Genomic DNA, 121,896 nt, shown 5'->3' with positions numbered 1-121,896 from the left:
GCAGAAAATGTGTGGTTTTAAGTTTCAAGAGCATTTTCTCTGGCAGGTGTATAATGGACAAATGACTCAAACCTTCAAAATACAATTTATTAAAAATGATTTAGTTAAACTCTTAAATTAACCTATGTATTTTCTTTAGGAGTTTTCCAAACTAAACTTATAAAGCAAACACCTCTACTCTCTGAAAATTATGTCTATTCAAACATAAGAGACTATATCCATTGATGCCTATTTCAAAATCACCTGGAGTAGCTTGTTTAAAATTAAGATTCCAGGGCCCACCTCAAGGGGACCACAACAGCTAGGATGTCTTTCATGGCCAGTAATAAACAACAGCCACAGCAGCAAAGCCATACACACACACAAACTTTTTCTCCAAAGAAACAGGAGTTAATGAGTTAAAGGAATGGAGTGGCTCTTCAATGTTATGGAACATCTGATTCCTTTTTTGTTTCGCCTCTCTACCCTCCCTGGTGTCAGCTTCATTCTGGAGAGAGGTATCCTTAGCTCCCTGGCAACTTGCTTGCAGTACCACTTTGGAATAGAAAGGAGGTTGTTCCTGCAGGCCAATAGTAAGAAGCATCCTCCTCTAAAAGTTCCCAGAAATACTTCTTCACCTCTTCTTAACCTGTATTGGGTCATGTGCCCATTCCTGAGCCAAATACTTCAATCAAGAGATGGAATGGCACAGATTACCTCTGAGCCATGTGCCCACCCCTACAAACAGATGCGGCGACACTATCTCCCAAAGCACATTGGGTGGGGATGGGAAGTGTGTATTTAACAAAAGAATGGGAGATGTTTGTTGAGAAGACACTGCAGTGCCCCTTATACTTCCTAGACTCTACAATCACACAAACAACACATTCACATTCTGAGAGTACCATCTCATAGAGTGCAACGTGAAGCTGTACCCTTTCCCCATCCCCACCAGATGATTTTGCAACTTGACAGCCCAAATCTCTTGGTGAAGTCTGAAAACTTCATTTTTATAAACTTCCAAAAGAATCTGAAGAACCCACAAGTTTGAGGACCATTGCTACATTGTAAACTTCTTGGGGGTATTTTTACAATTCTTATATCTTAAGCGCCCAGTCCAATATGTTGCCTGTGGTAGAGTAAATGATGTTAGTTAATTGGTGATTGAATTATTGATTTTAGCAACCAGATAACTGTGGTCAGGAAAGCCTTCTATAATTAAAATTTTCAGTGGCACAGTATCTACAGTGGGAGATAGCTGAGGACACTGACATCCTAGTTTTTCTGGGTCTATGGGCTAGTGTGTCATCAGAACAAAGGATCTAACAATAGGGCCATCACTAAGAATCCATAATTGTCCTTAGAAATGGGTTTTTAAAGGAGGTTTGTAATCAGCATAATTGTCAAAGCACATGAATATCAATGTAGTCATGGAACTTCTTGACTTTCACCAGTGAACTTCTTTACCAATGTGTTACTACTATGTTGATAGCATTTTTTGTTCAAGAAGATGTTTTACTGCCACTTAGCATTCTGTCACTAAGCAAAGCTCCTGTATAGTAAAAAGAAGGATCAGAGATAAGAAACAATGGTCCATGATCATCAGAGTGCATTAGCACAGACCCTAAAGCCAGGAGCTCCTTGACATTCTGGAAGTTATCCTCATCTTGGCATTTGCCAGATCACAGGATACCTTTTTCCTGCAGTTGACGAAATGCGTCAGCATTTTAGCTTCCTATGAAGAAAAATACCATAGAAATAGAGTTGCCCCTGGAAGGTTTAAGGCACCTTTTTTGTTTTGAAGATTTACCCGGTGAGTGCATCCTATTGGTACTAATGCCTCTGCCTGAATAGTGATAACGGCAATCCCAATTTCATATTTGCCTGCCCTTTAAAAATAAACTCTAATATTTGAAGTGTTTAAATAACACAAGATTTACTAAATCTTTCCACAATCCCTCTGTTGCTCTTTGGATCAAGACATGATGGTAACATAGGAACTTTGCCGAGTCCCAAAAAGCAGAGTCTCTGTGAAGCATTTAACATTCATCCATCCAATAATATTTGTTGTGCCTGTAGGCCAGGAGGTTGCAAAAGACTAGGGATTCTCTGTCTCTGTTCTCAAAACCTCTAGGGGCAACAGAAATTGCTAGCCAAACATGCTTAACTTCAATTGCTATCTTAATAAAGGGTGATAATTTCAATATCTTTGGTAGAAACTGTTTCATTTTGATGCCAGGCAACATGGAGATGCTGGCTATAAGCCTTCAGTGGTAGTTCTTTATTGTGGTAAAATCTGTGAGTTTCCAATCTCTTAAATAGTATACAATTACAGGAATAAAAGGAATAACATGCACCTCTATTCCTTCCATAAACATTTTTTGAGCAATGATTTTGCGTTTTGTGGGGAGTAAAGAGATTAATCTGCACAGTTTACTAGATATGATTCCTTAATTTCACCATGTATAAAATGGGGATGAGTCCTTTCTCACAGCTGTATTTAAAGTATTCGTTCCTGAAAAGAATACACAAACCAATCCTTGGAAAAATGCTTAGCACATCTTAATGGTAGATGCTCATTAAGTTAGATTTACTAAAATGCATCATACTTCACAATGCATTTTTGTATTTGTCCTCATTTTACTTCTAAGCACCCATGTCAGGATAAGGAAGCTAACTCAAAGACAGAGTGATTTTGCCAAGGCCACATAATTAAAAATCAGAAGAACCAAAACTAAACACCAATTTTCACAACTCCTAATTTTACTCTTTCCAATACCTTCAGTTGAAATATAGAGGCGTTTTTTCTAACTCTGAAGAATAAAGTCCATGCTTTTTCAAAGGTTATTGCAACTTCTAAGTTATATATTAATATTAGAATTAAGATAAGACATTTTACTTGATTAGGGTTATATCTTAATAACTGAAACAACTGGTTAAACTAGTAGAAATTCAACCAATTTACCAGTTTTGAGATCAACTAAGACAAAAAAAGTATGAGTGTGTGTGTGTGTGTGCAACAAGAATGTGTTTAGCCACAAATGACAGAAAAACCAATTAACCTGGATTTAAACAAGATGGGGATTTATATGTTCCACAAAAACAAGAGATCCAGATATAGGCAGTCTAGGCTGGTGTATCAGTTTCACAATTTCAGATTTCTTCTGTTTCTGCAGTACACTGTCCTTAGTGTTTTGGCATTCACCCTCATGCTTACAGCTCAAAATTACAAGACTGTAGCATCATATCCTTATCCTCATTTCAAGGAGAACAAGTAGCAAAAACTCACCCTGTAACAGCTTACACCTCATTAGCCAGAATTATTTCACTTGGCCACCTCTGCTGCCAGGAAGTCCAGAAAAGAAACCACTTTTATAACTGGTCATCGTGCCGTCGAAACTGAATCACAATTCTGTAAGCAAGACATAAGAAGAATAAATAGTAGTGTCTGCCATTATCACTTGTTTTGATGTCTTCAGCAATCTTAGAACAGAGTTTCTTTAAATTTAGACCCAGACTCATGAAAATTTGAAATAGGTACATCATGATGGGATGTTTTTATTGTGCTATTTATTGTTTTGTTGTTGTCTCTGTGAATAGAAAACAAATGTAAAAATTGGGTTTAAGATTTGGAAGAGGCATCAATGTATCTAGGTATATGCAAGCAGTTTATCTATCTATCTGCCTAGATATATTGATAATCTTTTGGAAATGGCTAAAGAGGGCATCTAAAACCAACTGGAAAAGACATACAGACATCTCAATTTTACTCAACATTTTGTTCCACATAACAGGGAGCTACGACACAATGTAGTCAAATGTAGTTTGTTTTATCCACAAAGGCAAACTCTTGTGAAAACAGTACAATGAAAGAAAAAAAAGAAGTTATTTAGCCTTTTAGGCTTGTTACCAGAGCTCTTTTAGACCTGCCCTCACTATTTGGGAAAGGTCTACTTGCATACACATTCTGAAGACCAAGATTAAGATAAGTAAAGCTCATTCATGAGGATGATACTAATTTGGGGGTACAATTTTTAAGTTGAGGTGTGACTCTGGAACTGTGTTATCCAATATGGTGGCCAGTAATCACATTTGGCTACTCAAACATAAAATTAAAAATCTAGTTTCTCAGTCACTGTAGTCACTTTTCAAGTGATCAGTAGCCACTTGCGACTAGTGGCAACCATACAGGACAGTTCAGATAGATATAGAATATTTCCACCATTGCAGAAAGTTCTGTTGGACAGCATTGCTCTAGAAGATCAAGACTTTTAAGAAGTAAAATGAGCACAGCCCATTAGCTGCAGCACTTCTGTAATTCCTCTTTGGAAACTGTCTTCCGAACCCCCTACACAAGCCACATCAAGAAAACATATCATTTCATTAATCCTGAGCTTATCAAGTGTCCCCTGAACAGCACACCCCAGTTAGTGTGTCACATGTGGGTATTCAAGGAGTAATTAAACATAGTTCTTCCCTTCTTTGCCACAACTGATGAAGGGAACAAGTAACTAAGATATAATGTAATGGGTGTTTACTGCTGGTGGGAATGCAAGCTAGTTCAACCATTGTGGAAAGCAATATGGAGGTTCCTCAAAAAACTAAAAATAGAAATACCATTTGACCTGGGAATGCCACTCCTTGGAATTTACCCAAAGCATACAACTTCTCAGATTCAAAAAGACAGATGCACCCCTATGTTTATCACAGCACTTTTTACAATAGTCAAGATATGGAAGCAACCTAAGTGTCCATCAGTAGATGATTGGATAAAGAAGATGTGGCACATATACACAATGGAATACTATTCAGCCATAAGAAAGAAACAAATCCTACCATTTGCAACAACATGGATGGAGCTGGAGGACATTATACTCAGTGAAATAAGCCAGGTGGAGAAAGACAAGTGCCAAATGATTCCCCTCATTTGTGGAGTGTAACAACAAAGCAAAACTGAAGGAACACAATAGCAGCAGACTCAGAGACTCCAAGAAGGGACTAGTGGTTACCAAAGGGGAGAGGTGTGGGAGAGCGGGTGGGGAGGAAGGGAGAAGGGGATTGAGGGCTATTATGTTTAGTACACATGGTGTGGGGGATCACGGAGAGAACAGTGTAGCACAGAGAAGGCAAACAGTGAATCTGTGGCATCTTGCTGCACTGATGGACAGTGACTGCATTGGGATATGGGTGGGGACTTAATATGGGTAAATGTAGTAACCACATTGTTTTTTCATGTGAAACCTTCATAAGAGTGTATATCAATCATACCTTAATAAAAAATTTAAAAAATAATAATGTAATGGGTGTTTAAATGTAGGCGTGTACAACATGCTCTAGGAACAGAGAAAATGAAAAGATTGATTATAATTAAAATATCAGGAAAATGCCTTCTTGTAAAGAATCCAGGTGAATGCTATACTATGGGTTTTAGAGTTTTGCTTTGAAAAATGCATTGAAGCATTTCTATACAAAGGACTGACAAGAAGTTATATATTATGAAAAGGCTATTCTGGTAGCAATAGGAGCAGGAAAAACACTGAAGGCAAGACTAGCTGTCACAATCTGGAAATAATTTGGGTTAAACACGTTGACGGCCTTAACCTCAATTGCCATGGGAATCCAGAGATAAAGAACAGATTCAAGAAAGGCCTGATTCAAGATACAAAGCTTGATGATCATCCACTCTATTCTTCAGTCTTGGCTCTGCATAACATTGAACAATTAAAAGAAAAATTCATCCCCTAAAGGTAGATTAATCACACCACTGGGGATAGTCTAGAGAATGAGTTGCACAGATTCAAAATACTGAAATAGTATGTTCCGTTTTTATAAACACAAGGCAAAAAAATACCACGTGTGTAGATAGGGAGATAAATACAGATACATAGATGAGAGATTTTTACTGACCAAGGTCTTAGTGAAGTTGGGTAGGATCCAGAGTTTATTTTCTCCATTTTGCTAATCTTTATTTTCTTTTTTTGCAATGACAATATTGTTTATGTATTAAAAGCTTTTTTTAAATAGTAATTTTAAAAAGCCACAGTCATTAAACTTAAGGAAGAGTTCTAACAATGTCCACATGGCTAAATTGATTATTTCCCCAAGTTCACCACTTTAGGACAACACTCAGTTGAAATATGAAAAGATGTTTTCTTTGAATAAAACAAGTTCACTATTTCATAGCTGTACCTTCTATAATTAAGGTTATTAGTTATAAACCGCTCTTAAATGACCTGTCAGAATTTACTTTGCTATTGTTCACAAGATTAATATTACTGCATGTAATTACAATAGAATGTTATCTATAACTTAGACCTTCCTATACCTCATAATTTGGTTCTTCCTTCTCTTTCATGGACATAACCAGTCTTCTAATCTCCCACCACCCCACCCCAGACTCCCATTCCCCATATGTATAATTAATGAGCTCAGGTTTTCCATCTAGACTTTGGTAGAGAAAAGATTTCTCCTGTCTCACACTCAGTTTTTCCAAGGCCAGAGTTTATACTTGGATGCCATCACTGAAGCACTTCTTGACACTTAGCATAGCTGAAAAGCATTCTCGCCACACCTTCATATAAAATGGCCAGAGCTCTTGGTATGTCCTGCTCCACAAAAACTCTCCTCCCTGGGCCCCCAGAAGCATGTTGGTGGCAGTTGGGAATGTGTCTAAAGCTCACTATCAGAACCTGTGGATTTTCAGTAGCCCCCTTCCCATCCAACCCCTACCCTGGAGTGCTTGTGCATGAAGGAGGGCTGGAGCGGTACATGGAGAGAGCAATATACTCCACAGGAAGTAAAAGAAAACACCAACTAATTATCATTTTTGGTATGTCACTCACAGATGAATTAGTCAGTGGACTTCTTGAGAAATGGATTATGTATTCTGGGGCAGTAGCAGAAATTAAAATTTCTGACTGGCCTTGCTTTGCCAATATTTAAACATTTTGTTCTATTGAGTGTGACTACATGTACAGACACACTTCTATTTAGTCTCACACATGAAAAGAGACAGCATAAGGCATGTAATTCAAGTGGTTTCTGATCCAAGCATTTTCATAACAAATTACTAAAATCTAGTTGAAAACTGAGGAAAAAGGATAATATTTCCCCCTAGTATTTGTTCTATCACTCTTGCTTGGCACTACAAAATATATTGAATTGTAGTTAAAATAAAAGGTTCCATTTTAAAAATAACATTTGAATTGTTACTCTATCAAAAGATCAGCATGCTGACCTGCTAAAAAAAGTAGGAAGTAATTGTATGCTCCTCTCTATAGGATATTTCAGAGGTTTAAGAAGGCAAGAAAGTCCTGAGCAGAGTTCAAGAAAAATAGAAAGGAGGGGAATGCTTCAAAGTGATTTCTGTATACATCATTTCCTCCAAGGCTAATCAGCGCTGAAATACTTTTTGCTGACTATATGGCACTTACTCCATACCTTTTGCTAGTTAATGTTTAAACAGGTGATGACAGCAACTATATTAAAACTTGAAAGCCTTTCTATAAATAAAAGTCGGAATTCAAAATTTAGAAGGTAATCTTCAATACCCATTGTTATATTATTTACATTGCTTGCTTCAGAACTGCTTATTACAAATTCTGGGTTTGAAAAACATGCAACCTCATTTCCTGATGCACTGTAACTATACTTAGTTATACTAATAATTCTTAATTGTGTAAAACAATAGATAACCCAACCATCTTTTGGTTTGTGTCAGAGATGTTTTGGATTCTTATATTCGAATTTGGGTATCCTCCATCTGAAAATTCACACTACCTCGAGTAAAATAACAATGCCATAACCTAAAATCTAACTTCTATGTCGAGACGTTCCCTATTTTTAATAGGTGATACAGAGCATTCTTACTCTCCCTCCTCAGCAGGTGTCTCCGCCGCTCCAGTAGACTGAGAAAAGGAAAACGAGGGGGCGATGAGAAAGGAAATTGTCTATGTGGCTCGGTGGTGGGGGTGGGGGATTGTTTTAGTATCATGATTGAAAGCTTTCTCTTCAGTTTTAAAGTTCTTACCCATATTAGTGATCTGACATTAAGGATTATGCAGCAGAGTTTTGGGTCTGTCTATCTGTAACTCATAAAAGGAAAGGAACGAAAAAAGGATAGGAGGCAACAAAGGGATGCAGGCAGAAAGCGAGATGTAGGCGCGTGGAGAAGCGAAGGGAGAGGCGGATTTGGCACAGAGGGGACAAGAGAAACAGGCATGTAAAGTGTGGCCTGGCCGTCCAGCCCTGTGGTGGGGAAGGAGGAGCCCAAGACGACTCACTGTCCCCCCACCCCCGGGCTGCTTCTTTTCTTATTTTTATTTTATTATGTTTTGTAGGTGGGGGCTCTCAGAGCATCTGGAAAGGGTCGGTGGACCAAGAAAAGAAAAGCTGCCTCCTGAGGATGCTCAGGCTCCATGGAGATGTGCTGGGGCAGGCGGGAGGGCAGGGATGGCTGGGACCAGCCGCGGTGCCAAGGCAGGCGGCTTTGTGGGCCCTGCGAAGATAAAGGCCGCCAGCCCGGGTCCCGCGGGTCTGGGCGTCCCGAGCCAGAGCGGCCCGTGCGAGGGAGGCTGCCGCGCTCCCGGGCGCCCCTCGGGCGCTCCCCGTCCCCGCCCGACCCTCAGCAGGCTTCGCCGTGCGCCCCCGCGTCCGGACTCTCCAGTACGGCCCCCACACATGGCAGCCCGGCGGCGGCGGCGGCCCGCGCGGTGGGCGAGGGGGGCAGCTGCCGGCGCTCCGGCAGCGCGAACCGGGAGCCCGGGGCGGGGCGGGGGCGGCCGCAGCGCGGAGCGGGCGGGAGCCGCGGGAGGACGCGGCGGCCTGCGGGCCGGCACGCGGGGACGGGACGGGGCGGGGCCTCGGGCGGGCGCGCGGAGCCGCGGCTCGGGCGCGGGCGCGGGCCGGTCGCAGCGGCGGCGGCGGTGGGAGCGGCGGCCCAGAGCCCTCTCGCGGCCGCGGCGGAAGCAGCGCCAGCCCCAGCAGAGCCCGGCCGCCGCCGCCGCCGCCGCCTCGCGCGCCCGCCGCCTGGCCCGTCATGAGTGAGGCGGCTCGGGTGCCCTCGCCCTCCGCGCCGCTGGCGGCGGAGGTGGCCGCGCCCGACGAGAGGAAAGGGAAGGAGCCGGAGCGGGAGAAGCTGCCGCCCATCGTGCCGGCGGGCGCCGGCGCGGCTGCGGTAGGTGCTGGGCGAGGGCCGCGGGGCGCCCCGACGGCGGGCGCCGGGAGGGAGGCAAGGGGCGCCCGGGGACCCCCGGGGCCGCGCGGGAGATGCGCGCGGGCCGCCCTTTGTGAGGCCGACGGGAGAGAGTTGTGCCTCGTGGACAGTCGCGAACACTTCTCGAGCTGCACCTTCCACCCTCGGGAAATGTTGGACCGGCCGGATCCGCTGGCAGTTTTAGGTTATTTTTGGGTTGGGGGCCGGGGGGGGGTCACTTTCTCTAAGACAATGACTATCATCTTGGAATCGACATTATCATCCTTTGGTTGAGAGTAAAATGTCATGCAGGCGGGAGTGGGATTTCCACCAAGGTGCCTGCCTGCCTTTGGGGCGCGTAGATTTCCCCCCCTCCGCCTTTCATTCCTTTCCCCTTCCGAGTGAGCGGGCTCTGCGGCGAGTTCCCACTTAATTGTGACCTTTCCCTTGCTGTCAGGATAGTGGGAGGCAGATGCTTAGGTGATGATTTTCTTTTTCATATGGTACAGACATGTGACGTAAAGGTGGGGAGGCTTTTTTAACCTTTTATTTAAACTCAGGTTATCTAAGCTTGACACGGATGATTTCCCAGCTAGGTTTCTTTGAAGATTATTTGGAGAGTGCTCTCAGGCTGCAAACTACATATTGCCAGATGATGTAATAAGACTGCCCCCCCCCTTCCCTATTTTTACTCGTGGCTATGTCTCTGGTTACTCTGGAACACACATCAAAAATTAACCTCTGATTTTTGAGATTTTTATTTGACATAATATTTCAGTACTTTTTAAGAGTTTGCTTTAGTACATCTAAAGACCATGACTTGTCATACATCTGTGCTTGACAAAATAGTAAAAGTTTGGAGAACATGATACATTTTCCTTATTCCTACTTGCAATTCATGTCTTAAAACCTCCCTCTTAAATGACTAAGAACTTACTAAAATAGCTCACTCTTCTTTAAAGTGTTAGGGATAATGCCTTGATTCAGTAGGTTTTTCAAAAATGTTTAAGGACTGTGATAACTAGAAATTGTTAGAACATGCCCTTTTGCATAAAAATAAGTGCAAGAATAAAATCAGTGCAGCAAAGAGTGGACAGTAATAAAATGACACACATTCATAAATATAGCTACAACTGCTTGATAAATTGGAGTTGCTGTCAGAAATTACTTTGGGAAATGCTTTGAAGGAATTTGTCATCCAACTTTTTGCAGACTCAGTTCCTGCCATTGGTACCCCAGGCTTTCAGAGCTTATCTGTTGAGTTCTTAACTCGCAAATGGACAGTGTTTCTACAGTGTATTTCTAAATCAGCTATTTAATGTGTATGCTTATGGAGGCAGTTATGTGAATGAGTTTAGGTCCTCAAGTGAGCACTCTCCCCAAAACATATCTCAATGTAACTGAAAAATTGAAGGTTTGGAATAAAAACTTGGAGAAATTGATATAGTGTGGACACAGGCATATGCAGTTTTCTGAAGCCCTTGGGACTTTGGAATTCAGAGATTTTCAGATTTGAGAAAGGTAATTTGGTACATATATATGATAGCCACAGTGGGATTCTGGCCAGTTCCCCATAATCAAGTGTGTTAAAAGCTCTGCAGTGAAGTGCATGTGTGTTTATGTTAAATGAGGAAAAGTCAGACTGTAAGTAGCTTCATATCAGTTCAGATCAGGTTGGATTGTCCAAGGGTTCCGGTCAGGTACATGTTTTGTCACCAAATGAGTTATAAAAATCAGTTTTAAGAGTTCGTTGGATTTTGGACATTTGAATTAAGGATTATGGACTTGTACTGCTAGTCAAATAATACAGTTTAAGAAGTTTTTTAAAGCCTTGAATTAAACCTTGAAAAAGACATAGAATAAATTAGGAGACGATGAGGATGAATAGAAAAATCAGATTCTAAAGGTAATTTCTGGTACCTTAACAAGATTTTTTGGGCTGGTAACATTGGTTTTTTTAAAATGACAGTTTTTTTTTTAATGACGCTCTGAATTTATGGCTCTTCTTTGAATTGACAGAGGTGTGTCATTAGCACCAACGTTTTGAGTCATGACAGAAGGGAAAAGGACTTTCTCTCAGGTTTTGCAGCAGTTAGACAAGCAAGGAGGAGATGAGGAGCTTATTAATGATATGTGTGTGTGATTTGTCCAAGAGAGCTTTCCAGAGCTGGAGCTTTGAGCTATGACATTGAAAAGCCTAAGTTAAGAAAATAAGTTTTTGGTGCTCCAGAGGGCAGGAAAACCATGAGAGTTGGCAGGATATCTGAGTTCCCCAGAGGGTGGAGAAGGCCTTGGTGGGGGGTCAGAGAAAGATAGCTGTGGCCTGTTGTGGTTTTCCAATCTTCACATGGGGATTAAACAGAGCTTCTGGAGGTTTACTTAGAACCTAATTGTCATCAATAACTTTGTTCTTTGAGGCATTTTAAGCCAGTCTTCCTTTTTCCTCAGATTTGCAAGTCTATGTGGATTGAGTTTCTGACTCAATTAAGGTAGCCCTATTGTACTGGCTTTTTTCAGAAATCATTGTATCATGTTTTTATAAGAGTTAGGAAATAATTTAGAGTGACAGCTCCCTAAAATAATAGAGAGCCAGGTTATGAATACTCTAATTAAACTTGAAGAGTTTATATCCTGCCAATTTAAAAAAGGGGCAAGGATGGGATTGAGGATACTGGAAAGAGCAGCCCTAAAGCGACTGATCCTGAGACCATGGAAGTGTGGAGGAAGTCCATTGTAGCCAGAGTGCCCAACACACGGGTCTCAAATCTGACCGCAGAGTTACCTTGGGGAGCATGTTCAAGTACAAAGTATCAGATCTCCTCCTTTTCCAACTGTTCGAGAACACAGATTTTCAACCTCTGATGCACAGTAGAATCCCTGGGGAAATTTTAAAGCCATTATTGTCCAGGCTCAAATGCAGGCCTGGAGAAAATGGTAAAAGAGAGAGCAGAAATAATAATGGCAAGTGAGGATGAGTTTGCCTACTTTACCACTTAAATTAGGTGAACAAAAAGAGGGAGGAGGTTCTCCATGGGTTGGGGTAACAGGGAATGAAGTGGGTTCAAGAAAGAGCTAGAGTTTACTTAGGTCAGGAGCAGAAGGGAAATGGAGGAACTCAGTTTAGGATTTTTTAAGGGGAAATTTGCCCACAGTGAAGGCCAGGAGACTTGTCAAGTAAGTGGAAAGTGAGGGGAAGAGTTTGGGGGAAAGCATAAAGTGTGTGGAGAGTATTTGATAAGAGGTCAGTAACAAGACTGAGAAGTTTGTATTCATTGTGTCAGGTATGCCTAAATGGGCTCTATAGACCTCTAGGCCAAAATGTAACTACCGATTATTGAACATCTATTATGTTTAGCATTGTGCTAAATACTACAGAAAACACAAAATAGGGTTTAAAAAAATTATGCCTCAGGGTAGGCAGGGCTAACATATGAAAACATAACAAAGCAAAGCAATGTGTAAAAGCCACAATGAGCCATAGAAACAATTTGCACTATAGGAGATCAGGGAAACAAAATCAATGTGTGCAGAACTGTGAAAAAAGGCCTTGAAGTAAAGGTAGTTATTTAAGCTGCTGGCCATTGAATGATAGAATTTGGATGGGCCAAGAAAGTGGGAAATGTAATCCACTGGGGAAAACAGCATGAACAAGGCCAAAGGGGAGAATTAGGGAGTAATAAGGTAAGCCCAATGGAGGCATGTTGGGAACTTGTGGGAGGTAAGATTAATGGGAGCTGAAGCCAGATCCCTGGGCAGAGAAGTTTGGGCATTTTTCTATGGTTAATGGAAAGCCATTGGAGTTTTTTAAATAGAGGAATAACATAATGAAAACAGTGGTAGTGATTAGACATGGTTATATGGGAGGAGGGAGGAGGAAAAGTGGGAAGGAAGAAGCTTTGTAGTTCACACCTGAGGTGATGGGTACATCTACCAGGGTGGTGGCCATGTGATAATGTGTAAGAGGTGGCAGAATCTGCAAGATGTGGAACTCATGAGGTAACAGGAATGAAAGAGAAGGAAGATTAAGAAAGAAAAAGACTCTTAAGTTTCCAGATAAGTTATCTCAGAGAAAAATATTTACATAAAAAGGCAATCTAGCCAACAGAATTCCAAATAAACACATGTGTATGTGGACTTGCATAAACCTTGCCCATATGGGTGTTTGGCATAATCTTATATATGGAAAATCTTGTGCTCTTTGTCCATTATGTTCTAAATGTGAGGTGAGATGGGAAAGAATGAAGGCTATCATGGCAAAGGTGTTTTAAGCAATTTAATAAACCAGAAATATTACAAAAATACAGTAAGTATAATACATATAAATAATATAAATAATAGCTACTATTTGAGTACCCACTGTGTACTAAGCATTTTCCATGTATCTCATATTTAGTGAGTTAATGCAACCAAAAACAATCACAACCACTATGACTATGAAGAAGATATTGTTCCCATTTCAGAGAAAAAGAATCAGAGTCAGAGAGGTTATGTGCACCCCACCAAAGGGTAGAAAGGCTAGTAAGGGGCAGAGCTTGATTTAAGATTGAGATATTTCTGACTCAAAAACCTGTGCTCTTTCCTTTATTCTATATATTGTATTATCTGTGGTCATGAGCCATGTGGTTCCAAGAACCTGCACCTATAGCAGTTATTTCTTGTTTTAGAAAAGAGGATGTGGTCCAGTGACAAATTTGTTCAAAATTTTGTTACCAGAGATGGAATTATTATGGGAGAGAGAGACATGTGTTCTAGGATAAATGATAGTGTCAGTTTTAATTATGGAATGAATATATCATTAAAAATAAAGCAATCTCATAAAAGAAAACTAATTTGAGAGTCTTAACATAAAAAAGGAAGGATATAGCTATATAAATACATATCCAGGGTGTCTCTAATTTTGAGTGGGTTGTAAAGTCTGTCAACTTTTTTCACTGCAAAGCCACAATGTAGTTATTCTCCTGTTTGTGATTAATTTTGGATGTTGGAACACACGTAATTTGACTATATTTAACAACTGGAGAAAAGTGGTCATTATACATTGTGAACCAGGGAACCTCTCAAAGTGTCCTTCCAATGATACTGCTTTGCTATTTCTAGCTCCCTTTCTATAAAATCAGGAAAATTGTAATAGAACCGATTGCATAAGGTAGATAAGACTTAATGTACATAAAGCATTTGGAAAAGAGCCTTGACAGAGTAAGTAAGCACTCAGTAAATGGTAGATGACGTTGCTCTTAACTTGCAAACCAACATCTGTAGCTGGAAAATCCTTTGCAAGCCAGCCAGCCCTTTCTAGTCCTGTCCTATATCCTGGGTACTTTTCTTCACAGTGCCTTGTAGACACTCCACTTAACCAACTCATCTCTATTCTCCCCCAACCCCCCAAATAAATTAAGGGATGTCATACACTCTGTGGTGTATACTTGTGTTCATATTAATTTCTTTTTGAAGAGGGAAAAAAAAGCTTCAGCAAGGGGTACAGCTAGTGCTGCCAGGGTAGCAGCTTATTTTGGCTTAATGTTTGGAAATTAACTTGCTTGTTTTTACTTAGAGTTGAGGAGGAGAGAGTAGAGAAAGATCAACAGAAGATGAGTGAAGAAGTAAGTGGAGCTGGGGGAGCTCTGAGAAGCTTTGATTTCCCTCCCTTTTCCTCTGTATTAGTTTAGTTTTTTTCCCTGTATTAGTTTAGGTCACTTTATTTAAAAAGCTGGTAAAACAGAGTACCTTAAATCCCTTTTATTTTAACTTAAAACATATAAATGTACATTTGTTCACCAGTCTTTTGACACAACCACCTTTTCCTCAGTATCTCAGGAAACTATTTGCTCTTTTTATTTCATTTTGGTATCATTAATATACAATCACATGAGCAACATTGTGGTTACTAGATTCCCATTCTCAAGTCCCCACCACATATACAATTACAGTCACTGTCAATCAGCGTAGTAAGATGCTGTAGAGTCACTACTTGTCTTCTCTGTGCTATACTACCTTCCCCATGCCCCTCACCTATGTTATGTGTGCTAATCATAATGCTTATTCCCCTTCTCCCTCCCTTCCCACCCACCCTACCCAGTCCCTTTCCCTTTGGTAACTGTTAGTCCATTCCTGGGTTTTGTGAGTCTGCTGCTGTTTTGTTCCTTCAGTTTTTCCTTTGTTCTAATGCTCCACAGATGACAGAAATCATTTGATACTTGTCTTTCTCCACCTGGTTTATTTCACTGAGCATAATACCCTCTAGCTCCATCCATGTTGTTGCAAATGGTACGATTTGTTTTCTTCTTATGGCTGAATGATATTCCATTGTGTATATGTACCACATCTTCTTTATCCATTCATCTACTGATGGACACTTAGGTTGCTTCCATTTCTTGGCTATTGTAAATAGTGCTGCAATGAAACATAAGGGTACATATGTCTTTTTGAAACTGGGCTGCTGCATTCTTAGGGTAAATTCCTAAAAGTGGAATTCCTGGATCAAATGGTATTTCTATTTTTAGTTTTTTGAGGAACCTCCTTACTGCTTTCCACAATGGTTGAACTAATTTACATCCTCACCAGCAGTGTAGGAGGGTTCCCCTTTCTCCGCATCCTTGCCAGCATTTGTTGTTCCTAGTCTTTTCGATGCTGGCCATCCTAAATGGTGTGAGGTAATATCTCATTGCATTTTTAATTTGCATTTCCCTGATAATTAGCGATGTGGAGCATCTTTTCATGTGCCTGTTGGTCCTCTGAGTTTCTTTTTTTTTAAATTAATTTTGTTATCATTAATCTACAATTCCATGAAGAACATTATGTTTACTAGACTCCCCCCTTCACCAAGTCCCCCCAACAAACCCCATTACAGTCACAGTCCATCGGTCAGCTTAAGATGCTGTAGAATCACTACTTGACTTCTCTGTGTTGCACATCCTGCCCTATCCCCCCCCGAATTATACATGCTAATGGTAAGGCCCCCTTTCTTTTTCCCCGCCCTTGTACCTCCCTTCCCACCCATCCTCCCCAGTCCCTTTTCCTTTGGTAACTGTTAGTCCATTCTTGGGTTCTGTGATTCTGCTGCTGTTTTCTTCCTTCAGTTTTTCTTTGTTCTTGTACACCACATATGATTGAAATCATTTGGTACTTGTCTTTCTCCACCTGGATTATTTCATTGAGCATAATACCCTCTAGCTCCATCCATGTTGTTGCAAATGGTAGGATTTGTTTTCTTCTTAAGGCTGAATAATATTCCATTGTGTATATGTACCACATCTTCTTTATCCATTCATCTACTGATGGACACTTAGGTTGCTTCCATTTCTTGGCTATTGTAAATAGTGCTCCAATAAACATAGGGGTGCATCTGTCTTTCTCAAACTGGGCTACTGCATTTTTAGGTTAAACTCCTAGAAGTGGAATTCCTGGGTCAAATGGTATTTCTATTTTGAGCTTTTTGAGGAACCTCCATACTGCTTTCCACAATGGTTGAACTAATTTACATTCCCACCAGCAGTGTAGGAGGGCTCCCCATTCTCCACAAACTCGCCAACATTTGTTGTTGTTTGTCTTTTGGATGGTGGCGATCCTTACAGGATGGTGAGGTGTTATCTCATTGTGGTTTTAATTTGCATTTCTCTGATGAATAGCAATGTGGAACATCTTTTCATGTGTCTTTGTTGGCCATCTGAATTTCTTCTTTGGATAACTGTCTGTTCAGCTCCTCTGTCCATTTTTTAATTGGATTATTTGCTTTTTGTTTGTTGAGGTGTATAAGCTCTTCATATATTTTGGATGTCAACCCTTTATCGAATCTGTCATTTATGAATATATTCTCCCATACTGTAGGGTTCCTTTTTGTTCTACTGATGGTGTCCTTTGCTGCACAGAAGCTTTTCAGCTTGATATAGCCCCACTTGTTCATTTTTGCTTTTGTTTCCCTTGCCCGGGGAGATATGTTCATGAAGAAGTCACTCATGTTTATGTCCAAGAGATTTTTGCCTATGTTTTTTTCTAAGAGTTTTATGGTTTCATGTCTTACCTTCAGATCTTTGACCCATCTCAAATTTACTTTTGTGTATGGGGTTAGACAGTGATCCAGTTTCATTCTCTTACATGTAGCTGTCCAGTTTTGCCAGCACCATCTGTTGAAGAAACTGTCATTTCCCCATTGTATGTCCATGGCTCCTTTGATCATATATTAATTGACCATATATGTTTGGGTTAATGTCTGGAGTCTCTATTCTGTTCCACTGGTCTGTGGCTCTGTTCTTGTGCTAGTACCAAACTGTCTTGATTACTGTGGCTTGTAGTAGAGCTTGAAGTTGGGTAGTGAGATCCCCCCCGACTTTATTCTTCCTTCTCAGGATTGCTTTGGCTATTCAGGGTCTTTGGTGTTTCTACAGGAATTTTAGAACTATTTGTTCCAGTTTGGTGAAGAATGCTGTTGGTAATTTGATAGGGATTGCATCAAATCTGTATATTGCTTTGGGCAGCATGGCCATTTTGATGATATTAATTCTTCTTAGCCAAGAGCATGGTATGAGTTTCCATTTCTTAGTGGCTTCTTTAATTTCTCTTAAGAGTGTCTTATAGTTTTCAGGGTATAGGTCTTTCACTTCCTTGGTTAGGTTTATTCCTAAGTATTTTATTCTTTATGACGCCATTGTGAATGGAATTGTTTTCCTGATTTCTCTTTCTGTTATTTCATTGTTAGTGTATAGGAAAGCCACAGATTTCTGTGTATTAATTTTATATCCTGCATCTTTGCTGAATTCCAATATTAGTTCTGGTAGTTTTGGAGTGGAATCTTTAGGGTTTTTTATGTACAATATCATGTCATCTGCAAATAGTGACAGTTTAACTTCTTCTTTACCAATCTGGATTCCTTGTATTTCTGTTTTGTCTAATTGCCATGGCTAGGACCTCCAGTATTATGTTGAATAACAGTGGGGAGAGTGGGCATCCCTGTCTTGTTCCCAATCTCAGAGGAAAAGCTTTCAGCTTCTCGCTGTTCTGTATGATGTTGGCTGCCAGTTTATCATATATGGCCTTTATTATGTTGAAGTACTTGCCCTCTATACCCATTTTGTTGAGAGTTTTTGTCATGAATGAATGTTGAATTTTGTTGAATGCTTTTTCAGCATCTATGGAAATGATCATGTGGTTTTTGTCCTTCTTTTTATTTATATGGTGGATGATGTTGATGGATTTTCGTATGTTGTGCCATCCTTGCATCCCTGGGATGAATCTCACTTGGTCATGGTGTATGATCCTTTTGATGTATTTTTGAATTCAGTTTGCTAATATTTTATTGAGTATTTTTGCATCTACATTCATCAGGGATATTGGTCTGTAATTTTCTTTTTTGGTGGGGTCTTTGCCTGGTTTTGGTATTAGGATGATGTTGGCTTCATAGTATTCCCTCCTCTTGTATTTTTTGGAAAACTTTAAGGATAATGGGTATTATATCTTCTCTGTATGTCTGATAAAATTCCAAGGTAAATCCATCTGGACTGGGGGTTTTGTTCTTGGGTAGTTTTTTGATTACTGCTTCAATTTCTTTGCTTGTAATTGGTTTGTTTAGATTTTGTGTTTCTTCCTTGGTCAGTCTTGGAAGGTTGTATTTTTCTAGGAAGTTGTCCATTTCTTCTAGGTTTTCCAGCCTGTTAGCATATGTTTTCATAGTAGTCTCTAATAATTCTTTGTTAGGGGTCCGTCTGTGGGGTCCGTCTGTGGGGTCCATCATGATGTTTTCTTTCTCGTTTCTGATTCTGTTGATGTATGTTGATTCTCTTTTCCTCTTAATAAGCCTGGCTTGAGGCTTATCTATTTTGTTTATTTTCTCAAAGAACCAGCTCTTGGTTTCATTGATTTTTTTCTATTGTTTTATTCTTCTCAATTTTATTTATTTCTTCTCTGATCTTTATTATGTCCCTCCTTCTGCTGACTTTAGGCCTCATTTGTTCTTCTTTTTCCAATTTCAATAATTGTGACGTTAGACTATTCATTTGGGTTTGTTCTTCCTTCTTTAAATATGCCTGGATTGCTATATACTTTCCTCTTAAGACTGCTTTCACTGCATCCCACAGAAGTTGGGGCTTTGTGTTGTTGTTGTCATTTGTTTCCATATATTGCTTGATCTCTATTTTAATTTGGTCATTGATCCATTGATTATTAAGGAGCATGTTGTTATGCCTCCATGTGTTTGTGGATTTTTTTGCTTTCTTTGTACAATTTAGTTCTAGTTTTATTCCTTTGTGGTCTGAAAAGTTGGTTAGCAGAATTTCAATCTTTTTGAATTTACGGAGGCTCTTTTTGTGGCCTAGTATGTGATCTATTCTGGAGAATATTCCATGTGCACTTGAGAAGAATGTGTATCCTGTTGCTTTTGGATGTAGAGTTCTATAGATCTCTATTAGGTCCATCTGTTCTAGTGTGTTGCTCAGTGCCTCTGTGTCCTTACTTATTTTCTGTCTGGTGGATCTGTCCTTTGGAGTGAATGGTGTGTTGAAGTCTCCTAAACTGAATGCATTGCAATCTATTTCCTCCTTTAGTTCTGTTATTATTTGTTTCACATATGCTGGTGCTCCTGTGTTGGGTGTGTATATATTTATAATGGTTATATTCCTCTTGTTGGGTTGACTCCTTTATTATTATCTACTGTCCTTCTTTATCTCTTGTTATTTTCTTTGTTTTGAAGTCTATTTTGTCTGATACTAGTACTGCAACACCTGCTTTTTTCTCCCTGTCATTTGCATGAAATATCTTTTTCCATCCCTTGACTTTTAGTCTGTGCATGTCTTTGGATTTGATGTGAGTCTCTTGTAAGCAGTATATAGATGGGTCTTGTCTTTTTATCCATTCAGTGACTCTATGTCTTTTGATTGGTGCATTCAGTCCATTTACATTTAGGGTGATTATCGATAGGTATGTACTTATTGCCATTGCAGGCTTTAGATTCGTGGTTACCAAAGGTTCAAGGTTAATTTCCTTACTATCTAAGAGTCTAACTTAACTCACTTAGTATGCTGTTGCAAACACAATCTAAAGGTTCTTTTCTGTTTCTCCCCCTTTTTCTTCCTCCTCCATTCTTTATATATTAGGTATCATATTCTGTACTTGTTGTCTATTCCTTGATTGACTTTGGGGATAGTTAATTTAATTTTGCATTTGCTTAGTAATTAGCTGTTCTACTTTTTTTACTGTGGTTTTATTACCTCTGGTGACAGCTATTTAACCTTAGGAACACTCCCATCTATAGCAGTCCCTCCAAAATAGACTGTAGAGATGGTTTGTGGGAGGTAAATTCTCTCAGCTTTTGCTTATCTCGAAATTATTTAATCCCTCTTTCAAATTTAAATGATAATCTTGCCGGATAAAGTAATCTTGGTTTGAGGCCCTTCTGCTTCATGGCATTAAATTTATCATACCACTCCCTTCTGGCCTGTAAGGTTTCAGCTGAGAAGTCTGATGTTAGCCTGATGGGCTTTCCTTTGTATGTGATCTTATTTCTGTCTCTGGCTGCTTTCAACAGTCTGTCCTTATCCTTGATCTTTTCCATTTTAATTACCATATGTCTTGGTGTTGTCTTCTTTGGGTCCCTTGTGTTGGGAGATCTGTGGATCTCCATGGCCTCAGAGACTATCTCCTTCCCCAGATTGGAGATGTTTTCAGCAACTACTCCTCAAAGACTCTTTCTATCCCTTTTTCTCTCTCTCTTCTTCTTCTTCTGGTACCCCTATAATGCAAATATTGTTCCGTTTGGATTGGTCACACAGTTCTCTCAATATTCTTTCATTCTTAGAGATCCTTTTTTCTCTCTGTGCCTCAGCTTCCTTGTATTCCTCTTCTCTAGTTTCTATTTCATTTATCGTCTCCACCATATCCAACCTGCTTTTAATACCCTCCATCGTGCTCTTCAACAATTGGATCTCCGACCTGAATTATTTCTGAGTTCTTGGATGTCTTTCCATACCTCCATTAGCATGTTGATGATTTTTATTTTGAACTCCCTTTCAGGAAGAGTCACTAGGTAAATATCATTTAAATCTTTCTCAGGAGTTGTATTAATCATTTTACTCTGGACCAGGTTTATTTGGCATTTCATATTTGTATATGGCGCCCTCTTGTATATAGTGTCCAGAAGCTCTATTCTGGAGCTGCTCAGCCCCTGAAGCAATGTCAGGGGTCGCAGGGGAGCGGTATTGGTGCCTGGTGGGAGGAAAGAGCTGTTCCCCGCTTCCCGGCTGCTGTGCCTGTCTCCACTGTCTGAACCGGTGGGCCGAGCACACAGATATAAGCTTTTGTCCCAGAGCAGCCGGATTTAGATCCCTGCTTTCCACAAGCGGCTGGAATCCCAGTCTCCCCAGGAACTCCACCTATCCCAGCTTTCCAACCCCGTAATCAGAAGAGTATGATGAAAGCACCATGAAATGTAGGTTTGTGCTCCCAGCGCAGATCTCCGGAGCTAGGTATTCAGCAGTCCCAAGCCTTCCACTCCCTCCCTGCTCAGTTTCTCTTCCTCCCTCCGGTGAGCTGGGGTGGGGTAAAAGCTCAGGTCCCCCCGAGCCACAGCTTTGGTATGTTACCCCATTTGGTGAGGTCTGCTCTTTTCTCCAGTTGTATGCAGCCTCGTGCCATCCTCTTTCCTGTTGCTCTCTCTCAGGATTCGTTGCGCCAACTATATTTTCTAATTGTATCCAGTTTTAGGAGGAAGCCTCTGTCTCTCCACTCATGCCGCCATCTTTAATCCTTGTTCTGAATTTATTCTTTGGAGAAGTGTCTGTCCATATCCTCTGCCCATTTTTTAATCAGGTTATTTGCTTTTTGGGTGTTGAGGTGTGTGAGTTCTTTATATATTTTGAATGTTAACTCCTTGTCGGATATGTCATTTACAAATATATTCTCCCATACTGTAGGATGCCTTTTTGTTCTGCTGATGGTGTCCTTTTCTGTGCAGAAGCTTTTTAGTATGATGTAGTCCCATTTGTTCATTTTTTATTTTGTTTCCTTTCCCTGAGGAGATGCATTCAGGAAAAAGTTGCTCATGTTTATATTTAAGAGATTTTTGCCTATGTTTTCTTCTAAGAGTTTTATGGTTTCATGACTTACATTCAGGTCTTTGATCCAGTTTAAGTTTACTTTCATGTATGGGGTTAGACAATAATCCAGTTTCATTCTCTTGTATGTAGCTGTCCAGTTTTGCCAACACCAGCTGTTGAAGAGGCTTTCATTTCTCCATTGTATATCCATGGCTCATTTATCATATATTAATTGACCATATATGCTTGGATTTATATCTGGGCTCTCTAGCCTGTTCCATTGGTCTGTAGGTCTGTTCTTGTGCCAGTACCAAATTGTCTTGATTACTGTGGCTTTGTAGTAGAGCTTGAAGTCAGGTTGCATAATCCCACCTGCTTTATTCTTCCTTCTCAGGATTTCTTTTGGCTATTAAGGTTCCATATGAATCTTAGAACTGTTTTCTCTAGTTCGTTGAAGAATGCTGTTGGTACTTTGATAGAGATTGCATTGAATCTGAAGATTGCTTTAGGCAGGATGGCCATTTTGACCATAGTAATTCTTCCTATCCATGAGCATGGGATGTGTTTCCATTTATTGGTATCTCTTTAATTTCTCTTATGAGTGTCTTATAGTTTTCAGAGTATAGGTCTTTCACTTCCTTGGTTAGGTTTATTCCTAGGTATTTTATTCTTTTTGATGCAATTGTGAATGGAATTGTTTTCCTGATTTCTCTTTCTACTAGTTCATCATTAGTGTATAGAAACGCCACAGATTTCTGTGTATTAGTTTTGTGCCCTGCAACTTTGCTGACTTCAGATATTCGATCTAGTAGTTTTGGAGTGCCTTCTTTAGGGTTTTTTTATGTACAATATCATGTCATCTACAAACAGTGACAGTTTAACATCTTCCTTCCCAATCTGGATGCCTTTGTCGTGGCTAGGACCTCCAGAACTATGTTGAATGAAAGTGAGAAGAGTGGGCATCCTTGTCTTGTTTCTGATCTTAAAGGAAAAGCTTTCAGCTTCTCACTGTTAAGTATGATGTTGCCTGTGGGCTTGTCATATATAGCCTTTATTATGTTGAGATACTTGCCCTCTATACCCTTTTTGTTGAGAGTTTTTTTCATGAATGGATGTTGAATTTTGTCAAATGCTTTTCCAGCATCTATGGAGATGATCCTTCTTTTTTGTTGATGTGGTGGATGATGTTGATGGATTTTCAAATATTGTACCATCCTTGCATCCCTGGAATAAATCCTACTTGATCATGATGGATGATATTTTTTATGTATTTTTTAATTCAGTTTGCTAATATTTTGTTGAGTATTTTTGCATCTCTGTTCATCAGGGATATTGGTCTGTAGTTTTCTTTTTTTGTGTTGTCTTTGCCTGGTTTTGGTATTAGAGTGATGCTGGCCTTATAGAATGAATTTGGAAGTATTCCCTCTTCTACTTTTTGGAAAACGTTAAGGAGGGTGGGTATTAGATCTTCACTAAATGTTTGATAAAATTCAGCAGTGAAACCGTCTGGTCCAGGTGTTTTGTTCCTAGATAGTTTTTTGATTACCAATTCAATTTCCTTGCTGGTAATTGGTCTATTCAGATTTTCTGTTTCTTCCTGGGTCAGCTTTGAAAAGTTGTATTTTTCTAGAAATTTGTCCATTTCTTGTAGGTTATACAGCTTGTTAGCATATCATTTTTCATAGTATATTCTCTCATAATTCTTTGTATTTCTGTGGTTTCTGTAGTGATTTTTCCTTTCTCATTTCTGATTCTGTTTATGTGTGTAGACTTTTTTTCTTGATAAGTCTGGCTAGGGGTTTATCTATTTTGTTTATTTTCTCAAAGAACTAGCTCTTGGTTTCATTGATTTTTTTCTACTGTTTTATTCTTCTCAATTTTATTTATTTCTTCTCTAATCTTTATTCTGTCCCCCTTTCTACTGACTTTGGGCCTCATTTGTTCTTCTTTGTCTAGTTTCATTAATTGTGAGTTTAGACTGTTCATTTGGGATTGTTCTTTCCTGAGGTAGGCCTGTATTGCAATATACTTCCGTCTTAGCACAGCCTTCTCTGGGTCCCACAGATTTTGCAGTGTTGAATTATTGTTGTCCTTTGTCTCCATATATTCCTTGATCTCTGTTTTCATTGGTCATTGGTCCATTGATTATTTAGGAGCATGTTGTTAAGCCTCCATGTGCTTGTGGGCTTTTTCATTTTCTTTGTGTAATTTATTTCTAGTTTCATACCTTAGTGATCTGAGAAGCTGGTTGATACAATTTCAACCTTTTTGAATTTACTGAGGCTCTTTTGTGGCTTAGTGCACTTGAGAAGAATGTGTATCCCGTTGCTTTTGGATGGAGTGTTCCATAGATATCCGTTAGATCCATCTGTTCTAATACGTTGTTCAGTGCCTCTGTCTCCTTACTTATTTTCTGTCTGGTTGATCTGTCCTTTGGAATGAGTGGTGTTTTAAAGTCTCCTAAAACGAATGCATTGCATTCTATTTCCCCTTTAAATTCTGTTAGTATTTGTTTCACATATTTAGGTGATCCTGTGTTGGGTGCATAGATATTTATAATAGTTATATCCTCTTGTTGGACTGATCCCTTTATCATTATGTAATGTCCTTCTCTCTTGTTACTTTCTTTGTTTTGAAGTCTATTTTCTCTGATACAAGTACTGCGCACCTGCTTTTTTCTTCTTATTAGTTGCATGAAATATCTTTTTCCATCTCTTTACTTTCAGTCTATGTATGTCTTTGTGTTTGAAGTGAGTCACCTGTAGGCATCATATAGACAGGTCTTGTTTTTTTATCCATTCAGTGACTCTGTGTCTTTTGATTAGTGATTCAGACCATTTACATTTACGGTGATTATCAATAGGTATGTACTTATTGCAATTGCAGGCTTTAGATTTATGGTAAACAAAGGTTCAAGAGTAATTCCCTTACTATCTAGCAGTCTGATTTCACTCACTTTGTATACTATTACAAACACAACCTAAAGGTTCATTTTTTTCCCCTCCTTTTTCTTCCTCCTCCATTCTTTATATATTAGGTATTATATTCTGTACTCTTTGTCTATCCCTGACTGACTTTGGGGGTAATTGATTTGATTTTGCATCTGCCTGGTAATTAATTGTTCTACTTTCTTTGCTGTGGTTTTATTTCCCCTGGTGACAGTTATTTAGCCTAAGGAATACTTCCATCTAACAATCCCTCCATAATGCACTGTAGAGGTAATTAGTGGGAGGTAAATTCTCTCAGCTTTTGCTTGTCTGAAAATTGTTTAATCCCTCCTTCAAATTTAAATGATAATCTTGCCAGGGAGAGTATTCCTGTTTCGAGGCCCTTCTGCTTCATTGCATTAAATATATCATTCCACTCCCTTCTGGCCTGTAAGGTTTCTGTTGAGAAGTCTGATGATAGTCTTGTTGGGAGCCAGATCTATGTCCCTTCCCCCATGTCTGAACGCAGCATGGGAAAGCACCAGCTTGAGAACAACCGGTGCAGTCCTTGGAAGTTATCTGCCCACAAAAACATATCTTGTCCTCGAAGATGAGCCAAGACTCCTCACTCTGAAAATAGGGAGACCTTGAGGGTGTGTGAAAACACCACCCCTGCTTCTGGCGTGCCATCCCCCACTTGCTGGAATGGAGAACAAAGAATACCCTGTTTACGCATTTCATGAGCAACTGACGGAACCCTTCTGAGCCTACCTTTGCCCAGTTACCCCTGACGTCAATACTGTGCTTGATTACTTATTGGATAATGCCATTTCCTGGAATAGTGAGCTTTTTGCTGTGTAAATACCCTAGACCTTCAATAAAGTTTTGCTGGCAATGCGAAGGAGCGTCAGCCCTCCCCAGCTCTCTTGTATCCTTTATTCCAGTCTCCTCACATCCTTTGGTAGCTCTGTTCGACTGTTGTGGCTGGACTGCGACATAGCCTGATGGGTTTTCCTTTGTATGTGATCTTTTTTCTCTTTCTGGCTGCTTTGAAGAGTCTGTCCTTATCCTTGATCTTTGCCAATTTAATTATTATATGTCTTCGTGTTTCCTTCCTTGGGTCCCTTGTGTTGCAAGGTCTGTTTACCTCCATGGCCTGAGAGACTATCTCCTTCCCCAGATTAGGGAAGTTTTCAGCAATCACATCCTCAATAACACTTTCTATCCCTTTTTCTCTCTCTTCTTCTTCTGGTACCCCTGTAATGTGAATATTGTTCCTTTGGATTGCTCACAAAGTTCTCTCAATATTCTTTCATTCTTAGAGATCCTTTTTTCTCTCTGTGCCTCAGCTTCTTTGTATTCCTCTTCTCTAATTTCTATTCCATTTACTGTCTCTTCTACTACATCTAATCTGCTTTTAAATCCCTCCATTGTATGTTTCATTTCAGATATGGAATTTCTTAATGATTGCATCTCCATCCTAAATTCGTCCCTAAGTTCTTGAATATTTTTCTGTACCTTCATGAGCATGTTTATGATTTTTATTTTGAACTCTCTTTCAGGAAGATTGGGAAGTTCAGTTTCATTTGGCCCTTTTTCTGGTGTTTGTGAGATTTTGTTCTGAACCAGGTGGCTTTGACATTTCATATTTGTATGTGGCACCCTCTAGTGCCCAGAAGCTCTAGTCTCTGGAGCTGCTCAGCCCCTGGAGTGATGTTGGGCATCACAGGGGAGCGGTGCTGGTGCCTTGGGGGAGGAAAGAGCTGTTGCCTGCCTCCCAGCTACATTGCCTGTCTCCACTGTCAGACCAGTGGGCCAACCACACAGGTACAAGCCTCTGTGCTTTGCTTCTGTAGCTGCTGTAGGTGGGGCCTCCCTCTGGCTGGCCTGACGCCAGGGCAGAGTTTGCCAATTTTCGAGCCTGTGCCCGCAGGCCAGGAAAAATGTGCAACAGGCTACATATCATGGTGGGGGGCCTCAGAGCTGAGTATCCAGCCAGGGTCATAGAGCCCCTGAAGCTCCTGAAAGTTCCTAAGCTGCTGGGCAGAGCATGCCCATACAACCTTGTCCACCTATCCCTTCTTCCACACAGCAAGCTTCATGCAAATCCTGCCCCTTCAGCAGCCCTCTCTTTGCTAGCAAGTCTCTCAGACCACCCACCTTTCCTTTGTCCCAGAGCAGCCCCATGTGGATCCCTGTCCTCCACAAATGGCTGGAATCTCAGTCTCTCCAAGTATTCCACCTGTCTTAGCTTTCCAACCCCACTAATCTCCAGAGCATCATGCAGTGTAGTTTTGTGCTCCCAAAGCAGATCTTCAGGGCTGGGTGTTCAGCAGTCCTAGGCTTCCACCCTCTCCCTGCTCCTTTTCTCTTCCTCCCATGGGTGAGCTGAGGTAGGGGAAAGGCTTGAGTCCTGCCAGATCAAGGCTTTGGTACGTTACCATGTTTCGTAAGGTCTGCTCTGCTCTCCAGGTATTTGCAGTCTGGTACAGCCTTCTTTCCTGTTGCTCTTTTACGATTAGTTGTATCAACTATATTTTCATATTGTATGTGGCTTGGGGAGGAGTTCTCTGTCTCACCTCTCACATTGCCATCTTGAATCTTCTATTTGCTCTTTTATACAATAGTTTTTCTGTGTATCATAGAACTGGACGGTGCTTGGACTCACTGAGAGTGAAGGATACATGCTTTCTATTAGGAGCACTTAGTCTGCTGCCATAATACTCATCTTTGAATTTGAAAATAAATTTCAGGGAGATGTGGCCAAAGTATACAGATTGCCGTTTACTCTGTACATGTATCACAAATTGCCAAAGCAAGAAACTCAGTTTTTATTCATGCAGACATCTTATTCTTTGTAGAACATTTTATACCATATTTAAATTTGGTATCATTCCAGAAAATCCCTTTTTCTAAAATCATGCAGGGAAATTATTAACCAGAATAGTAATATTCTGGCCTTTTTCCTAATACTGTATGTTGTGTTGGATCTAATTTAATTTAGGAAGGTATGTTTTCATCTATGTAGATCAGCTCTGTCCAATAGAAAAATAATGCAAACTACATAGGTAATTTAAAATTTTCTAATAGCCACATTTAAAAGAATAAAAATAAAGAGGTAAGATTAATTGTAATATATTTTATGTAACCCAACACATCCAGAAACTTATATTTCAACATTTAATAAATATAGAAGTTTTATGAGATATTTTGCCTCTTTGTATACTAAGTCTTTGAAAATTGCGTATATTACACTTACTGGATATCCCCATTTAGAGTAGCACATTTCAAGTGCTCAGTCAGGGCATGTGGCAAGTGGCTATTTTATAAAGTGCAGATTTAGGTATCTTCTTGTTCTGAGACTTCTTAAATTCATTATTTTACTGAATTTACTGATTATCCCTATTGTAGCAGTCCTCAAAGTGTGGCCCTCCATGTCCCCTTAGCAGTCCGTGAGGTCAAAACCACTTTTATTATGATACTAAGATGTTACTTTTCTTGTTTCTGCTCATTCTCTTGTGGGTGTAGAGTGTAGCTTTCTAGAGGCTGTGTGACAATACTGCAGCAAATTGAAAGCAAAAGTATATATAAGAATCATGATGTCTTCTATTAAACCAGCTATTACAAAACAGAATTTTTTTGTTTGGGAAAATGTAGTTATTTTCCATAAATGGGTTTATTGTCATCTTAGGAAGAATTAGTACATGCAGGCAATAATTTTTGAGAGTGTAAAAGAGTCCCTAGACTGCAAAGTTCGAGAACCACTACCCTAATGTATGGTGAATTTCCTTCGTACTATTACCATTAATGCTTTCTATTTGGCATTGTTGATGACAGGTATTTTACATAAATGAATTTTCTAACGAACCTAGTGTTACTGGACATTTTAGAATGCCCAATCATTATGTATTGTATTGAGCATTTTCTAAAATACACAATGTACATCTCTTCTCAAATAGAAGATACCGAGCATAATTTAACATATCCTTGTGACTGGATCCCATGACAAATCTGTATCCAGAGCCAATCAACCAAAGGAGTTTATGTAGAGGCCACCTACCCATGCATTTATAGTGTGTTGTCTCTTCAGTAAACAAAACTTCTGCCAGTCTGACCTATCTAGAGAGGTAGCTAGAGTGCAACATTAATTTTCATTTGATACAGTTTAAAATGCAAGCATATCCAGCTTGTTTGCAAGGCTAGTTTAAAATGTTATAAATAATGACTCTTGTAGACATAGAAATCCAATTTAAAATATTTTAATTCAGAGATTCTAATATACTGAGACACTATGGCTTTAAAAAGTGTTTCATGATGGAGCTAGCATTTATTCTTTTATCAAAGATTGGTTTACAATGTGAACTAAAATGCTTTTAGCTTCTAAGGCAGCTTTAGGGTATTTTGCCGATGGGTTTCAGCCCCAGACAAGTTCATTATGGATTCAATGAGACCAAAGAAATGACAGTGGAACGTTCTTGGGGTGAAGCGGTTTATACCCAACTTTATTCCCACGGTGGCAGGTCAGTCACTAGAATCCCATCCCCTCAGAGCAAGTCTGCATGCAGCAAGCCCGTCTCTGCCTCTGGGCCTCTCTGCCCCCACAGCCATCTCAGTCTCTGTCCTCGGCACTGCCACCACTCCAGTCTCATCTCTCCTGTCCTGCAGCCTTGCAGCCATGCCACTGTTTTGCCCAGAGCACTGGGTGGAGCTCTTTATATAGAGTCAGCAACAATGTATTGCCCACACGTGTGTAGTGAGCTAGCCGATCAGGGCCAGGTGAGAATCCTGGCCACAGGAACCTTCACTTTATCCACATGGGAGATAGAGGATAAGCAAAGTAAATTTGACCAGAATTTTGGGTATATTTTGAAAAAATTATAAAATTGACCAGAATTTGGGTAATAGAACTTGATATTCAGCACAAAACTATCATTGAAAACCACAAATATCTTTCTTATTGACATCTGATAGAAAAATATGGTAAAGAAATCAGAAATTTAACTCAACTGTAGTCTGTTGCTCAGTAAAGGTTGAAAGTAGGAACTCATGTATTAAAATAAAATTTAAAATAAAGTTGACAGTATTTAATGTTAACAGGAACAGAACAGGTACTTTAAAGTATTTGTCTAAATTTTTGAAGTTATTTTATATTATGATCCTACATATCTGTGTGATTACAAAAAGACCATTGACGTCCACATGAAATAGTTGTAAAGTACAGTCTTTGACTACTATATAATTACTACATAAAATTTTTCTACTATTAAATTCATGGTCAGCCACTGGATGGAGTCTGTTATTTAGTATGTCAGGTTTAATTATTTTGAGTTTTTTTCTTAATGAATTCTTAAAGTATTTTTTCCCGTGTTCCTTATTTGTATTTACCTTTAATCTACAACAGCTGGTTGGGAATCCTGTTACTATCTATTCTTCAACACATCCAGCCCACTGTTTGTAGGCTGGCAACATTCCAAGACTTCATCTTTAGTGTTCTCCTTCTGTAGGACTCAGATAACATTTCCAAAACTCCTCAGGAAACCAGATGTAATAATTGTGGTGGATCCAATTCTTACAAGACTTTGTAAAGTACTGTTCTCTAACCTTTAATTTAGTCTGAAATTTGATGTCATAATAATACCAATAGCATCTTGATTGGATTCTCTAATTTTTAATCAGTTTATATCACACAACATGCTGCCCTTTTTTTTCTCATGAAACTATTAGGAAATATGTAAGAGTTCTCTTGCAGAAGCTGTTATGGGGCAACTGCTATTTTGAGGATTTGCTTTAATTAATCTGTAGTGCACTGTCAGCCTATGAAATTGTCCATGATTAATTTCATGTGATCTCAAGTACAAGGTACTAAGAACACAGTCATCTTGCAAACAAGAGATTTACAAGCCCAAGGATATTTTTTCATGTTGTTTAAGCTTTTTTGATTATAAGGAACAGAAAATCAGGCCATTTATGCCTCCTTTGGAAAAAGGAGCATTTATTGGAATGATACACATAGATCAGAACCAGAAAGAAAATAGGAGCACAGACTGGCTGTTCTCTGTGCCTCTGCTGTTCTCTCACTCTTGCCTGGTCACTCGTTTCCATACTCCTAATATCTGGAAAAGATCATCTCTGATTGACGTACCTGGAAGCTTCAGTGCCTTCTATTCCAGGCCACATACTGTGTGGTCACCAAGCCTCTATATGGGTGCCTCCCAACTGAGTGCTTATCTCTGCTCCAGTTCATGGCCATTTCTGTACAAAGAATAGCAGTAATGCTATGGAGACCATAGAAGTGAACATTGGATTAGCAGCCATGATACATGCTCATTGTATCTTCCGTCAGACCTTGTACCCTTCCAACCACTGGCTTTTCTCCCCTTCCATAAAGCTTCTGGGCAGAGCAATCTCTGCATCTCTGCATTGCTTCATTTCCCAACTTCCCATTCATTCACCAATCCATTTCATAGAGTTTCTGCCACCACCATTCCCCTGAATCTGTTGTCTTCATTGTCCCCACGATTTCACAGTTGCTCATTCTAGTAGCATTTTAGACCTAACCACTCTTCATCATTTGATATTGTTGACCACTTTTTTCTAGAAACTTTATCCTCCCTTTGTTTTTAACCCATCACCTTTTCTTAGATTTATTATCTCTTTGGCCATTCATTCTTAATCTTCTTTGTCAGCTCATATCATACATACCAGTACTTCTCATGGGTCTGTCCTTATATTAGTTTTGCACAGCAATTGCTACAGAAGAGCAGCATAATGATAACCATATCAATTAGAAAAATTCCATTATTTTGGCATAATGAGTGCCTATCTTGCCAATGGGTTTCAGCCTTGAGCAAGTTCACTATGGATTCAGTGAGACCAAGGAATGACAATGAAACATTCTTGGGGTGAAAGAGTTTATTACCTGGCTTGTTCTCCCAGCAATAGGTTGAGCACTAGAATCATGTTTGCATCCAACAGTCTGCAGGTCTGTAATCCTCCTTCGTCTCTGCCTCCACCCAGAGCACTAGGCAAAGCTCTTTATATAGTGACTCAGTCAGTAATAGCTCATTGCCTCTGGTGTAGAAGCATTAGCCTAGCAGCAGGCCAGTTACATCATCAAGTAGTTTAGGTTCAACTGAGGATCCTGGCCATAGGAACCTTCACTTTATCTACACTCTACCCCTCCAGGATTCTCGCCTCACAATCTACATGCTTTCATCTTCTGCAGTGGTCCCTGTGGGAGAATGCTGGAGCTTTGTAACCGGGTTCCACAATAGAAACATAACAACAACATAGAGATAATAACCAAAATTAAGATACAGTAAGATTTTGATACAGGTAACAAAAATTATAATTCTCAAGCCTGAGGAGGTTATTTCAGCCATATTCAAAATCAGTTTTACTCAAATGAGTTTATGACTCTCACTTAGTAGTGGTACCGATAGGAAGCTCCATGCACCCCAGTGAATAGCAGTTTTTTGTTTCTTTTTTGTTAGGGTGTGTGCCCAAGCAAAGACCTTAGGGGCAATAAGACATGTTTTAATGACATCAACATAGGCAAATCTTGTCCATCAGGTAGGATGCATGCAAGAGAGTGGTCCTGTGATAGGATTGTAGCAGGAAGGAGGTCCCATCCAGGTCAATATGCCAAACCTTTACTCTTCTCCGCTGTACTCCAGGAATACACAGGAGGCCAGCTTCCAGGCCTTGTCCCTGCCAGGAGAGCCAGCCATCATTGGTCCATGTGTTGAAAGGTCCAAGGCCATGTCCACTCAATGGAGTCTCCAGGGTTTAGTGCAGTTGGTGCTGGCAGCAAGATATTATTCTGGCGGCTGAATTTTGTCTTCAGTGATTCTTCCTTGGTTTGTACTTGCAGTTGTATAGGGGAGGCAGCCATATGTGTTAATGTATCTGCCAGGCTAAGGGCTCCCTTTCAGGGTTTCTCTTTCAAATGCCAGAGCACTGTCCATAAGCAGACTGACCATCCCCACAGACTGTTGGTATCTGACTTTAGTCCGGATTTTAACAAGCCATTGTGCCTCTCTATCATGCCTGCTGAGGTAGGATTGTATGGCACACGAAACTTCCATTTGATTCCCAGCTGTTGCACCCATTCTTGCAGTGTATGTCCAGTAAAATGGGCGCCTTGATTACTGTCAATTACCTGTGGTCAGCCATAGGCTGGAAAGAGACACTCCAGACCCTTTGGTCTCCTGTTGGTCTGTACAACATGTAGGAAAAGCAACCAGAAGTCCAGTAGCTGTGTCCACACAAGTCATGTCATATTGGTACCCTTCTGACATGGGCAGAGGCCCAGTATAGTCTATCTGCCACACAACGAGGGGTATTGGCCCCTTAGCTATTATCCCATGTTGCTGTGGAGCTCAGTGTAAGTCCCTTCTAGAGCATATGGATGCACTCCTGCTGGGCTCTGCTGACTTCTTCAAAGGTCAAATGCGAGCCCCACTAACGGGCTACAACCCACATTGTCTTTTGCCCCACGTGCAACAAACACTGATGTAACCATTGAGCTGATGAACCATCAGAAGCAGCCTTTCCTTCTAGCCAGTGTATCTGGGCCAATTTATCTGCTTCCCGTTTCATGGGGATGCCAGTGGCGAATGATCTGTCACATGATATACTTTAAATGTTTTAGTCTGACCACAGGCCCTAAGTCTTGCCACAATTCTTATCCCCAAAGGGATCATTGACCAAACAACTAGTTGGCATGGTATCGGTAGCCAAAGGGTCAAGCCCCAATAGACAGCCCAGCTGTCAGTGCAGACAACTATAGGGGAGGGCTCCTGGCTGATCACAAGCCACACAGCCCACAACTCTGCCCATTGACTGGTCTTCCCCTCACCATCTTTCATCCATAGTATCTCAGTCTTAGGATGGAAAGCTGTGGCCCTCCATTTTGGGGGCTGCCCATGGCTGGAGCTGTCTGTGTACCATGCATCTTCAGGTATAGGGGCTCTTCCCTCCTAATAAGGACTCTCTGCTACTAATGGTTCTAAAGTAGATTCTTCCTGCTTTTCACTAGTATATGTCACCAGCTCCAAAAAGCATTGGAGTTCTTCACTCAGGGGGCTACTAGAGAGGGCACTATGCTGCTGTAGGTAAGCTCTCACTTGGCTAGTATGGGTGTTTGTGCCACACCACTCCTTGACTTTTGGGTCCAGTCTCGTACCCACCCCAAAATGGGATAGGTGGTTATTACTTGGGGGCCATTCCAGTGATGCGTTCTGCAGCCAGCAAGGCATGATACTTGGCAGCCAGTTGTTTTTTATCAAAGTGTGTCATACCTCTGTCCCTTTCCAGAGTTGTGACCAGAATTCCAATAGGTGGGCGAGTTCATTCAAGCTGCTGCCAGAGACCCCAGCCATAGCCATTTTCAGTCACATGAACATCCAACTCACAGGACCTTGATGGGTCTATCACACTCAAGGGCCTATCACATTGCCTGTTTTACTGTAAAAGCAGATGCATATGTCTCATCCCAGTCCCACCTGATACCCTTTTATACCAACTGGTATAGGGCTTCAGAATTTGTGCCAAGTACAGGATAAATACTCTCCAATAGCCTAGAAGACCCAAAAACTCCTGTAACAATGCCACAGTTGAAGGGGTAGGAAAGGCCTCGACTTAATCTATGACTGCTTCTGGCATAACCTTAGTCCTACATGACCAGACATCCCCCAAGAATTTGGCTGACAAACCAGGTCCCTCAATCTTGGTGCCTTTCCCAACCCATCCTTTCTCCTATAGATGTTGGAGCAGTCTAGATGCTGCACCTTATAGATCTGAAAGAGAATTAGCATGATATCATCAATATAATGGTACAGCCACACTGTTGGCAGTTTCTTCCATGTAGCCAAGTCCTGGGCTACAAGTCCATGACAGATGGTGGGACTGTGGAGGTATCCCCCTGGAAGGATGGTAAAAGACCATTGCTGTCCTCCCCATGTGAAGGCAAACTGTTCCTGATTTTCCTGCTCAATGTCAATGGAAAAGAAGGCATTAGCAAGATCTACCACATATTGTTATGTTCCTAGTTTGTGACTGAGGGTATCCATCAGGCCTGCAGTAGAGGGGACAGCAACATGCATAGGGGGTATAACTTTATTCAGTTCTCTATAATCCATAGTCATACACCAGGATTTTTACTGACCACACTGGGGAATTGAAAGGACTGTGGGTGGGCTTTATAATACCCACCTTTTCCAGTTCCTGGAGGGTTTCTCCAATCTCTTTATGCCCTCCAGGCAGTTAGTAATGTTTGGTATTAGTCACCTGCCAAGGCACAGGCAAAGCTATGGGCGGGTGCCTAGCATGTCCCCTCAGTACTGCCTTCACCACACATATTCTCAGTCTGAACTCACCTGCAGTGGTCTGCAACCACAGACCCTGCAGGATATCAATCCCCAAAATATACTCAGGGATGTGAGAGATATACACAGTATACTCCTTTGGGGGTAGATGCCCTATTTCCAAAGGGATTTGGGCTTGTTTCACTCTGATAGCCTTAATCCCATATCCATCTGTAATAGCAAGGGTCCCAGGAAACTACTCAGGGTTACCATAAATCTGTGAACATTCAGCTCCTGTGTCCACCAGAGCCAGGACACATATGTTCTCTGGGGACCAATGGATAGCTATTTCAACATGTGGCCTCTGGTCCCCCGTTGGTCCCTCAAGGAAAATACTTTGACCTTCCCCTCAGTCAAACCGTGTTCCTCAGTCATCTTCCTGTGTGGGTTCAAGTGAGGTTGGCTCATTATCCAGCAGCAAGTCTTGCAAACACAGAGGCCAGACTTGTGGCTCTATGTCTGGCCTCTGCCTCTGTTCTTTTTTTTTTTTAGGTTCACACAAGAAAATCTGTTGGCTTTTTATTATAATTGCAATTAATTTATAAATTAACTTAGGAAAAGTAACTGTAATGTCATTGCCATAATACACAAATAGGCCATGTCTCTCCATTGACTTAGCTCTTTTTTTTTTGCTATCATTAATCTACAATTACATGAGGAACATTATGTTTACTAGATGCCCCCCTTCACCAGGTGCCCCCCATATACGCCATTAGTCATTGTCCATCAGCATAATAAGATGCTGTAAAATCACTACTTGTCTTCTCTGTGTTGCACAGCCCTCCCCGTGACCCCACACACATTATACATGCTAATCGTAAGGCCCCCTTTCTTCTCCCACACCCCCTTCTCCCTCCCTTCCCACTCATCTTCCCCAGTCCCTTTCCCTTTGGTAACTGTTAGTCCTTTCTTGGGTTCTGTGATTCTGCTGCTGTTTTGTTCCTTCAGTTTTTCCTTTGTTCTTACACTCCACATATGAGTGAAATCATTTGATACTTGTCTTTCTCCGCCTGGCTTATTTTACTGAGCATAATACCCTCTAGCTCCATCCATGTTGTTGCAAATGGTAGGATTTGTTTTCTTCTTATGGCTAAATAATATTCCATTGTGTATATGTACCACATCTTCTTTATCCATTCATCTACTGATGGACACTTAGGTTGCTTCCATTTCTTGGCTATTGTAAATAGTGCTGCAATAAACATAGGAGTGCATCTGTCTTTTTCAAATTGGGCTGCTGCATTCTTAGGGTAAATTCCTAGAAGTGGGATTCCTGGGTCAATTGGTATTTCTATTTTGAGCTTTTTGAGGAACCTCCATACTGCTTTCCACAATGGTTGAACTATTTTACATTCCCACCAGCAGTGTAGGAGGGTTCCCCTTTCTCCACAACCTCGCCAACATTTGTTGTTGTTTGTCTCTTGGATGGTGGCGATCCTTACTGGTGTGAGGTGATATCTCATTGTGGTTTTAATTTGCATTTCTCTGATGACTTTCAATGTGGAGCATCTTTTCATGTGTCTTTTGGCCATCTGAATTTCTTCTTTGGAAACTGTTCAACTCCTCTGCCCATTTTTTAACTGGATTATTTGCTTTTTGTTTGTTGAGGTGCGTGAGCTCCTTCTATATTTTGGATGTCAACCCTTTATCGGATCTGTCGTTTATGAATATATTCTCCCATACTGTAGGATACTTTTTTGTTCTATTGATGGTGTCCTTTGCTGCACAGAAGCTTTTCAGCTTGATATAGTCCCACTTGTTCATTTTTGCTTTTGTTTCCCTTGCCCGGGGAGATATGTTCATGAAGAAGTCACTCATGTTTATGTCCAAGAGATTTTTGCCTATGTTTTTTTCTAAGAGTTTTATGGTTTCATTGCTTACATTCAGGTCTTTGATCAATTTCAAATTAACTTTTGTGTATGGGGTTAGACAGTGATCCAGTTTCATTCTCTTACATGTAGCTGTCCAGTTTTGCCAACACCAGCTGTTGAACAGGCTGTCATTTCCCCATAGTATGTCCATGGCTCCTTTATCATATATTAATTGACCATATATGTTTGGGTTAATGTCTGGAGACTCTATTCTGTTCCACTGGTCTGTGACTCTGTTCTTGTGCCAGTACCAAATTGTCTTGATTACTGTGGCTTTGTAGTAGAGCTTGAAGTTGGGGAGTGAGATCCCTCCCACTTTATTCTTCCTTCTCAGGATTGCTTTGGCTATTCTGAGTCTTTTGTTGTTCCATATGAATTTTAGAACTATTTGTTCCAGTTTGTTGAAGAATGCTGTTGGTAATTTGATAAGGATTGCATTAAATCTGTAGATTGCTTTGGGCAGGATGGCCATTTTGACAATATTAATTCTTCCTAGCCAAGAGCATGGGATGAGTTTCCATTTGTTAGTATCCTCTTTAATTTCTTTTAAGATGTCTTGTAGTTTTTGGTGTATAGGTCTTTCACTTCCATGGTTAGGTTTATTTGTAGGGGTTTTTTTTATGCAATTGTGAATGGAATTGTTCTCCTGATTTATTTTTTTATTAGTTCATTGTTAGTGTATAGGAAAGCCTCAGATTTATGTGTATTAATTTTGTGTCCTGCAACTTTGCTGTATTCTGATATCAGTTCTAGTAGTTTTGGAGTGTAGTCTTTAGGGTTTTTTATGTATGCCTCTTTGTTCTTAATGGCTAGAACTGCTGCTCTGGTTTCAGTTGTTGCCACAGCTCCAGTAAAATTCTATTTGACTTCCCATCTAATGTCCTTCTGTCTGCTCCTGCCTGTATTAAATCAACCCACGTCTGGGTCCTCGTAGCCTTTATGGGGTCCTTTAAATTCTTCTTTTGAGTACCAGACCTTTTTTCTTTCTGTGCTCTCATTGCTTCACCCTCACCTAAGTCTGTTACTGTACAGGTAACCTCGCTTATGGGCAGCCCTAAGTGAGGGGAAAGAATGGCCACTAGAGATCCAAAGAGAGATGTGGGAGCCATTTGAAGCCTGTTTCTCATCCCTGCAGTAAAAGGCTTCTCATCTGGGCCATAATTCTCTGGACTATAGATGGCATTTTTTATGCCTAGCTCCCATAACACCTGTTGGAGCTCAGCATACATCTGCCATCTAGCAGGGAAGGATGATAAATTACCCTGATTGAATCAGGCCACACAGGAGGAAGTGTATCCATAACCCAATCAAGGAAGGAGTGAATTCCTGGGGTCTAATGTGCATTTTGTAATTACTGCCTCAGGCAGTCTGAACTGTCAGGGAAGCCAGTTTTCCCATCCCTAATCCAGACAGAGCAATCCACCCACCCTTAAATCCCTCAGACACAGAAGCCAAGCTGGTATTGACTGCAAGGGCTTCTGCCTAAACCAGGAGCCCAAATCCACCAGCTCAGCCTGAGAATAAGGGCGGAGCATAGAGTGCTCCATGACCTGGGGAGGGGGCTGCACCTCTCCTGGGGGAACCCTCAGTTGCTGTGTCTTTATTTTCTTCAACCACTGGGCGTGCTTTCTGTAGAGGAGGGGTTGATGCCCCCAGCACCACCCCATCATCCTTCCCCAGCTCCTCCATTTCCAGGGCTGATGGCACCTTTCTCTCCACTCCCCCGAGTGCGTCCTCTGCTACATTCTTTACCTTTTCTATGTGCCTTACAGCAATGCTACTCAGCCTTCAGCATCTCTCTTACTTTCACCTCAATACTTTGCAGCTGGCATTCTCGTGCCGCCTCTTGCTGTGCTTCCCTCAGGAGTGCATCCTTCTCCTCCATGGCCTTTGCCTCCTTCAGAGCACCTGGCAGCGCTGCTGTCTCATTTTGTAACGAATCTTTTATCTCCTTCACTGGACCTCACAGCTCACGTTCTTGCACTGCCTCTTGTGGTTTTTGCAGGGGTCTGTCCTTTCCCTTCATGGCTTTTACCTCTTCTACAGTACCTCATAGTGACGCCATTTCAGTCATCAACAAATTTTTTACCTCCTCAACGGCACCTTGCAGCCGGCGTTCCTGTGCTGCCTCCTCTCATATGAATGCCATTTCATTCTTCCATGAATCCACATCAGTTCACAGCTCATGTTCTTTTGCTGCCATTTCTTGTGTCTCTTTCAGGAGCATGTCCTTCTCATCTGTAGACTTTTTTAATACTGTGAAAAGCAGCCAACCCATAGTCCCCACTGCCTCATGGGCACTCTGTCTCTCAAAAGACCTTCTTACTATACCAAGGGCCACCCCTACTGCCTCAGGTATCACCTCCACCTGCCTCCAGTCCTGGGGTGGGGCCCAGCCCTCTAGGAGGCAAGTCACCTCAGACCACATACCCATTGGGGAACAATCGACTGTCTCCCCATTCATAGGGGCAGCCCACTGAAGCACGCCTCCCATAAGGGCAGCCTTATTCAACAGTGAATCCTGCCGATCACCAATTGTCTTGCCAGTGGGTTTCAGCCCCAGGCAAGTTCACTATGGATTCAGTGAGACCAAGGAATGACAATGAAACATTCTGGGGGTGAAAGGGTTTATTGCCTGGTTTGTTCTCCCAGCAGTAGGTCGAGCACTAGAATTATGTGTGCATCCAACAGTCTGCAGATCTGTAATCCTCCTTCGTCTCTGCCTCCACCCAGAGCACTAGGCAAAGCTCTTTATATAGTGACTCAGTCAGTAATAGCTCATTGCCTCTGGTGTAGAAGCATTAGCCTAGCAGCAGGCCAGTTACATCATCAAGTAGTTCAGGTTCAGCTGAGGATGCTGGCCATAGGAACCTTCACTTTATCCACACTGCCAAATATTTTGGCATTATTTTACCTAGTGAGTGTTGGTTCCTTTCCTAGTCACTCACAAATCATATATTTATATAACCCAGTCTAGACTTCTTTTCAAGTTTCTACATGTTTCTTAAGCCATACACCCTCTTCTTTACAGTGAGGTGTCAAAGTGTATCTTTTCTCCTGAAAATTGAAATAAAGCATTTTACATCATTAATCTGATTTATTTTGTAATTTATGAAAGGATTCTCTGATGGTCATTGTGCTTCACATTTGGATCTGAAATAGCTGTCAGTATTGTGCCATTGCTTTGGCCCAGGCTGCCTTTCTTCTTCATTCCCTATTTCTACTGTCTTGATTCAGACCTCATTTCTTCCAAAAGTCTTAGTTGAGCCTCTTCTATTACTGCCTTTCAATCTATCCACCATACTGCTGACAGAGTGATTTTTCTAAGATACAGATACGGTCATGTCACTTCCTGCTTAGAAGTCCTCAGTTTTGTCCGGTTCCCTTCCAGGATAGAATCTATACTCCACAGCCTTAGGTTTCATGGTATGTTCCCTGCCTACCATTCTAGTCTCATCTCACTGGACCATTTTCCCTTTCTGATTCTATAGTCCAATTACACTGCTCCCTAAATCCTATTTGTTACCCAGTCTTAGATAACATCTGTGACAGTTATCAATGAAAAACGCTTTTGATATGTTGTTATAGTTATTTACAGCTAAGTTAACAAAGCTCTATTACTGAGGGACCATTCACTGATCTCATTTTATAAATTGGTTACTTTTACTAATTATCAGGTATAAATGAAATATATAACGTGTCAAATTTGGCATTTGTTCCCACTGTTATTTAAGATGTTCTAATAGAACAAAACATACAAATAAGCAAATTTGGCCCCAGTAATTAATAAAATTCCTAAGTATCCTAATATTCATAGCAAGGAATGATTTGCTTTTTCAAATGTATGGTTTTTTGAAATTTTATTTTACTACTCAACATAACAGTTCTTTTGGGGTTTTTTTTCTAATCTCTTAAAAGAAGAAAAATTTAATAAGCTTACTCTAAATTGCAGGATCTATGCACAGGATTCACTGGATGTCAAGCTCTTTGATGAATAAAGATTTTCTAGTCTATCATGCAGGCCAGTATGAGAACAGTTATAATTTCAGTGGAATAATTTAAGTAAACTGCAAGCATAAATAAGAGTGGTTGATTTTTGTGGAAATGATGACCACCAGAAGATTTGCAGTTACAGTAGACGAGGTCATGCTGCCTTTACAAAGTTAGCCCCAAGTTTCAGTGTTTGAAACTGTGAAGGTTTATTTATTGCTGGTAGTATAATCTAACATTGGTTAGCAGTAGCTCTGCTCTACATAGTCACTCAGAGACTCAAGGTGGTGAATACTCTTAGCATCTCAACTTGTAGCCTCCACCATTTCCATGCTACAGGAAGAGAGAGAACTGGAAATTTGCCCACCAGCCTTAAAAGCAGTAGTACTTCCTGTTCCACAAGTGACAGAAATCATTTCTACTTGTGGCCTATTAAAATTAATTAGATAGCTTCACCTATCTGTAAGAGAGTGAGGAATGTGGGAGAGGGAATATTTGGTGAGTATAGATGTTTTAGCCACATGGCAAATGAGCTGATTCTAAAAAGGCAAGTGGCAGTCAGTCTGGTGAATGAGGAAGGAGGAGATAAAAAAGAAACTCACTACTGGGAAAGCAAAGAAATTACCTTTAAAGAAGTGAATGTTAAGGAAGACGTTAATAATTCTATTAAGCATCTGGAAGCTAGAACATAGTGTAAGGTGGAAAGAGCTGAGAACTGAGAATAAGCTCTGTGGTAGCCCTATAGCTTAATATTGCATTGGTAAAATGATTTTACTTATAAATTATCAAATGCAGATTCATTATATATTAAGTATTTTATAGTTATTATTTTGTGGAAAGTGTGTTAAGATCCTATGCTATAAAAAGTTTGCTGTTATCTGCACCTAAGGATCCTTAAATGCTTAGCTCTGTTTTTTTTTTAATCCTGGTACACCCAAAATACAGTCACAGTGCTTAGAAAGAAAGGAACTGTAAAGAATTTATCTTTTTCCTGAAATTTTAAAGTTGCATCAAAACATAAGAGCACCTTTAATGAATCAACCTGTGAAGTATCACATGCATGTTAACTTTGAAAAGAGTATTTGCGAATGTCACAAAAATAGTGTCATCTAAACACAGAGTTAAATGAGCAGTTTAACATGGAGGGAGGATGTACTGTGTGTAAGGAGCTATGCTGTTTTAGACACATTACCTCATTTAAACTTCACAATAACCCCATGAGGAAGGTACTGTTATTATCCCCATTTCCAAAACTTAATCAATCTGTAAGCAGTTATATGACTACTTTCACTTTATACTTGAAACAATTTTGTCCTAAAAAAGGTAAACCAGTGTTATATACAGTTAACCCTTGAACAACATTGGTTTGAACTGCATGAGCCCACTTTTACATGGATTTTTTTCAATAAATATATTTGAAAATTTTTTGGAAATTTGCAACAATTTGAAAAAACATTTTTTTCTAGCTTTATTATAAGAATATAACATACAAATATGTATTGTAAGAATAACATACAAAATTTGTGTTAATTGATTGCTGTATTATTGGTTAGGCTGTGGTCACCAGTAGACTGTTAGTAGTTAAGTTTTGGGAGTCAAAAATTATGCGTAGATTTTTTTACTGTGCTGGGATGGGTCAGTGTCCCCAACCCCCACATTTGTTCAAGTTCAGCTATCCATGTTTTATGTATATCCTATGTCTGTCAATCAAATTAAAATCTCTGTTTTAAATGTTCATGATTTCTGCAATAAAATAATTTAAATTTAGCTAATAGGAACTATGCTGCAATATTAACTTTTCTGTTTTTAGGGTTTGGACAGAGGATCCGAAGGCCAAATTTCCACTTTCAGCAGTTTTATTTCAGCTGTTAGCCAGAAGAAAGAAGCTGCAGAAAACAGAAGTTCACCTACACATCTTGTTTTCCCTAACATCAAGAATGGTAAAAAAAAAAAAGTAATTATAATTATTAAAAGTATACATAATCTGTATATCTTAGCTGAAAGTGTATTATCTAGCTATGGAAAAAGTAGATTTTTAATTTTTCAGCATTGTTCTGATAGATCTGGTTACTTAATAAGAAAAACAAATAAACAATATAAATATTTATAGAAAAGAGCAAAGTCATTTTTAAGTTATTGTTACCTAGAGTAAGAAAATGAAATAAAAGCTCATGAATAATAAGAAAGTTTGGTTAGGAAGTGAGACACAATATAAATATACAAAAATTCGGTAGATTTCATTTATTTGAGCAGTAATCAGAAGACTTGATGGAAAATACATGAAATACTTAGAAATAAACTTGAAATAAAATTTATATGTAGAACTTTATCAAAGACTAAAGGTGTTTCGAATGGAAAAATTTAACATAAATATCATAGAGACGTCAGGTACACTCATTTTACTCCTCAGTTGCAGAGAATAAAAAGATTTATATCTGTGGTATTGAGTAGGGAGTGTGAAAATTGGCACTTTTATGAGTGGAGGGCTTGAAACTAACCTTTCTGGAGGGCAAATTATTGGCATATATTCAAATTCTAAAATGTTCCTATAGTCACTGACCCAGTAATTCCATTTCTAGGAATTTATTCTAAGGAAATAACTTGTATGTACAAAGACATACGGAAAGAGCGTGGATTGTTGATATAATAGTGATATTTGAAGCAATCTAAATGAATTGGTTAACTAAATTATGGTAATTCATATTGTAAATACTGTGCCTCTAGTAAGAAAAATAAGATGTGTATAAAGTGTCTAGGAGAAATGCCCACAATACATTGTAAAATGAAAAATACAAGTTACATGATAATAGGCTTCAGAATATGGCTCCAGTTTTTTTAAGTGTAGGGAAGCTTTTAATACTTCTTTTGAGCATGTGCAGAGGATGTCTGCACATGTTTAAATGTTCCTCACACCTGAAAGAAATCAAATCTAGAAATGTTTAAGGACATAGTTTTTGGAAAATTGTGTCCATTAGCTGTTTGTGGTATAAATTACTCTAGCACAGATTTTCTGTGGCCACTCCAAGCTCGTGCTAGACCTATTCTACACTCTTGCAGGTTAGTATTTACATTATCTCATCTGTCAACTCTTGCCTTTGACATCTTTGATTTTTTTTTACTTGCATACAGACACACAAGTGTGCACACACATTCCTTTGCTTATACCCCAAGGAGGCACTACTGCCCCTCTGTCGCAGTCTCCCAGCCCACAACGAAACAAACCAAACCTATAATTGTGATACCATTATCGAAATAAAGAACTAAAGAAAATGAGTTTGTTTTATGGAGAAGAGAAGTTGAGAAAGATGATTTCTATTTTAGACATATTAACTAAATAATAACTATAACTTTTATTTGTGTAATATTTACAATTTAGAGAAAATGTTCATATACATTATTTTATTTGAGCCTCACAACAAATAGAATCATTATTAGAAACCTCATTGTATTATTTTTGTATTGTTGCTTAACAAATTACCACAACCCTAATGGCTTAAACCAGCACCCATTTATTAGCTCATAGCTCATAGATCTGAGGTGTTGGTGGGTATGGCTGGGTTTGCTATTCAAGTTCTGAGCATGTTGCCTGGGCTGGACTCTGAGAAAGAATCCTTCTCCAGGACCCTCCAGGTTGCTGGCCGAATTCATTGTTTGCAGTTACAGAACTGAGGTTCCAGTCTCCCTGGGGCTGTCAGCACAGGCTGCTCTGAGCTCCTGGAGTCCACTCACAGTTTGTCACTGCCTCTAACAGGCTCTTCTTCAGTACCAAAGCCTACTGCTACAAGGCTAGCCACAGGGTTGCTTGTGTCAAATACCCTTTGTGCTTCCTGTCTGACTTTGCTTCTGCAGCCAGTGGGAGAAAACTGTGTTTCTAAAGAGTGTGTGTGATTAGATTTGGCCTACCTGGAAAATCTCCCTGCTTTAAGGTCAACCAATTAGTAACTTTAACTTTATATCTGCGCAACTGTATCCCTTTTGTCCTGTAATATAATCACAGTGAAACACCAGGAAGCTGAGATTTCTGGGGCCTTTTTATAGTTCTGTGTATCACACCCATTTATAAGTAAGGAAACGGGGGCTCAGAGAGGGTAAGCAACTTGGCCAAGGTCACATTGCTGAGTGATAGAACCAAAATTCAGTCCCACATTTTCTGACAACAAAACTCTTGTTCTGACAGATAAAGGAAACTCGATTGACTTGTTTCCCTTGCTGGATTAATCATATCACATTAATCACCCAACCATAATTACATCATTTCCATACTCCCTAATGCTTCCAAAATTAAATGAAAAATTTTACCTTGACACTGAAGGATGTTCATAATATGACAGCAGCTTTTCAACTTTATCTCCCACTTTTCTCCTACATATAACTTATATTTCAACTATTTTCTTAGATGCCTCACACCTTTTTACCTCAGAATTTTTACCAATTTGTTCCCAGTGCTTGGAATGCACTCTTCTTTCTTCTCCACCTGTCAGATCCTATTCTTCAAAGCTACATCTTTACTAAACCTCTGCTGATTCTCCCCAACCAAATATAATTCTTCTCGTCTTTGACTTGCCATTTGGTTTTTCTTGTTGTTATCTTTTATTAATCTCCCAGTCTTGTGTAGTATCATTTGTATACTATAATCTCCTAGACTGTATGTTCCACAAGGGAATCCTTTGTAATCCCTGCACAGCCTAGGGTAGTCGCCTTGTCCATCAGAGGCTTTTAACAAGTACTTAATGCATAGAGTAAAACCAGAGAGAACTCAGGATGTGGTGGGGAGATGGATGGGGGAGGTAGCCGTGAGAGTGGGTGTGCCAGAGCAGTAGCAGCAGCAGTGGGCCCCTCCAGTGGCATGAGTCTAAGCTCTGTACATTCACAGTAGACCCTTAAACAACATTGGTTTGAACTGCACAGGTCCACTTATACACAGATTCTTTTCAAGAAATATATTGGAAAATTTTTTGGAGACCTGCAACAATTTGAATAAATACTATCTTTCCCCTAGCTCACTTGTTATTGGAATACAGTATATAATATATATATATATATATATATAATGTGTGTTAAATTACTGTTGGTTATTGATAAGGCTTCCAGTCAAGAGTAGGCTATTAGTAGTTAAGTTTTGGGGGAGTCAAAAGTTATATGTTGATTTTTTTTACTGTGCAGAGGGTTGGTACCCCTAACTACGCATTGTTCAAGAGTCAACTGTATTGCATTCATTTATGAACAGCAGCTCAGGTTGGAGTTATTTTCCCATTTTAAAGGTAAGGGAACTGAAGCTACACAGATTTAAGTGACTTGCCTTGCACGAATTTACATAGCTAATGAATGGCAGAGACAGAAAAAAGGAAAAGAGAGCCAAAGGTAGGTTTGGATAATGCCTTCATTAAAAGAAGGTGAGTTGATGAAAGAAAAGGAAATGAGCCCTGGTGGAGATAAGAGAAGCAGGGTGTGCTGTGACTTGGAAATCAAAGGCAGAGAAAATTTAAAGAAGAGGGTTTGGTCAGTAGTGTCATTGCTTAGAGAGGACAAGATGAGAAAGCACTGAGGCCAAGCCAAGGATTTGTTTGGTTAATGTGTTCTTTGGTGACTTTTAAGAGAACAGTTTCAGTGGGATGGGAGGAGGAGAATTCAAATTGTAAAAATTTAAGGGGTAGATTAGCATGAAGATTTAGGGGCGATGTAGATTGCCCTTTAGAGTAGCTTGAACTGAAAGAAAGAAGAGAACAGTGGGATCTTGCAGCGTGGTGTGGTCAAGGGGAAGGATCTAATAGAGAGGGAGAGACTAAAGTTGTAAAAACGTAAGAGTAATAAAATGAACAGATAGAGGAGAGGTGCAGTGAGGATGGGATCCAGGAAGAATACAAGCAGAGGGGTTGAGATGGTGGTTCCAGCAAGGAGAGAAGGGCACTTCTTACTCAGACTGGACCAGAGGGAAGAGAGAAAGGAGGGGGAGGAAATGGAAGTAAGAAACTCACTTCTTCTCAACTTGAATTCAGTGGTTTTCTTGAAGGGTGTATTAGTCTCCTAGGGCTGCCATAGCCAGGGACCACAAACTTGGTGGCTTACAACAGAAATCCACTCTCTCATGGTTCTGGAGGCTAGAAGTCATGAAATCCAGGTGCTGACAGGGTGGTTCCTTTGAAGGTTCTGAAATTGGACTTTCCATGACTCTCTCCTAGCTACTGGCAGTTGCCAGTAATCCTTGGTGTCTGTTGGCTTATAGATGCCTTGCTCTAGTCTCTGCCTCTGTCTTCATGGCATTCTCCCTTGTATGTGTCTTTCCGTGTCCAAATTTCCCTCTTCTTGTAAGGACACCGTCATTGGATTGGGGACTGCCCTAATTTGTATGACCTAATCTTAACTTGATTATATTTACAAAGACCCTATTCCCAAATAAGCTCACATTCACAGGTCCTGGTGTTTAGAACTTCTGCCTTCCTTTTTTCATGAACACAGTTTATTCCAGGACAGAGGGTTAGCAACTTAAGAGAACTGTAATGTCTAGACATTGCTGAGGAGCTAAAAAGAAAGAATGGATAGTCATAATCATCTTTGTCTGGACTGTTCAAATTTCTTAGCCTTTAATTCCACACTGATTCCTATATATTCCATTCTGTCTATTATCATCTTGATCTCTGAGCCTAGCTTGCAAACTTGTATGACCACGACCTGTGTCTTCCTTGACGGAGCTCCACCTGTCTGCCTCTTTCTCATCTGCGTCACTCTTGTGGAATCTGGACTTAACCCCAAACTGAACTTGGAGTATTTGTACACACCCCTCTAGGGGAATAGACCTCTTAACAGAGTTCCTTTACCTTATTGGAACTCCTGGTGCTGACTCCAGCTATTCTGATTGGATACCGCCTGAATTCAGGTATGACAAGAAGTTCATGTGTCAGGGCTGCTGCAGAAAGAATTTTTTTATTGAATGAAATAATAAATAATGAAAGTTAGACTAAGTCTTCCAAATATAAATATATTTATGATTCCTTAATCTTTTGGGAAGCCTCCTTACTTGCCAATAAGATTGTTTCCTCAAAGATACATCATTCTTGGCAGTTACTACAATTTTCCTCCCTCTTCTCTGGTAGCAGGACCTATGATGGGTATTTTCTAACAGCTTGTCTCTCCATCTGATCTTCAAGTGGTATTAAAGAAGCTGCAAAAGCCCAGCGTGGGTTTACCTAACAACTGAGGGATGCCTTTCCTCCCTGGGGATCATATGACTAGGTATGCCTGTAAAGTTGGCTGTCCTTTTAAAGATCAGAGCAGTGTAGGAGTTTTAGCTACTATAACAGCTGCTAGGAGTGATACATCTTTAGAGAAGTCATTTAAGTGATAAGTAATAGTGGAGGGGGGTTATTAGCACTGCATTCTCTTACTGGCATATCTTCCTTTCTAAAATGACTATGCCCCTTTCAGACTTATTTAAAGCATCTTTAAACAACATGGAACATCTTTTAAAGAAATGAAGGAATCCTCCCCATATCTTTTAAAATATATTTACAATCTTGGTAATTCAGAAGAGAGTAGATGTGAACTCTGACATTTACCTCAGGGGACTGTTCCTTTTCCAGCTCATTCCATTTCATGAGTCTACTCTAGAAGAGCCCTGGAGTGGCATAAATGAACTGTGCAGTTTTTACACACACTGGAGAAAGGTGCCCCATGCTCTTCACCACTCTGAAATAGCCAAGGGAAGAACAGAGTGGTCTTCAGCTCACATAGTGTGAATCTATCTGTGATGGTGTCCTGTGATCTGCTCACAGGTGAAGTACCACAGAGTTTTTGCAGTTTCTCCAAGATCAACTTTAGAGGCAGACAGGGGACACGCTGTTAAACGAAACCCAGAACGGGACTTACCATCTGGAGAAAGAAAAGGACTTGGAATAGCTGCCTTAGAATTCCTTCCCTAGAAGTATCTCTAGGCCTCAGATGACCCCATCTCCAGGTTTCCTTGGAGAGTGAACTGATATGAGACTAAATTGCCAAGCTACTTCTCTAGTAAGGGTAAGTACCTTGAACTTGGCTTTTCTTAGCTATTCCTGTGGGAGAAGTGTATCTGTCAACATCAGTACCTTGCTGCATTTGTTTACTTATGTTGTCTCTACTAGTCTGTAAGCTCCTTAAGCTTTTATTTTGGAGAGTGAAAGGGCTAATTCTTTTGCTTTTTTATGTTAAAGTTTATTTTTTGAATAGGTAACACATTTATGTATTTCAAAATCAAAACTGTAAAATAAGTATGTTTCTGATATTTCACTTTCACACTCTTCCCTGCTGTCTTTTGTATTCTCTCCTGTTTCTTTTATGCAAATGAATCAAATACACACACATATATATATATACACATTCTCATTTTCCACCTTTTCTTAAAGAGAGGGTAACCACATATATATTGTCCAGCACCTTGACATACTATAACTTCATAAGCTCCTGTTAAAAGAAGTCAGCTGTGTCTATTCTTTAGCTATTGTAAACAGTGCCACAGGGAATGACTGCACATATGACATTTGTTCATAAGCAGATGTATCTAGAATTCCTAGAAGTGGGATTATTGAGTCCAAGAGTAAATGCTTTTACAATCTCCTTGAGTTTTCAATTCATCTGTGTATCTCCAGGGTCCATCATCCATTGTACATGGAATCTTTACTCATAAGTACTGAATGAGGAAATACCTGGGAGGCACTTTTTCTGAGTTTCTGGCCACTCTGCCCTGTTGGAATATCAAACTTTAATATCAAGACTTTAATAAATTCTTTAAGATATATGCAGTATAAGGCATCTGGTCCATTAGAGATAACCTACTATAAAAAGGGACTTTTAAATATTTTTATAACTAGACCCATAAAAGAACATTTCACCTATGCTTTTATTGCAGTTTTACAAACAGCCATCAGTGAACTTGGTAAAAAAGTACATCGCCAAAAACTAATGAATGTATCACTTTATTTGGCTCATCATGATAGCTAAAGTCCTGTGAGTCAGTGATTTTTTTTTCTTCTTCCTTTCTCTCTCCCACCTCCAATTTTATTTTTTACCAAATGTTCAGAAAAGTCATCCTATAGATAATGATGTAAACACCACCTGTTATGACTAATGCACTCTGGTCTCTCCCTGTTTCAGCTGCCTGCCACTACTGAAGTAACCAAAAACATCACCCAATTACTAGGCTGATAGAGGAGCCTTCCCGTTGTAGCTCACTTACTACCTGCATGATACTCACATGTTGTGAATTATATTAAATAAGAACCGAGTCTTTGAGTTTGCTACCAGTAACTGTTGTTGTGACCTTAGACATTAGACTTAGCTCTCATGAGCCTTCATTTACTCATTTACAAAATGAGTGAAATGGGGCATTATGGGTTGTAAAATATCTTCTCCACCTAAGTTGTATGATTTAAAGGGTTAATTTTCCAAGATGCTGATTTTGTATTACCCTTGTTGAGTTTTGTTTTGTTTGACATTTCATAATTTGTTAACTCCTGCTTCCATGTAAGTATAGGGTTCAGTTTTGCTACTTGTTGTATACATGGTAGAAGGCTTGGCATTATTGGATAATGGAAATAACATGAGTTTTGTAAGTTACAAGGGTAGATTTGAATCCTGACTCTGTAACTTACCAGCTGTATGACCCAGGAAAAGTTATTTATCTTTATGCTTGTTTTCCCATCTGTAAAATCAGATAATAAGCTACCTCATAAGGTTGTAAGGATACAGGGAAAAAAAGCATATAAAAGCATTTGGTTCCATTCAGTAAATGAGAGTGTTAATATTATTTGAGTGGCTGTTGTGGGGGAAGGGATTGTGATGGGGCAGGAGTTTCTATTACTGCTATCTCAAGAGTAACTGACTACATTAATTTTTAAGAATTCGAAACATGTCACATATAGAAGAATGTAATCAACACTTGTATTAGTTTTAATAATTATTATAAAATGATGATTCATGAACTTAGCACCCAGAATAAGAAAAAGAACATTACCAGCCCCTTAGGAGCCCCAGTGAGCCCACGCCAGTTGCATTGCCCTGCCTTTACTTCCAGAGGTAACAACTATTCTCTTGTTTTAAAGTAGTTTTGTTACCTTTGTACATTTACATAAATATACTGCTTTGTTTTGAAGAAACAAATAGCAAGCACAAACCTGGATGTGTAAGGGACAGTATTGCCACTGTTAGGTGAAGTTTCCTAGGAAATGATAATCTGAACAGTCTCTGAATCAAATCTGGCTCCAGCTTCCTGAAGAATATATGAGTCCTTTCTGGGGAAGTCAGTAGGCATGGTCATGAGTGAGCCCTTGGAAACAAAAGAACAATTATTGGGGTATCTAATAGAGCTGTAATTTAGACTATGTATTGGATGTCTGGTAGAGATATGGCCTCTCCAGCTGTCAAGAGTGCCGTAGGTTAAAGAGTGCCCTGGTGAGGTGAACTAAGTGTCCTCAGCTGGTTCAGAGAGCAGAGCAGGAAATGGAGAGCAGGACTTTCCTCACCCCACTGACAAGCCAAGCCAAAGTATAGATGACAGTTTGGGATAGGCTCACCTGTTCAACCTATCGTCAATTAAAAAAGTGTACAAAGGTAGTCAGGATCTAGCCTTGATGCATGAGGCCACTCTGTTCTAGTCTGTGCAGAGCATAGCTCTCATTTTAGGCCATTGTAATTTCTAAACCTTTATATAAGAAACCTCTCTCTCTCTACTTCCATCTCTCTTTACCTCTCTAGATGCTGGTAGAACCACCCCTTTGTCCTGGGGGTTTTGAGATTGCATGGTGCATGTCTTGTGGGTCTGTTTTCATCCCTTGTGTAACATATTTGGTAGACTTTGCTCATGTCTTTGAATTCCAAGAAATTTTCTAGAAACTTTTTTTGATGATGTCCTCCATCTGCTTTTTCCACTTTTTCTTTCTGGAATCCCTATTACTCAAAAGCCAGACTTTCTGAACTCCTAATTTTTTTTTCTTTTTTTTTTCTGCTCCTGTTTTCAATTTCTTTATCCTTTCACTCTATATTTTAGAGAATTTCCTCAAAACCCTTCTATTAAGTATTTTATTTCTGCTAATATGCTTTTATTAAATAAGAATTCTTTTTTCCCTTGCTGTGTATTTCTTTTTTATAGCACCCTCTTATTTCCTGTTGTACTATCTTATCCTTCTGAGTAAATTAGCAATAGGTTTTTATTTTTTCTCTCTCCCTGCATGATTTCTGATTCTTCCAAGTTGCTTTTGTTTTCTATTTTGGTCACTCTCTTCCATATCAGGATCACCTGAAGGCTTGTTCATTCAGGTGCTAGTGGTTGATACTGGCTATAGGCTTGGACTTTAGATGGGTTCTAGCTGGAACATCTACTCCTGGCCTTTTTCACTAGCTGTTTGACTTCCTCACAACATGGTAACTGGATTCTAAAGGCAAGCATCCCAAAAGAGACAGCCAAGCAGAAATTTTACTGCCTTTTGTAACCTTATTATACATCACCACTTCTGCCATATTTTTTCATTAGCAGAGAGCTACCAGGGCTGGCCCATAGTCAAAAGGAGAAGAATTAGACTCCATCATTTGATGGAAAGAATATCAAAGAATTTATTGACATGTTTTAAAATCGTCATGTAGATGTAAAATGATGCCACACCTCTTATACTCTTTTATTTCAGAACTTTGTCTTATACCCCATTGTAGGGCTAGAAGTTGTGACTAAAATTAGGTGTTTAGGTAACATGCATGTTAAGTTGCCTTGCTACATTTTCTCTACTACACGTCATTATAAAGTTGACTAATAGAGAATTTAAAAATTTTTTTTGATTGTTCTTAAATAGTTGTAGAGATGGAAGCAAGAAATTATTAAACCAGTAGTTTTCAAACATATTTTTGTTATTTTTATTTTTCATAGCAAAACACTTTTTAAAGAACAAAATTTTCCTTAGAGTATCCTTATGCTAAGCAGAGAAAAGCTGAGTTGCTCTGAATAAATGTGTCCACACAGCACCATTGCCCTGAGGTGGCCCTTGAAGTTGTTTGGAATCTTGAGAACAACTGGCTTAGACCATCACTTTAATTTTATAATGTGAAAACTGAGGCCTAAGGAGTTTCAGTTACTTGTCTAAAGTTTTGAAACTAAAGTGACCCATCCAGCCGCAGGACCCTGACCCTTACTTCCAAGGCTGGTGCTTTTTTCAGTACTTATTAAATTACAGATTATTTAGGGTGAAACTTAGGGTCTTGCATCTGGGAACAGTATGTCAACAGAAGCAAACCTGTGTATCAGGATTTCCCCTCCAGCAGCAGGGGGTATGGACCAGAGGCCCGGGTTCCTCCTGCCAAATGCCCAGCTGTATAGAGACTTGTTTGCCCCCAATGCTGCTGCTGCCTGTGCTCCAGACCACGCAGCCTGTTTAAAATACCAGTCTCTGTTTTGGTGGCTATAGTTGTGGAACACTACATATTACTAGTTTCCAACCAGAGTTAGCCTATGATAGCTTCTTGAAAACAGTGAGCTGGCAAAATTTGGCTGATAATCTCACACCCTTATACATAGTTGTATTAAGATCTCCACATTTTTTTAAATATACTGTCAGCCCCCACCATTACCCTTATTCTTCTTGCACTGGCTTCAAGTGTTTTACTTACTGTTTCTAAGCAACCAACTAAAATTGGCAACACTATATTAAAAGAAAGGGAAAATGATTACTGCTTATCAATTTAGCACAGAGTGTTCCCAAGTATTGACTGAATGAAACCTAAATGACAGGTTTTCACTGATAAATACATTTTAACTTTTTCAGTATATTATGATATTCTATAATGCATAAAAAGCTGCATATGATAAAACAAAGATTTGCCTGTTCTATTTATAATACCAGTTTGAAATTTAATTAATCTCTCATCGCCACAGTTATTGATTTTCTCTTTTGAATTAGATTTTAATAACCATCTGTGAGAACAGGCTGAAAGCCTGTCTCTGGCAACAGTGTCTTAATAGTCGGGGACATGAGAGCAGCTGTGAGCTGTTATTCTTCCTTTCTTAATAGCTGAATGTCATATCCTGTAGTTTGGCTTTCATTCATTAATGTGAGCAGAGGATGCTGCCTAGTTTTCTGATTCAAGATCCATTAACATAGTCCATTAACACTCTCCATTACTTTTCAGTCTAAGTTACCTTCTAAACTAAAAATAAATGCTACCCGGGCCTCTGGTTCTAACCTCACGCTACAATCCTCTTAGTCTTGGCATTACTGTTTCTCTTAAATAAGAATCACTCCACTCTCAGGGTTTGCCAAAATCCAGTTCTCTTACTAAAATTTCACTCTTCTTCTACCTCAGCATGGTATTAATAAAAATGAGTGGGTATAAAAATATGTATATATGCTCTGTGAGTGAATAAGTTAATTTATATTTGAATGAGTCTGTTTGCATCTAATAGTAGGTGTTTATAGCCAGGTTGGAAATGGTGTGGGAAGGGATAGGAAAAGGTAAACCTGGTGAAGAGGAAGAGGAACTGTAGAGGAGCCTCAAAAAATAATAGTAACTGTAGAGGAGCCTCAAAAAAAAAAATAGAGGAGACAGACTATTTAGTATCTGTTTCTTTTCTGCTGAGAAGCTCATTTCCTATAATCCATAAGAAATCATTTGTAGAGATGTCAAATTTTACTTGATAATAAATTGAACCTCTGTCTAATCCATGCTTAAAGCACAAATTACTAGAAATTGGTTATTCCATATTTAATAAAGGATGTGAAAATCAATTCTAGAACTGCATTAAAAAAATTTAATAATCTGTTTTCTATTGTCTGCATCATTCTTCTCTCCTAAAACAATGTTTCTCAGTGTGATCCTCAGACTAGCAGCATCAGCATCATTTGGGAACTATGTTAAGAAATGCAAATTATTGGGCCTCATCCTAGAATCACAAATTGTGGGGAGGGCCTAGTAATAGTCTGAACAAGCTCTCCAGGTAATTCTGATACATAGTAAAGGTTGAAAAACATTGCTATTGAGTATACAAAATTGGCGTCTGTGTACTATCTTCTAATATGAAAGTTTACTTTAAAATATACCCATAACACTAATGAAATTTATCTTAGTCTTGAAGTCAGTGACAGATCCAAGGATGGATGCTTGACTAACAGAGTGAAGAAGGAAGGAAGACCTCCTATTTGTGTTACTGCTGTGGTTGTAGATGTAGCTGTGTTTGCTTAGTTGAAAATGTATCCTGGTTACATTAGGGTAGAAATAAATTCTATATATGTATATTTCATCATTGTAGAATTTAGAATCTATAAAATATTGATTGATTCTATTGGTTCAAAAGTATCAATACTTGAGAAAATACAGTAGTCAAAGTAAAATGCTTAGGGGGCTCAACAGCAGAATGGAGGGAACAGGAATTAATGCGCTGAAATATGGAACAACGGAAATTACTACATCTGAACAATAGAGAGAAAAGAGACGGGTGGGCGGGGGAGATGAATCGTCTCAGAGACCTGTGGTACTATAACTTATATTCTTGTCATTGGAGTCATGGAAGGAGAGGAAAAAGAGGGTACTGAAAAAGTACTCAGAGAAATGACTGAAAGTTTCCTACATTTGGCAAAAGACATAAACCTATAAGTTCAAGAAGCTGAGCAGACCTCATATAGCATTAACCCAAAGAAATCCACATTAAGACATATTACAATTAAACCTCTGAAAACCAAAGACAAAAAAAGAATGTTGAAGCCAGAGAAACACCTTACCCATAGGGGGGAAAAAAACATTCAAATAACAGCAGATTTCTCATCAGTAACCATGGAGTCCAGAAGGAAGTGGCTGAAAGAATTGCCAACTAGGAACCTATTTTTCAGGAGTGGAGGAGAAATCGAGATTTTCAGATGAAGCAAAACTAAGAGAATGTGTTGCCATTAGATCTATGCATTAAGAGTTTTTCTAAACAGAAAGGAAACAATAAAAGAAGGAACCTTGAAACATCAAGAAAAAACATGATAAGCAAAAAATAGGTAAATACACTATACATCAATTAAAAGTCAGAGATTGGCAGAAAAGATTAAAAACATGACCTATCTATATGCTATCTACAAAAAAATCTCAATTCAAATATAACAATATAGACAGGTTGAAAATAAAAGAATGTAAAAAGATATATGTGTTTTAATAACATAATAGACATAGAACAAAATTATGAGAGACAGAGGAGTCATTATATATAATAAAAGGGATGATTAACAAGAAGACATAGCAATCATAAATGTGTATGTACCAAACAACATAGTTTTAAGATATGTGGAGCAAAAACTGGTAGAGCTGAATGAAAGAGAGAAAGAAAAATCCACAATTGTGTATTGAAGTCTTCAACTATAATTTTAGATTTGCTTAGAAATAGAAAAAATCATCAAATGTATAGAATATGGAAGAAATCAACATCATCAGCCAACAGGATCCAGTAGACATTTATAGAACAGTCCACCCACCAACAGCAGAATACTCCCGGTTTTCAGGTACCTACAGAGCATATACTAACAGTGACCACTCCTGGGCCATAAAACAAACCTCAACAATTTTAAATAATTGAAATAATAGAGTATGTTCTCTGACCACGACAACATCAAATTAGAAACCAATAAGCAAAAAATAACAGGAACATCTCCAAACATCTGGAACCATACTTCTAAATAATCCATTCATTAAGAGGATGTCTCAAAAGAATTTTTTTAATGACTTGAACTGAATGAAAATAAAAATACACATATCAAAATATGTGGATGCCTCAAATTTTGAGGATGTCTCAAAAGAATTTTTTTAATAACTTGAACTGAATGAAAATAAAAATATACATATCAAAATTTGTGAAATACAGCTAAGGCAGTACAGAGAGGGAAATTTTAGCAATCAGTGCATAGATAAGAAAAAGGGAAAGTTTCAAAACAAATATCTAAGCTCCCACCTCAAGAACCTAGAAAAAGAGGAGCAAAATAAATCCAATGCAAGCAGAAAAGAGGAAGTACAAAGATTAGAACAACAACAACAAAATCAGTAGAATTGAAAAGAGAAAAATAGAGAAAAATCATTGCAAAGAGCTCATTTTTTTTTGAAAAAATAAATAAAATTGACAAACTTCTATCAGGACCAACAAAAAAGAAGACAGATCATCAGAATGAAATGGGATATCATAACAGACCTTACAGCATTAAAAACAGAAAGAGAATACCCCAAACAGTTCTGCACACATACACTTGACAATTTAGATGAAATGGACCAATTCCTTGAAAAGTACAAACTACCACAACTCATCCAATATGAGATAATTTGAATAGCCCTATAACTATTAAGGAAATTGAATTCATAATTTAAAAACTCTCAAAAAAGAAATTCAGGTCCAGATGGTAAATTCTACGAAATGTTCAAATAAGAATTAACACCAATTCTGTGCAGTCTCTTCCAGAAAACAGACAAGGAGTAAACATTTCCCATTTCATTTTATAAAACCTGTTTTACCCTGATACCAAAACTAGATAAAGGTGGTCAGAAAAAGAAAATTATATATCATATCCCTCAGGAATATAGATGGCAAAAATTCTTAACAAAATATTAAATAGAATTCAGCAATAAATAAAAAGCATTATATACCATGGCAAAAAGGGGTTTATTCCAGGAATACAAGCTGTTAACATGTTCAAAAATTATCTACTATAGTAACAGGCTAATAATTCAAATCACATGATCATATCAACCCATGCAGAAAAAACATTTGACAAAATTCAGTGTTCATTTGTGATTAAAACCTCTTAGAAAAAATAGGAATAGAGATCTTCCTTAACTTGGTAAAAAGCAGCTACAAAAAACCTACAGCTGATATTTTACTTAATGTTAAAAGACTAAATGTTTTCTTCTTCAAGATTGGGAACAATACAAAGATGTCTGCTCTTACCACTCTTATACAACACTGGTGGAAGGCAAGAAAAAGAAAATAAAGGATACATGGAGCAGAAAATAAGAAAACTGTTGCTATTTGCAGATGACATGATTATCTACATTAAAAATCCCAAGGAATCAACAAGAAGCCCTAGAACTAATAGATGAGTTCAGTAAAGTCAAATGATATGAGATAATGTGCAAAAAATAAATTGTATTCATGTTACCAATCAAAATATATCCATTGAAGTTTAAAATATATATCATTTGTAATTGCTAAAAAAAGAAATGGGTGTAAACCTAGCAAGCATTATAAGATTTCTATGATGAGAATTACACAGTGCTAATGAAAGAAGTTACAAAAGATCTAAGTGGAGAGCAATAGTATGTTCGTAGATTGGAAGACTTAACCTGGTAAAGATGACAATTCTCAAAGTGATAAGCAAGTTTAACACAATTCCTATCAAAACCCCACAAAGCTGGAATTTATTGTTTTGTAGCTATTGACGATAGTATTCTCAAATTTATATGGAAGGGCAGGCAAGCTACAAAAACAAACAATTTGGAAAAGAAGAATAAAGTGGGAGGAATTGGTCTACCTGATTTCAAGATTTACTATACAGCTATAGTAATCAAGACTGTGAGGTATTAGTGGAGGACAAATATAGGGTTCAGTGGAATAGTAGAGATTCACAGACATAAACCTCCATAAATATGCCCAACTACAGTTTGACAGAGATGCAAAAGCAATTCAATGGAGGAAAGAGATAGCCTTTTGAATAAACAGTATTGGAATAATTGAACATGTATAAACACTGACTCAGATCTTACACCTAATGCAAATATTAACTAAAAATGGATAACTGACTTAAGTGTAAACTATAGAACATCTAGGGGAAAAAAATCACAGGAGACAATCTTCAGGATCTAGAGCTAGGAAAGAGTTCTTAGTCTTGACACCAAAGCACAATCCATAAAAGGAAAAATTTATAAGTTTGATTTCATCAAAACTTAAAACTTTTGTTATGAGAAACAGCCTGTTTAGAGAATGAAAAAAAGCTACAGAGTGGGAGAAAATATTTGCAAGCCATATATACAACAAGGGGGTCTTATCTAGACTATGTAAAGAACTCTCAAAACTCTGAGTTAAAAAATTCCAGTGAGTAAACAATCCAGTTGGAACATGAGCATAAGATACAAAGAAACATCTCACTGAAGAGGATATTCAGATGGTAAAAAGCACGAGAGATGTTCAGTGGTTATTAATTATTAGGGAAATACAAATTGAAACCACACTGAAATATTATACACCTATCACAATGGCTGAAATAACAGTAAGGAAATGGAGAAGCTGGATCATTCACATATTGCTGGTGGGAATGTAAAGCGGCTGCTCTTGAAAACCGATTTGGTGGTTTCTTAACAAACTAAACATATAATTGCTATAAAACCCAGCAGTTGCACCCCAAGGCATTTATCCCAGAGAAATGAAGACATAGTTCACCCTAGAACCTATATATACACAAATGTTCAAAGCAGCTTTATTTGTAATAACTCCAATTAGATGTCCTTCAATGGGTAGTGGTTAAGTAAGCTGTGGTACACCCATACCATGGAATACTATTTAGCAATAAAAAAAGAAAGCTATTCATATGTGCAACACTTGGATGAATTTCCAGAAATTATACTGAATAAAGGAAAACCAATTCCAAAAGATTATACAGTTCCATTTATAGCAATCTTGAAATGAAGAGATTAGTGGTTACCAGGAATTAATGGAGGTGAAGGCAGGAGGGAAGGGGGAATGGCTATAAAAGGGCAATGTGAGAGGTCTTTGTGATGGTGAAAATAAAATGTTCTGTATCTTGATTGTATCAATGTCAGTGTTCTGGCTGTGATAATGAGTACATGAGATCTCTCTATTCTTACAACTGCATGAGAGTCTACAATTACCTCAAAATAAAAGTTTAATTATAAAATTATGGTAGCTCTAGAAGTTTAGGAAGAAATATCCTTTTGATCCTCAGATGTAAAGAATATCATTAATCATAATTCTGGTGCATGGCACTGTCATTGGTCCATGCATGGCCTCTCTCAATTGCTTTATTTGAATGATAGGATAAGTTCCTTGGTTAGGTTTATTCTTAGGTGTTTTATTCTTTTTGATGCAATTGTGAATGGAATTGTTTTCCTGATTTCTCTTTCTGCTAGTTCATCATTAGTGCATAGGAATGCAACATATTTCTGTGTATTAGATATGGTGGAGGAGACAATAAGTGAAATAGCAATTAGGGAAGAGGAATACAAAGAAGCTGAGGGACAGAGAGAAAAAAGGATCTCTAAGAATGAGAATATTAAGAGAACTGTGTGACCAATCCAAACGGAACAATATTCACATTATAGGGGTACCAGAGGAAGAAGAAAGATAAAAAGGAATAGAAAGTGTCTTTGAGGAAGTAATTGCTGAAAACTTCCCCAGTCTAGAGAAGGAGATAGTCTTTCAGGCTATGGAGGTGTACAGATCTTCCAACACAAGGGACCCAAGGAAGACAACACCAAGACATATCTGGCAAGATTATCATTTAAGTTTAAGGGGGAATTGAACAATTTCCAGATAATCAAAAGCTGAGAGAATTTACCTCCCACAAACCATCCCTACAGTGTATTTTGGAGGGACTGCTATAGATGGAATTGTTTCTAAGGTTAAATAGCTGTCACCAGAGGTAATAAAAAGGGATAGACAAAGAGTACAGAATATGATACCTAATAGAATGGAGGTGTAGAAAGGAGGGGAAAAAAAGAACCTTTAGATTGTGTTTGTAATAGCATACTAAATGAGGTAAGTTACTCTTAGATACTAAGAAGTTACCCTTGAACCTTTGGTAACCACAAATCTAAAGCCTGCAATGGCAGTAAGTACATACGTATCAATAATCATCCTAAATGTAAATGGTCTGAATGCACCAATCGAAAGACATAGAGTCACTAAATGGATAAAAAAACAAGACCCATCTATATGCTGCCTACAAGAGACTCACTTCAAACACAAAGACATATACAGACTAAAAGTGAAGGAATGGAAAAAGATATTTCATGCAACTAATAGGGAGAAAAACACAGGTGTTGCAATACTTGTATCAGACAAAATAGACTTCAAAACAAAGTCATAAGAGACAAAGAAGGACATTTCATAATGATAAAGGGGTCAATCCAACAAAAGGATATAACCATTATAAATATCTATGCACCCAACACAGGAGCACCTACCTATGTGAAACAAATACTAACTGAATTAAACAGGAAATAGAATGTAATGCATTCATTCTAGGAGACTTCAACACTTCACTCATTCCAAAGGACAGATCAATCAGACAGAAAATAAGTAAGGAGACAGAGGTATTGAACAACACATTAGAACAGATGGACCTAACAGACATCTACAGAATTCACCACCCAGAAGAAGCGGGATACACATTCTTTTGAAGTGCACACAGAACATTTCCAAAATAGACCACATACTAGGCCACAAAAAGAGCCTCAGTAAGTAAGTAAATTCAAAAAGATTGAAATTGTACCAACCAAATTCTCAGATCACAAGGGTATTAAACTAGAAATAATTTTCACAAAGAAAACAAAAAGGCTTACAAACACATGGAGGCTTAACGACATGCTCCTAAATAATCAATGGATCAATGACCAAATTAAAACAGAGATCAGGCAATATATGGAAACAAATGACACTGACAGCATAAAGCCCCAACTTCTGTGTGACGCAGCGAAGGCAGTTCAAAGAGGAAACATACAGCAATCCAGGCCTATTTAAAGAAAGAAGTACAATCCCAAATGAATAGTCTAAATTCACAATTATTGAAACTGAAAAAAGAAGAAATGAAGCCCGAAGTCAGCAGAAGGAGAGACATAATAAAGATCAGAGAAGAAATCAATAAAATCGAGAAGAATAAAACAATAGAAAAATCAATGAAACCAAGAGCTGGTTCTTTGAGAAAATAAACAAAATAGATAAACCCCTAGCCAGACTTATTAATAAAAAAAGAGAATCTACACACATAAACAGAATCAGAAATGACAAAGGAAAGGTCATGACGGACACCACAAGAAATACAAAGAATTATGAGAGAATACTATGAAAATCTATATGCGAACAAACTGGATAACCTAGAAAAAATGGACAACTTTCTAGAAAAATACAACCTTCCAAGGCTGACCAAGGAAAAAACAGAAAATCTAAACAGACAAATTACTAGCAATGAAATTGAATCAGTAATCAAAAAACAACCCAAGAACAAAACCCCCAAACCAAATGGATTCACAGCTGGATTTTATCAGACATTTAGAGAAGACATAGTGCCCATTTTCCTTAAAGTTTTCCAAAAAATACAAAAGGAGGGAATACTCCCAAACTCATTCTATGTAGCCAGCATCATTCTAATAACAAAACCAGGCAAAGCACCACAAAAAAAGAGAACTACACACCAATATCCCTTATGAACAGAGATGCAAAATACTCAACAAAATATTAGCAAACCAAATTAAAAAATACATCAAGAGGATCATACACCATGATCAAGTGGGATTCATCCCAGGGATGCAAGGATGGTACAACATTCAAAAATCCATCAACATCATCCACCACATCAACAAAAAGGACAAAAACAACATCATCATCTCCATACATGTTGAAAAAACATTTGACAAAATTCAACATCCAATCATGATAAAAACTCTCAACAAAATGGGTATAGAGGGCAAGTACCTCAACATAATAAAGGCCATATATGAAAAACCCACAGCCAACATCATACTTAACAATGAGAAGCTGAAAGTTTTTTCTTTAAGATTGGAAACAAGACAAAGATGCCTACTCTCCCCACTTCTATTCAGCATCGTGGAGGTCCTAGCCACGACAACCAGACAACACAAAGAAATAAAAGGCATCCAGATTGGCAAGGAAGAAGTCAAACTGTCTCTGCAGATGACATGATACATAAGAAGCCACTCCAAAACTACTAGATCTAGTATCTGAATTCAGTCAAGTTGTGGGATACAAAATTAATACACAGAAATCTGTGGCATTCCTATACACTAACAATGAACTGGCAGAGAGAGAAATCAGGAAAACAATTTCATTCACAATTGAATTAAAAAGAATAAAATACCTAGGAATAAACCTAACCAAGGAAGTGAAAGACCTATACCCTGAAAACTACAAAACACTCTAAGACACTAATAAATGGAAATTCATCCCATGCTCTTGGCTAGGAAGAATTAATATTGTCAAAATGGCTACCCTGCCTAAAGCAATCTACAGATTCAGTGCAATCCCTATCAAAATACCAACAGCATTCTTCAATGAACTGGCACAAATAGTTCTAAAATTCATATGGAACCACAAAAGACCCTGAATAGCCAAAGCAATCTTGAGAGGGAAGATTAAAGCAGAGGGCTCTCACTTCCCAACTTCAAGTTCTACTACAAAGCCACAGTAATCAAGACAATTTGGTAATGGCACAAGAACAGACCCATAGACCAGTGGAACAGAATAGAGAGTCCAGACATTAACCCAAACATATATGGTCAATTAATATATGATAAAGGAGCCATGGATATACAATGGGGAAATGACAGCCTCTTCAACAGCTGGTGTTGGCAAAACTGGACAGCTACATGTAAGAGAATGAAACTGGATTACTAACTCCATACACAAAAGTAAACTTGAAATGGATTGAGGACCTGAATGTAAGTCATGAAACCATAAAACTCTTAGAAGAAAACATAGGCAAAACTTGCTTGAATATAAACATGAGCAACTTTTTCATGAACATATCTCCCTGAGCAAGGGAAACAAAAGCAAAAATGAATAGCAGGACTAGAACTAAAAAGCTTCTGTACAGCAAAGGACACCATCACTAGAACAAAAAGGCATCCTACAGTGTGGGAGAATATATTCATAAATGACATATCCAATAAGGAGTTGACACCGAAAATACATAAAGAGCTTATGCACCTCAACAGACAAAAAGCAAATAATCCAATTAAAAAAATGCCAGAGGATGTGATCAGACACTTCTCCAAAGAAGAAATTCAGATGGCCAACAGGCACATGAAAAGTTGCTCCACATCGCCAATCATCAGAGAAATACAAATTAAAACCACAATGAAATATCACCTCACACCAGTTAGGATGGCCAACATCCAAAAGACAAACAACAAATGCTGGCAAGGATGTGGAGAATGGGGAACCCTCCTATACTACTGGTGGGAATGTAAATTAGTTCAACCATTGTGGAAAGCAGTATGGAGGTTCCTCAAAAAACTAAAAATCGAAATATCATTTGACCTAGGAATTCCACTCCTAAGAATTTATCCCTGAGAATGGAGGAGTCCAGTTTGAAAAAGACATATGCACCCTATGTTTATTACAGCGCTATTTACTATAGCCAAGAAATGGAAGTAACCTAAGTGTCCATCAGTAGACGAATGGATAAAGAAGATGTGTTACATACACACAATGGAATATTATTTGGCCATAAGAAGAAAACAAATCCTACCGTTTGCAACAACATGGATGGAACTAGAGGGTATTACACTCAGTGAAATAAGTGAGGCAGAGAAAGACAAGTATCAAATGCTTTCACTCATCTGTGGAGTATAAGAACAAAGCAAAAACTAAAGGAACAAAATAGCAGCAGACTCACAGAACCCAAGAGTGGACTAACAGTTACCAAAGGGAAAGGGACTGGGGAGGATGGGTGTGAAGGGAGGGATAAGGGGGAAAGGGGCATTATGATTAGCACACCTAATGTAGGGGTTGGGCACGGGGAAGGCAGTATAACACAGAGAAGACAAGTAGTGACTCTCTAGCATCTTACTATGCTGATGGACAGTGACTGTAATGGAGTATGTTGTGGGGACTTGATAACGGGGGAATATAGTAACCACAATGTTGTTCATGTAAGAGTATATTAATGATGTAAATAAATAAATACATACAAATTTTTTAAAAAAGCAATTGAATCTGAGCAGTCCAGGGACAGTACAGATTAAGGAGAAATGATACCTGAGTAAAAGTGAGGAGGGAAACTGCCCTAAAATCTCAGAAAGCAGGCTACCATAGTTTTGAATTCTACATAAAAGCAACAGAAAGGAGGGCTACACCTACTTCCAAAAATGGGGTAAACTAGTTTCAAATAAAACTGGCAACAGAAGAGAAACAAGTTATCTTGTTTCTATTATTTTAATTGCATATATTGTAATAATAAGAAACAGCAATCACTGAACAATCAAAGCACCTTAGAAGCACGTGCCCACAAAAACATAAAAATCCCATTTCAACTTGAGCTAAAATTCATTAGGAAATATATATACTTGAAAGAACAACATAAACCAGAATTGTAAAAATTGAAAAGTGCTGTGACAATAAAGAATTGGTAATTTTTATTATTTTAGAAATAAACCAGAAGGACTACAAAAGCAAAAACAAACTTAATAGGTAATGCCTCGAGAGAACTAGAAGATGAAAAGGAGGAAATGTTTTTAAAGAAATGAAGAAAGACAAAAAGCATTTGAGAGAAATTCTAAAATTGAAATAGGCAGTCTATCCAACATGTGGTTAATTAGAGTAAAGAGGGGCTTGGTAACATGCTGTTCCTGGACTGGTTAGTTTCAAAAGTGTTTGCCTTATAACAATTCATTTAGCTACACATTTGTTTTGTGAGTTTTTTCTGTATTTTTACAATTAAAAGTTAAGTAAATGGAACAAAAAGTAACTGGCAAATATTTGCAAAAAACAGAAAAGAAAAATACATAAAATTTTCATGCAGATTGATTTAAAGAATGCTAAAACTCCAATGAAGAATTACAGAGGTCATGAATAAATGACTTTCATATATCCAAAAAGCTAAAAAGCATTAAAAACCTTGAGTTTCCCTGAGATATTCCCGAAAGACAACTTTTGGGAAAGGAGCAGGGAAAACAAGCACTGTATTACATCTATAGATAGTGTTTCATCTGAGTTAAGCCTGATATCTGGGGGTAATGCTGGAGTGGGAGGGTGGCAGCACTAGTCCTTCAAGTGAATGCCCTTCGCTCTGGTAGGTTTTTCTTTTATGATCTTAAGATGAGTGCAGTACAAAATAATTAATTTTCTGTTCATGTTGCATTAGCCTGGTATTTTACAATTTTGGAAACATTTTATGATTAATTACATTGGATGTCTTTTTATACTTTACAGTGAGAGACCTACCACCAATTTGCCTTGATGTTAGACAGAAACAGCGCATCTCTATGGATACATTATCATCCGAAACGAAGGTCCCAGGTCTTCCAGAACCTGCCCTTCCTATCCAGCCCAAAACTATAAAAGACTTTCAGTAAGTGTCATCACTCTAGTGTATGTGGACATAGAGTCATCTGCATGTTAGTATTTTACATAAATTTTTTGTGTGAAAAATTGATTGAACTTATGTCTCATTATAAGGTGTTAGCCAAGACTAAAGACTAGCTGTCTCAAGTTGAAGGTGAAAACAAACGTAGAAATAACAGGTTAAGGGGAGGAAACAAAAAAGTGAAAGAAGCACTAAATAAGAGAATATGCGTCAATACACACAGAGGAGGTAAAGGTAGTGATAAAATACTAGAGTATTTATTTTTCAAGAAAAATAAAGATTTCATCTACTATGCGACTTATAAACTATAAAAGCTATGTTACTACTAAAAAAAAAAACCCAAATGGATACTTGAAAGACTAAATGATAATGAGAAAATAGAGACATGTAAATAAAATCTCAAGAAGTTTAGTTACTAAGTAAAGGAAAGAAGTTGTTAGTTTGAAGGAACATGTCAAGAATAGATTTTAAAAAGCAGGTAAATGGGAAAGTTGAAGCTGGATTAATATCTTAATCCAATTAAGAATTAAAAATTCATACTTTGTTTATATTAACTAGCTAGAACATATTTCTATATTCAGCTTCAGTATTTCAAATTGCATGTTTTATAACATTTATTTGTAAAGCAGTAATGCTATTTTATCTGAGTAATACTTCTATTGATTGTGGCTAATGTATGTTTTCTTTTTAGGGAAGATGTAGAAAAAGTTAAGTCATCTGGAGATTGGAAAGCAGTACATGATTTTTATCTAACAACGTTTGAATCTTTCCCAGAACTAAATGCTGCATTTAAGGTAATAACATATAAAACATATTTTCCACTTTTACATATGACAAATCTACCTCTTTTTCTATCCAATATTGACTTATACAACTTTAAAGAAACATGTTTAATTTCTGAATTTATACATATCCAAATATTACTTAAGTGATATCTTAAAGATTGGTTTTATTTGACTCCGTTCTTATAATTTTAAAAAAGAAAATTATTAAAATAATATAATTCTTATGCACTCATTTTTATTTATAGCAATTTTTCCCTAAAAGTTCTTTGTCATCATACTAAAAAATTTTAGAAATTGTTAAGGCATAGTTATGGTTCAGGTGTTACTAAGAACAATCCGTAAAATGTTATATACACTTAATTCTTTAATTGAATTTGTAGAAAGATACCACCACCTCATTTAATACCACTGAAGATTCTGGGATTAATGCTAAATTTGTGAATGCTGTATATGATGCCTTACTTAATACTGTAAGTATTGTATGATGAACATCATATAAGTTGATGAACACATGCAGATAGTTTAATTCTTTGTCTCAGATAGTAAAATTCTTTGTCTCTTCTGTATTTCAAAAGCATCCATACAAATATTGCAAAAAATGACCTTGTAACATAATTATATTAGAAACTCTGATGAAATTTTATAGTAAATCTAGGTGAAATTCTCAAAAAATTAAATCATCTTTATTTTTTAATTAAATGAAAATTAACCAGAAAATATTTTCATGTCCATTCTTGTTTAGAATGGCTTGCTTCAACTTCACTTACTCAATAAAAAGAAGTGAATTATTTAATTTGTATTGGCATTGCACTGAATCTGTAGATAAATGGCACTCAAACTTTAGCATGTATCAGAATCACAGGAAGGATTCTTAAAATACAGTTCCAGATTCAGTATGTCTGAATTTGCATTTCTTGTAAGTTCCCAGTATATACTGATGCTCCTGATCTGGGGACCACACTTTGAGAACCTCACTGTTGTAGGTGAATTTTTGAAGAAGTGATGCCATCCATGAGCATGGTATATCATTCAAATTACTCAGCTCTTCTTTAACTTCTCTTAGTAATGTTTTGTAGTTTTCTAGATAATAGTTTTACACATGTCTTGTTACATTCATTTCTAGGTACTTGATTTTTTTATGCTATCACAGTTTCATTTTCTACTTATTACTGGTATATAGAAATACTTTCATATATGTATCTTTATTTGCTAAATTCACCCATTAATTCTAAGAGTACATCAGTAGATTTATTTGGATTTTCTATATATATGTGGATTCACAAGTAATGCCATTTAAGATGAGAGTTTTATCTCTCCCCGGTCTTTGTATCTCACAGGTATATATGGATGGATGTATTTACTGAATAAATAAATGTTTGTTTATATTTGAATAAATAAATATTTATTTGTATTTGAAGAAATAAATATTTATTTACTCTTATTGAACTGGGTAGGACCTCTTTTAGATTAACGACATAATGGCAGACATCTTTATCTTATTTTAATCTGAGTACTTCACTATTAAATATATGAAAAGGTACTTAATAATATTTGTCATCAGAGAAATGAAAATAATGTTACATAAGCATTCAAAACTAGTAAAAAAATATTTAAGTACCTCACCAAAAATTGACAATATTGTGGAACAGTTGGAACTTTCATACCCTGTGAGGTAAGTATAAACTAGTACAAGCACTTTGGGAAACTACTTGGCATTATTTACTAACATTAAGTGTATGTATTCACTGTGACCCAGAAGTTCCATACCTAGGATACTTCTTTGGTTTCTTTTGACTTGGAAAGATAGACATTAAAATATTAAATCTACAACATGAGGGGAAAACCCTCTAAAATGAAATACAAACAGAAAAAATAAACCTAGCTATATTTCAAATGAATGCTGTAACTGTACTAAAAAAAAAAAAACTAAGCCAACTAACATTTTCACACAGTATTTTATATATTCTCATTCTAAAGACTTTAAAAATTCTATAAACAAATCTTCAACTTAGTTTTTTTTCTCTCAGTGGAAAGAGTTAACAATTCTGAAACTACTTGCTATGTATTGTTGAACTAAATAAATGAGTACATGTATTGATGATGTTGGAAGTCAGGATTCTCACTTTTGGAGAAGGGAGATTACAAATATGGGATGGGGGAGGCTACAGATAATATTGAGGCATTGTACTAAATTCATGGATTTTAATAGAAATATGCATATGTGTGTTTATATCCTAACCCTGTCTGCTGAAAGGGCCTAGAAGTAATAATACCCCAGTAGCAAAGGGCACTTTAGCATACATGATTTCTAAATACCATTACCCACTAAAAGGAATCAGGGCTCCCTAGAAAAATGACTAATTCTAGGACCAAGGAAGGGAAAGTACAAGATGAACCTGGAACATCTAGTTTTTCACTAATAAGAATGACAGTGGCTGTTGTTTTTTTTGGTAGATACTCTTAACAAGTTGAGCAAATTCCCCTCTATTCCTAGTTTGCTGGGAGGTTTTTTTTTTTAAATCATGAATGGATGTTGGGTTTTGTCAGAGGCTTCCTCTGCATCTATTGATATGATCATGTGATTTTTCTTCTTAAGCCTGTTGATGTGATAAATTACAGTAATTGATTTTGAAATGTTTAACCAGCCTTGCATACCTGGAATAAAGCCCACTTGGTCATGGTATAGCTCGTTTTATACATTGTATTTGATTTGGTAATATTTTGTTGAGGATTACACTGTGTTCAGGAGAGAGATTGATCTGCACTTCTCTTTTCTTGTAGTAGCTTTTGTATTGGTATTAGGATACTATAGAATAAGTTAGGAAGTGTTCTCTCCACTTCTATGTTTTTTGGAAGAAATTATAAAGAATTGGTATCCTTTCTTCCTTAAATTTTCAGTAGAATTCACCAGTAAAGTTATCTGGGCCTGTGCTTTCTGTTTTGGAAGGTATTAATTGATTCAATTTATTTAATAGACATAGGCCTATTCCAGTGATCTACTTCTCCTCGTGTGAGCTTTGGGAGAGCGTGTCTTTCAAAGAATTGGTCAATTTCATTTAGGTTATCAAATTTGTGGGCATAGAGTTGTTCATAAGTTGTTTATTATCCTCTTAAAGTCCATGGGATCAGTAGTGATGATCCTTTTTCCATTTCTGATATTAGTAATTAATATCTTTTCTCTTACATTCTTGGTTGGACTAGCTAGAGGTTTATCTATTTTATTGATCTTTTCCAAAAACCAGCATTAGGTTTGTTGATGTTATCTATTATTAGTTCCCTATTATCAATTTCATTGATTTCTGCTCTAATTTTCATTATGCATTTTCTTCTGCTTACTTTGAATTTGATTTGGTATTTCGTTTTTAGTTTCCAAAGATGAAAACTTAAGTTACCAGTTTTGGTTTTAGATCTTTTTTTCTAATACATTCATTCATTACTATATATTTCCCTCTAAGTTTTTGCTGTATCTCAAAAATTTTGATAGGTGTATTTTTATTTTCTTATAAAGCTAAACATAGGCTTACAATATGACCCACAAATCATGCTCCTACATATCAATCCAAATGATTTGAAAACTTAAGTCCACCCAAAAACTTGCACATGAATGTTTATAGCAGCATTAGTCATAATTTCCAAAAGGAAGCAACCTAGATGTCCTTAAGTAGATGAATGGATAAATCTAGTATGTCCGCACAATGGAATATTACTCAGTGATAATAAGAATTGAGCTGTCAGGCCATGAAAAGACATAGGGGAACAATAAATTCATAGCACTAAAAATGAAAGAAGCCAGTCTGAAAAGGCTACATATTGTATGATCCATACTGTCCGACATTCTGGAAAAGGCAAAGCTATGGAGACAGTAAAGATATGAGTGGTCAGGGGCAGGGAGAAAAGGCGGAATGAGAAGGGGGAGCACAGGTTTTTTAAGGCAGTGAACCTATTCTGTATAATACCATGTTAGTGGATACGTGTCATTACACATTAGTCAAAACCCATTGTTTACAAAGAGTAAACCCTCGTGTAAATTATAGACTTCAAGTAATAATAATGTCAGCAATATTGACTGAGTTGTAACATGTGCACCACATTAATGTTAGATCTTTTTTTTATTAAGGTATCATTGATATACACACTCTTATGAAGGTTTCACATGAAAAAACAATGTGGTTACTACATTTATCCATATTATCAAGTCCCCACCCATACCCCAATGCAGTCACTGTCCATCAGTGTAGTAAGTGCCACAGATTCACTGTTTGCCTTCTCTGTGCTACACTGTTTTCCCCGTGAACCCCCACACCATGCCCCTCAATCCCCTTCTTCCTCCCTCTCCACCCACCCTCCCACACCCCTCCCCTTAGGTAACCTCTAGTCCTTTCTTAGAGTCTGTGAGTCTGCTGCTATTTTGTTCCTTCAGTTTTGCTTTGTTCTTATACTCCACAGATGAGTGAAATCATTTGATACTTGTCTCTCTCCGCCTGGCTTATTTCACTGAGCATAATGTCCTCCAGCTCCGTCCACATTGATGCAAATGATAGGATTTTTTACTTATGGCTGAATAGTATTCTATTGTGTATATGTACCACATCTTCTTTATCCATTCATCTACTGATGGACACTTAGGTTGCTTCCATATCTTGGCTATCGTAAAAAGTGCTGCAATAAACATAGGGGTGCATATGTCTTTTTGAGTCTGAGAAGTTGTATTCTTTGGGTAAATTCCAAGGAGTGAGATTCCCAGGTCAAATGGTATTTCTATTTTTAGTTTTTTGAGGAATCTCCATATTGCTTTCCACAATGGTTGAACTAGCTTACATTCCCACCAGCAGTGTAGGAGAGCTCCCCTTTCTCCGCATCCTTGCCAGCATTTGTTGTTCTTAGTCTTTTTGATGCTGGCCATCCTTACTGGTGTGAGGTGATATCCCATTGTGGTTTTAATTTGCATTTCCCTAATGATTAGTGATGTGGAGCATCTTTTCATGTGTCTGTTGGCCATTTGAATTTCTTCTTTGGAGAATAGTCTCTTCATATGCTCTGCCCCTTTTTTCATCAGGTTATTTGCTTTTTGGGTGTTGAAGCATGTGAGTTCTTTATATATTTGGGATGTTAACCCCTTGTCAGATATGTCATTTACACTTTTTAGTTTGATGTAGTCCATGTGTTCATTTTTGCTTTTGTTTCCCTTGCTCGAGGAGATGCATTCATGAAGAAGTTGCTCAGGCTTATATTCAGGAGATTTTTGCCTATGTTGTCTTCTAAGAGTTTTATGGTTTCATGACTTACATTAAGGTCTTTGACCATTTCGTGTTTACTTTTGTGTATGGCATTAAACAATAATCCAGTGTCATTCTCTTATATGTAGCTGTCCAGTTTTGCCAACACCAGTTGTTGAAGAGGCTGTCATTTCCCCATTGTATGTCTATGGCTCCTTTATCATATATTAGTTGACCATATATGGTTGGGTTTATATTGCAGCTCTCTAGTCTGTTCCATTAGTCTATGGGTCTGTTCTTGTGCCAGTACCAAATTGTCTTGATTACTGTGGCTTTGTAGTAGAGCTTTAAGTCAGGGAGCATAATCCCCCCAGCTTTATTGTTCCTTCTCAGGATTGCTTTGGTCTTTTGTGGTTCCATATGAATTTTAGAATGATTTTCTCTAGTTCCTTGAAGAATGCTGTTGGTATTTGATAGGAATTGCATTGAATCTGTAGATTGCTTTAGGCAGGATGACCATTTTGACAATATTAATTCTTCCTATCCATGAGCACGGAATTTGTTTCCATATATTGGTATCTTCTTTAATTTCTCTCATGAGTGTCTTGTAGTTTTCAGAGTATAGGTCTTTCACCTCCTTGGTTAGGTTTATTCCTAGGTATTTTATTCTTTTTAATTCAATTGTGAATGGAATTGTTTTCCTGATTTCTCTCTCTGCCAGTTCATTGTTAGTGTATAGGAATGCCACAGATTTCTGTGTATTAATTTTGTATCCCACAACTTGACTGAATTCAGATACTAGATCTAGTAGTTTTGGAGTGGCTTCTTTAGGGTTTTTTATGTATCATGTCATCTGCAGAGACAGTTTGACTTCTTCCTTGCCAATCTGGATGCCTTTTATTTCTTTGTGTTGTCTGGTTGTCGTGGCTAAGATCTCCATGATGCTGAATAGAAGTGGGGAGAGTTGGCATCTTTGTCTTGTTCCTGATCTTAAAGAAAAAACTTTCAGCTTCTCATTGTTAAGTATGATGTTGGCTGTGGGTTTTTCATATATGGCCTTTATTATGTTGAGGTACTTGCCCTCTATACCCATTTTGTTCAGAGTTTTTATCATGAATGGATGTTGAATTTTGTCAAATGTTTTTTCAACATGTATGGAGATGATGATGTTGTTTTTGTCCTTCTTTTTGTTGATGTGGTGGATGATGTTGATGGATTTTTGAATGTTGTACCATCCTTGCATCCCTGGGATGAATCCCACTTGATCATGGTGTATGATCCTCTTGATGTATTTTTTAATTTGGTTTGCTAATATTTTGTTGAGTATTTTGCATCTCTGTTCATAAGGGATATTGGTCTGTAATTTTCTGTTTTTGTAGTGTCTTTGCCTAGTTTTGGTATTAGAGTGATGCTGGCCTCATAGAATGAATTTGGAAGTACTGCCTCTTCTATTCTTTGGAAAACCTTAAGGGGGGTGGGTATTAGGTCTTCACTAAATGTTTGATAAAATTCAGCAGTGAAACCATATGTCCAGGGGTTTTGTTCTTAGGCAGTTTTTTTATTACCAGTTCAATTTCCTTGCTGGTAATTGGTCTGTTCAGATTTTCTGTTTCTTTCTGGGTCAGCCTTGGATAGTTGTATTTTTCTAGAAAGTTGTCCATTTCTTCTAGGTTATCCAGTTTGTTGACATTTAATTTTTCATAGTGTTCTCTAATAACTCTTTGTATTTCTCTGGGTCTGTAGTGATTTTTCCTTCTTATTTCTGATTCTCTTTATGTATGTAGACTCTCTTTTTTTCTTGATAAGTCTGGCTAGGGGTTTATCTATGTTGTTTATTTTCTTAAAGAACCAGCTCTTGCTTTCATTGATTCCCTTCTCAATTTTATTTTATTTCTGTTCTAATCTTTATTATGCCCCTCCTTCTACTGACTTTGGGCCTTATTTGTTCTTCCTTTTCTAGTTTCATTAATTATGAGTTTAGAGTGTTCGTATGGGATTGTTCTTCTTTCCTGAGGTAGGCCTGTAGTGCAATATACTTTCCTCTTAACATGGCCTTGCCTGCATCCCACAAATTTTGCAGTGTTGAATTATTGTTCTCTTTGTCTCCATATATTGCTTGATACATTTTTATTTGGTCATTGATCCATTGGTTATTTAGGAGCATGTTGTGAAGTCTCCATGTGTTTGTGGGATTTTTCATTTTCTTTGCATAATTTATTTCTAGTTTCATACCTTTGTGGTCTGAGAAACTGGTTGGTACAATGTGAATCTTTTTGAATTTACTGAGGTTCTTTTTGTTGCCTAGTATATGCTCTATTCTTGAAAATTTTCCATGTGCACTTGAGAAGAATGTGTATCCTGTTGCTTTTGGATGTAGTGTTCTGTAGATGTCCGTTAGGTCCATCTTTTCTATTACGTTGTTCAGTGCCTCTATCTCTTTACTTATTTTCTGTCTGGTTGATCTGTCCTCTGGAGTGAGTAGTGTGTTGAAGTCTCCTAAAATGAATGCGTTGCATTCTATTTCCTCTTTTAATTCTATTAGTATTTGTTTCACATATGTAGGTGCTCCTGTGTTTGGTGCAAAGATATTTATAATGCTTATATCTTCTTGTTGGATTGACCCCTTAATCATTATGTAATGTCCTTCTTTGTCTCTTGTGACTTTCTTTGTTTTGAAGTCTATTTTGTCTCATATAAGTACTGCAACTCCTGCTTTTTTCTCTCTATTAGTTACATGAAATATCTTTTCCATCCCTTCACTTTTCGTCTGTGTGTGTCTTTGGGTTTGAGGTGAGTCTCTTGTAAGCAGCATATAGATGGGTCTTGTTTTTTTATCCATTCAGTGACTCTGTGTCTTTTGATTGGTGCATCAGTCCATTTACATTTAGGGTGATCATCAATAGATATGTACTTATTGCCCTTGCAGGCTTTAGATTCGTGCTTACCAAAGGTTCAAGGTTAACTTCCTTACTATCTAAGAGTCTAACTTAACTCACTTAATATGCTATTACAAACACAATCTAAAAGTTCTTTTTTTCTCCTCCTTTTTCTTCCTCCTCCATTCTTTATTTATTAGGTATCTTATTCTGTACTCTTTATCTATCCCTTGATTGACTTTGGGTATAGTTGATTTAATTTTGCACTTGCTTAGTGATTAACTTTCTTTACTGTGGTTTTATTACCTCTGGTGACAGCTATTAAACCTTAGGAACACTTCCATCTATAGCAGTCCCTTCAAAATATACTGTAGAGACAGTATGTCTTAGGTAAATTCTCTCAGCTTTTGATTATCTGGAAATTGTTTAAGCCCTCCTTAAATTTAAATGATAATCTTGTCGGGTAAAGTATTTTTGGTTCAAGGCCCTTCTGCTTCATTGCATTGAATATATCATGCCACTCCCTTCTGGCCTATAAGGTTTCTGCTGAGAAGTCTGATGATAGCCTGATGGGTTTTCCCTTGTATGTGATCTTATTTATCTCTCTGGCTGCTTTTAATAGTCTGTCCTTGTCCTTAGTCTTTGCCATTTTATTTACTATGTGTCTTGGTGTTGTCTTCCTTGGGTCCCTTGTGTTTGGAGATCTGTACACCTGCATGCCCTGAGAGACTATCTCCTTCCCCAGATTGGGGAAGTTTTCAGCAATTACTTCCTCAAAGCCACTTTCTATCCCTTTTTCTCTCTCTTCTTCTGGTACCCCTATAGTGTGAATATTTTTTTCATTTGGATTGGTCTCAGAGTTCTCTCAATATTCTTTCATTCTTAGAGATACTTTTTTCTCTCTGTCCCTCAGCTTCTTTGTATTCCTCTTCTCTAATTTCTATTTCATTTATCATCTCCTCCACTGTATCTAATCTGCTCTTAATACCCTCCATTGTGCTCTTCAATGATTGAATCTCTGACCAGAATTCATTCCTGAGTTCTTGAATATTTTTCTGTACCTCCATGAGCATGTTAATGATTTTTATTTAGAAATTCCTTTCAGGGAGATTCATGAGTTCAATCTCATTTGAATCTTTCTCAGGTGTTGTATTCATAATTTTGCTTTGAACCAGGTTTCTTTGGTGTTTCATATTTGTATATGGCGCCCTGTAGTGCCCAGAAGCTCTACTCTCTGAAGCTGCTCAGCCCCTGAAGCAATGTCGGGGTCGCAGGGATGCGGTATTGGTGCCTGCGGGGAGGAAAGAGCTGTTTCCTGCTTCCTGGCTGCTATGCCTGCCTCCACTGCCAGAACCAGTGGGCCGAGCAAAAGGTATAAGTCTCTATGCTTTGTGTTTGTAGTTGCTGTAGATGGGGCTTCCCTCTGGCTGGCCTAATGCCAGGATAGGGTTTGCCAGTTTGTGAGCCAATTGGTGCTGGCTGGGAGAAAGGTGCAGTAGGCTGCATATCACGGAAGGGTTCTTTGGAGCTGTGTAGGCAGCCAGGGAGCTGGAGCTCCTGAAGATCGTGAAAGTTCCCAACCTGCTGATCAAAGTGCACTCGGACAATTTTGTCCACCTGTCCTTTCTCCTGAGCAGTAAGCTCTATGCTATCCTTGCCCCTTTAGCAGCCCTCTTGCTATTACTAAGTCTCTCAGACTGCCCGTCTTTCTTTTGTCCCAGAGCAGCTGGATATGAATCCCTGCTTTCCACAAGCAGCTAGAATCTCAGTCTCTCCACGAATTCTGCCTGTCTTAGGTTTCCAACCCCCTAATCATGAGAGTACCATGAAATGTAAGTTTGTGCTCCCAGAGCAGATCTCCGGAGTCAGGTATTCAGCAGTCCCAGGCCTCCACTCCCTCCCTGCTCCATTTCTCTTCCTCCTGCCCTTGAGCTGGGGTGGGGGAGGGGCTTGGATCCAGCTGGGCCATGGCTTTGGTACATTACCCTGCTCCATGAGGTTTATTCTTTTCTCCAGATGTATGCAGTTTGGCGCAGCCCTCTTTCCTGTTGCTCTTTCAGGATTAGTTATATTAATTATATTTTCATATTATATGCAGTTTTAGGAGGAAGCCTCTCTCACCTCTCACGCCGCCATCTTTAATCTCATCTTGGGCTTCTTCTGTAATGTTAGATATTAATAAGGGAAACTGTGAGGATGAGAGGAGAGCATATATGGCAACTTGGTACTTTGTGCACAGTTTTTCTGTAAACCTAAGACTGCTCTAAAAAGTCTACTACTAATAAAGAAGATATCAGGGACATGACAATGAACCAGCTTGAAGTATCCAAGACCAAGTCTTAGATAATTTGACTATTAAAATAAAAATGGTAATACTGAATTATATCCCACTGAATAACATAAGAATCTGTGGATCTATACTGATAATAAATAAATAGATGATTGGTAGATAGGTAAATATATACATAGATAAATGTAAGAGAAAGAAAAGGACATTTTAACAGTAGATTGTGAACTTATAATTATAGAAGGAATGATAAAGTTTAAAAATTACCATTTGCAACTGTCATAGTAATAATTGATTAAGTTGTTATCTTAATCAGGTAACTAAATCACCAAAACTGATATCAAGCCCTTCTTGATGTGATATGTTAAGAAGGACATCATTTATGAGTCTTCCTGCTAAAAGTGCATAACTTTAATTTTGAAAGAACATAAAAACCTAAATCAAGGGATTTTCTGTAATGTGGCAAAGCAAATGGCCTGAACTCTTCAAAAATGTTGGTTTCATGAAAGATAAAAAAAAAAAAACATGAGGACCAATTCTAGATATTAAAAGAGGATAAAGACAAACTGCAATGAGAAGCATCCTCCTGGATCAGATCCTAGTCTAGGAAAAAATACTATAAAAACATTATTGGGACAACTGGCCACATTTGAGTAAAATTTAAAGATTATATAATAGTGCTCTATCAGTGTTAAATTTCCTGATTTTGTTATGTGTACTGTGATAATATAAGTGCATATTCTTGCTCTTAAGAACCACACACTGAAGTATTCAGAGGTAAAGGGGTACCATGTCTGGAACTGATTCACAGTGGTTCAGAAAATAATAATTTATATAGTTAGAGTGAATGATAATGCAGATGTGCAAGATGTTAGCAGTTGGAAAATCTGAGCACAGTACACGAGAGTTCTTTGTACTCAACTGGCAACATTGCTGTAAGTTTGCATTTATTAAAAAAGAAAGTTTAAAAAAATTAAAACTGGAGAGAAGGGTAGTAAGAAATCTCAGTAGTGGTGTCACACTAAGACTTAGAGCCTAAGCTTTGTCTCAGCAGCAAATTGGGGTAGTTGAATTAGAGATACAGGATAAACCAGAGACCCTGTAAGAGTTCTGAAGTACTCCCAAGTCTGATGAGCTTCCCTTCTCCCACTGCCCTCACTCTCTTGACCCCTGCCCACCAGCTTCTAGAGGGAATATAAAAATCCTCATTTTTAGAACCCAAGGATTCCTATAGAATGTAAAACTAAGTGTGTTCAATAAGCATTCAAATAAAAAATTAACTTTGAATCATAGTCAGAAAAAAATAATAAATGAATCCCCTAAGACTTCAGATATTAGGGTTATGAACCATGAGCCTGTCTAAAATAGTCAGATTTGACACCAAATAGAATTTTTAGATAAAGAAAAATCAATAGGCGGATTAAACAGCTGAAAAAAGAATTAGCAAACTAATTGAAGAAATTTCTCAGAATAGACCACAGAGGCAAACAGTGATAAAGAACTATGAAAAAAGTAAAGATATATAGAGGGTAGAATGAAAATGTCAAGGACACATTTTGAGTTTCAGAAGTAGAGAATAGAAACAATGGAGATATATTTAATGGCTGAGGACTTCACAGAACTGATGTAAGACATGAATCCATGAATAATACAGGAAGCATAATACTAAGCAAGATAAACAAAATCTAAACCTGCACACACTGTAGTGAAACTGTGAAACATCAAAATAAAGCTCATCAAAAGGGATTATTGTACAAGTAACCAAAGAGAAAAGGCAGATCATCCAAAAATGAACAATAATTGACTATTGATAGACATCTTAACAGAAACAATGGGTGCCAGAAAATGTGGAATAATATTTGCAGAATTCTGAATGAAAATAGTAGAGGCATTGATGGACACAGCAAGAAAAACTTTCAAGAATAAGTGTGATGTAAAAATATCTACAGTAAACAAAGACTGACTTTACCACCAACAGACATGTTCTTAAAGAAACTTCTAAAAGATGTACTTCAGAGAAGGAAAATGATTTCAAAAGGAAGACCAGAGGTATAAGAAGGAATGATAGAAGAGAAGTTGATAAATATGTGTCAGTGTAACAAACACTGCATAAAATTAATATCTAATGTGTATAATTAACAAGTTAAGACTGGAGAATAACAACATGTAAGTAGGGGAAGGTTATTGGAATTTAGTGTATTCTAAGATGATCTGAAGAGAGATTAGCATATTAACTTTAGATTTGTTAACTATAGGTAGCAAAATTTTTAAAGTAACCTCTAAAATCATACAAATACAGCAAATGCCATCCTAACAGGAGAGAGATAGCATATTAACTTTAGATTTGTTAACTACTAGCAAAATTTTTAAAGTAACCTCTAAAATCATACAAATACAGCAAATACCATCCTAACAGGAGAATGGGGGAGCAGAAAAAGAAAACCAGCTAACAGGTGGAGAAATAAAATGTGATCAGTTTAAAGGTAAGAAAAAGCTATAAAAAGAGCATTAAATAGAAAATAAAAAGTTCAACTGCAGAAAAAAATCCAAATTATTAGTATTCACAACAAATGAAAATGCATCATGTAAACTCACTGATTAAAAGACTGTCATTTTGATTTTTAAAAATGCTAGCTCCGTGCTAATTACAAGAGACATCTAAAGCAAGAATATGGAAAGGTTGAGAGTAAAGGGTTGGTAGAAGACATACCATGCATATTCTAACCAAAAGACAGTTGAAGTAGCTGTTGCTAATTACAGACAATATAGCCTTTAAGAAAATAAATACTATAGGTGATCAGATGAAGGAGAAATCAATAGCATTAGGAAGGGTATTTAGAAGAGGTTGGTATTTGTTTGCACCTTGGAAGGATCTTAAGTGTATGGAGTCAAGCACTCTGTCAGCAGGTATAATGTATAAATTGAGAGTCTTGTTATTGAAGATATAATGTTAAATAAAATACATCTTCAAGGACTTTATGTTCTAGTTTCTAAAAGGGACAGAATACAGATAGATAATAAATCTGAAAACAAATAAGAAAGGAAATAATTTCAAGACTGATGAGTGCTACGAGAAGACAGGATAATGTGGCAAGCAGTGACTAGGCATTGCTTTAGCTAGAAAGCTCAGGGTAGGCTTCTATAAGGTGGCATTTGAGATCTTGGTGATGACAAAGACTCAAGCTGTGCAAAGATGTGAGAGCAGCACAATTAACAGAAGTGCAGCTAACACACAGGCCCTGAGAAAGAAACACATTTAGTAAGTTAAAAAATAAGTCTCTTGTGACTAAAGTTTGGTGAACTAGGGAGAAAGTGGGCATTGGTTGGGAGATAATCAATGATCCCACTGTATTCTTTATGGAAGATGATCTGTAATGGGACTAGAGAAAGGAATTAGAAAGGCATTGCAGTAGTTTAAGCAATGATGATGTTTGGACTAAGGTTTCTCAGTGGAAATGGTGAGAAATGTTCAGACTGAGTACATCATGGAGTACAGCTGACAAAACTTGTGATCTATCAGATGTGGAACTTGGTGGGGAAAAGGAAACTGAGTGGATGGTATTGCCATTTAATTGGAAGGATAAGGCTCGGGTATACTAAGTGTTTCAAGAAGGGAGTAGTTAGCCTTATCAAATGCTGCTGAGAAATTTAGTGAGATGATACTAGTATATGGCATTATACTGGTGGGAATGATCTAGTAAGAGGAAGAAATGGATGACAGGGGAGAGAAAAGAGAAAACTGAACAACCAGGCCCTTGACAAGGACAAGGTTAAGAGGAAGAAGGATATAGGGCCCAAGTCGAGGGGTTGACTTTGGGATTATAGATTACAGCTAAATTGGTAGAATTGATAGTGTAACAATGACTCTGTTCTCATCTGGATGCACCCGTTTTCTCTTTGAAGTATGTGGCAAGATCATAGCTAGAAGTGATGACAGGAAGGAGGTATTGGAGACTGGAAGAATGTGAAGGCTTGAAATCATTGTCTTCAGAATAAGGAAGAAAATGAACTAGGTAAATGTTGAAGGACTCTCAGTGGTCTTGAGTGTCCTTTTGAGATTCATGTCATAAACTTAAAGTGGTTCCAGTCCCCACATTTGATTTTTCTCCTGCAGCCTTCCGCTATTCAGGGACAGACACTACGTAAGTGGTTAATTGAGCAGGGATATTGTTTGTGTTCTGGTGTGAAGGGTCTCCATGAGCAGAGGAAGAGAAAAGAATGAGATAGTAAATATACATATATAAGGAAACTAGGCTGAATGAGTGCTGATAAACATTTCTTGGAACTGATTGTTGTGGTTTTTAAATAAATCTGTGATACACGCTTATTTTCTTGATACCTGCCTTTTTCATATAACATGTCACAGAAATTTTAGTGCTTTTTGAAGTTCCTAGTTAATGAGGGTTTAATCATTATTTATTATAAGTAAGTACCATCCAGATATATTTTGTTTTCAATTAGTCTTAATTGACATGCTTGGTAGTAAGTAAGATTTTTTAGTATCTAAGCTGTTAAACTATAAAGGGATATTACTTTATGTCTTTTCCAAATCCTATGCTGAAAAAAAGTCTTTATCTTTTAAAGCATAATTTGGTTGCACTTAATAATGAATTGGGTTTAATTGCTAATTGTAACTTGGTAGGGGTAAAACTAAATATATTCAAAATACATGCAGTCATTTTACATTGTTAAACATGCTACTCTTGGACTTGTGTTTATTATTTTATCCTGCCAATCCAGAGAAAGTAAAATTGTTTTTCACTTATATAAAACTGATATTGGTCATCAAAGGCACCCCATGTAAGGTTTGTGCAGGTGTGTACTGCAAATCACAGGTAGCAATCTTACTGTAATCTTATGTCACCAGTGTTCAGGGACTCTTAGATATGAAGTTGATGCTAAGTGGCAGTCCTCACTTATCAAGTCTGATTTTAACTTTTGAAACAGATCTGTAAATATATTTAACATATAAAAGTCACCTAAGTAGCTAATCCTAATTATTTTACAATTTTCTTTTACCTACAGCCTCAAGACATTCAGAAGACAGTATTAAAGGGAATCATTAACAGCCTACTACGAGAATGGAAAGGGTAAATGTAACTGTTATTTAGCTAATCAGCATAGCTGTTTGATTTACACATCCCATACATTTTTAATATGTATGTATATACTTTACTCTCAGAAAAGATTTTAGATGTTAACATAAAAAAAAACAGATCAGAAAAATTATAATAAGCCTTTTTATAAAGCTTTTTAATTTGAGTTTTGTGGCTTCTCAGGAGGGTCCGGTTGACTTCAGGGACCTGTGAATCCTTTAAAATTGTGTATAAAATTTGTTGTGTACAAATATACGTGCTTTACAAAAATGGAATGGGTAGTTACATCAATAACGTAGAATGAAATAACATGGGCCTTGAAGTTAGCCTTAGACTTCCTAGTAGTCAGAGCATAATTTTTCTTATTTCTAGTATAAGGAAACAAATTTAGCTAGTGAAAAAATTTTTTCTTGGAACTAAATATTGAATCATAATATAAGGAATCATTGGCAGTGTAATTGGTAATATTTTGAACTAGGAATATGCAGAACACAAAAAATATACTCTTAAATTAAAACCACATATTATTTAACTTGATATTATTTAAATAACATTATAATATAAATAATAGCTTCCATTAAAGCCAAAGGAATACCATAAATTGTAATTTAAATGTTTATATTAAGCCCAGTATAAAATAATACCAAATTAAAATTGTTAAATGTAATGTTAAATGTATCCTGTCTATTTTAATAACAGTGTTCTGATTTTCAAAGAAATTCATGATGACTATAGAAAATTTAGAGTAAGGCAGAGTAGTATTTTAAAAAGTTACCATTTTGCAGATTTTTCTAGTGATCCTTTTTTTAAACAACAAATCATTGTATAGTTTCATGTGATTTTTAACTTAATATTTTTCCTAATTTATCATTCTATCAATAAATTTACATTTTCCTTGAATTTTGTATTTCTGGTTGAACACATACATAGTGCTTCATTGAAAATGAAGAGAAAAATTTAGAATGAGGAAGTTGAATGGTCAAAAACTGCTGGCATTTCAATTCTCTTTAGTATACCCGTGCTCCTCAAAAGTGTGCCCACAAGAGATTAAAACAGTAATTTGATGTGATTCATGTATCAAAGAAGCATGTGATCTTTATCCAAAAATCCTGTTTTATTTTGGATTTATTATAACAACAAGATCTAAAGTTTATTAACTATTATGGGCTAGGCACCTTTCTAACAATTTTACATACTTGTTGGATCTTCACAACAATCCTATGAAATAGGTAATATGATTGTTCTCATTTCACACTTGAAGAAACTAGACAGAAGTAAATTGCCCAAGTTAATGCAGCAAGTGCCTGAGTCATGAATAGAACCCAGGCAGTCTGGCAGAAGATTCTGTGATCCTAACCATGATTTCTGTACCCAGACCTTTATATGGTACTGAAACAGTAGTGCATAGGACAGGAAGTTGGAAAATATCGTGGTATTGCTATAAAATGAAAAAAAAAAAAGGACTCTTTTGTCACCAAGAATTTTAATATTTATGAATTGCCTTGAGTATTTTCAAATATAATTTTTCAAACAACAGTAGTCCCATTGAGAAGATAGCCTGACAATTATATAGAATATATAGACAGAAATAGTTTAGAATAGATTTAAACCTAAGTGGTCTAAATCACTATTCAGTTGAGATAATCCTTCTTCAAGAGAAATATTATTACTAATGAAAATTTTTTAATTATACATATTTATTTTAAATTTTAATAGATATGTTATATATATTTATATTTCAGATTACATGGCTTTACTTTTTGTAAAGGTCATCTAGAACATTTTGGGCAATGGTTTGTTTTCAAATTTATTTTGTAACTATAACAGAGATGTTAATAATTATTTGGTCATTTTATTTCTTAAAGGAAATACAAGGAGATAACTTTGAGGTGAACCATTTTTTCCTCTAACATTTAATCTTGAAAAATTTCAAACTGCAGAAATATTAAAGAAGACAGTGAAAGCTCATACGCCCTGACCTAGATTCAGCGGTTGTTGACTTTCTGTCACATTTGCTTTTGCTTTCTCTCCCTCCATGAGTGGTAAATGGAGGGCATCATGACCCTTCAGCATGCATTTCTTAATAACATTTTCATATTTAGCCATGTAACACCATATCACACCAAACAAATTTAACATTCACTTAATAATACTCTCTAAAATGAAGTGCCTATTTGAATTACCCCAGTTGTCTCAAAAATGTTCTTAACATTTGGGTTTTGTATTTTAATCCAGATCTATCTAGTCAAGGATCATGAATTTATCTGGTGGTCATATAGGTGAACCATTTTAAGTTCAAGAAGGTACTTCTGCATATTTGTGAGAGTGTATTCAATAGATCTTATAAGGGTGAGAAAGAAACACTCATCAGCTTTGGGAATAACAAAAACTCTAGGTTAAATTTGATACGAAAATCCAGATCAGTATGGAAAAAATTAAAAATCAGTTACTTTTCACAGATGTCCAAATGTGATTCTTTTAGTTGAAAACTTACTAGATGTATTTAAAGTGTAATTTGATTTGTAGATATTTCTACATCTGTCACTTCAGGAATAGACCCATAAACACGAGCATATTTGCTTCCTTTAGTGCATCAATATTTTGAAGTGAGATATCAGCTGTCCTTTATTAAAAGAAAAACATAAGTCTAAAATTGTTGATTATTTGTCAGACTCTTAAGTTTTTCCAGAGTTACTCATATTTACATCATAAAGTGGGATAGCCTGGTTAACGCAGTTTTTAGGTATCTTCAGAACCAGCTTAGCGCAGGCACAGAAGAACCTGTACGCCCAGCATATTGTAGATGTGTTACTGTCTCACTAATAATACATAAAAATTTAAGCCTAGTTTTAGGCTTTTATCAATTCAATTCTTACAAAAACATTTATTGATAATTTTTTATTAGATACTATAAGATTAAACATTCTAATCATTCCTATTTGTTTTTCAGTCCACGAACAAAAGATGATCTTAGAGCATATTTTATACTTTTACAGGTAAGAAAGCAAGAATTTAGTTGAAGTTATCCAATTCAGATCTCAATCTATGAATGTGTAAATGAAATGATGTCAAATATTAAGTATTATTTTGAGAACATTATCAATACTTTCTAGATTATCATTACTTGTAACCAGAGAATTAAAGCTGTAACACATAAACAATGGGAAGCTAAATTATCTCTAGGATTAAAATTTTAATTTAGTTCTTACCTTCCTGCTGTGATTCAGGAACAAACAGAATAGAAACACTACTTCCTCCTCTGACCAACCTCCTTTCTTTTAACTAGTTTTAATTGTCTCCAAAACTTTTTTTCATTTACAAACCAGTAGGTTTCTAACTTTTCTATGTATATTTTCAATAAATGCTAAAGTTAGAATTCTAATGGAAAAATCAAAGTGGTTGTTTATATTTGCTGAAGCAAGAATGATGAACTTTATCCTCTTAGAAATAAAGATTCAGAGATAGAAAAAAATAAGTTAAGGTCCAGACAAATGAAAAGCAGTTTTCAGTTTTTATTATTTTTTTGAGAAGTATGTTATTACCATAGGTAGCCTATTACATTTGTATTATTATTTACAAGTTACAAAAGGTGTTCATGTATTTTATTATCTCTTTTAAAGATAAGCAAAAATAATACCAAGTAAGATACAGTGTTTTGTTCAATATTATGTCCAATAAAGGAAATATGCAGGGCAGAGATAGAAGAAGGGGAAGTGAGGGAAAAAGTAAAAGTGGGATAAAAGAGGAAAAACAGAGAAGAGAGATAACTGAGACATGTAAGAATGGAAAATAAAGAGGTAGGAGGAAAAACGGCAAAACTAGAAAAAAGGGAGGAAATATGTGTAGAGATAATAAAAGCTAGAAAAATGACAGCACAGAGCTCAGATTTTTAAGGGAGTGTAGTCATTAGCAGTAAGCTCTGTTCATGTCTTTTCCTGAGCCATCACTAGGTGAAGTTACCACCTGGGGTCATTCCCTCATTTTGAATTTTTCTGCCAATAAGTCAGTGCTGAAAAAAACATGGTGCTCTCTTATTTCTCGAAATTTCAGTTTATTTTTCAGTAATATTCATTTTTACCATGAAATTCTGAAATGTACATTGTGTTGGAGTTTTAGATTTTGGAAATAAAACTAGAGGTTTCGTTTACAAGCATTCCTTCAATGTCCCTTTATTTAAAAGTCGTCAGAAGCTATTATATGGTTCTCCCTTTGTTCTTCATGAGATATGCAAATAGTTTTACTGGCAAGTTTCACAACAAGCTTTTATGTCATTTTTCTAGCATTCTTTTTTTTTTCAATCAAGGAACAACCAGGTTTGCTTAATTAAATGATAGTAATTGCCACCATTTATTCCAGAAATGGAGCTAGGTGGCTTTATATATATTTTCTTTTATAATACTTAAAACAATCTCTTAGATATTATTGTTCCTATGTTACAGATGAAGAAATTGAGAAGTTTAAACATGCCCAAGTGGTAGAAGTAGCCATCAGACCCAGATATGTCTTAATTTCAAAGCCCATGCTCTTTTCCACTGTACCACAGTAGAAATCAAAGTCCCTGTTGATTAAATAATTGAAAATTAGATTATTTTAAAAGTTTCACCTAGTATTTTATAATCTCAAATTTAGTTTCCTGAATTTACCACTTAGCTCATTAAGCTCAGTGTCTTTCCTTTTACATGTTAACAAAATTTTAATTCAATTATCTTTAATATCTTTTTCAGAATCCTCAATTTAATAACACATCTACGTATGTCATCTATGCTCACTTGCTTCGACAGATAGCTACTTTAGTGGAAGCTGACCATCATTTCCTAGTTCACTGGTTTAAAAAGTAAATCATTCTGTGATGTTAAGAACTTTTATAATCTTACAGTTTTAATTTGATACTAGTACTTTTATAATAAGATGTATTTAAATGTTTTTAAGTCTTTAGAAATGATCTTATAATTCACAGTGCCTCAAAAGCCAATTATAAACATATTTTAGTACTACATAGAAGGTAATTAAAAATCTGTTTTTAATGTAAACCATTTTGCTTATACAGCTATTGAGATCTCAAAGATGGTAACTGCATTTGCTCAGACATTGGTATTTTAATCTGTGCCTTTCTATCCCCATCTTTATATCAATGAATCTCACCATTATTTACATGATGCCTTTTCCTTACCTAATAATATCATCCTAAAATACAGGTTAACCACCAGTATCAATTTATAAAAAGTACAGTTTTTTTTTCATAGAACTATACTCAATTAAAATGACTTTTCTCCATAATTGATAAAAGTTCAAGGGGCAAAGTGCTTCAAAAATTCATTTTAAATATAGTCAGTTCTCATTATTCACAGTAGTTATGTTCTGTAACATTGCTGCTAACACTGAATTAACAAATACCTGAACCAGTGCTCCTGTGAAATAACAGGGTTAGTTCCTGCAAGCCTTTGGTCACATTTTCATCAGCTGATCAGTACATAACATTGCTTTTTCTTTGTTTAACATCTCATTTAAAATAAGTTATTGATTCTTTAACACTGAATTCATGGTCAATAGCACTATAACTTATAACTGAACAAATTTTATCTAATAGAACTATAATCTCTGTAAGGCACATTACATCCTTCTTGTACTTAATGAACACTAGATAGAACTTTTTTTTTCTTTTTTTTTCTTTTTTTTTTTTTTGAGAGGGCATCTCTCATATTTATTGATCAAATGGTTGTTAACAACAATAAAATTCAGTATAGGGGGGTCAACGCTCAATGTACAATCATTAATCCATCTCAAGCCTAATTCTCGTCAGTCTCCAATCTTCTGAAGCATAACGAACAAGTTCTTACATGGTGAACGAATTCTTACATAGTGAATAAATTCTTACATGGTGAACAGTACAAGGGCATTCATCACAGAAATTTTCGGTTTTGATCATGCAATATGACCTATAAACAATCAGGTCAAATATGAATATTCGTTTGATTTTTGTACTTGATTTATATGTTGTTCCCACATTTCTCCTATTGTATTATTATTTTTATTTTTAATAAAATGCTGAAGTGGTAGGTAGATGCAAGATAAAGGTAGAAAACATAGTTTAGTGCTGTAAGAAGGCAAATGTAGATGATCAGATGATCAGGTGTGTGCCTATGGACTAAGTATTAATCCAGGCTAGACAAGAGCAGCAAGACATCCACGGATGCAGAAGATTTCTCTCAAAGCAGGGGGGGTGAGGTTCTGAGCCTCACCTCTGTTGATCCCCAAATTCTCACCTGATGGCCCCCCTGCGACTGTGCCTGTCTTAGGTTGTTCCTCCCTTGAGGAATCTTACCCGTCTCTGGCTAACCAGTCATCTTCCGGGGCCATACAGGGAAATGTAAAGTTGGTAAGTGAGAGAGAAGCCATATTGTTTGCAAAGGTTAGCTTTTTTACTTCTTTGCAGATTTATGCCTTGTGGCTTCTATGCCCAGCACTTGTCTCGAGGTATCTTTACCACCTGGAGGAATTATGATACTCGGTAAATTCGATATGAGGCACGAATTCTATTTAAGGGTTGTAATTAGGAAGGAAGAAGAAAAGCTATAGATGTAGCATATGAAGGAAACATGGGAGGATTGATTATTTCTTTGACATATCTTCTTGTATAGTACCTTAAGTATGTATAGGTTTTAAACTACTAACTAATTTGCACACACATATTAACATAATAGGAATACGGTGACATAAACAAAGCAAATCTATAATTACCATCCATCTCCAGTGAAGCCAAGAAAACCGTTTAGGCACCCTAGGCATTTGTGAAAATTTATCTATGATATGATGGATATTGTCCAACTGTACTTGAACCATCAGACAAATTAAAGCAGCCCATTTCTGGGATCTGTTCACATCCCATATGTTCTTTTAACCATAGATAGTCTATAGTCATGAGATTTTGGAGTGCTACAACTTGCACCCCTCCCAACTCCTGGTTGAGTTCCAACAGTACAGATCTGGTCAAATTTGTTGTCTCACTGTATGCACATGCCAGCCTAGACATCTCCCTCCTCATTCCTATGGCAAGTCCAGGAGACGGTGGGCTGGATGCAGCCACAACCGCAGCATCGTCCGGATCCCTGTGGAGTCTTTTTGATGATCATCCCCCGGCACAAGTCCTCCAGAGAGTGCTGATGCCGGAAGCTCCTCCTCATATCATATCTTAGTTCATTTTCTGGGTATCCAAGCTAGGCCTTGATCTTCTGCATAGAAACAAACAGACCCTTTGCCCACACTTTGACATGCCCTCTATACCACTGTGCAGAACTCATTGGAGGTCAGCACACAGTAACTGCTTTTTTTTTTTTAATTAAGAGAAAGGAATATTATCAGAAAAGAGTACCTCCATAGCTGATCATCTGACACCCTTTAAGTGATCAACATTAAGGATATTTAAAGCATGCGTTGATCTTTGATTTACCAATAGTTTTATCCTGTTAAGGAGTAATCCCCCTTTTCTTTCTTTCTTTCTTTCTTTTTTTTTTTTTTTTAATTTTTAATCTACACTTACATGAAGAATACTATGTTTACTATGCTCTCCCCTATATCAGGTCCCCCCTAACAACCACATTACGGTTACTATCCATCAGCTTAGCAAAATGTGGTAGAGTCACTACTTGTCCTCTCTGTGTTGTGCAGCCCACCCTCCCCTTTCTCCCTCCCCCCATGCATGCTAATCTTAATACCCCCCTTCTTCTTCCCCCCCTTATCCCTCCCTGCCCACCCATCCTCCCCAGTTCCTTTCCCTTTGGTACCTGTTAGTCCATTTTTGGGTTCTGTAATTCTGCTGCTGTTTTGTTCCTTCAGTTTTTCCTTTGTTCCTATACTCCTCAGATGAGTGAAATCATTTGGTATTTCTCTTTCTCTGCTTGGCTTATTTCACTGAGCATAATACTCTCCAGCTCCATCCATGTTGCTGCAAATGGTTGGATTTTTCCACTTCTTATGGCTGAGTAGTATTCCATTGTGTATATGTACCACATCTTCTTTATCCATTCATCTACCGATGGACATTTAGGTTGCTTCCAATTCTTGGCTATTGTAAATAGTGCTGCGATAAACATAGGAGTGCATCTGTCTTTCTCAAACTTGATTGCTGCGTTCTTAGGGTAAATTCCTAGGAGTGGAATTCCTGGGTCAAATGGTAGGTCTGTTTTGAGCATTTTGATGCACCTCCATACTGCTTTCCACAATGGTTGAACTAATTTACATTCCCACCAGCAGTGTAGGAGGGTTCCCCTTTCTCCACAGCCTCGCCAACATTTGTTGTTGTTTGTCTTTTGGATGGCAGCTATCCTTACTGGTGTGAGGTGATACCTCATTGTAGTTTTAATTTGCATTTCTCTGATAATTAGCGATGTGGAGCATCTTTTCATGTGTCTCTTGGCCATCTGTATTTCTTTTTTGGAGAACTGTCTGTTCAGTTCCTGTGCCCATTTTTTAATTGGGTTATTTGTTTTTTGTTTGTTGAGGCGTGTGAGCTCTTTATATATTCTGGACGTCAAGCCTTTATTGGATCTGTCATTTTCAAATATATTCTCCCATACTGTAGGGTTCCTTTTTGTTCTATTGATGGTGTCTTTCGCTGTACAGAAGCTTTTCAGCTTAATGTAGTCCCACTTGCTCATTTTTGCTGTTGTTTTCCTTGCCCAGGGAGATATGTTCAAGAAGAGATCACTCATGTTTATGTCTAAGAGGTTTTTGCCTATGTTTTTTTCCAAGCGTTTAATGGTTTCATGACTTACATTCAGGTCTTTGATCCATTTTGAGTTTACCTTTGTATATGGGGTTAGACAATGGTCCAGTTTCATTCTCCTACATGTAGCTGTCCAGTTTTGCCAGCACCATCTGTTGAAGAGACTGTCATTTTGCCATTGTATGTCCATGGCTCCTTTATCAAATATTAATTGACCATATATGTTTGGGTTAATTTCTGGGGTCTCTAATCGGTTCCACTGGTCTGTGGCTCTGTTCTTGTGCCAGTACCAAATTGTCTTGATTACTATGGCTTTGTAGTAGAGCTTGAAGTTGGGGAGTGAGATCCCCCCTACTTTATTCTTCTTTTTCAGGATTGCTTTGGCTATTCGGGGTCTTTGGTGTTTCCATATGAATTTTTGAATTATTTGTTCCAATTCATTGAAGAATGTTGCTGGTAATTTGAGAGGGATTGCATCAAATCTGTATATTGCTTTGGGCAGGATGGCCATTTTGACGATATTAATTCTTCCTAGCCATGAGCATGGGATGAGTTTCCATTTATTAGTGTCCCCTTTAATTTCTCTTAAGAGTGACTTGTAGTTTTCAGAGTATAAGTCTTTCACTTCTTTGGTTAGGTTTATTCCTAGGTATTTTATTCTTTTTGATGCAATGGTGAATGGAATTGTTTTCCTGATTTCTCTTTCTATTGATTCGTTGTTAGTGTATAGGAAAGCTACAGATTTCTGTGTGTTAATTTTGTATCCTGCAACTTTGCTGTATTCCGATATCAGTTCTAGTAGTTTTGGAGTGGAGTCTTTAGGGTTTTTTATGTACAGTATCATATCATCTGCAAATAGTGATAGTTTAACTTCTTCTTTACCAATCTGGATTCCTTGTATTTCTTTGTTTTGTCTGATTGCCGTGGCTAGGACCTCCAGTACTATGTTAAATAACAGTGGGGAGAGCGGGCATCCCTGTCTGGTTCCCGATCTCAGAGGAAATGCTTTCAGCTTCTCGCTGTTCAGTATAATGCTGGCTGTGGGTTTATCATATATGGCCTTTATTATGTTGAGGTACTTGCCCTCTATTCCCATTTTGCTGAGAGTTTTTATCATGAATGGATGTTGAATTTTGTCAAATGCTTTTTCAGCATCTATGGAGATGATCATGTGGTTTTTGTCTTTCTTTTTGTTGATGTGGTGGATGATGTTGATGGATTTTCGAATGTTGTACCATCCTTGCATCCCTGGGATGAACCCCACTTGGTCATGGTGTATGATCCTTTTGATATACTGTTGAATTCTGTTTGCTAATATTTTGTTGAGTATTTTTGCATCTACATTCATCAGGGATATTGGTCTGTAATTTTCTTTTTTGGTGGGGTCTTTGCCTGGTTTTGGTATTAGGGTGATGTTGGCCTCATAGAATGAGTTTGGGAGTATTCCCTCTTCTTCTATTTTGTGGAACACTTTAAGGAGAATGGGTATTATGTCTTCTCTGTGTGTCTGATAAAATTCCGAGGTAAATCCGTCCGGCCCCGGGGTTTTGTTCTTGGGTAGTTTTTGGATTACTGTTTCAATTTCTTTGCTTGTAATTGGTTTGTTTAACTTTTGTGTTTCTTCCTTGGTCAGTCTTGGGAGGTTGTATTTTTCTAGGAAGTTGTCCATTTCTTCTAGGTTTTCCAGCTTGTTGGCATATAGGTTTTCATAGTAGTCTTTAATAATTCTTTGTATTTCTGTGGAGTCTGTCGTGATTTTTCCATTCTCATTTCTGATTATGTTGATTTGTGTTGACTCTCTTTTTCTCTTAATAAGTTGGGCTAGAGGCTTATCTATTTTGTTTATTTTCTCAAAGAACCAGCTCTTGGTTTCATTGATTTTTGCTATTGTTTTATTCTTCTCAATTTTGTTTATTTCTTCTCTGATCTTTATTATGTCCCTCCTTCTGCTGACTTTAGGCCTCCTTTGTTCTTCTTTTTCCAGTTTTAATAATTGTGATGTTAGACTATTCATTTGGGATTGTTCTTCCTTCTTCAAGTGTGCCTGGATTGCTATATACTTTCCTCTTAAGACTGCTTTCGCTGCATCCCACAGAAGTTGGGGCTTAGTGTTGTTGTTGTCATTTGTTTCTATATATTCCTTGATCTCTATTTTGATTTGTTCATTGATCCATTGATTATTTAGTAGCATGTTGTTAAGCCTCCATGTGTTTGTGAGCCTTTTTGTTTTCTTTGTAGAATTTATTTCTACTTTCATACCTTTGTGGTCTGAAAAATTGGTTGGTAGAATTTCAATATTTTGGAATTTACTGAGGCTCTTTTTGTGAGCTAGTATGTGGTCTATTCTGGAGAATGTTCCATGTGCACTTGAGAAGAATGTATATCCTGTTGCTTTTGGATGTAGAGTTCTATAGATGTCTATTAGGTCCATCTGTTCTAGTGTGTTGTTCAGTGCCTGTGTGTCTTTACTTATTTTCTGCCCGGTGGATCTATCCTTTGGGGTGAGTGGTGTGTTGAAGTCTCCTACTATGAATGCATTGCAGTCTATTTCCCTCTTTAGTTCTGTTAGTATTTGCTTCACATATGCTGGTGCTCCTGTATTGGGTGCATATATATTTAGAATGGTTATATCCTCTTGTTGGACTGAGCCCTTTATCATTATGTAGTGGCCTTCTTTATCTCTTGTTACTTTCTTTGTTTTGAAGTCTATTTTGTCTGATATTAGTACTGCAACCCCTGCTTTCTTCTCACTGTTGTTTGCCTGAAATATGTTTTTCCATCCCTTGACTTTTAGTCTATGCTTATCTTTGGGTTTAAGGTGAGTTTCTTGTAAGCAGCATATAGATGGGTCTTGCTTTTTTATCCATTCTATTACTCTGTGTCTTTTGATTGGTGCATTAAGTCCATTTACATTTAGGGTGACTATTGAGAGATATGTACTTATTGCCATTGCAGGCTGTAGATTCGTGGTTACCAAAGGTTCAAGGTTAGCTTCTTTAGTATCTTACTGCCTAACTTAGCTCGCTTATTGAGCTGTTATATACACTGTCTGGAGATTCTTTTCTTCTCTCCCTTCTTATTCCTCCTCCTCCATTCTTCATATGTTGGGTGTTCTGTTCTGTCATCTTTTTAGGGGTGTTCCCATCTAGAGCAGTCCCTGTAGGATGCCCTGTAGAGGTGGTTTGTGGGAGGCAAATTCCCTCAGCTTTTGCTTGTCTGGGAATTGTTTAATCCCACCATCATATTTAAATGATAGTCGTGCTGGATACAGTATCCTTGGTTCAAGGCCCTTCTGTTTCATTGCATTAAGTATATCATGCCATTCTCTTCTGGCCTGTAGGGTTTCTGTTGAGAAGTCTGATGTTAGCCTGATTGGTTTTCCTTTATAGGTGACCTTTTTCTCTCTAGCTGCCTTTAAAACTCTTTCCTTGTCTTTGATCCTTGCCATTTTAATTACTATGTGTCTTGGTGTTGTCCTCCTTGGATCCTTTCTGTTGGGGGTTCTGTATAATTCCATGGTCTGTTCGATTATTTCCTCCTCCAGTTTGGGGAAGTTTTCAGCAATTATTTCTTCAAAGACACTTTCTATCCCTTTTCCTCTTTCTTCCTCTTCTGGTATCCCTATAATACGAATGTTATTCCTTTTGTATTGGTCACATATTTCTCTTAGTGTTGTTTCATTCCTGGAGATCCTTTTATCTCTCTCTATGTCAGCTTCTATACGTTCCTGTTCTCTGGCTTCTATTCCTTCAATGGCCTCTTGCATCTTATCCATTCTGCTTATAAATCCTTCCAGGGATTGTTTCACTTCTGTGATCTCTTTCCTGACGTCTGTGATCTCCTTCCGGACTTCATCCCACTGCTCTTGCATTTTTCTCTGCATCTCATCCCACTGCTCTTGCATTTTTCTCTGCATCTCTGTCGGCATGTTCATGATTTTTATTTTGAATTCTTTTTCAGGAGGACTAGTTAGGTCTGTCTCCTTCTCAGGTGTTGTCTCTGTGATCTTTGTCTGCCTGTAGTTTTGCCTTTTCATGGTGATAGATATAGTTTGCAGAGCTGGTACAAGTGACCGCTGGAAGAGCTTCCCTTCTTGTTGGTTTGTAGCCTTTTCCTGGGAGAATAGCGACCTCTAGTTGCTTGTGCTGGGCAGCTGTGCGCAGACAGGGCTTCTGCTTCCTGCCCAGTTGCTTTGGGGTTTATCTCCGCTGTTGCTGTGGGCTTGGCCTGGCTGGGGCTGTTCCTCCAAAATGGTGGAGCCCCGTTGGAGGGGGAGCGGCCAGGAGGCTATTTATCTCCGTAAGGGGTCTCTGTGCTCCCTTCTGCCCAGGGGGTTAGAGTGCCCAGAGATCCCCAGATTCCCTGCCTCTGGTCTAAGTGACCTGTCCTGCCCCTTTAAGACTTCCAAAAAGCACTCTCCAAACCAAAACAACAACAGTAACAATGAGAGAGGGAACAGAAAGAAAGAAAAAAAAAAAAAGGAAAAAACAAGCGATTTTTTTTTTCTTTTTTTTTTTGTCCTCAGGTGCCGGTCCCAGGCACCCGCTCACTGGTCCTGCTGCCCTGTCTCCCTAGCACCAGGGTCCCTGTCCTTTCAAGGCTTCCAAAAAGCACCCACCCACCAGTCCCGCAGGGAAGGAACGCTCGATATTCTTTGTCCTCAGGCACTAGTCCCAGGCACCCGCTCACCAGTCCCGCCGCCCTGCCTCCCTAGCACCGGGGTCCCTGTCCCTTTTAGGCTTCCAAAAAGCACTCGCAGAAAAGAGAAAAAAAAAGGGGAAAAACGCGCGATTTCCTCCGTCCTCAAGTGCCGGTCTCAGGCACCCGCCCACCGGTCCCGCAGGGAAAAATGTGGGATATTCTTTGTCCTCAGGCGCCGGTCCCAGGCACCCGCTCACCAGTCCCGCCACCCTGCCTCCCTAGCACTGGGGTCCCTGTCCCTTTAAGGCTTCCAAAAAGTGCTCGCCAAAAAAAAAACCGCTCCGGTTTCTTTCCACCCGCCGGGAGCTGGGGGGAGGGGCGCTCGGGTCCCGCCGGGCCAGGGCTTGTATCTTACCCCCTTCGCAAGGCGCTGGGTTCTTGCAGGTGTGGATGTGGTCTGGATGTTGTCCTGTGTCCTGTGGTCTCTATTTTAGGAAGATTTTTCTGTTATATTTTCATAGCTCTATGTGTTTTTAGGAGGAGATTTCCACTGCTCTACTCACGCCGCCATCCTGGCTCCGCCCCATAGATAGAACTTTTTAACACTAATTTTGGGGCCCATTTTAAAATAGAAAAATCATTAACAAAAAGCACAAAAATGTGAAAAACATCACTAAACAGACTGCATAAAGGACACTTTTTTATAGTATGAGAGCTAAAGAAGTCAGAGTGTCACACTGACTTCACCTGAGAATGTGCAAACCTGGCAACTCAAAATTTTTGCCATCCTGCAGATGATCGTGAAATCTCTAATATTAATTGATTTTGGAGTTACAATTAAGTTTTAGCAAGCAGGCGAATTTGCAGGTATGGAGTCTGTGAATAATGAGTATTGACTAAATATTGAAAGCCTTAAAAATGAAAGGTCTAGTGTTAACTTGGTGATTGTCTCTTATTTATTTAAGAAACAGTATTCAGGGTTAGATTTTTTCATCTTTTCAAATGTTTGGCAATTTAAGAAATAGAATTTGGGGGAATATTCTAAAATCTTACATGTATAGGATGTATTTTAATATCTAACGAAATATATTACGAAAATAGAAAATGTGAATTTTGATACAAATTATTTCAAAATCTTTATCAGATTATCCCAGAAGAGGTTCAAACAATTGGTAGAAAAATTGCTGCAATTTATTTCCTTACGCCTGTTTCCTGCAAAGCCTGAAGAATTTCCACCTATAACAAAGTGTTCCTGGTGGATCCCATCAGCATCTAAAGTGTTGGCTTTACTTAGTAGGTTTTATTATTTTATCATCTTTTCTTTTATTGTGTGTGAAATATTAAGGACGTTTCATAAGAATCTCAAAGTACCAACGAGGCATTCTTAAATTTTAAACCATTCCTTTAAAGTGAAGAGTTGTAATTTACTTTCTGTTTTGATACTGGATTTTACAATTGATTTATAAGCATGAAAAAGCTTATATGTTTTATTGGGCAGTGTTCTGTGTTCTGGCTGTCAACTGCATATGACCTACTAAGTAGTGTTTCCTAAAAAAACAGGAACTTGTATTAATTCCTAAGGACCCCTAAGCAAAGAACACACTGATGGAGAAATGGTATATGATCATCTACACAATCCCTTAACTATGTGTACTATCTTCATCCCCACCACAGCTTTTTTAATAAAAGCAAGAACTTGTTGGCTGAACTTTAACCATAATTTTCAAACTACCTTTTTCATCTGGAGCTCAATTGTTTAAATTAAGAATTCCTAGATAAAGGCTATGTGGTGGACATTAAAATTCTCTTATTATTAGAACGAATCATACACATGTTGGAAAAGATCATTATGTTAGAATTTATCTTTACAGATACTGCAAACAATTTGCTTCACCCTCCCCTTATTCCTTATACTGATTTCTATAATTCTACATTGGATCACATTGATCTCATGGAAGAATACCACACCTGGCAGAGCTTTGGAAACTCACACAGGTATGATCAAAAGCTAATTAATTACTCATTTAAATTAGATACTGTTCAAAATAATGATTGGATGTTAAGTTTGTGTAAATAAGTAAATATATGCATAACTTTACATATAAACTTATAAATATACTTTTCATACCCAGCCCTGAAATATCATTATGTTTATTAAAGCATTTTCTTTCTGTTACATTTTGAATCTATATACACATTAATCTGATTAACAGTATCTTTTAAAGGAGGGAACCTTCCTATCTTTGTATGCAGTTTCTTCTTTGCTATATGCTATTGTCCAGTACAGAGGTCAACAAACTTTCTTAAGTACTAGATCATAAATATTTTTGGCTCTTTGGACTATATGGTCTACCATTGTGGCACAAAAACAGACTTAGACAATATGTATAAAGAATGGGTATGTCTGTATCCCAGAAAGCTTTAATTACAAACACAGATGATAGGCATTATTTGTCTGCGGGCCATAGTTTGCCAGGCCTGGTCTAACACAGTGATCATCCACATGTGCATGTACCTGCATACATTCTCTCCTTTTCTCCCTTACTCTGTAGAAAAAGTGGTTGTTCTTTACATGCAGTATATAGCTGTTACAGAGAAAGGGCTTCACCACAAATTACCTATTAAAAGAGTATAATAGATTTTCAAAACACCTAATCAAATTCTATAATATATTGCACCTATATCCACACCTATAGTTCATATTAAACTAGCAAGACTATCTCAAATATAATTTATTCCCAGAGATATCCTGGAAGTGCCTCTATTCTAAAGGAGACTAAGAGATCTGGTGTGGTTATAAGTAACTTCAGAGTCCCAGATTAGTTCATACACTGGTTCAATTTTCTCAGACCCTTTCTACCAGAATTGGCCTAATATATAGCATGGCTTTCTGGACATACCTCAGTCAATATCTGAGCACTCAGAACTGAGTAAGAATTATTTCTGGGGATCTTGGTCAGTCTGATGGATATTTCTTGACAAAGTTTATTGTACAAAGACACTTTTTAGACCAAACCAGAAAACATCGCCAAGAGTTACTGTGCATACTTCAGCAACATCTTTAATACAGAGCTCTGTGACCATTGCACCACAACACTGGTGGACCATGAGTTACAGAGGAGTTTTGATCTTATGATCCCTTTAGTCCTTGGGAAGCCAGCGGGACTTAGAGGGGGACCTGGAGCCCATGGGCAAGTCACCTGCTCTGACTCACCTGTTTATCTCACTGTGTCCTACACATAGCATCATTTTTCTATGTGCCAGGACAAGGAAAAGGTTAAGATGGTCTATTTTAAAGTATATGAGATGAACGTATATTCTACTAAGTCCACTGCACTTTTTTTCATTTCCAAATGTTTAGTTAGCACTTAGTGATTCAAAATTATTACACATTAGTACTGAACAACCCTTGCTGTTTATTAATGGTTTTGTTCCAGGGGAAAGCTGTTTCATTTTCAGTTTACACTAGAGCTGTGTTCTTTTTCCTCATAATTTTCCTCAAAACCTGTTCATGCACCCAAGTGGTCACAGATGCACTGCTTGCCTATACTTGGGTGGATTCCAGCTGTAACTGATGAATTCATTGCAGACACTTCTGATGGGAGTCTAACACCTGAAGTGTCACTGTCACCATAATAGTTCTCAAAGTGCATTTCTGTCTGTGTAGTTTGTGGCTTTTTTGTGTAATGTAGAATGAGCTCTGAACCCAGGAAAGCAGTTATTTTCTTAACCTTTGATCATAATGTTTTGTCTTTACAAATTCATACCACTTCATATGACTACACCTTTAAATACAGTACTAACAGCAACATACTTTTTTCCCCCGGCTTTTATTGGTCTTAAATTTATTTGCTTTTTATTGCTGTAGTTACTGCTAGATTTTCTCATTTCTGAAGCTCACACATCAGAAATATCTGTATAATGGATTCCTACATTAGTTGCTACACATAAACTTTCTGTCCTAATCCTCCTCCATTCACACATCTGCCTCCTGGTTCTGGTGTTGGTCATATTTCTCACAGGAAATGATATATACAGGTTACTATACATAGACTTAATCTGTGTAAATAATATAAATGTTTAGGTCATGTTCAGAACATTACATGTAGCTTCCTTTAGAGAGTAAGGGCACTGCACATCTAGTAGTGATACTTCACAGAGTTGGATTAAGAAATGATGCACCTAAAGTCATTTTGTAATGGTATAACAATACAACAGTAATGTTTTATATTGTTAGAAGGGATAATAGATTCCCTTAGTATAATTTTGCTAAAACTACACAATTTTGCTTTTTCTGTTTTCACTTGTTGAGCAGGTTTTCCTTCTGTCAATATCCATTCGTTATTTCTATAACTGCAAAAAAAATCATTATTCAGAAAGACTCAGAACAACAGATGATAAGCATCGCAAGGGTAAGCCAGCTACGAAAACATATTTATGCTGACAATAATCAATATAGTAAATAATTTAATTAATACATCAAATGTCTGTGAATTGTTCTAGTATGAACAGGAAATCTTAAAAGTACAGTTTATATTATAGTTCCCCAGAAAGTGCTTAGCCATGTTCATGATGCAGGGAAGATACCCCTTATCAACTTTTCATTATATTTAAATGTAACAGGAAGATTCAATGCCTCTCACAGATCCAAAGTTCTGGGAACTTGTTGAGCATCATTTTGTAGATAACATATTCTAGCTCCATGGTAACTAGCAGAGTACTACTGGTGAAAACTACAGTGAGGGCAAGGAGTGTCCTACAAGCAAACCACTCAAACCACTGAAACATTTTCTAGGTTTTATGAAAACCCAGTAGAACAAAATAAAACCAAAAAATATTAGAAGATATAACAAAAAGTTTAGTCTTGGAAAACTGAGAAATAACATCCAAAAAAGGTGAAAAATAATTATTGATTCTTAGGAGACCCATAGAAACTGCAGTAGCATTCAGGCTGGCTTTAGGCAAATTATGGAGCAGGATTAAGTTTCTCTTTAGGCCTGTCCTTACCACTCCCTTCCACTTGTTTTCCAGCATATTATAATAAAGTTACATATTTTACCTAATAGATATCAGATTAAGTGAGCTATTTTTATTAGGGTACTAGATTATGAATGTAAATGCTCATATACTTTGAGTATCTGCTGTTGTGACATGATTACTCACAACTTTAAAAATTAGAGGGAAGGTTGACTGTAGTCTTCTTAAAAAGAGATCCATAGAGTAAGAAGAAATGATTTCCATGTCTTATCCAGGAATATAAAAAGACTCCTAGAGTATAAATTAGAATATTTTAAAATACAAGAATTATTTATTCTTTAGTAATTCAATTTCCAAAAGGGAAATATTTTTTTCTGTCAGAGTGGGACAAAAGATTTGAGTGACTGGTGACATCCCAGAGTCAGTTCACACTGACTATGGAAACATTAGAAGAAATTTCCTTGTCCATGTGTGCCTAGAGAGTTCCATAGCCACACTATCCTCCCCATGAAAAGTAAATTTAAACAAGTATATTTAGCCTCAGAATTATGACTTCATCTTGAATAAATATTGGCTCAAAAATTAGTCTGTATAGCTAGTCATTTTGACATTTCCTATTAGTTGCATTTATGCAATTTCATGAGCCTTTTAAGTACTTTTTTACCTTAGGCAATAATTTTTTATACTTACAAGAAAAGAATATAAAGAGCTAGAAGTCTAAGTTCTCCTTCAAGCAGTTTTCTTCAATTAAGAAAAGGAGAGAGGCAGCAGCGGTAGGCCCTGTCACAAGCTAAAGCTCCACGGGGCACAGACGGGTAGAGACTGAAGTGTAAGGTGACATCATCTGTTCTCCTGGGCTTCCCAACATTGTAACCTGTGAGCTGTCACACCCTGGGAATTAATGAATGTGACCTAAGGACCTGTTTTGACCTAAGGCATCCTAATAGGTAATATAAGCAAGAGCTTACATGATATATAATCTAAAATTACAGAAGACATTCCCCAACCTAAAAATAACTTGCTCCTCAGACTGTGTCTAAAATTCTACCATTTAGGGGTTATTTCTTTAATTTGAAGCATTTTCTATTAAAGACAAATTCCGGACGATCAGAGTAGCCACTAAGCCTTATCTTCCATTAACATCATAATATAAATTTGTTTGTTAGCTATTTCCAGTATGATGGCTTCCCAGGAGCTATACTGGGAACAGAAGACAGGAAAGGGTAGGACAGTAGGACACAAGATATTATCCCAGGAATATAGATCTTTTTGAGCACCAAGGGGAGGACTCAGAAGAAAATAACTATTAAAAGTGTTTAGAATTGGACATTGGAGAAATGAAGAAGGGCTCTGAATTACAGTGTTTTATTTGTAATAGTCTACAAAATCATGGAATTAGCCTCATATAGATTTTGGGGTATTAAAATTTATCAGTAAAGCAAATTGCTGCACATAGTTAAAAAGTCTAGAATGTTTACCTCTAATTTGTACAATAATTCATTTTCTTTGCTACCAAAGAAGACGGATAGTCTGATAAAGATTGGAAAACTTAAATATACAAGCATGTATACTTTATGATAAATATTTACATATTCTTAAAGATATTTTTCATGTGTGGTTTTCTGCAAACTCATTGCTTATATTTTGAAAAACCATGAAAATAGATTTTTTTAATCACCCGTATTTCCATCACCCAAACATAACTATTCTTAGCACTTAGTAAGTTTTCTTTTGATAATTTTCTCTGTTATCTTTAAAAAGCAGTAGACTTGAAACAGGATTGCAGTCACAATTTTTTTTCCTGCTTTTTTTAGTTGTACCTTCCTTAAACATTTTCCATGTTATTTACATACTTATGACCATCATTTTTTGATAGCTATATTCCATTCAATAGATACATACTTGGGATATTTCTTAAGTTTCAATTTTATAGATAATGCTATGATAAACTTCTCATTGTATAAAATATTTTTTGTGTTTAGAATTCCCTGAAGTGGAATTATTGGGGCAAAGAGTATAAACATTGCTAATGTTTCTGATAAATGTTTGAAAATTACTCTCCAAATAAAGACTGTGCTTTAAAATCAGCATCTAAAAGAGCTTAAGCCACATTTACAATGAGCAGTATTTTTTTCAGATGTTTTCAAAACCTTTTTTCAAATGTTGCCACCTTATGTTTGTGTTTATTAAACAGAAAGCTTTGATATGTAAGAGATGAGACATATGGAAACTGTAATGCAACATTCTTTACTATAGAAGGTGAATTTATTTTTGGTCCTCCATTTTGGAGCTATTTGGCTGCCATTTTTCCAAAATGAAATTGAACATTTTCTTCAATCAAAACTTGTATAATTGAGTTTATGAAATTGTTTATGAGAGATGGCATAGACAAGATTATAAGTGATTTTTACTAAAATGTTTAAATTTTTTAACAAAATTATAGTTGAAGTAAAAGTAAAAATGTTTGCTCTCTTTTTTAATTAGCAAAGTCTGGTGGATAAAGTATCTCGAAGACAGAGACCTGATATGAATATGTTATTTCTAAATATGAAAGTAAGACGGACACATTTGGTTAGCGATTCACTTGATGAGGTATTGATCATTTATTCCAAAATAGTACTAATTGGCTAAAGCTTTAAATAAATTCTATAATATGGTTTATTATGGAAATCTTAGTAGGGTGTTTTTTATTTCTGTATGCCAGTAAGTGTGCATCCTTGTATTTGATTCCATAATTCTATATTCACAATTAAGCCTTCTGTTCATTTTTTAATATATTTATTAATGGTTTGTTGTTAATTCCCCAGAAAAGGATTTTATGTAGAACATTTAAGTGAGTAATTCACATTTCTGAATATGTAGCCTAGAATCTAGATCCACCTTTGTTACTAGTTGGGTGTGTAAAAAGTCATTTTAACTTCCCCAGGCCTCAAATTTCTCATCTATAAAATTGAAAGTCTGGCCTACGAGTATATTGAGTCTATTTAGGCTGAAGCATACTTCGATTGTATGTTTATGTTTTATAGACTTTCATGCATATACAGTGCTTCAGCCAGATCTTCATGTGGCTATTGTAAGATAATGGCTGACTTAACCTTGTGATTTTAAGACATTTAGTATTGAAGGAAAGTTAAAAAGAAGGAAATTAATTATTTTATGATGTAATCTGCTAAATTAAAATCTTGGAGACAATATGAAATCAGGAGACAGTAATCTTGGACAAGGTAATTGACTTCTAATTCTTTCTTTTGATCTATACAGCAAACATAGTAATACCTAGTTCACACAGTGTCTAGAGAGTTTTTTGGGTGGATGGATGGAGTTTTATGACACTGTAATTAAGATAAAAGACTGCCTAACACATTTTCTAGAATTAAAAATGTTAATTTCCTACTTACTGCCCTTTGTTCTCCTCTACTATATAATTTCTTCAAATAGTTAACCCGGAAAAGAGCAGACTTGAAAAAGAAGTTGAAAGTCACATTTGTAGGGGAAGCTGGTTTGGATATGGGTGGCTTGACTAAAGAATGGTTCCTTCTTTTAATTCGCCAAATTTTTCATCCAGATTATGGTAAGTATTTAATTTTTATGAACAGTGTTTCTTCATAATTGTTAGATTCAAGTAGTTCCTCTTATTTTTAACCTACCCTATGACTTTACAGATTTTCTTGTGAACCATAAATGTTTAATGATGTTTTAAGGACTATATTTATATTTTAAAAATTGGCAAAATTGATGATTGAAAGGCTCATCACCTGACTGGGGATCCTACACAGGAGTTGTAAAGACTGAAAAAATATATTTGCAAGGAAGCATCCACATCTTTCCTTAAGCCAAATGCATGAAAATTTGTCATTGAAATAAAGAGCATTTGAAATTAACCAACAAAACTCTAGTTTGTTCTACACAGTAATCAAAGCCTCTTTCATAAATAATGAGCCATTTTAATAAGAATTCATGAATTTTTTAGACAAACTTTTGAAAGTTAGATTTGATTTTATTTAGAGAAAACACCAATATAATCCTTAGTATCAGTTAAATGTTTTTCATCAAAGAAAGTGTTTTCCTTATTCTTTATAATTCATATATATTAAAACATCATTTTGGCAAGGGGAAAGAAATATAGATGACATTGATAAATTGAAATCTCAAGATAATCCTCAAAATTAATTTTGATCATAATTTATAAACTATAAAACTACAGTTTTTATAAAAGAAGATTAACTGATTCAGTTTCTGTCTTTGTAACCCCTGTTTCCATACTTGGTTCAGGATACCAGTAAACAATTAATTGCTCTTGCACTCTGTCTGTATACGTATTTTATATGTCTTAACATGAAAAATGGTTTGTAACAGAACTGTTGCTGAAATGTTTTGCTTCTAATGATGAGATGTCATGTACATTTTTATCACTAACTTTTTAAGTCAACCATGTTAAAGAAATTATGTTTCTTTTTTTCAGGCATGTTTGCATACCACAAGGATTCACATTGTCATTGGTTTAGCAGCTTCAAATGTGATAACTATTCTGAATTCCGATTGGTTGGAATTGTATCCTTTATACGTTCCACTAGGAGGTGCTAGTAGACTAGAGATTTTTTCAATTTTTATCAGAATTTCGGAAAGCTATTCTCATTAAGCATTTAAGATTAAACATTTACTGATAGATTTTCAAAAATCTTAATTACTTGCTATATCATAGCTGTATAATGTCAGCAAGTTTAGTTAATTGGAAGGAATTTTGTTTTTATTTAATGACTGAATTTTGTTATTTTTTTTCTGAAAGCACTTATCTCAAAAGTGGTATAGTATCTAAATTATCAGAAAATAAAGACATTTAAAAAATCTAAGTACCTTTTCCATTCACAATGAACTATTCTGGTAATTCTTTTACTTTGTACTTATTTCACTCAGTTTGGTAAACTGAAGTTGTAGAAATTAAATCTGGGTCTTTAATATGCTCCCAAATTCTGAGCCATCTATAAAAATGAAAAACAGAACGGAATGGGAACATTTAAAGCATATAGCATTATTTTATGATTTTTTTTTTTTAATTCTGTAAATCCCTTTGCCATCCTCTGATTTCTATCAGGTGTATTGGATAGGCTCATTCCTGACTTGGGAGATTAGACAAGATACTTTCTACATTAGCTTTTTAATTTTAAGAAATATAATTGTGGAGAGAAAAAGGGGGAAAGAGTAAACAGGCAAGCACTGAAGATACACAGGTGTAAAGAGGAAAAAAAGTACATCTTTTAGAAGTTTTCCATCTAAGTGGATGGATGACCACCAGTGCAAAGTAGTCTGTCCTCAGAGTCAAATGACCATTTGACATAACATTAAGTGCAAAGGAGTTCTTAGAGGGAGAAAGAATTAGTGTATCCTTCCAAGAGAAGGTAGAGATTTAAAAATGGAGCCATTTTATCTAGTTAACACAGGGCTGAAGGGAGTAGGACATAGACTGGGAGAATGGTTAGGAAAAAAAGGCTGCGTTGTGCTAGACCTGTTAGAAAATAGTGTGAAGGTCCTCTCGATTGAAGCAAAAGCACTGGAAATCACGGAAGATACCTAAAGAATCAAGAGCCATCTTTATGAAGGGCTTTCAGTGTCTGTCTTTGTGGTATTTAGAATAAGTCCTGAGGAATGTACATGAAAATTGAGAGGCTGGGTGGCAGAAAAGGTAGTAGGGAGAAAACTGCACATTGAGTTGGTAAACTTAATTTGAAATTATGTGTGTGTGTGTGTGTGTGTGTGTGTGTGTGTGTATGTGTATATAGTCACGTCTTAAGGTCCAGAGTGCTAAGTTCCACAATATAGAATGCTTAACAATTTTTAGAGTTCTGTTTTTATTGTGTTATCTACAATAGTCATTTGTTGAATCTTTCAGTTTTATCAAAGGCCTGGGTCATTGATGCTTCTCCCTACACTAGGAGCTAATTGAATATCAGAAAATTCAAATATGTCAGACTTTACATTCAGATCATGACTTAGACTGGGTAATACTTTGACTTTCTGATAATTGTAATGAATCATTAGATCTCACTTAGCTATCACATTGTTAGAATGGTATTATGCATAAAATGAATTTGCTAATTGTTTTCTTTTGCAATGGATATTAGTTTCTATCCAGTCATTACCCAAAAGAGCATTATGTTGCATATTTCAAGTTAAATAATCAAATGTAAGAGTAAATTATAGTCACTACTATTATCTCATTAGTTTGTGTATTTATCTCATACATACATACGAAAAAACTGTAGAAACTCCGATGCCCAAAAAGCATGATAGTATATAAGAAAAATGTGAGATGAGAGTATATTGTGATCTTGTAACATATTTCCAGTTTTTTTAAATTTCACAACCAAAGGTTTATTATTCTGGTAGTTCTGACAGTGTTATATTCTAATACTTCATTTTTAAATATGTTAAGGCCTTAGAGATAACAAGAAATGTTATAGTGAAACTTGTAATAATAATTGTAGTGTTTTGAAGATTGCATGAAGACCTACAATATAACAATTTTTTTAAAGTAAAATTATTTATACCAAAATGACTTCCTTAATAACGTGATGTAATAACCTTTATTTGACAGCTGAAATAGACAAAAGTTTACCTAAAACCCCCTCTTTCAGCAAATAGATAAGTTACATTTGCTCTATCAATGATAATTAAATAAAATACACTTGGGCAAGGTTTATATATGTAACATCTATAGCTTCTTAACCTAGACACTGAGTGAACTCCAAGTAATGAAGGCATTTCAGGTATTCCTATAGGAGAGTAACAGTAGGTGTGTATTCCTGTTTACTCAGCCAGCTATCTTTTCTTGACATAGTCTGTATTTAATTTTAAAATGGTTAAAATGATCATCCAAATTAGTAGTATGTTCTGCAGTGCATTCTGAATATATTGCTGCTGCTACTTATAAAATCACTAAGATCTTTGTTTAAATTTAGAAAAGGTTTTCTTATACATTAAATAATTTATAGAAATGTCTGAAATTGCTCTGTTGTGATCTTCAATAAACTTTTCTAGGCAAGTCGTTAAATACTATCAACTAACTGAACCCCTTCTTTTTACATGACCTTTGGTAATCGAGGAATTATGTAAATGTAAATTAAAGAGAAAATAAATGAAAGGAAGCATGTGGGATTAATTAGAAAGTAGTGTTAGATACGAAAAATATTCAAGAAGTAGACTAGTGCATAATTCAGAACTCATTTGTTACAGATTTTATGTTAATGCTTAACATTTAGTATGCATAGCTTATGGGACTCGCAGTTTATAACAGCATTACCTTGGATATTCGCTTCCCCCCCTGCTGTTACAAGAAATTATTGAGCCCTCCCATCGTTCCTAGTGATCAAAATACACCAGTAGGTGTCTGCAATGTTACCACTGATGACTTATGTCAAATCATGCCTGTAAGTATACAGTTATTAGCATCTCATCCCTTAATGTAAACCTCTCTTCTACCTGCAGTCTTGGCGGTCTTCCTCCTCCTAATGCTGTTCTTATATTTAAATTTGGTTTCCCTCTACTTTTATAACCCATCTCCTTTTTTCTCTAGCTTTCTCCTTCCTCAGAGAGACACATCACATACTCCACAGCATCCTAAGCCTTAGAGCATAGTAGAACAGGCTTTGAAGTCAGACAGAGATTTGAATCCAGGCTGTGCCCCTTACTAGCTCTGTGCACTTGGATAGTTGTTTAACCTTTCTGAGTTCTAGTTCTGAGTTAACAATGCGACAGTAAACTTACATAGTGGGGAGTTACATGAGATAATACAGTACTTAGTACTTGATTACTTCTGTGGATCCTTATTAACATACTGTGCAGTATCTTTAAGAGCATCTCAGCAACATCTCTAAAATAAATACAAAAAATGAATTTCATAGTACTGTCTCTTAAAACATTCCTCAGTTCAGAAATTATTTAATCCAAGGTTAAAATTTAGTAGAGGAATGGATAGTATACACATCCTTCTGGCAATCCACTAGAATAATACTGTTTTTACAGCAGAGTTTTGATAGCTATTGGTAAACAGAAATTGCCAGTAATATTCTCAGTATTTACCTGGTTGTGGACATTCTCCATTGCTCATTATGTGTCCCTCTCTATAAGCCTGTGTTTTAATGGTCAGATGAATTTGGTGTAGGGTTGACAGCTTCCTGTAAAACGTGAGAACACCACTCCAGAATGTGTGTTCAATTGGAAAACCACTCTTTGTACTCCCCCAGGGGGGTTGATATCAGACATTTTGAAAGTTGGTTTGGGTTCTTTCAGATTAAGATCATAAATCCACATTTTTATATTATTCAGCAGTTAGAAAAATAATGTGATATGATAGCTTGTACAAGTTAAAAGAGCTGGTTCTGAGTAAGAAACTGAAAGATCTCCCTTTATAGCCTTGTATCTGTTAACACACTAGCCCTGAGCCTGAATGATTCACTTAATTTCCTAAACTCTAAAATGATAGGAATAGACTAAACTCTGAGTTACCTTCTCATTTTTAGATTTCTGTGATCTTTTTGTTCCATATATTCAGCTTTGCCTAATTATTTACCAAATTTCCTAATTTTATTATTAGTTTTACCAATAAATTTCCTGTTTTATGATTAAAGCTATGTGAATTTGACTCATTTAGATCCAGCTTTTTTTAGTTTATGATAATGGCTAGTTTATGAATGGCTATACCAGTATGTTGTTTTATATTATGGAGCTGAATTTCACTGAGCTAGTTTTATATTTTTATGTTGGCTCTTCCATACTGAATCTAGATTGTGCATATACTATGACATCCACTAAGTTTCTATACCTGCATTAATGAAAATATGAAGAAGCAGGAAAACTGCTGTGTTAGTGGAATGTGGATAATTTTCTGAAAATTTGTATAATGGGTTATTTATTAATAATATCATTTAAAAATTGGCACCTGGTTTTTATTTCATATGGTAAAAATGTACCCATAAAAAAGTTTTCTAACTGCTATTTTTGTTCAAGTCTTTGTTAACCATTTGTATTTGTACACTATGTGTTTTTAAGAAGACTGAACAGGAAAGTAAAGAGAAACATAGTAGATATGTTTAAGACTGAATCTATAACTATAGGGCAAAAAGTACAGAAAAAATCAGCAAAATATACAGTGATGGAGCTTTCAATACAGTGTTAATAAATGTAATAATTTTCCATGACTGTGTTAATGAATACTCCACTGCTTCAAGGGATCCATGATTCAAAGCATCAGAATTGCCCAGCAACAATAAATCTTCCCAACAGTAGTATGAAAATTACACTTGAAAGTTTAGTTGAGAATAGAGGAGAGGAAAGCATAACCTTGAATCAATAACTATAATACCTCTTTTCTTTCTGCTTAAGTCATTCAAATGCTCTACTAAAGAGCACCAGAACAGTCAAGCTCTGTAAAAACAATATTCTTTTTTTAATTATAGGTTTACAAAGTCATAAAAAAGTTTAACTGTATGGGTAATTAATAATATTTTAGAGATAACATATTACCATTAAGAGTCTAAGAGTGACAGTATACATTTCAGAATTGCTTTTCTAAAATAGGGGTTTGAAAATACAAAGGCTAGGAATAAAAGGCTTACAATCCTGAATAAAGCAGATCTGGGTATATAACTTCAGGACATTGTATTTTGTCATTAAAATTTTAAACTTTTTAAATTAAAAAAAAAACTTTTTTACTGACAAGATGGTAAATCCTAATCCATGGATCACCTAGTATCCCAGGAGGTCTTAACAAAAATAGCACATCTCCCAATTACAATTTCCAGCATTCATAATTTTTATCAATTGAAACAAATGATGACAGTCTTATCAAATCTGTACAAGCCTAAATTTGTTTTAAAATTTCTGGTTTTAATGGAGTGGAAAATGTATTATATAAGATCATTCTAACCATGCTGTTTTTGTTCTCTTCTAATAATTTGAAATAAATTGAAACTTGAATTTTTTTCATAAAACCTGAACATTTTTTAAAATATTGGGATTATTGTTCTATTTGTAAAGCTTTGTTGATGAATAATGTGAGTTATAATGTAGGAAAATATTTCTTCCAGTGTTCTCAACTTATCTCATGAGAGGGAGGCACTTACTGTAATTGAAGGGCAGAAGCCACTTAACATGTATGAACTGTATGTTCTTATGTAAAAGATGAATCCCAAAACATAAGCAGATTTATTAAGAATATAAATTGAAACTGGGAAACACCACAAATATACAAATAGTAATGTTGTAGATAGCACTGAATTATGATGGAAACTGTGCCTTTGCTTTCTGTGTAAGAATAGACTCCAGAGTTATGTCTCTTTGTTTTGAACTGGATGTTTCCCTCTTATATGACCTTTTCCAGAGAATTTTTCCAAGCCTTTTAGATTGTAGAAATCATTAACAAGTATTTATTGCCCTGGAAAACCATCTTGAACATTACCTTTATTTCAAAATCTGAAGTATTGTTTATCTGCTCTGTCTCACATGTAAGTGGGCTATAACAGATCCATTTAACTACTTTAGGTAATACTATTTGACTTAAAAACATAGAAAACATTTCTTTTTACAGGAGTTGGCTCATGGATTAAGTGAACTCCTGTCATATGAAGGCAATGTTGAAGAAGATTTCTATTCAACATTCCAGGTACTATTGAGGGGCGATAACTTTATGTTAGCCATGTATTCCATACAAGAAAAATGCCATCGTTTTAAAAACCCATTAATAGAAAATATGTACAAGGATTAATCAACACATACTGTCCCCTATCTTAAAGGATCTTAACCTGATAAAATAGAGACAGTCAGGCAGACACATACAGATGAACACTCAACAAAAGTACTTAAAGAAATTCTCCAAAGTTCAGAGCTTTTTTCTCAGCTTCTAAAAATATGCCTTTTGCTGCATCTTCAGTATAAGAAGTTAGGAGCAGAAATTAATGGGTCAGACCAAAACACTCATTTCTGCTCCACTAACAGTAATTGGGAGATGGAAATTGTAGTCATCCACATAGCTCCAAGGACCTGAATATTTATCTAAATAGCCACACAGGTTTTGTGAACATCAGTGAAATATTAAACTGTTGAACAGAGAGGGTTAAATTAAGGCTCTACTTTTTTACCTGGTAGTGTTTTCATGACACCTCATTCTTAACACAAATATCCTAAGAGTTAAGTTTGTATATTTAGGAGCGGGGGAAAAAGCTGTTCTTTTTAAAATTTATGAACCTGGTTGTTGAAACCTGTTTTATTAACCATACCAATATCTTGTGTTGTAATCTAAATCAGGTTTTTCAAGAAGAATTTGGAATAATTAAGTCCTATAATTTAAAGGCAGGTGGTGATAAAATTCCAGTTAACAATCAAAATAGGAAAGGTAAGTTAGACTCATATTTTAATTAAAAATGTGTAAGTATTTACCATTTACTTTTACTATTTAACAGATGTAAAATTGCTTTCCAGAATATGTCCATCTTTATATTGACTTTCTTCTCAACAAATCCATCTATAAGCAGTTTGCTGAATTTTATTATGGATTTCATAGTGTGTGTGCTTCAAATGCCCTAATGGTGAGTTTAAAATTCTAGAGTATGGTTTCAGTTAGGTTTTGAAATACTATAATAATGACAAATAATTCCTTAAATGTTTTAGCAGATAAGTTTCTAAAATAGAAAATGTTTTCTACTTTTTAAAGGTAGAGCTAGAATTAAAAATACTCCCCCATTTCAGCCTTAAATAAAAAGGCAAGTCAAATTTATTTTTCTTCCCTCATGCTATGTATTATACTCTTTTAGGGCTTTAAAATTTTCCCCAAGCAGAGAAGTAGACAAAGAGATCCCATGGGCTCGGTGTTTTTACTGTGAAACAGAACACAAAAAACAGAGTTAACAGATAAGTTCCAGGACAAAAACTACAACTTCTTACTGATACAGCAACATGCAAATCTGCTTTCCGCTGCTTCAAGGGTCCCTCAGTGACTATGTGTTGCCTTTTGCCCAAAGGAAGTAGTTTGTCTCCAGAGTCACAGTGAACTCTGCGTGGTCTGACTTGTCTCACCATGTGAATATGAGCTGGCTGCTGTTCAGAACCCCGTATCAGAAATAGCAGAAGATAAAAAGCTTCTTTTCTAAAGAACCGTTGCTCTTCATCCCAGCTGCCCTGGGCACGTTCCTTCATGCCACTTACGTATCTCCCTTCAGTTTTATTATGGGAGTTTGGAGAAAGGTCTTTGATTTGAATGATTTTTCACAGGAGAGCTTGTTTTTGGAGTAACTGGTCACATGTTTGTTGTTGAAAGTACCTTTGAAAACAGAGCACTTCGTTGGGCTCTAGTTGGGTTTTGCCTGTGATGCGGCACTGGTGGTTGTGGGGGTAGAGGGAGGAAAAGTCAGAATTAAATGATATAGCACAGTCTCTGTTTCTAAGTTTTAATTCCTTTAGGTGGGAGGCAGCCTATTAGGTAAAAAGGTAAGTGAATGACCCAAGACAGAGGGTAGCCAAGCACCCAAGCTCTGCAGTGCACAGAAGGTGTTAAGGAATGTCGGAAGCAGGGAGACGAGTAGACGCTACTGTAGCTAAGAGAGTCCAAAGCGAGGTTTGGGGGAAGAGTTGTGATTTGGATCATGCCTAGTCATCTGCTTATTTTTCTGGCAAATGGGTAATTACTACTTGCAAAGGGGAGTGCCTAATAGTTTGATAAGATTGATACACTTTCAGAAGCAAAAATATCTTAACCTCAGTAGAAAAAATATAAATTGAGAAGATTTTTAACAAAAGTGGTTTGATTTCCTTTAAGAAAAGTCATGATTTTGTAATTTGATTCTGTGAAAATAGTTCAAATTTCATTTTTTTAATCACTTTCTATTATCATTTTTGATAAATAATCATTGGCAGCTTCTTCGTCCAGAAGAGGTGGAAATTCTAGTATGTGGAAGCCCTGAACTGGATATGCATGCTCTGCAGAGAAGTACTCAGTATGACGGCTATGCGAAAACTGACTTAACTATAAGGTGAGCTCTTTACCCTTCTGACAGTGAGGTTGTGGAAGAGGTAATGAAAGAGAATTTATTTATATCATTTACAATCTTTGAATCAAGTAATATAGCTGAAATATTGTGGAGTCTCACATTGCCTTATTTTAGCTCTAGAAAGTAATGGTAAGAATATTAATTGTGAAATCACTTGGCAATCTCCTTGGGAGAAAGTGATGCAAAAAGTATAGAGATTTTCCTTTTTTAAAAAACGACTTTTCTTCTTGAGTTTCAGGGATGCTATACCTACATTTTAAAAGGACTGTATTTTAACAGGACATATGTTAATAGGGCTGTGTTGAAAAAACTAAAATATAAATTACATAGGAGAAAAGTGGCTTTTGTACTATTCACTGTTGGAGTACTTTTATAATTTTATAAAAATTTTACTTTTTATAATAAAGTTAGTCAAATATCTAATTTATACATAGAACTCATCATTCTTTAATTTCACATTAAGAGTATTATGTATGTTTCAGGGAAATTTTTTCCTTAGAGCTTACTTTATATTACTTTATTCTAACCTGCAGGATTTTCATCAAGACATTTTATATAAATTTTCTTTGCTATTCCCTAGATATTTTTGGGATGTTGTGCTTGGATTTCCCCTTGATCTTCAGAAGAAGTTGCTACATTTTACTACAGGAAGTGACAGAGTGCCTGTAGGAGGGATGGCTGATTTGAACTTTAAAATCTCGAAAAATGAAACTTCTACTAACTGGTAAATTTCCAGATTATAACTTTATTTTTAATCTATAAATTTTTCTAATAATAATAATATGTTTGGAATTGGATGCCTCTTTGAATCTGAAGCCATTTTCACAGAAAAATTTTGGGAGTTAATATGACCTTGAAATGAGAAAGACTGTCGCTTGAGATTCTCTTTATTTTTGAGACACACTGGTACTGACAGTAATTTCTTTCCATCACCTTTTTACTTGCCAAGTGAACTGTTTTGTCTTTCAGAATATACCTGGGTTTTAGTAATATATTGTCTAACATTCATTTTTATTTAAAGGTGTGTTTTCTTAAAAGTATGCAGGTGGGTTTTGGGGGTAGAGGTTGGCTGTTCTCATCTGTACTAGAAGTCCTCCAGTACTGGGCCTCCTTTTATTTTAACTTAGTGCTCTGCATATGGAAGTGATGATGATGGCTTTAAATTATTTTCTAATAGTGTTGATGGTAATCTAATGCTAATCTACTTCTTTTCCCAAACCCTCACTAATTTCCAAAACTAATTTGAATAGGCAATACTCTGATTATAACCATTTTTTCTCCTACCCCGTCTATTCCCTGAGTTCTGTCAGTTCTTCTTTCCTTGTGACTGGACTCTGTCCTTTCCCACTGCCACCACCCTGGGGTGGTTACTTTTTGTCTCATTCTTAGCTTATTTAGATAGCCTCCTTCCTGGTCTACCTCCTGGATTCTTCCCTTTTTAATTATCTAATCCTGTTAAATCCATCTTCCTTAGCACTGCTTTGTCATGATATTTCTCTGGGCCATAATAGCTTCCTCACTCCACATCAGTTTCTAAATTGTAAAATCCAGAGCCAGTCAAATAAAGCCCTGCAGTCTTCTCCCCAAAATTGCCTATCCATTTTCATTTCCTCCCATGTGGTAGTCAACAGTCTGTTTTGCTACTGTTTAGACATATTTTGTGCTTTCCCTCTTCCCTGCTTTTGAGTGGCTTTTACACATGACATTTGCTTGCTACCTCCCTACTCATGAGACTCTTCCCCTCCCTAAAGTCACCGTTTCACGTTAACTCCCTCTGTATAGCCCAAAGTCATCATTCCTTCAGTGAGCTCCTGAAATATTTCATAGAAGTCATATGTCACTCACCATTTTGCACCTTTATCTTAGTCATTTAACCCTTGAGGCAGAGGCCATGCTTTATACATCTTTGTATTCTTCATGTAGCCACACAAATTGGTGCTCAGTAAATGTTTCTGGAATAAATTTTTAAATTAACAAGATTATATTTAAAATATAAAACAAATATTTATATATGTATATAAAATTGAGACATTTCTGAACAAGATTTATAATTAAAGATCTAAAATTTTTAAATTCACAAGAAACCTCTTAAGGTTTATTTGCTTAACAAATTAATTTTTCATAATTTTATATATTAAAAATCTTGTCAATTTGGAAAGGTATCTGGGTAATGTATTTTCTTACAATGGTGACATTATATCTCAACTTTTCCTGTGTCATTATTTCAAGAATTATTTTGTAAGTTCACATGATTTAGGCATATATCTTGAACAACTCTGGGGCTTCCAGGAGGAAGATTACATATCTTAAATACAGTTAACCATCAAAGGCATATAACATCATTATAGATCCACTAGATGTTTATTAAATGAGAATATTAAATCTTCACTTATTAACAGTATTGGTTTTGGGTGTGAGGGCTATCTGGCTGTATCTGTCACCCCACTGAACACCAGGGTTGATCTGACCAACCTGCCTGGCTAGAAGGGTGCCCCCATCCTCCCCTTACCACTCCATGTTCATTCCTCCCAAAGCTGGAAAAAAAAAAAAAATACCGGTTTTAAAGTCAGGCTGACCTGGGTTTGAATCTCAGGTCTACAAGTTTACCAGCTATAGCTTGAACAGCTTACTTAACCCGTATGCTGTCCTCCTCAGTAGGAAACAATAAGCACCTTTTTTTTAGATTGCTTTGAGCCTTAAATCAAATGAATCACTGTATATAAAAGTACTTAGCATAATCCTTATCATAGACTGAGCACCCCAGAAATGCTAATTAAGTCTAGTAATTTTAAGTCTTTTAATACAGGCGGCTCTCAAAGTTTAGTTTCTAATCATATAATCTCTTTTAAAAATATTCTCGTTTTCTCTGGTGTATTTCCTATTTTCACTGACTTCTGTGACAGCTATTTAAATGCTGCGGAGTTTGTACAGACTGAAGGAAAGGGTCTAAGCAATCTTGAAACAGGTCACAACGTCATCAGGTAGAGGATTGGGCACTGATCAAAAGGATTCAAAGGATAAATGTTGCATGTGCATTGTGCATTGAGGGCAGCAACATTCAGAGTCCCCGAAATGTTCTTTTTATTATTTTCTGCTAATGAAGACTAAAATAATAGTAACAGTTTTATTGCCTACTACTCGGCCAGGTGTTTTATGTAGATAACCTCTGTTAATCATTTAAACAGCACAGTCGGATAGTTTACCCAGTCATGGTGATGAGGAAACAGGTATTTGGAGACATGAAGCAACTGGAATAAGGCCCCACAGCTACTAAGTGGAGGAGACATCATTCAAATTCAAATCTGTCTGACTGCAAAAATAATTCCTTGAGAATGAAAATTTCATGAGCCCACAGGGACATTGACTGCCTTTGTCTGTTACTCTAGCCCCAGTGTGTAGAATGGTGCCTGAGAGACTTCAGTGAAGGAATTAATGAGCCATCTCTTAGCATAATGAAATGGTTCTGAATTGTGTATGTCTGAAAATGCCTTAGCAGTCACTCTGTATGTGTTTTAAAACTTAGTGTCTTTAAAAACATTTTTCGCCTAGGTTGCCTGTGGCCCACACCTGCTTCAATCAACTCTGCCTTCCCCCCTACAAGAGCAAAAAGGACCTGAAACAGAAATTGATCATTGGAATTTCAAATTCAGAAGGTTTTGGACTTGAGTAACCTAGAAGACTTGAAATATATTTTATATGTAGCATTCACTTCCCTCTTATTGTGCCTTTAACCTTTTCATGTTTCTGTCTCAAAACACCTTGACAAAGCTCACCAACTTTAAAATACCGATTTATTTTTTATCCAATATGAAGTATGTTCAGTGGAGGAGGCATGGTTTTCTAAAAACACAGAAATTGCTTGAATGAGGAAAAGTCCAGATGGCAGAGACAGATGTAGGTCCAGTCCCCCTCTTTTATAGCACTTTAACATTCTCCATAAGTCGTTTGTCACAGGTGTTCCCACTGGGAAGGGAAGCACAGTGAAGAAGGCATTAACGACGGGGGGGAACCCAGTGGCAGGTTGTGCACAGCTCGCACACAGTAGCAGCGCAGATAGCTGCACTCTCATTAATGTAAGGCATGTAGCCATATTTTCATATAGAGGTAAACAACAGTATAAATGCAATTCACAGGGTTTTTTGATATACTGGCTTTGGTCCTATAAGATTCTTTTCAATTGTTGAAAAGCATGTAAATAACTACATAATAGACTGAGAATAATGGGATTTTGATAGTGCCATTTATTGCTAAAGATTTATTTTTACAAAGTAAATTCAGGGTTTTAGATGTGTATACAGCTTTTACAAATCAATAAAGATGATTGTACAAGAGTGTAACTATTTTCAGACTAATTGGATTCAAGGTTATATTCTTTTCAGTTTTATTGTTAGTCTGCATGCACATTGGCAGTAAACTAGTTACTTTGAGTGCTTTGTAATATTTGTATGATGATCATTTCTCCTTAAGGGTCAGGATATTAGAAAGGAAATCAGATCTAAAGAATCATTGATAAAGTAAGCCAATTACAAGCACAAAAGTACCATTTTTATATATACTTTGATTGATACACAAGGCTTATTTCTAATTTTTTTGATCACCAGTTGTACTAAAACACTAACTTTTGGGAAAGATAGGATAAGATACTTGACAAAAGTGAATACAGTAATAACATTTTTGTCAAAATGATGTAGCTTGGTATAAAAATAAAGTTCAACATTTTGGCCAAAATATTGGGTTTTCACTAGATTCTGAATATAGTAAATTCAAAATACCCATTTTAGAGTTTCTAATAAAATAGCATGAAAAAAGAAACTGCATTTTAAGTCAGACAGTAAATGGTTTTCTTTTCAATTTATAGCAAATGAAGCAGTTTTATTAGCATGTTACAAATACTTCCAAATGAAGACTTCTCATGTTATTGTGCTTTGGTAGCTTTCCTTCAGAAAACTCTGAAGATTTATTTGCAATAATAATAAAGCCAGCATTTAGTACCAGCATATGGTTCACAGGCAAATAATACTTTCCCAAAATTTTTTCTAAGTTACGCTATTTTCTTCTTGCTACACTTCCTGCACCTAACCAGCAGAATCCTTTTAGGGTGGAGGAACTAACCAGTGTGTTCTCCTGCAGTTCTGAAGCCAACCCAGGAATCTTTGAGGAAAAGGAGTTACTTAGGGTACTATTCTCTTTGAAACAGAAGTGACTTTGCTTTTCCATTTGGATATACCATTTAAAGGATTTTTTCTTCTTAAAAATCTTGGATAGCCTAAGAGAGTAACAGGCATATTGGCTTTGTTTTGTTTGCTCTGTTTTTGATCCATATGCAAATAAAACTGCTTCTCTCTTACACTGCTCGGACTAGGAAGTAAGATGTCTAATGTAGGTTGCTACTAACTAATAAGCACAAGAGAATCATATAAGAAACCACATTTAAGTGTTTTAAATAAAATGTAAACAAAGTTTTTGTTTAATAGGGATGGGAAAATTGTGTTGCCTTGGTCTGCATGTTTAACGATGTGCTTGTATATTGATAGCTATGTCATCCTTAAATAAGAAGTACACAAGCAAGCCAAATTTTTAAATGGCAGAGTCCATAAATAACTGGAAAACTCTTGTCTGTTGTTGAAAGTGATAACCATTTATTAATTGCACATTGCCTTTATTTATTTATGCTCTGTTTTTTGTTTACAGTGTAATAATACCTCATTTTTTTAAAAAAAAACTACTGTTATATTTCATTTATTTAAACAGCTATAAAATTCATGTAGTTGCTTTTTTTATATAATCTGTTACTTCTTGATTTTTGTATCTGCCACAGTAAATTAAAGCATTTCACAGTATTTATCAGTATTTACAAAATGTCCTGTCCTTTTTTAATCTTTGCTTAATCATATTTTGGTCTGTATGACCAGAAGTTTTTAAGAGTCCCTCTTTTTTGTACAAATCTGTATTAAGTTGTTAATTTCTGGATAAAGTTTTTCAAATATTAAAGTTATATAATCAGTCAGGCTTCAGTTCATTTTTTGAACATTAGGCAATTAATTAAAACTGTAAGTTTAAAATATAAATGAAGACTGTTCTCTTCATTACCCTGTCTCTTAAACTAGTGCTTAGGAAAATTGCTAATATATGTAGTTTCAAAAGATGTGTGTTATTGACAGCAAATTATAACCAGCTTCTTTAGCGCTATTTTCAGTATGAAACAATGTATATCTACTGTCTGGATGATCACACAGATACTCCACCAAATGAATGTCCTAGCATGGAGGCCCCCCAGAAATGGACTAGGTGTGACATTTCATTGGCCACAGATAGACAACTTCAGATCTTAAATACTCCTCTCCAGAATCATTAGTTTGGCCATTTCACCCCTGCCCACTTGTCCTATGCTCAAGGAGAATAGAGGAGATTATGAGACTGTGGGAGAAAAATGTCATGGTGATTAATGGAAAAAGGCAACTGGATGGAAGAGGCCTCGGGTGGGTTTTCACACTGGAGGATAAAGATCAGTTCACCCAGGCACCATGCCTTTAGTCCAGGGCAGTGGTTAGAACCACACTTTGAGGCCAGACGGCCTGGGTTTGGGTTAACTGTTCACTGGCTGTGTTTCCTTGGGCAAATTACTTAATCTCCCCATCCCTCAATTATCAAGCAAAAATAATTTGTAAAATAGAAATAACAAACCTACCTACCTCATAGGGCTGTAGGGAGGAGTAAATGAATTGCTGTGTGTAAGGCACTTAAACGGTGCCTGTTCATGGTGAGCAACGCAAAGAGATGCGGAGGGATCACGGTGCTCTCCCTGCCCTTCAACCAGCCAGCTCCTCGCTCCTCCCTCCCACTCCAGTCAGGCCCCGCTCTCCATAACCTCCCCAGACCAGAGCTTCCTGTCCCCTGCCAAACCTTGCCCTGAACCATCACCACCCCTAAAATAGAAATGCTAGCTGGAAGGCAGATCCCCCTCTTGTTCGCACCCACCCCACCTAGCTTCATTTCTCAGGTGGCACTCAGTATTTTCAAACGTATGTGGCTCATGACGTGCATATCAGCAGCTTGAGAACAGAGCTATTTCCTGTGCCCCCACCTAGCACCTAGCACAGTGCTGGGTCAGTAAACCCAGATAAAACCCTACCTGACTTGACTGGGCAGGTGAAACACTCCTCAAATCAGTGGAATGAGCCGGACACTAGCATGGGCAGTTTCATCTCGTAACCCTGACTCACAGCAACCCACTCACACCCTGACTTCAGTGTGTCATCCTCAAGGAAACACCTTTTAAACCCCCACCTACTACCAAGTCTGGGCCAACCTTCCCACTATACAGAACCTTAGCTTGCCCACCTCCAGTTACCAAGTGGCTCATTCACCAAACGAAACAAAACCAGTGGGAGGTGGTGGCCAGTCTACACTAACTGAAAAGGGGCTGAGAGTGGCTGCAGAATAGCTCTGTGGTAGAATCCACGTTGAGTATGTGTGTGTATGTACATGCATATTATGCATGCTTCTACTTTTGTCTTTTAGCCTGTTTGTGGTTTTTCTGTTTTTCTGCAATGAACACTTTGTAATAAGAAAAAAACTTGAATTGTTTAAACCAGTTATCCAGAACTCT

The 121,896-nt window shown here is 37.1% G+C and overlaps 1 protein-coding gene across 2 annotated transcripts; it reads left to right on the top strand.

The window, feature by feature from the left end:
* The first annotated feature begins 8,878 nt into the window (after positions 1-8,878).
* On the top strand, positions 8,879-120,146 carry HECTD2 (HECT domain E3 ubiquitin protein ligase 2). 2 transcript variants are annotated; one of them, XM_037003077.2, is made up of 21 exons: positions 8,879-9,154; positions 43,157-43,286; positions 66,497-66,635; positions 67,342-67,444; positions 67,816-67,905; positions 82,840-82,904; positions 85,861-85,906; positions 87,635-87,744; positions 97,418-97,566; positions 98,145-98,268; positions 100,589-100,685; positions 103,735-103,842; positions 104,689-104,821; positions 105,713-105,801; positions 108,516-108,674; positions 111,833-111,907; positions 112,549-112,636; positions 112,723-112,829; positions 114,154-114,269; positions 114,868-115,011; positions 117,837-120,146. In XM_037003077.2, the coding sequence occupies exons 1-21, from the start codon at positions 9,017-9,019 to the stop codon at positions 117,955-117,957; spliced, it is 2,331 nt and encodes a 776-aa protein (XP_036858972.2). In that variant the 5' UTR covers positions 8,879-9,016; the 3' UTR covers positions 117,958-120,146. The 2 variants fall into 2 exon arrangements, with proteins under 2 accessions (XP_036858972.2, XP_073096809.1); XM_073240708.1 differs by lacking the exon at positions 8,879-9,154 and having other exon boundaries at positions 43,210-43,300.
* Positions 120,147-121,896: the final 1,750 nt, after the last annotated feature.

Source organism: Manis javanica, chromosome 7, assembly GCF_040802235.1.
Source record: "Manis javanica isolate MJ-LG chromosome 7, MJ_LKY, whole genome shotgun sequence".
Taxonomy (NCBI): Eukaryota; Metazoa; Chordata; class Mammalia; order Pholidota; family Manidae; genus Manis; species Manis javanica.
Note: the sequence above shows the minus strand (reverse complement) of the source record. Positions and strands in the feature narration are given on the sequence as shown.

What these genes read in the sequence shown, in the direction of transcription:
- HECTD2 (XM_037003077.2), top strand. Translation starts at nt 9,017, where the DNA reads ATGAGTGAGGCGGCTCGGGTGCCCTCGCCCTCCGCGCCGCTGGCGGCG. An exon ending in AGCTTTGGAAACTCACACAG is followed by an intron (nt 98,269 to 100,588) that starts GTATGATCAAAA and finishes CTTGTTGAGCAG; the next exon opens with GTTTTCCTTCTGTCAATATC. An exon ending in AATGAAACTTCTACTAACTG is followed by an intron (nt 115,012 to 117,836) that starts GTAAATTTCCAG and finishes TTTTTCGCCTAG; the next exon opens with GTTGCCTGTGGCCCACACCT.